Source organism: Elephas maximus, chromosome 3 (assembly GCF_024166365.1).
Source record: "Elephas maximus indicus isolate mEleMax1 chromosome 3, mEleMax1 primary haplotype, whole genome shotgun sequence".
Classification (NCBI taxonomy): domain Eukaryota; kingdom Metazoa; phylum Chordata; class Mammalia; order Proboscidea; family Elephantidae; genus Elephas; species Elephas maximus.
This window is the reverse complement of record NC_064821.1, coordinates 56,452,607-56,583,307: the sequence shown is the minus strand read 5'-3', so window position 1 is coordinate 56,583,307 and position 130,701 is coordinate 56,452,607. Positions and strand designations below refer to the sequence as shown.

The window sequence follows — 130,701 nt, the reverse complement described above, 5'->3', positions numbered from 1 at the left end:
TTCGAACCTGGGTCTCCTGCCATGGAAGGCAAAAATTCTACCACCGAACCACCACTGCACATTTTTTTTAAATAATTTTTATTGAGCTTTAAGTGAACATTTACAAATCAAGTCAGTCTGTCACATATAAGCTTATATACACCTTACTCCTTACTCCCACTTACTCTCCCCCTAATGAGTCAGCCCTTCCAGTCTCTCCTTTCGTGGCAATTTTGCCAGCTTCCAACCCTCTCTACCCTCCTATCTCCCCTCCAGACAGGAGATGCCAACACAGTCTCAAGTGTCCACCTGATACAGGTAGCTCACTCTTCATCAGCATCTCTCTCCAACCCATTGTCCAGTCCAATCAATGTCTGATGAGTTGTCTTCAGGAATGGTTCCTGTCCTGGGCCAACAGAAGGTTTGGGGGCCGTGACCGCCGGGATTCCTCTAGTCTCATGTCAGACCATTAAGTCTGGTCTTTTTATGAGAATTTGGGGTCTGCATCCCACTTCTCTCCCGCTCCCTCAGGGGTTCTCTGTTGTGCTCCCTGTCAGGGCAGTCATCCGTTGTGGCCGGGCACCATACCACTGCACATTTTAAGGGATAATAATAAAGTAAATGCCCATGTTCAAGAAATAGAAAATCTTTAGTGCCTTTGAAGTCATTTGAGAATCCCCTCTTAACTGCATCTCTCACTTTCCCCCCAAGCTAACAATTATGCAGACTTTATGATCATCCCCCCTTGCTTTCTTTATGGTTTCTGCTTTATTGTTTAATTTGCTTGTTCTTGGACTTTATGTAAATGGAAGCACAGTTATTCTTTTGTGACTTGCTTTCTTTGCTCAACATCACTTTTGTGAAATTTAACCAGGTTGATGTATGAGCTTTAGAACATTCGTCTTTATTGCTGTCTACTATTCCATCAGGAAATATACAATTCAGTTATCCATTCTACTGCAGATGGTCGTGGCATTATTTCCTTTTTTTGGATAACATGGCTAGTACATCTAGAATATTCCTATCTCCTGGAGCACATTTATAGGAGTTTTTCTAGGTGTACACTAGAAGTAGAATTGCTGGACAAGGGTATGGGCATTTTCAACTCTACTGGATAAAACAAACTGTTTTTCAAAGGAATTCTACCAATTTTCACTCCCCAAAACAATTTCCACGGATTCCAGTTTCTCCATATCTGTCTTAGTCATACAGTGCTGCTATAACAGAAATACCACAGGTGGATGGCTTTGACAAAGAGAAGTTTATTCTCCTACGGTACAGTAAGCTGGAAGCCTGAACTGAGTGTGCTGGCTCCAGGGAAAGGCTTTCTCTCTCTGTCAGCTCTGGGGGAAGGTCCTAGTCATCAGTGTTCCCTTGGCTGGGAGCATCTCGGCACAGGAACCTCAGGTCCAAAGTATGCACTGTACTCCCAGGACTGCTTTCTTGGTGGTGTGAGGTCCCCTTGTCTCTCTGCTTGCTTCTCTCTTTTATATATCGCAAAGAGATTGGCTTAAGACACTAATCTTGTATATCTCATCAATGTAACTGCCACTAATTCATCTCATCTCATCATAGTGATAGGATTGACAACACGTGGGGAAATGACATAAAATGGTGGACAATCGTGCAGTACTGGGTGAAGTGTGCACAGACCAAGATAAATGAGGTCACTACAAAGTGCACGAGAGAACAGGATGCCTTTGGTAAAGGATATGTCAAATCTAATTTGGAAACACCAACACCAACCGAAAATATATAAGTATGGTTACACAAATATGTATATAGACATATAAGTATATGAGTATGAATATCTGGGTACATATGTATGCACAGAGAGAAGTATCTATAGACATATGTACATACAGGTATGTGTGTGATGCACGTATATCCCTATACGTAACAAACCACATAGGGGACACAGGTAAAGATACTCCTTAGACAAAACCAAACATGTCAGGAGATTAGTTTTTGGGATTTGAAGACATAGAACCATAGTCTCATGGGACAACTCAGTTAATCAGCATAACATAGTTCATAAAATGTATGTTCTACATCCCAGTGTGATGATTAGTGTCTGGGGTCTTAAAAGCTTGCAATCACCCATCTAAGATACAACTGTTAGTTTCTACCTGTCTGGAACAAAAGGGAAAGAAGGAAGACAAAGACTCCAGGAAGAAACTCGTCTACAGGACTAATAGTCAACGCAGACCATGGTCTCATCTATCCTGAGACCAAAAGAACTGGATGGTGGTTGGCTACCATTACCAACCATCCTGATCAGAGCCACATCAGATGGATCCCTATAGAATGGGAGAAAAATGTGGAACAGCAGTCAAATTCTTTAAAAAATTCAGACTTACTGGACCAGTTGAGGCCAGAGGACTCCTCAAGGCTATCTCCCTGAGATACACTTCAAACCATAAACTGTCATTATCCGTTGACGTCACCTATTAGCTAAATAACAGATTGGATCTAAAAATAAAGAATATCACCGTGAATAATGAGCTCCGTTACAAAATCATCTATAGGAGACCTAATCCATTGCCATCGGGTCGATTCCAACCCATAGTGACCTTGTAGGCAGAGTAGAACTTCCCCACAGGATTTCTAAATAGCAGCTGAGACCAAATGGTCAAAAATTACTCTAAAGCAAAGATGAGAGGGTAAGGGGGCAGGGAAACTAGAGTATTGGAAGTGGCACAACCAGAACAGAATGAACGAGAATAACGGCACATTGTGAAAAATGTAACAAAGACCACTGAACGAGTTGTGTAGAAATTGTTAAATGGGACCCTAATCTGCTGTGTAAACCCTCGCCCTAAACATAATACAATTTTTTTTTTTTTTTTAAAGAGTGGCTTTGCTATTCTTGGGTCTTCTTACTTCTATAGAAATTTTAGAATCAGCTTATCAAGTTCTACACACACACACACGCGCGCGCGCACTCGCGTACACAAAACCCTGTATGCATTCGGTTGGGTATGCACTAGTTTATAGATCTTAGGGAGAGTTGACATATTTTCAGTATTAAGCTTTCCAACCCATGACCATGGCATATCTCTCCATTAATTTAGGTCTTCTCTAATGTTCTTTCAATACGGTTTTATAATATACTCCATAAAGATTTTGCACATTTTCTTTGCTAAATTTATTCTTTGGGCTTTGACTTTTTGATGCTATTATAAATGTTATCTAGAGGCATTAATGGTTCAGTGGTATAATTTTGCCTTCCATGTAGGTGACTTGGGTTTGATTCCGGGCCAATGCACGTCATGTGCAGCCACCACCTGTCTGTCATTGGAGGTTTGCATATTGCTACAATGCTGAACAGGTTTCAGTGGAGCTGCCAGACTAAGACAGGCGAGGAAGAAAGGCCTAGTGATCTACTGCTGAATGGTCCAATCTGCAATGGATCATGGGGACGACAGAGGACCTCATGTTCCATTGCACACGTTCCAGGGGCTAACAGAATGGCAGCTAACAGCAGTATCAGTGTTATATTCTAAATTTTTCGTTTGCCATATGTTGTTGGTATATGAAAATACATTCGATTTTTGTATTTTGCTTTTATATTGATAACCTCACTTAAAAAAAAATTGCCATGAGTCGATTCTGACTCATAGCGACCGTATAGGGCAGAGTAGAACTGCCCCAAAGGGTTTCCAAGGAGCAGCTGGTAGATTCAAACTGCCAGCCTTTGGGTTAGCCACCAAAACCCTCCTATTAATTCTAGTAGTTTGTAAAGTCTTTTGGATTTTCTACGTATATAATCATTTCTTTCCAATCCTTGAAGCTTTTATCATTTGTTTTTCTTGCCTTATTGCACTGGCTTGGACTTTCTGTTCAGTGCTGAATAGAAGTGATGACAGTGAGCATTCTTGTCTTGTTCTGATCCTAGAAGGAGTGGTTTCAACATTTCATCATTTTTTTTTTTTTGCTCTGAGTTTCTTGAAGATCAGTAGTTCTCAAACTTTAGTAGTATTAGCATCGCCTGGAGGACTTGTTAAAACTGGTCCCCACTCCCAGAGTTTTTGATTCATTAGGTCAAGGGCAGGGCCTGAGAATTTACATTTCGGACAACTTCCCTGGCAATGCTGATGCTGCTGGTCTGGGGAACACACTTTGAGAACCACTTTGTAAGTATTCTTTATCAGGTTAAAGAAGTTCCTTTCCATTCTTAGCTTAGGTTTTCTTTTGAAATCATAAAATGCAATTTAGTCAACAGTTTGTTTTTTATCCTAATTTATTGAAATGATCATATGATTTTTTTTTCTTTGATCTATTAATCTACTGTTGTCGCTAGGTGCCGTCAAGTTGATTCCAATTTATAGTGACTCTATGCACAACAGAAGGAAACACTGCCTGGTCCTGGGCCATCCTCACAATTGTTGCTATGCTTGAGACAATTGTTGCAGCCACTGTGTCAATCCTCTCATCGAGGGTCTTTCTCTTTTTTGCTGACCCTCTACTTTAGCAAGCATGTTGTTCTTCTTCAGGGATTGGTCCCTCCTGATAACATATCCAAAGTATGTGAGACGTAGTCTTGCCATCCTTGCTTCTAAGGAGCATTCTGGTCCTACTTCTTCTAAGACAGATTTGTTCGTTCTTTTGGCAGTCCATGGTATATTCAATATTCTTCACCAACACCACAACTTAAGGGAGTCAATTCTTCTTTGGTTTTCCTTATTCATTGTCCACCTTTCACAGGCGTATGAGGTGTCCGAAAACACCATGGCTTGGGTCAGTATCACCTTAGTCTTCAAGGTGACATCTTTGCTTTTCAACATTTTGAAGTGGTCTTTTGTAGCAGCTTTGCCCAACGCAATGAGTCTTTTGATTTCTTGACTGCTGCTTCCATGGGTGTTGATTGTATTATAATCTACTGAGTTATATTAATTGGTTTTCTGTGGTAAAACTTGCATTCCTGGGATCAATTGATTTTGGTCTGATAGTGTATCTCTTTTAGATTTACTTTGCTAATAGCTTTGCCTAGAAATTTTGTGTTTATAGGTTCATTACTGTGCCTATAGGCTTCCTTTTCTCATGTTCTTGTCAGCTATAGTACCTAGCTCAGATTAAGCACTAAAAAATGCACTTAAAAAAGCACTTAAAGCTACTGTAGTTGTTATTATGCTTTAATAATTGCACTTGTACCATGATGCCATTGTCTGTTTGCCTTGTTGTTGTTGTCTAGTCCATTCCGATTCATGGCGACCCCATGTGTGCAGAGTAGAACTGTGCTCCATAAGGTTTTCAAGGCTGTGAACTTTTGGAAGCAGATCACCAGGTCTGTCTCCCGAGGCATCTCAGGATGGATTTGTACTGCAATCTTTTGGCTAGTAGTATAGCACCACCCTGGGACTCCCTGTTTGCCTTGCTTCTCTGTTAATCTATGAGTGGCATATGGGCAGAGTCTATAAATGGATGTTTGCTCATTCACTGTTCTATCTCCAGAGTCCACCACATAGTGGGGATAATTGTGCCTATAAGGATAATTGTGCTTCTGGAGCTAGAACACTGGATGAGCTAATGTTCTTTCAGGGACACAGGGTCCAAAGGACGTGCTCTGCTCCTGGTGCTTCTTTCTTAGTGATGTGAGATCTCCCATGTCTCTCTGCTTGCTTCTGTCTTTTATATCTCAGAAGATATTGGTTTAAGACACTATGTAATCTTGTAGACCTCATCAATATAACTGCCGCTAATCCATCTCATTACATCATAGTCATAGGATTTACAACACGTAGGGAAATCATATCGGATGACAAAGTGGTAGACAATCATACAATAGTGGGAATCATGACCTACCTAGCCAAGTTGACAGATATCTTGGGAGGACATGATTCAATTCATGACAGTAGGTATTGTTCACATTTTACAGATGAGAAATCTCTCATCAAATTTGCTGCTACAAGAGGATTGAGGACACTGACCACTCCATGTCCTTTTATAAAGGCTCATGTGGGGTAGGAATCGCTTTGGTATGATTCCTTCCTTCTGAAACTAAGAATTAGGTCTCTAACTCTGGCTCCCTTTTTATATTGGCCTCTAGGAAGCTTAGACCCTAATTTTGAGCTTAATCATACTCCCTAGATTGGTCCTCATGGTCATATATTTGTTCATCCTTTCCCATAGCCCCTATTTCCTGGATTTTTCCTGATTTGAGGTCTTTAGTTTTCTTTTTTTTTTTAATCATCAATTTGCTGAATGCGCACTTATTACCACCAGGCGATGTAGAATTGATTCTGACTCGTGGCGACCTCATGTGTGTCAGAGTAGAACTATGCTCCATAGAGTTTTCAGTGGCTGATTTTTCCAAAGCAGATCACCAGGCCTTTCTTCCAAGGTGCCTCTAGGTGTACTCAAACTTCCAATGTTTCATTTAACAGTTGACTGCACTAACCATTTGCATCACCCAAGGACTCTCATTCTGGCCCCAAATCCCTTGAGGAATAAGTCAAGGAAATGAATGGATAGTTAGGTAGGTAGCCCCCTCTTGGGTAGTTTTCTCCCATGAAAACTTACTTCTGAAGAATGATTGTCCGGCCGTGCTCAGGGTCCTGCTTGCTGGAGCCCTGGGAAATGCCGCGGGCAGATGTGATTTCTGTGATTGAGATGTTTCAGATTAACATAATTAACAGTGAGGTGCAGTTTCTAAGGATGGTTGAGATTCATTTAAATACCTAAGAAGACTTCAAAAAAAGAACATGTGGAACTAGCTTGTAATGCTGGCCTTCAACTCTTCAAAGGCCTCATCCTTAGACTCGGCTTAGCAGCAGTTGTTTTTCATCGCTGGTCCCTGCTGGCACGTCTGTTGGTCACCCACCGAAAACAACACTTGCCCTGGGTTTCCAGGCCTGACTTCCTTTCTAGAAACTTCAAGGGTGACGCTTGTCTGCTGACGTACCTATCCGGAACCATCTCAGACTCACCTACAGAATGAGAAGATGGCTGGGAGGTGCCCAGAACTGGAGTGGCACAGCTATGAGAAGAGGGCTCTCAGCCACCGGTCCAGCCTGAGCCTCATGAAAACTGCTCACTGTTCATCTCACCCTCGAGTCCCAGTGGCAAGCACGTTGTGAATGGCAAGGAGAAACACCACAGCCCAACTCCCCACTGGTGGGAAACGCGGGTACCTGCTTTGTGAATCCAGGCTTTCCTGTAACCAGGTCCTTTATATGCCCAGCTATATCATTAAAATGTGTTTATTATGAGGAAATCTTATCGGTAAGACTCGTTGGGTGGCAGTACAGAAAAATTAAGTCTTCAGGACTAGATGCACCTGTCTTAACCTCCTTGAGCAAGTTGTTGTTCGCTGCTGTTGAGTCAGCCGTCAACTCATAAGGACCCCATGCACAACAGGATCAGAGACCATTGTGATCCATGGGGATTTGACTGATTTTTGGAAGGAGGTCTCCAGGCCTTTCTTCCTAGTCTGTTTTAGTCTGGAAGCTCCGCTGAAACTTCATCAGCATCATAGCAATGCAAGTCTCCACTGTCAGGCAGGCGGTGACGGTACATGAGGTGCCTTGGCTAGAATTAAACTGGGGGTTTCCGCATGGAGGGAGAGAATCCTGCCACTGAACCACTACTGCCCTCCTCGAGCAAGTTACTTCAAGTTCTTTCCTCCTCTGTCACATAGCTGCAAGGAGCCCTGGTGGTACAGTGGTTAAGCGCTCTGCTGCTAACCGAAAGGTCAGCATTTCAAACCCACCAGCTGCTCCATAGGAGAAAGATGTGGCAATCTGCTTCCATAAAGATCATAGTCTTGGAAACCCTGTGGGGCAGTTCTGCTCTGTCCGATAGGATTGCTATGAGTCGGAATCAACTCTATGGTAATGGATTTGGCAGTTTACTGAGTGCTGGGAGTTATGCTAAGCACCCTACCCAGATGATCTCTTGCACTTCTCACAACAACCTCCTGAGATACGTACTGTTACTATCTCTATTTTACCAATCAGGAAAGTAAAGTTCAGAGAGGTTAAGTAAGCTGCCTAAGCTCACACAGTTGGCAAGTAGCAAAGCCAGGAAGCACGCCTTGGTGGCCTGGCCCCAGAGCCCATACTCTTACCTATGCTTGTAGCCATTGCTGCTTCTTGCCTGGTACATAGTATGTGCTCAATATTTATTGAACTAAATGGGAGTGTGTTTAAGAGTTGATTTCTGGTTCCTTTCCCCATCTTCGGGGTTCTCACTCATGAGGTTGGCAAATAAACCTCCACCTACTTCCGTGTTGGCTCACCAGTTGCTCCATCACCACAAACAGGAAAGTAGGAAAAACACAAATAGACACTTCCCCAAACACCCTCATCAGTCACCAGGCCCTTAATGGGAGCCTGTTTTCTGAAGAAGCCCCTCTTGACTCATCAATCTGTCTCCTGGAAGCTCCACTTGCTGCAGCTCTCGATGAGCAGCGAGACGTGGGACCGTAGCATGGATGCACCTGGGAGTGGTGAGGGAGCAGACAGAGGGAGCATCCCGGTCTGTGCCGGTGCTGCTTGGTGCAGCTATGAGGGGAAGGCCGGCTAGAAATCCCTATCGGTAGGATAACATGAAGCGAAGATAAACGAAACTTGAGCTGAGAACTGAAGGCTGGGGATCCTCAGTGAAAGAGCTCTTTGTTTCCTGAAAAATTTAAGCCTTCAGAACCACTCTGTTTTCTTAACCTCTTCAAGCAAGCTGTTGTTGTTAGCTGCGTTGAGTTGGTCCCCAACTCATGGGGACCCCAAGCACAACAGGATCAGACCATTGTGATTCATAGGGTTTTCATTGGCTGGTTTTTAGAAGATCACTTCTCTTTTTCTCCTTAGGCCTGAGGTTACTGATGGTCAGCAAAAAATGCTTGCCCCCTCTTCTATAGTGTGGATTAGACTCTGGGAAGCACCTGCCCAGCCAAGGACCACATTTCCCAAACCCCGTGCACCCAGGTGTGGCCAGATGTTCTCACCAACGGACTATAAGTGGAAGTGTCACGTGTGACTTCCAGGCCAAGGTGGTAAGAAGCAGGCGTGCATTCTCTACCCTTGGTCTTCTTTCTGTTGGCTTGAGGTTAAAGCCCAGGGGAAACTCGGAGCCATGTTGGAACTTGGAGCCTTCATTACCCTGGGTCCCTGAATGACTGTGTGGAGCAGAGCTCCCTGTCCCACCCTCTTTCTCTCTCTCTCTCTCACACACACACACTCACCATTCTGACCCAACCTATGCTGGACTACTGACATGAACAAAAAATAAGTGCTTATCGCATCTGAGACATTATATAATTTTAATCTATTTTTTATAGCAGTCAGACTACACTAATGAATAATTTCTCCCACATTGGTCATTTCCCTTTTCTCCATGGCACCACCATTCTCCCAGTTAATAATGCCAGAAAGCTTCTAGATACGTACTTCTGAAAGACTCATGACCGTGTACACCAGGGAACATGCTCAAGAACATTGATAGCAGTACTGTTTGCTGTAGAAAAAAATGGAAACAACCCCAGTATCTGTTCACAGAAAACATGTAAATAAACTGGTATACACACACACATGCACGCATACGTATATATAACCCAAAAATATATTCATTCATATGCTATGTAGCAGTGAAAAAGAATAAATTATAGCAACACGAATGAATCTTACCAACAGTGTTTAGTGAAAAAGGTAAGTCACAAAATAATACAATCAATATGATTCAACATCTATGCCAAGAAATTTGGAAGACAGCTACCTGGCCAACCAGCTAGAAGAGATCCATATTTATGCATATTCCAAAGAAAGGTGATTCAACCGAATGTGGACATTATCGAGCAATGTCATTAATATCATTAAAAAAAAATTTTTTTTTTTTTTTTTTTTGCTACAAGATCATTCAAAAGCAGTCACAGCCGTACATGAAGGGGGAACTGCCAGAAGTTCATACCTGATTCAGAAGAGGACGTGGAACCAGGGATATCATTGCTAATGTCAGATGGATCTTGACTAAAAGCAGAAAATACCAGAAAGATGTTTACCTGTGTTTAACTGACTACGCAAAGACCTTCACTGTGTGAATCATAGCAAATTACGGATGACATTGTGAAGAATGAATTCCAGAACACTTAATTGTGCTCGTGAGGAACCTGTACATTGACCAAGAGGCAGTCATTTGAACAGAACAAGGGAATATTGCGTGGTTCAAAGTCAGGAAAAGTGTACATCAGGGTTGTATCCTTTCCCCACACCTATTCGATCTGTATGCTGAGCAAATAATCCAAGAAGCTGGACTATATGAAGAAGAACATGGCATCAGGATTGGAGGAAGACTCATTAACAGCCTGCTATATGCAGATGACACAACCTTGCTTGCTGGAAGTGAAGAGGACTTGAAGCACTTACTGATGAAGACGAATGACCACAGCCTTCGGTAGGATTACACCTCAATATAAAGAAAACAAAAATCCTCAAGACTGGACCAATAGGCAATATGGTAAACAGAAAAAAGATTGCAGTTGTCAAGGATTTCGTGTTACTTGGATGCACAACTAATGCCTATGGAAGCAGCAGTCAAGAAATCAAACAACATATTTCATTGGGCAAATCTGCTGCAAAAGACCTCTTTAGAGTGTTAAAAAGCAAATAAGCCACTTTAAGGACTAAGGTGTGCCTGACCCAAGTTACGGTGTTTTCAATAGCTTCATGCATGTGGAAGCTGGACAATGAATAAGGAAGATGGAAGAAGTACTGATGCTTTTGAATTATGGTGTTGGTGAAGAATATCGAATACACCATGAACTGCCAGGCTAATGAACAAATCTGTCTTGGAAGAAATACAGCTAGAATACTCCTTAGACGCAAAGATGGTGAGACTTCGTCTCACATCCTTTGGACATGTTATCAGAAGGGATCAGCCCCTGGAGAAGAACATCACTTTTGGCAAAGTAGAGGGTCAGCGAAAGAGAGGAAGACCCTCAAAGAGATGGAGTGACACAGTGGCTGCAACAGTGGGCTCAAGCATAGCAACTATTATGAGGATGGCACAGGACCAGGCAGCATTTCGTTCTGTTGTACATAGGGTCGCTGTGAGTCTGAACCGACTCCATGGCACCTGACAACAACATATATAATTGTAAAAAATAAATCACACATGTGACCAAATCATACTCTTCTTTAGATGTGTGTGTGTGTGTGTGTGTGTGTGTGTGTTTTTGACCCTTTCTTTGCTGCTTGGCTTCTTCCTCCTGCCTGCCATACCTATGCTAACAATCAAGTGTGAACCTCTCTGCTTTTTTCTCCAAGGTCATATAATCATAAAGTAATACACATACGCGGTGGAGGGGGGATGAGGTCACTTTGGCCATGTTGATGTCATATCCCACACACTATTTTGCATCTGGTCTTTCTGAGTCAGAAATACCTGTGGCAATCCCTCAAGTCAACTGGAATATTTCCCATTCATTCCGTTTAAAGAGTGGTATGATATTCTAAGGTGTGGACTAGACAATAACGTATCCAAACACACCCTCTTGATAAACATTCACTTTGTTCCCAGTGTTTTTGCCACAATGTACAAGCAATAGTTGGGATTTTTAGCCAAGGTGTGCATCAGGACAATCTGGGGAGCTATAAAACATAGGGTCTTCAAAGTTGCGACCTTTCAGAAGCAGATTACCAGATCTTTCTATCAAAGTGCCTCTGGGTGGATTTGAACTGCCAACCTTTCAGTTAGTAGTTGATTATGTAACCATTCGCGCCACCCAGGGACTCCACTGGCTGTCTAACATTCCAGAATTTCTTTCGGGCCACCTTACCTGGAGCCCACACCCTAGCCCCGACACTCCTTCCCCCAGGAACTGTCCACGAAGCGGCAGGAGACCACGGGTTTGGCCAACCTCCTGCTTAAGCCCTGTGGTTATTTATTCCTAATTCTGGAGAACGGAGTGAGTCAGGTGGCACAGTGCTTCCCAGAGTTGTAAATCCCCATGAGAAAGACCGGTCCTTGCTCCATGTCTGGGCCTGGAACCTCCTCCCAGTGTCAGCCCATGCGGCTGAGACCAACAGGTATGATCTGAGAGTTGCCGGGATGTTTTTTTCTCCCCTCTCCTTCCATTGCCTTCTCCCCAGTTCAACCTCTGGGTCTCAAAGGGTCCTCTGTTCCCTACCAGAATGTAGGAATTTAGACAGTATCTACACAGCAGTTGCCTGAGGAGAGGTTGGGGGATATCACATCACACATCAAAAGCCACCATCGATTAAACATTTAATATGTGCCAGGCACTGTGCTACTAAGCATTTCAAGTGTGTTATTTCACTTAATCCCCAGGCAAGCTCTATGAGACAGGCACGATGATTCTGCCCATTTTACAGAGGAGGAAACTGAGGCTCAGAGAGGTTAAGTGCACAACTGGGAAGTACCAGTTCAGCATCCAACAGCTCAACTCCAAGGCAGGTGGCTTTCCACTGTGACATGCTGCTTTTCCCAGGGATTGTGGGGTGTGAACTACCCTCAACTTCTCACCCCTGTCATGGATTGAATTGTGTCCCCCCAAAATGTCTGTCAGCTTGGCTAGGTCATGATTCCCTTGTATGATTGTGTAATTGTCTGCCATTTTACCATCTGTTGTGATTTTCCTATGTGTTGAAAATCCTATCACTATGATGTAATAAGATGGATTAGCGGCAGTTATATTGATGAGGTCTACAAGATTAGGTAGTGTCTTAAGCCAATCTCTTTTGAGATATAAAAGAGAGAGGAGAGCAGAGAGACAGGGAGACCTCAACCACCAAGAAACAGCGCCTGGAACAGAGCTCGTCCTTTGGATCTGAGGTTCCTGCCCTGAGATGCTCCCAGACCAAGGGAAGACAGATGACAACGACCTTCCTTCAGAGCTGACAGAGAGAGAAAGACTTCCCCTGGAGCCGGTGCCCTGAATTTGGACTTCTAGCCTACTCGACTGTGAGAGAACAAACTTGTCTTTGTTAAAGCCATCCACTTCTAGTATTTCTGTTATAGCAGCACTAGATGACTGAGACAACCCCCGAAACAGACCCTGGGGAGGGGAGAGGAGAGGGGCAGCATGCCTTGAGGTAGGTGAAATCAAGCTATGGGAAAATCACCTCTTCCACTCCTCCCCATCATGCCTTGGTCTTCCTGTAGTCCTGCTCCACCAGGGCTCCATATACATATTTTAAAAAACAAACAAACAAATTCATTGCCATCAAATCAATGCCAGCTTATGGTGACCCCACGTGTTACAGAGTAGAGCTACTCCAAAAGTTTTTCTTGGCTGTGATCTTTACGGAAGCAGATTGACAGGTATTCCTTTCATGGCACCACTGGGTAGGTTCAAATCATCAATCTTTAGATTAGTAGTAAAGTGCAAAGAATTTGTGCCGCCCAGGGACTATTATTTAATATACCTATATGTATAAAAAATATACCACAATTTAAAAATGAGCTGACCAAAAAAAAAAGAAAAAGAAAAACCTAGGCATGTTAGAAACATTAGGAGTCAATCCCAGAGACTCCAAGTAAGCCTCAGCGAGGAAGGGGCGTTGCAAAAGCTATCCATCTTCTCTCACTCCCTGGACCAACTTGAGTGTGTTTGTGTTTGCACCTCTGACAAGAGTAAGCAGATGGGAGGAGGCCAGGCCGATGGACTGATTTCCGGGTGCTCAGCAGTGGGGCCGCCTAGGCTTTTATGGGGCACCTGTGGTCTCCCTGTGGGCAGGAAGGAGGTTGCTGCTAAGAGCCAGCGGCAGGTTTCCACATGCTCCACAGACTGTGGCTTCTGCCATTGCCACACTCCGCAGTGCAACCTTCCGGGCCCAGCCCTGACCCTGGCCCTGCCCTGCCTGCTGACTTGGCTCTGGCAGCCTGGCATTTTACCCAGGGCTTGCTTTGATCAGTGCACTATCCATGGGAGCCCTAACTCATCCCGTAGCCAAGATGGGGCAAACCCACAGCCTTATGCACTTTTGGGCTTGTGCAGTTGACCTTTCAGCCCCAAATTCCTGGGGGAGCAGGTCAGCCAGTTCTTGAGCTGCAGGAAGCTCCTCTCTCTTTGCTGTCTTGTTCAAACCCCAAGAAGAGCCATAGTTAGATCCAAACCATTTGTTTCTGTTGATTTATTAGCCCGTGATGGAAACACAGCTGGACCCACACAGAACACACACGTCACCGACAGGCTTCTGAAGAAAACCAAGCCAATCCCCACCCCCACCCTCGCTACACTTGGAGAGGTTCACGGCCCCAGAGCTGTGAGCTGACTCAGTAGATGTGGCCCCTCTAGACCCCCTCTCCTGCGGCACAACGGGATATGGAAATATTGACCAGAGGTCAACAGAAGGTCTAGACGAATTCAGCCAGATCCCCCTCCCCCAGATAGAGGTCCCAGGGCCGGTGAAGCATCTTTCTCCAGAAGGCAAGATCAACAGGGTCATCCCTGTACATGATGGACGTTCTTCACCCTCGCAGCCAATCTCCAGGAATTCCCCATATACTTTCATCTCCAAGAAATTTCAGGTTTTTGGACAAAGTCAGATTTCTGAATGTCAGATGAGGGGACACGTATCATTCTTTTGGCACATATCTGAGAAGCACCTACTATGTGGAAGCTGGGTGCTGGGCAGGGAATGGATCTCAGTATCTGGTCAGGAGCTTGGGAGTTGAAAGGATGGTCCCACCTTGACAGAAACAGGCCCAGCTCCTTCCCCAGGGCTGAGGCTTTGGAAAGGCTCTCTCCCGTCCTGTGTAGAATGATATAGCTTTAGGACTCTCTCCTGGCAGAGCGGGAAGCAATCAGACCAAAGCAGAATCCTGGGTTCTTCCTCCATGAGGACGCATGGGCCAAGATGACAGATGAGATACATGGATGTTTCTGGACCCCAAAGTGAATTTTCCCCCAAAAGGAGGATTTGAAGATGGCGAAAAGGGAAGTTCAGGGGAGTCCCCATGGGTCACACTGATCCAGATGAGAAAAAAAAAAGCCACAAGAAATGAGGCCCTTCTTCTTGGAAGGTCAAGAGAACTCAAGTCTGAGAAACAAGTGGGTGTCAAGTAGGTGTGGAAAGTTCTAGGGAAAAGACTTCTGAGAGGGACAAATCACCCTCAGCATTCCAGCTGGAGCCTTGAGCTCTCTTGATGCTTTAGTTCAGGGGCCTGTCTCCGTCTCCATCACCTGGACCAATGCCCTATGCCGGGGGAGAGGATGCTGGGAGGGGCCGGGCTCAGGGCACCATGTTCCACCACTTGAAGGGGAAGGGCTGCCGGCGCACATTGGTGCCACAGTGCACCTCCCCGTGCAGCATGTGGTACGGAGTGAAATCGTCAATGAAGGTGCAGTGCAGGCCCAGTGGCTCCAGCAGAGACCGCACCTTCTCCTCCAGGCAGCAGCGACCATTGATGATGGGCCCGAAGGGCTTGGGGATGCCCAGGTACTTGCCCAGCACCAGCATGTTCACCTGTAATCCGGAGAAGAGGCAGTACTTTATGATCAGGCTCCCATCTCCAACACCCCCACTCTACCTGTCAGGACCTAGAGCTCTACGGCTGTTTTTGCGAAGCCTTGAAAATAGCTACTCACCCTTTCATGTGGAGTGGAAAGAGAACTTGGGCTAGTAAGATCTCTTTAGCCACTATGAATGCTTTTGGGAGCATCTACAGAGCTCACAATGACAACTTCCCTGATAACTGCTCTCTTGGTTAGTGGGTTGTGGTAGCTCTCACGTTTGTGCTACAGAAGCCAAATTCCTGGGCTATAGCTGATTGGACCTGGATATACATCTGACCCACACTGGACCTGTCAGATTCTCTCTCCTAGGTATTTGTAGTTGACATTGTGGGAGAGTCTAGTCAGTCTCTGCCTATGTCTGTATCGATAATGGATGGTCCTATTCATATTCTTCTCTAGGGACAGAGAAGCAATGGAAGCTAAGGTGGAGAGAGACTGACAGACATCCCTGCCCTTGGGTTTCACAGCATCCTTATATCCTGATGTCTCCCTCTCTGGCTAAGCAAACGTGAGTGGTCCTCTGTTCCTTGAAAGCACAGGATCCTGGACAAATGCACAGCTTCTAGGGGCACAGACATAACCGCAAGGCTGCCTTAAACATGAAGGAAGAAAGAGAAGTGACGAGGCATTGATGCAATCGGGGAAATCAAGGGGGGCCAAAAGTTAGCCAAAAAGGAAAGGAAAAGGCCAGGGATGAAGCAATAGAGGTATGGGCAGCCTCCCTGCAAGGCTCTGAAGATGGGTGAGTTGCATTCTTCAGAGGATGTGGGTGGGACATAGAGCAGCACAACTCAGTGTGGTCCTCAGATGAGCATCGGGGCCACCCACATGCTTGTTAGAAAGGCAGCAGCATCTCAGGCCCTACCCCAGACCTGCTGACCCAGAACCCTGGGGTGGGGCCCCCAGCTATACAGGCGATTTGGATGCCTACTCAAGCTTTAGAAGCACCAGAGGCAAAGCCCACAAGGCTCACTCAATTCAAGGACACTTCTTCCATGAAGTCTTCTCAGGTCTCCAGTCCTACCTCTTAAGCTAGAAGTGCTTTGTCCCGCCTCTGAAGTTCCATATCACTTTATCACAGTGCCGGATTACCCAATAAGCAAGGTAAGCACAGGCTTACTTGTGCTTACTTACTAATCCATAGTGAACAATTTCACATTTTTTTCACCACATCAAAGATTCAGCTTCTAGGTACGGCTGGCATCTGTCTTTCTCCCAGTCCCACAGCTGCTTCCTACAGAATCAAAACCTCTTTTCAAATTTACAATCCCTAACAGGGACAGAGTATCCAGTAAGTAAGGTAAGCACAGGCTTACTTGTGCTTACTAATCTGTAGTGAAGAGTTTCACTTGAAACTCCACATGAAACTGTTCACTACAGATTAGTAAGTAAGCACAAGTAAGCCCGTGCTTACCTTGCTTATTGAGTAATCTGTCCCTGCTTTATCATACTAAACAAAATATTAGGACAGGCTTTCATTGAGGTGAAGAGAGTTTCCCCTTACCAGATCAGACTGGAAGCCCTTTGAGAACAACGACAAGTCTTAATCATCTCTGTCCCCCACAGGCACCCTCAATAAGTGTGGAATGGATGAGCAGCCATGATTCATGAGAAAGAGAGCAGGATGGGTATTGGAGCTCCCAGTTCACACTGTGCACTTTACACACAACCTCATGCAATCATTCGTTCCCTCCACGAATATCACGTGGGTCCCTGGGAGGAGAGAAGGGCCCTTCCCTGATGGCCCTTGATCGAGGTCATGACCAATGAGTATTCCGCGGTGACCATAATGGGATCTCTGATCTCCCGCCACCCCACCTGCAGCCACAATCTCAGACATGTGTGAGACCAAATATCTTGCCCCTCTGAGGAGTGAAGGCATGGAGCCCAACATTAAGTCCTGGATGGTGGAGTACTGCTGGGTACCTCCTCCACCCACACCTCACCAAGTCAGGGAAGAAGGCCACCGCCTTTCTCTTCTCCGTCTTGAAGAGTTGGGGGATGTCGATGATGTCGCGGTCAGCCAAGCCCAGCTCCCGCTTCAGCACCTCGCGGTTCCAGTCGATGCAGCTCTGTGAGGGAGAGGCAGAGTTGGGGGACACCTGGCCAGTGTGTGGTGTGGGGACCCAAAGGCTCAAGTCTGGTTGAGAAGCAGGAAATGTTCAGGCGTCCATAGATTAACTGTCCAAGCAAACCTTATCTTTGTGCCTTTCATTAAAATCTGTCTGTGTCCCATCCCCTCAGTCCTAGCCCTCCAGCCTGGCTAAAAATTAGGTTGGTCCAGGGCTCCATCCTTGACCCTCTCCCCTTCTCTAGATTTCTCACCCCTTAGGGGGTCTCATTCAGTTGAAATGCTTAAAACACCTTGTATTCACTGACCACTCACAAATTTCTCTCTCTGGCCCAGCCTCCTTCTTGAGCTCCAGACTTGTAACTATGACCACCGACTCTGCATCTTTACTTGGATGTCTAATAGGCACATCAAACGAAATGTGTCCAAAGAAAAACCCTTTATTAAACTCTTCTCCAGTTACCCAGCTTGAGGTGCCATCTGTTTCCTGCTGGGACCTACTGCCACCGCCCCCTTCCTCCCATCCAATGATATATTCTCAACACAGCAAGCAGAGGGGCAGTTTTCAATCATACGTAAAAGCAGGTCCCTTCTCAGAACCCTCCAAGGGCCTAGCATCTCACTCAGAGTCACAGCCAAAGTCCTGGCAATGGTCCTCAAGGCTTCACGCGTTCTGGCCTCTCCTCACTCCAGTTCAGCCTTCTGGCTTGTCCTCAAACACTCCAGGCCTGTGTGTTCCACTTCAGGCCTCAGGGCCATCACCTATGCTGTTCCCTCTGCCTGGAATGCGTATCCTCTCACACACACACGATTCCCCCTCTCTGGGCCTGTACCAGCCTGAGCTTCCATGAGTCTGTGAGCCTTAGACTTCCACCCCCCGCTGTGTCCCCAACCACACCTACCCGATACCTATAAACCACTTGAATTTGTACCTGCACAAACTTATTGTAGCTGATGAGTTTTCCATTGGAGAGGACCTGGTTGATTGACACGGTCTTGACCCGTCCATCGCCTGTGAACGGGAGAGAGACATGGGGGAGGGACAGGAAGTAAGCCAACAGTGAGCGCCACCTGCTCTGGGACGCAGGCAGGCCAAGGCCAATTTCGCAGCAACTGCCTGGCCGAGTCAGGAGCTCTTCTTTTCTGGGTGTTGGGGGCACTGCTTGACAGAGCTTGGCTTGGCCACTGTGCAAGTCTGGGTATGTGAGGAGTGGCAGGGTCAGGTTGCCACAGTACTGTGAACTTTAGACCTTCACTTGAGTTCACTGGAAATTTATAAGCACCTCAGGGGATTGGGTGATGGGGATTCCTGGTCCTCCGGCTAATGGGGGAGCTGAGTCAGTTGCTGCCTGCTCACCAGTGCCAGCCCTGGCTACCCAGTCTGGGAGTTGGACACCATCGGGCCCTGTCTCTGCCATCCAGTAAATGAGTGCATGGCAAAGGGGCTCCCCAGAGGCCCAGCTTTCCTTGCCTTCTTGATGGGGTGCCCATGGAGATGGGGCTGGACAAGGAAGGGAAGGTTAAAGCCAACAGCTCATAACCCTCATGGCTGCCATTTGCAAACATTCACTGTGCGCAGGCCCTGAGCTAAGAGCTCATCATTCAGCATCTCCTTTAACCCTCACTGTCAGCACACAAGGTATACGTTATTACCTCTGCTCTATGATGAGGAAGGAGCAGTGGTGGCTCGGTGGTAGAATTCTCACCTTCTATGTGGGAGACCCGGGTTTGATTCCCAGTCAATGCACCTCATGTGCAGCCATCACCCGTCTGTCAGTGAAGGTCTGCATGTTGCTATGATGCTGAACAGGCTTCAGCAGAGCTTCCAGACTAAAATGGGCTAGGAAGAAAGACCTGGCAATCTACTTTCAAAAACCAGTCAAAGAAAATCCTATAGATCACAACAGTCCCATCAGAAACCAATCACGGGGATGGCACAAGCCAGGCGGTGTTTTGTTCCGTTCCTCGTGCATGGGGTCATCATGAGTCAGGGGCTGACTCAACAGGAGCTCACAACAACAGATGAGAAAATTGAGACTCAGAGAGGTAAAATGACTTGCCCAAGGTCATACAGTTAGGAAGCTGGGGGCTTGTGATTCCAACTGAAGGCCCCAGGCTCAACAAAGAGCCCCAAGTCAAGACCAAGAGAAAGGAGAGGGCTCCCCTAATCCATGCCCACATCTGGGGGCTCCACATCTCCTTCTAGCCCACTTGAAGTCACAGTTGGGACTGAGTCTTAGCTCCATGGTGTTCTTGCTGAAGCCTCTGGGCCAGCAACTTCCCCTCTCTGAGCCTCGCATTCTTGGGGTGAATAAAAGGGGGTGATACAATGGCCCCCTCACAGGCTCTGTGAAGATCACACAGGATAATGTGCGTGAGGCACAAAGCACGGGGTCTGGCCTAATCAGGTGCGCTGGCCCCGTGGCTGCATGAGGCCATGGTCACCACCCTGATGCTGTGTAAGGGTACTGCAACCTCCATGCCCGGATGTGCTAGGTCCTTGGATTGGGGTTGGCGAGAGGCTCACCCCTACCATATTGCCCACGGAATGCATCCAGGTGCTGCCAGCCCAGGGCAGGGATGATCGCTGTCACGCCCCACCCTGAGATGCTGCTGAGGGACCCTGCGCCTAACTCCAGCCCTCCCATGCCCAGGCTCCTGCTGGGGGTGGCCTGCGGCTGTGGTTGCTGGGCAGAGCCTCAGGCTCCAGGGGCTGGGAAGCAGGCATCCCAGGGAGGCAGGGAGAGGGCAGGAGGGTGACTGTTCAAGAACTGACTCCAGCCCCCCAATACACACTCTACTGATCTGTTGGACTTCACTTACAAATCACAAATCCCAGATTATTAAGAATTTCACGGAGCATTAAACCCCGAACGCAGGGCCCTTCTGAGCATCCCTGGTGAGTGGCACTGGTGACGCGTCCTTGGAGCTGGCCACACCCCCCCCCGCCCCCATTGCCCTCCCTGTACTTCCTGCCTCAGATTTGCAGGCCTCCCAGGGGCTTTGGTAGTTGGGAAAGGGGGCAGGGTGTGCAGTGGCAGGAGTAGGGGGACCCACATTTAGGGCGATAGCCTGGCTTTAACATTTGCCATGACTTTTTCAAGTCATGGCTTGAGTTAGGTGAGGTTAGGCCAGAAAGCTGTGGTGAAGGGTGGGGGCTGTTACCCACCGACAACCCCTTGGAACAGGAGAGCCCTGCCGTGGCCCCACTTCTGCTTTTCCTGGAAGAGTTTGAAACAGGCGCCAGGGCTGGCCAGCAGCAGCCGGAAGCCCTGTGTGGAGAGAACAGACCCGGCTGAGACCCCTGACTCACATGGCCCTCTGGGGCTCAACCCTGCTCTGTCAAACCCAGATGCTGGGCTGGCCAGGTCACTGGCTTCCTTACCTTCCCGTCGGGGGCAGGGACGAAGCTCAGAAACTCATCCACATGGCCCACGGCCAACCAGTCCACAAAGAGCTCCACTGGTGGCTGTACCCTCTGGGCGTGGAGGAAGTCCCGCACCACCTGAGTGACCCTGCGGCCTCTCGACCTGGGGTCCACAGGGTTAAAAAGAAAAAAAAAGTCAGGTGACTAAAAAGTCTGTGCAGAAGAAACATCCAAACTCCCAGAGGGACCAAATTGCTGGCTGAGGGCTGTGGGGACCATGGTCTCAGGGAACATCTACCTCAATTGGCATAACAGAGTTTATAAAGAAAATGTTCTACGTTTTACTGTGGTGAGTAGTGTCTGGGGTCTTAAAAGCCTGAAGAGCGGCCATCTAGGATACTCCACTGGTCTCACCCCTTCGGGAGCAAGGAAGAATGAAGAAAACTAAAGATATAAGAGAAAGATGAGTCCAAAGGACTAATGGACCACAACTACCACAGCCTCCACCAGACTGAGTTCAGTACAACTAAATGGTGCCCAGCTACTACCACTGGCTGCTCTGACGGGGGTCACAATAGAGGGTCCTGGACAGAGCTGGATAAACATGTAGAACAAAATTCTAACCCTCCCAAAAAGGACCACACTTGCTGGCCTGATAGAGACTGGAGAAACCCTGAGAGTATGGCCCCTGACACCCTTTCAGCTCAGTAATGAGGCCACTCCTGAGGTTCACTCTTCAGCCAAAGATTGAACAGGCCCATGGAACAAAACAAGACTAAAGGGGCACACCAGCCCTGGGGCAGGGACTGAAAAGTTGGAGAGAACAGGAAAGCTAGTAATAGGGAACCCAGGGTTGAGAAGGGAGAGTGTTGACATGTCATGGGGTTGTTAACCAACGTCGTAGAACAATGTGTGTACTGTTTGATAAGAAACTAGTTTGTTCTGTAAACCTTCATCTAAAGTTCAATAAAAAAAAAGTCTATGCAGAAATTAAATGAAGAGAGTTTAAGATGTTTAATACAAAAACATGTATTAAAAAATAAATAAATGAAATTATATATATGTTACATCCTTGAAAGTCCTACAGATCACAGTTCTACTCTGCGCATGTTAGGTTGCCACAAGTCAGAATCGACTCGCTGGCACCTAACTATATATATATGTATATATATGAGTCGGTTCCGACTCATAGCGACCCTATGCACAACAGAACGAAACACTGCCCGGTCCTGCGCCATCCTTACAATCGTTGTTATGCTTGAGCTCATTGTTGCAGCCACTGTGTCAATCTACCTCGCTGAGGGTCTTCCTCTTTTCCGCTGACCCTGTACTCTGCTAAGCATGATGTCCTTCTCCAGGGACTGATCCCTCCTGACAACATGTCCGAAGTATGTAAGACGCAGTCTCGCCATCCTTGCCTCTAAGGAGCATTCTGGCCGCACTTCTTCCAAGACAGATTTGTTCATTCTTTTGGCAGTCCATGGTATATTCAATATTCTTCGCCAACACCACAATTCAAAGGTGTCAACTCTTCTTCGGTCTTCCTTATTCATTGTCCAGCTTTTGCATGCAATATATATATGTATGTATATTTTTGTGTTTTATATATATATATATATATATATATATGGAAACCCTGGTGGCATAGTAAAGAGCTATGCCTGCTAACCAAAAGGTTGGCAGTTTGAATCCACTAGGTGCTCCTCAGAAACTCTATGGGACAGTTCTACTCTGTCCTATAGGGTCGCTATGAGTTGGAATCAACTAGACGGCAATGGGTTTTTTTTTTTTTTTTGGTATATATATGTATGTATGTATAATTACACGCAGGTGAGTTCTCAGGGAGGCAGACACAGGACAGGTCCATCAAGCCGGGGCAATGACCCACTGAGTCCCATCAGACAGGTGAATCCTCAGAATTGTCCTCACCTTTTCCAGGAGACTGATTTCACTCCCACATACAATCCCTTGGGGCTGGGCAGTTCTTCCCCGAGTTTAGTTTAATTCCTCTTGCTGCAGCCTCACCTCTTTGGACATCAGTGGGGAGAGAAGTGTGCAGGATCACTCCAGAGGGGCCCCACAGCCCTGGAATTTTATGTTTCTGAATTTAAACTCCCTTCCTCGTTTACCTTCTGGAAAAGTATCTAATGGCATGGCCCACATTTCCCCTTTCTGCGGGATCATGTATTTGATGTCAGTTAAACCCCTCCAAAGCTTGACTCTTGATTTGTTTATTATTTGACCTTAAATCTGTTCTAACAGCTTGGTTGAATTTGGTTGGCTCTGTTTCTTGGCCTATTCCACAGCAAATAACATAACAATATAATTTCCTTTCTTTTCCATCAGTGTCCCTGTGTCACATGTTGAATAACACATAATTCATTCCTCTTTCTGTGTTACTTTTTATGTACATTTATTATACTTTTTACGCCTTTTACTTCCCTTCTGCTTTCAGGAAACAATCTGATATTAGTCATTCACATTGTAGTATGAACAAGCTTTGACTTAAATGTCATTTCTCCCAGAGCTGTTGAGACTTGCAGCTATGATTACTAATTGATAGACTTTGTTATTAGCAACATCTATTTATTTTCAGAACCAGGAGGCCTGAGTCTAGTCATAGGTTTGCTCTCTGCATGACCTTCACCGTCTCACTCCTTCTCTCTGGGCCCACTGTAAGATGAAAAGTTGAACTGCATGGTCTCTCAGGTCTCTGTTACTTTGGGTTTCTCGAACTCCCTTAGGCAAGTGTGGACAGTGCCTGGTGAATAGTTCCTCCCCTCCCCCCACATTCAGGGGGAGGGGTGTAGTGGTCCCTCACCCTCAGCCTCCATGGCTGCTCCCACCCTCAGCTTCCATCCCAGGAGAGCTTCTCCTGCTCCTCTCTCACCCAGGCAGGTTGCCCCCAATGAGGATCCTCCCCAAGGGGTACTCTTTTCCGTTTGCCACCACCGGGGGGCTGACCTCCAGGTTCCCGAAAGAGTCCAGGCCACTCACAGACTTGTCTCGTGGCTCCCGAGTCACATAGCCAAAATCTGGACCCTGGTGGGAGAGCTGAGTCAGGCTGAAGTTCGAACCAGGAAGAGCATGAACCAACTTGCTGATCTCCTTAAAGACAGGGTAGGGGACAGCCTACCCATTTTTCAGATACGGAAACTGAGTCAATATTTCATACATGCTCCAGGGGTCAAAGTTGGGAAGTGCTCAGACACTGCTGCCTTAGTAAAGGACAGCATTATTCTCCAAGGTCACTAGGAGACAGCAGGAGGGCTCTGGTTGGCCCTGCACTCCCTGTTAAACTCAGAGCCCAAGGGCATGGCCTCACCAGCCTCATGCCCTTACCCTCTGCACTGCCTTCCTGCCACATCCAGCACAAGGGCAGTTATCTGTTTGCTCTAGAGTGGCCTGTCCCTGGGGCCAAGACTCTGGTAAGGCCCCTCTGAGCCTCAGTCTTCCAACTCTAGAAGAGGGGAGAACTCCCTAGGACTACCTCCTAGAAGAACTTAGCCAATGTCAAGGGCCAGCTAAGAGCTCCTAACACCTGTGTGGTCCCAGCAGGGATTTGAAGGGGCCTCCGTCCTCTATGGCACCAAGGGAGTCTCCCCTCTTTCCTCAAAAGGATCCTGGTAGGCATCATCACCTTCACTGTTCTCGTTATTATTACCAATAATAACAGCAGCTAACAGTGTTGTGTGCTCCCTCTGTGGCAGGCAGTGATCTTATTAAAGACTTACCAACATCCTATGAGGCTGGGGCTAAAATATCACTTTCACGAATGAGGAAACTGAGGATCAGAGAGGGGAAGCGACTCATGCAAGGTCACACAGCATGTAAGCAGCAGAACCAGGTTGTTCCAACCTCAAAGCCCGTGTTCTTAACAACTGCACTGTCCCACCTCCCCTATCTAGGGCTGCCAGATTTAGCAAATACAAATAAGGAAGACCGGTTAATTCTGAATTTCAGATAAACAACAATATTTTTTAGTATAAATACGCCCCACAAAGTTATTTGTTGCTTATCTGATGTCCTGTATTTTATCTGGCAAGCCTATCCCCATCCCTATCCCCAGTGCTGGACCCTGTGTTCCACACCCTATTGTGCCTCTCGGGATAATGGCCTCTCAGCCCTCATGGCTGGGCAGTGGCTGGGACCACTCACCAGGATTCGTTTGTAAGGGAAGTCCTGCAGTTCTCCATTCCTTGGGGAGTCAAACACCACCGGGAAGGTCTTGTGTGGCGCCTGAACGTAGCCCAGCTCCATCTCATCCTGCAAATGGGGAGAAAGACGTCAGCTGTCAACAGTCAGCAACTTTGCTTGCTGGCTCACACTGGGCACTTTGGGGAAGACCATTCCCATGAGTTCTCTGTCTCAGGCCTGGGTCACCAGGGTCACGATGCCTGCTGGGCAGAGCAGTGGTTAGAGGCCCAGAGAGGGTGTGCACTGGCCTAGGGTCACCCAGTAAAGCAGACGTAGGGAGTGGACAAGGACATGGATGTGTCTTTGGGGGTGATCCCGTGCTGGGCCAGGGAGGGGTGGACACAGAGAGCTGCTCAGTGGCCCAACATGGACAAGTCAGGCCAGCTGGTCATCAGCTGACACCTCTGGAGTCCACACAAGGTCTTGATGGGTTGATGGCTAGACAGGGCTGAGGGGACCTGAGGGGGTGCAGATTGCCTCCTTCTCAGACCCACAGACACACTCAGGTCCATGCGGCCTCTTTGGTTCTAGAGGCCAAGATGGCCCAGCGTTGCTGAACTACACATCCAACAAGAAGCTCACTTACTGTGTGCCTGGCCCAGCCTGAAATGCCACTTTTTGTGTGTTTATTTTTAAGAATAGTTTATTTTTATTATTTTTGTTGTTGAGAATATATACAGCAGAACACATATCGACTCAACAGTTTCTCCATGTACAATTCAGTGACCCTGATTATATTCTTCTAGTTGTGCAACCGTTCTCACCCTCCCCTTCTGAGTTGTTCCTCCCCCATTAACATAAACTCACTGCCCCTTAAGTTTCCTATCTAATCTTTCGAGTTGCTACTGTCAATTTGATCCCGTATAGACAGATCTTAAAAGAGCACAATGCTCAAGGCAGATATTCCTTACTAGTTAAGCTAAACTATCGTTTGGTTTTAAGAAGATTTTAGGGGCTATTTTTGGTTTCAGGTTTAAAGATGATCTCAGGGCGATCTGGCCCTAAGCTCTTTATAAATGGTAACTCCCTTAATCACGTGACCCCCTATTCAGGAGGAACTATTCCAAAATAAACTCATTGCCATCAGGTTGATTCCAACTCATAATGACTGCATAGGACGTAGTAGAACTGCCCCATAGAGTTTCGAAGACTTTATGGAAGCAGACTGCTAACTACCCCACATTACAGATGAGGAAAGTGAGGAACAGAGAGGTCTAGTTACTCGTCCAAAGATACACGGCTGGTCAGTGGATCTAAACCAGTCCATCTAGGTCCAGAGTCCTGCCCTGACCCCCTCACTGTACTAACCTCCAGTCAAAATGAAAGTTCCTGAGCTCAGCATTCAAGGTCTCCCAACCTCAGCTCTTGCCCTTTGCAGAACCTCTGTCCTGGCCAGACAGAACACGTGACGTTCAGTCTCGTGCCTCCTACCTCTGGGCCTTTGTACACGCTAGCCGTCTGCCGGGATCACCTTCATGTACAGCCTGGTGGGGGAAGCTTGAGTCCCAGCACTGCCCTGACAGCTCTGTGGCCCCAGGCATTTGCAACTCCCCAAGAGCTCATTTATTATGGGGGTGAATGTATTTATAAAAAAAGAACAATTGACATCTAGTTGATTTCAACTCATGGTAACCCCATGTGTGTCCAAGCAGAACTGTGTTCCACAGGGTTTTCAAAGGCTGATTTTTTTTTTTTTTTGGAAGTAGATAGCCAGGCTTCCAAAGCTCCTCTGGGTGGACTCAAACCTCGAGCCTTTGGGTTAGCAGCCAACCATGTTAAATGCTTGCACCACCCAGGAACTCTAGGGGTAATTATAGGGACTGCTAAATAGGGTTGTCAAGAAGATGAAATGAGAAATGACATACACATGGCCCTCAGTAAGCCCCTGATAAAGAGTAGAAATCATTATCAGTGTACCCGTAAAATCTGGTCAGCTAGAGGCCCCCTTCTCCAGAGGGCCTCCCCAGTCCTCCAGACAGAGGTGATGCCTCCTTCAAGCTCCACTGGCGCTCTGCCCACCCCTGTTCCATCTTAGAGTGCGTGAACGGGGGTTTTGTCGCAGTCACCAGCCCAGGGCTTCTTGGCCTCAGCACAATTGTCACAGGGCTCTCCTGTGCAGCGTGGGATGTTCAGCATCATCCCTGGTCTCTACTCACTAGATGGCAGTAGCACCCCTCCCACCAGTATGACAACAATAAAGGTCCCCAGACATTGCTGCATGTCCCCTGTGGGACAAAATCACCTCCATTGCAAACCACTGGTCTAGGTTATTGAGCGCAGGGAGTGGGTGCCTGCACCTCTGCCCTTCCCCTTAGGCCCAGCCCCATGCCTAGTCCTGATCCAGTGGGTGAATGGGTGTTGAATTCAGTGGCAGTGTGTGCCTGGATTTCCAGAAAGTTCTGGGGATGGGAGGCTCTGGGTCTAGAGTTAGAGCAGTGAGCTAGGGATGAAGATCACAGTGGCAGACTATCCTGGATATTTCCCAGAGGCCCCTGGTTACTGAGGCGTAGCAAGGGGTACGTGGCATAGAGGGACGTTTGCCCCCAGGCGCAAGTCCAAATGTGTGCCAGACAAAGAACAGAAAGACATTCCAAGGCACCACAAATATAAAAGGCACCTGACTGAGGCAGACAGACAAAATGGGGGAAGGCATTGCCACTATCAACATCTATTCATCTTGAAATGGGGGTGGGGGGAGTGCAACTTAGAGATTGCACCTGGGCACTTGTTGTCCTCGCTACACCCCTGCCTGGTTGGGGCAGGGCAGCCTTTCCTAACAGGGCAGCGTCCTGGCTAGGCCCTGCTAGGTGGCTGTGGTTACCTGGATCCAGCGGTCATTGCGGTTCTCATTCTGCAGGCAGATGGTCAGCTTGCAGCCGGCCTTCTCAGCCAGCTCCGCCACCGCGTCCACAAAACACTTGTTGTTCCTCACGCTGCGGACAAGCCCAGGGAGAGTGGCTCAGGACAGAGCAGGGTCAGGGGCCACAGGGGCCTCCAGAACAGAGGACGCCCAGCACCCCTGAGACTCACCGGCACACGTACACCTCCAGTGGAGGCAGGGTGCTGGGTGTCATGATCCAGGGTGCCACACGGAATACCACGGTGTCAGTGAATATCGGGGTCTCTGAGAAATCCTGCAGTAGGGACCAGAGGGGAAAGAGCACTGGACTTGGAGTCCAGAGGCCTGGGTGGGAGTTCCAGCTCCACTACTGTTGTTCTTGAGCAGGTGGCTTGCTTCCCTGAGTCTTAGTTTCTGGAAAGGAACCAGTGGGGCGGTAGAGAAGTCTGCGGTCTTCAGTGCTAGTGGTGCCTGCTTAACAAGAATGGAGCCCTTTCCTGACCCTCCCTGCCTGGCCACCCAATACCTCATTGGAGTTATCCAGCAGAGTGACATGGAAGGAGATAAGACCAGAGAAGCCGGCATCAGGGAAGCAGAGGCCCTCCACGAAGAAGCGCTCCTCGTCCCCATGGAAGCGGGGCACCTCATACGACACCTTGTCCTGGCCCAGCACATGCAGGTAGGCCTCACATGAGTCCTCGGGACCTGGCGGTGGGGGGAAGGGACCAGCGGCCGTGAGTCCTGGTGGGCCTGTAGAGTGCTGGGGGTGCCGCAACATACATAAGAAAAGTGCGCCTTCACCAACCAGAGAAATGCAGGTCAGACAACCCTCGCCTTTCACTTCATACTGGTACAGGTGAAAAGGATGGAAAATACCCAGTGCAGACAAGGCTGGGGGGAGAAGGCATTCTCTTTTGAGACAGCTGTTCAGGTCTTTTTTGGAGGGCAACCTTGGGTGAGGGTCAGCGAAAAAGAGGAAGGCCTCAACGAGATGAATTGACACAGTGGCTGCAACAATGGGCTCGAGCATAACGATTGTGAGGATGGTGCAGTGTTTTGTTCTGTTGTACATAGGGTGGCTATGAGTTGCAACCAACCCCACAGCACCTAACGACAACAACCCTGGGTGGTGCAAACAGCTAAGTGCTCAACTACTAGTCAAAAGGTTAGTGGTTCAAACCCAGCCAGAGGCACCTCAGAAGACAGGCCTGGGGATCTGCTTCCAAAAGGTCACAGCCTTGAAAATCCTAGGGAACAGTTCTACTCAGCACACATGGGATCACCGTGAGTCCAGACTGACTCAAGGGCAACCACCAATACCAATAAAAACAACCAAGTAGCATGTTTAGCCCTAACCCAGCAATTTCACGTCTAGGAATCTTTCCTACAGGAATACATGTTCAAGTTCACAAAGTATCTGTACAAGGTGGTGTGAAGGCCGGCCATTCATTCCTTTAAAAAATACTTACCAAGAACCTACTATGCATCTACCTGACTCGAGGCACAGCTCTGGACTTGGGGTACATCAAGAGCAAGGTCCCTGCTTTCAGGGAACTTGTATTAAAATCAAAGTCCTGCAAACAGCTGTATGTTCCTGGGGTGGATAAATTACAGCGCTTCCCTGTTTTGGAACACTGTACAGCTGTGGCAAAGGACGAAGCAGATCTAAATAAATACACAGGGTCTGCCTCGAGCATTGTGTTCTTTTATCTCTATCTACATGGGATCAAACTGACAACCGCAATGCAAAAGATTAAGTAGGAAATTTAGGGGGGCAGTGTATTTATGTTAATGGGGGAAGAACAACTTGGAAAAAGAGGGTGAGAATGGTTATACAACTTGGAGAACGTAATCAATTGTGCAGGTAGAAATGGCTGAATTGTATGTTCTGCTGTGTGTATTTTCAACAACAACGAAATAAAATAAACTATTTTAAAAATATATAAATACACAGGGTGATGCGTAGGATATATTACTCAGTGAAAGAAACAGGTTGGAAAGTAGAATATGTACACATATACCTACACACACTCTTGCGCACACACACACATTTGAGTGCACATAGAGAAAAAAGTGCAGACACATATCAAGCTGTTAACAGTGCATACATGTGGAGAGTCAATTTTAGGGGACAAGTGTAAAGAAATCTCCTCTTCTACTTTATATACTTTTAGAAACCAAAAAAACAAACTCATTGCTGTCGAGTTTATTCCAACTCCTAGCAACCCTATAGGACAGAGTAGAACTGCCCCATAGAGCTTCCAAGTAGCAGCCGGTGGATTCTAACTGCCAACCATTTGGTTAGCAGCCAAGGTCTTAACCACTGCGCCACCAGGGCTCCAGACACTATTGGTTTTTAAATATGATGGCTAAGGTGCACCTGACCCAAGCCATGGTCTTTTCAATCGCCTCATATGCATACAAAAGTTGGTAGTGAAAAAGGAAGACAGAAGAAGAATTGATGCGTTTGAACGGCGTTATTGGTGGAGAATGTTGACCACCAAACAAATGAACAAATCAGTCTTAGAAAAAATACCACCAGAATGCTCTTTGGAAGCAAGGGTGGTGCGACTTTGACTCCCTTATCGAGAAAGGCCAATCTCTGGAAAAAGACATCATGGTTGATAAAGCAGAGGGGCAACGAAGACGAGGGAAACCCTCGAGAAGGACTGACAAAATAACCGCGACAATGGACTCAAACATATCAACAATCACGAAGATGGCGCCGGACTAGGCAACGTTTCGTTCTCTTATACGTGAGTCAGAGCCGACTTGGTGAAAACTAATAATAACAACTTCTACACTGTTTGATCTTTTAAAAACGAGTGTCTTATTACTTGTATCATCGACCCAAACCAAACCCATTGCCGTCGAGTCGATTCCGACTCATAGCGACCCTACAGGTCAGATTAGAACTGTCCCATAGAGTTTCCAAGGAGCACCTGGTGGATTTGAACTGCCGACCTTTTGGTTAGCAGCCACAGCACTTAACCACTACACCACCAGGGTTTCCATTGCTTGTATACGTTTGTATTTTTAAAAGGTGTTTTGTATCCTTATTTGTATTAGTTGTAATGATGGCACTGTGGCTATGTAAAGCATTTTTTCAAGGAATGAAGGCTGAATTCTGCAGGGGCAAAATCCATCATGTCTGGGATTAGCTTTAAAGTACTTCAGCAAAGAAAAAAAGAGAGCTGAACCTGGCTGCGGGCACAGGGAGTTTATCACACTATTCTCTACTTTTGTGCATGTGTGAATTTTTTCGTAATACGAATTTCTAAAGGTGCCTAGAATAAAATTTAAAAATTCATTCATCCTATAAAATGACCTCGGGTTGGGCTCTGTGCCGAGATACCAGCTGATCAGCCCCAACTTCCCACATCTGATCATTCTTCCTCTAGCCACCAAGGCATCTTCCGTGAGCCCTGGTAGAGCCTACCCACTAGCCCCATACAGAGGACCTGAGGCTCCCCAACAGCAAAGGGGGTGAGCATGAACTCACCACAGACATGGAAAACATGCACCCGCTGGGCATCGTAGCTGGAGGTATGGAGGACGAGTCTGTGGTCATCAAAGAGGGCAACAGGTCCCTGGGTCCGCAGGACCATGATGGACATGTCGTCCAGGTCTGTGAAAACGGACAGAGGGGTGACAAGTCAGGGGCCCCTTGGTCCTGGCCGCTGGTCCATCCAGTCCTCTGACACCATCACCTGTTCCTCCTGCCCACCTCCCTCCCCAGAATAGGGAGCCCCAAGACCTGGGTCTTCCAGCCCCAACTCTGCCCAGTCAAAGGAAACATTGGAAGTTATCAAGAGCAAGCCACAAAGGGATATGGAAACTTGTCACCAGTTGAGCTACTTCATATCCCTCTAGGCCTCCATTTCCTCACCTGCCCAGAGAAACACGAAGAGCAGAACGGCCAACCCAGTGCCTGGCACGTGACAGGTGCTTGGGTGTCAGGCAGTGATGGTCCCGGTCTAAGTCCAGCGCTCACTCATCGTGTGACACTGAGCAAGCCGCTTCCCACCCCCAGGTCTCAGCTTTTCCACTTGTGAAATGAGGGACAGTAAAGCCCACATTCGAACGTGGCTGTGAAAGTCACAGGTACGGAGCACCTGGCACACACCACAGGCACTGTTGCATCGTTCTCAGGGGGCCGTTAACCGAGGTGCAGATGGACTTGGAAGAATGTGAAGCATCACCAAAGCCGAGGCCAGAGATGTGGGGGGGCGGGGGGCGTGGCGGGGAGGAGGTGGGATTTGAAGTCAGAAGAGGAGGGCCGGGGTCTGCCATAGACTTGCTGTGTGACTTTGTGGAAGTTTCCTGATCTCTGAGCTTCAGCATCCTCACATCTAAATTGGAGTGATGATACAATTTACCCAGCTGCCGTCAAGTTGACTCCCATTCACGGCGACCCCATGTGTGTCAGAGTAAAAGTGTGCTCCATAGGGTTTTCCAGTGGCTGATTTTTTGGAAGGAAATCACCAGCCCTTTCTTCTGAGGTGTCTCTGGGGAGACTTGCACTTCTAACTTTTTGCCTAGCAGCCGAGCGCGTTAACTGTTTGTACCACCCAGGGACTCCGGAACGATTACACCCTTCTGTGTTACATACATCTTAGTATGCATCTTCATGTGTGTGTCTTTGTCATAAGTCTTTGAGGATTAAAGGAGAGTTTTGGAAAAGGGCCTAGCACACAGTAGGTGCTTGAATAATGTTCCTCTGCTCCCGCAGGGCATGTAGGTGCCTGCTGGCACTAGGGGTACTAGAGAAGGACAGTGCCTATGATGGGGCTTGAGGGACATTGAGGTATCCCCAGGGCTGGGACTCTGGCCCCCAGCTCTGCCTTCAAGTCCCTGCCTGGGTTGGGACCCCTGCAGGGTAACTGAGCAGCGACCTTGGACACCAAGGGCATGGGCTGTCCCGCCCCCTCACCTTGTAGGCAGCGCACATGCTGGTCACTGTTGTCCCGCTTGCCACAGCTGGGATCGTCCCGGTCACAGTTCACCAGCAGGATAGCTCCATGCCCACTGGGCCCCCAGACCCACTCTCGCTGCAGATGGAAAAGCATAGTGGGTGATGGGGGCTGTGGCCAGACCTGTACCTTCCCTTCCCCAGCAGCTCCTGGCCAGTCTCCTAATCTCATATCACCCCCTTTCATTGAAGCACCTCCTGCTGAAGAACTGGCAATGGCTCCCTTTTGCCCACACCATCAAGTCCAAACTACACAGCTGTGTCTCCAGACAACATTCTCTCTCTCAATAGACAGCTTCTTGGTTATATGATCACACACCTCAAACCACTTTATTTCTCCATTCTTTCCTCCCTGCCTTTGTTCCTGCCGTTCACTCCACCTGGAATACCCTCTCTCCTGCATCCCTTTAGAGCCCAGCTCATGTGCACTTCTTTCCAGGAACTCTTCCTAACTCACCCAGCCCACCTTGACCTTTCTCTCCTCTGAGCTCCCAATGCATGAAGTAACACCACAATTCAGCCTGAAGTTCTTTAGTGGTTTCATGCTTGTCAAAAGCAAAAGCCAAACTTTGCCATAGATTTCCCATTTCACCTAGATCAGGAAGTCAGCTCACTATGGCCCACTGCTTGTTTTTGTAAATAAAGTTTTATTGGAACAGGCACACCAATTTGTTTATGTATCGTCTATGGCTGCTATAGGTCTGTAGGGTAGGCAGTTCAAATCCGCCAGGTGCTTCTTGGAAACTCTATGGGGCAGTCCTACTCTGTCCTCTAGGGGTCGCTATGAGTCGGAATTGACTCGATGGCACTGAGTTTTTTTGAGTTTTTTATGGCTGCTTCTGCACCACAATGGCAGCATTGAGTAATAGTGACAGAAATCATGTCTGGCAAAACTTAAGATGTTTACTATCCAGAGGCGTAGCGAGGGGGGTATAAAAGAGGGCATTTGTTCCTGGGCACCAAGTCCAAGGGAACGCCAGTGGCATCACTCAGGGTGCACAGGGGGTATGGACTGCACCGGGTGACACTGCCAGAGGGGGTGATACCACATGGTCCAGAGATACATCCAAGACCAAACTATGCAGCACTCGAGCTGCTCCAGAAAGCCCACACCCGCTTTAGCTGTGTTCGGCCCTGCCCTCTGCTGCTGTCGGTGTTTGCTGGGATGATTCACCTGACCTGAGGTGTGCCTCTGGCATCTCTGCTGCCGCTGTAGCCCGAGTGTCCCCAGAGCTGCCTGTCAGCCTGCCAACCACCCGGGATGCTGGTACAGCAGGAAATCACTCTCGGGCCAAGGGAGCGTGCAGCTTCTCCTTTTCGTTGCCGCTATCAAGGTCTATTCATCTTGGAATTTAGGGGGAAGGGCACAACTTAGAGATTGCCCCTGGGCACTCATTACCCTTGCTATGCCCTATTACTATCTGGCTTTTATAGAAAAAACCTTGCCGACCCCTGACCTAGATTGTGAGTCTGGAAGAGCTTTCCCCCACAAACCAAGGCCTAGCCCAGGGCTAGGCACATCTGCACATGATAATTCTGGATGATGGATTTCCTCCTGGTGAAAGAAGACCCCTAACCATGTCTGGTTTCCAGTCGCCTCCCCTGAAGTAGGCATCGTGTAGGAGCCAGGGGGTGCTTGTAATGTTCTTGTTTCTTCTTAACTTGGGCTGAGAGCAGCTCCAAACTCTACTCATCCTTTCTGGGCCCAGCCAGAGATACACTACCTTGTCCACAAAGTTTCTGTCCCCTCTGTCCTCACAGTTCAGATCGCAATCCAGGGTGATGTCTGCAGGGGGGAGGCAGAGGTAGAGTCAGTAGAGGGTTCCTTTCAGCCTCCGTCTCAGCACCTGTTTGGGGCTAGGCAAATGTAAGTCACTTCCCAGAAGACACTGCCCAGTAGTGGGGGAATCTGGAGCTTCTTTCCTCAGGCTGGAGAAACAAGCCTTGGGGAAGGTGGAGGGGGCATGGAAGCAGGGTCAGAGCAAAGGCCCAGGTCAAATGATGCCCCCTCCAGAAAGCGTTCCCTGGTTGCTCCCTCCTCTGCATCCCAGCTTCCAAAAACACCCTTTTTGTCTGGACACACCCTGCACTGAGCCCAGGGTGCCCTGGACCATCTTGTTCCGTATAAAGCTGCCTTTCTGCTTGGAATGTGGCAGTGAGCCTGGGCTTTGGCGTCACACAGACCTGAACGTGGATCCAGATTCTGCCACCTACTGGCTGTGTGACCTTGGACAAGTCACCTAGCCTCTCTGGGCTTCAGCTTCATCAACTACTCATGCTCCTGTAATGCCTGCCCCATCCCACCTTCTCAACATTTCTCCCTAGAAATCAAAGGAGTTTTTACAACACAAATGGAATCTTCCTGTGCTTTAAAAAAAAAAAAAAAGTGTTCTTCTTAGTTCTAAAGTAAAAATGGAAGGAAAGAAAGAAGGGAAGGAGGGTGGGAGGGAGGAAGAATTTGAAATTATATTTAAACATGTGGAAAGATATCCAACCATCATAGAGCAAATGAATAAATCTCACAAACATAATATGGGGCAAAAGAAGCCCAACACATATATGTACATATATATGACATAATTTTATCCACAGAAAGTTCAAAGGCAGACAAAACTAGAGTATATTATTTAAGTATGCAAAATCAGGGAGTAAAACCATAAAGAAAAGCCAGGAAATACTTATCACAAGATAATCTTTACCTCTAGGGGAAGGGAGGGAGTCATGACGAGAGAGATATGGGGTGGGGGGACTTTTGGGTGCTGGTGATGTTCTTTTTTTTTATCTGGGTGATGGCTACTTAAGTGTTTGCTTTATAATTATTTGTGAATATATATGTGTATATATACAATAAAGCTTTGTGCACTTTTCTCTAAGTGTATTTTCCAGCGAAAATGTATGTAGGGATGAGGGTACAGTATTTACTCCTAACTAAAAAACAAAGGCAAATTAAAACAACAATGAAATGCTAACCCATCATATCGAAAAAATGGAAAAGGTTGATACTGCACAGTGTTGGAAGGTGTATAAAGTGTATAAAGTGGTATGGTTTTTATGGAGAGCAATTTGGCAATATCTATCAAAATTCAGAATGTACATTCCCTATAACGCAGCTTGCAAAAACATATCCTGCAGATAAAGCACTTTCGGCTTTCTCAATAATTGCTCTCCAAGTGGTTATACCAATGTCAACACGACCACAGCATAAGGGCCACACCTGGTGCTACATCTTGGCAGCACTAACTTAGTTAAGCATCTTTTCATTTAGGGTTTGATCATTGGGCTTCTTCTTCTTTGAGTTGCCTGTTCATATTTTTTACCCATTTCTAATAATTTGTCTTTCTTCTTATTGTCTGAAGTTCTCCATACACTCTACATGCACCAAGTCAGCCATATACATTGCAAATTTATTCTTCTAGTCAATAGTTTGACTTTTCACTTGTCCTTTGTTGTATAGAAGTTTTTAATTTTAAGATAGCCTAAAGTTTTTACCTGCCTTCTCATGGTTCGTGCTTTCATATGTCTTGTTAAAGAAAACCTTTACTACCTTGAGGTTACAAAGATAGTATAAAGCCTTAAATTTTTTATTTTCACCTTAAGAGTGTTAGCCCATCTAGAATTTATTTTTGAGTATAAGGTAGAGTTCTAAGCTCATTTTTTCCCCATGTGATAACCACACGAGAATGGATCTATTTCCTGTGGGTTCTCTCTTTGTTCCATTGGTCTATTTTTTAGCCCTGAACCAATATCTCACTGTCCTGGTTGGTGTAGTGGTTAAGAATTCAGCTGCCAGCCAAAAGGTCAGCAGTGTGAATCCACCAGCTGCTCCTTGGAAACCCTATGGGGCAGTTCTAGTCTGTCCTATGGGGTCGTTATGAGTCGAAATCGACTTGACAGCTACAGATTTGTATTTTTTTCAAGTACTGTTGCTTGTACTCTTGCTATCTGGTACATTGAATCCCTCTACTTTGTTATTCTTCAGAATTGCCTTGTCTATCCTTTGCCTTCACTCTTCCTTAGTGTTTTAGGATTAGCTCTTCAAAGTTCTATTTAAAAAGCCATACTGGAATTTTGATGGGGATTTTGTCGAGTTTAGACCATTTAATACTATTCCACAGCTCTTGAATCTCTGTTCTTTCAGTTTTTTTTTGTTTGTTCATTTGGGGGGTTTTGTTTGTTCTTTTCACTCCTTTTTCCCTTGTCTTTCAGTTTGGGTAACTTCTATTGACCTATCTTCGAGTTCACTGATTCTTTCTTTGGCTGCGCCAAGTCTTCTGACAAACCCACCAAAGGCATCCTTCATCTCCGTTACCATGACTTTTATGTCTAGCATTTCCATTTGACTCTTACACTTTTCAGCTCTCTAATGAAATTCCCAATCTATTCATGCATGTTGTCCACCTTTTCCACGAGAGCCTATAACATATTAATCATAGCTGCTTTACATTCCCAGTCTGATAGTTCCAACATCTGAGTCAACTTACATGGAGTTTATTGATTTGTGAAGAATTGGCAGAAAAAAAAATTAAGTTGGAAAAAAAAGGTCTGCGTATATAGTATGATTCTATTTGCTTGCACAAAGAGTGGGTATACATAGGTATGTATACGTATACTAGTATAAGTCCAGCACATCTCTAGAAGGAGGCTGGGTTTCGCGAACAGGAAGTCTTGAGTTGGAGGGAGGAGGGAGGTTTACTTTTCAATGTATACTCTTTTGTATTGTTTGTATTTTTAAAGTGTGCACTTCTTACTTTAACTTAAAATAATAAAACTAGTCGATTTTTGTAAAAAGTATCATTCCCAACCACCAACCTCCCCAGCCATTAGCCAAGGCCTTTCTGGCCACACCTTTAGCATGGCCCCCAACTCACCAACACAAGTGAGGTAGAGCACCGCATAGGCCAGGGGCAAGGACTCACAGCTGGAGTGGTAGGAAATCTGAACCTGCGGAGAGATGACCCCAGGTTCATGCAGGCTGAAGCCAAGAGCCCCTACCCGAAAAGACTGTGCTTTAAGGTTGAGTTTATCAACCCAGCTCTCCCTTTAGTATTCCCTGTGCCATTTACATTTCCATGCCTCAGTTGGTCCACCTGTGAAATGGGAACTATTTGTGAGGGATTCTATGGAGACCTGGATCCCAGCACTGCCAGTGACCTGCTGTGTGAGTTTGGTAGGCCCCAGTTGTACTCTGGGTTTCAGTTTTCCCATTTGCAAAGGAGAAGTCAGGAGTGCGCTGGGCTTAGGGACCCTCTCCAAGCTGATGTTCTTATCAGTGGAACTTAGACAGGTCTGGGCTCAAGTCCAGACTTCTTGTTTCTGTGACCTTGACCAAGGCCCTACACTTCTCTGAGCTGCCTCAGTTTCCTCATCTGCAAAATGGGGACAATACAGCTCCCTACCTCAGAAGATGGTAGTGCAGCTTAGAAACAATACACGGGAAGGACTGAGCTTGTAGGACGTGCCCAAGAATACCAGCCATTGTTACTGGTGGGCAGGTGCCAACGTGCAAAGGTGAGGTTCAGAGCTCTGGACTCTGATGGTCTGGGCCCAGATTCTAGACACCATTTCTGAATACCCTGGGAAAAATGATTCATCCTCTCTTGTCCTCAGTTTCCTCAACTGTAAAGTGAGGGTAATAATAGTTCCTGCCTCATCGGACCTCCTGATGTGACACATGACATGCTTAGCACTGTGCCTGCCACTTTGCGAGCAACATAACTGTTAAAGGACGAGGATGAAAGCCAAGATGATGCAGGTGGCTGCATCAAAGTCCTCTTTGACCACAGCCCTCCCCTTGACTGTTCCCTCCTGACGTGGGTCCCTCTGCTGTCTGGATCTGACACCTCTTCTCAGTCAGGGGGTTTGGGATCTTACATAGGCCACTCACCCTTCAGTCCTGGGAGCCCCTAAATCCTGCAATTACTGATACCCGAGTGTCAGGCCCCAGCAATGATGCTCTTCTCAGACATACAATTACCCAGAGAGTAGACAAAGAGGAGGCAGGGGTGGGGAGGCCCTGACCCTCCTCAAGCCCACCAGCCATTGCTGCCACGGAACTCAGGGTGGAAAGGCACCCACAAAGCCCCCAGTTAGGCAGGGCACCCAGAGGGTCGCTCCTCACAGGCCATTTGGTTCTCTTGCCCTCCCCTGGGGACTTACCCCTGATCCTCACCAACTCTGCCACTCACTAGATCATGTGCCTTCAGGTAAAGCATGCTCATTCTTGGTCTCAGTTTCCTTGTCTGTAAAGTCTGTACAATGGGTTCATTATGAGTCCTGACCCATATGCCTCGAAAAGCTGTGGAGAGGATCAGTTCAGAGGCGGTCACAGAGGTAGGGATGGTGGAGGGAGCCTGTCCCCAGGCGTCAGGCAGGTCTGTGTTGAATCCTAGCTCTGCGGCCCATTAACTTCGTGGCCCCAGGAAAGTTACTCTGAACCTCGGTTGTTCCACTTGTGAAATGTGGATCAGAACCCCTGCCTTTCAAGCTGTTGTGAGGGTTGGAGAAGGTCATGGCTGCCCAGCGCCTGCCTCATGGTCCCAACTCAAACCAAACCCACTGCCATTGAGTCAATTCTGACTCATGGTGACCCTATAGGTCAGAGTAGAACCACCCCATAGGGCTTCAAAACTGTAATCTTTACAGAAGCAGACTGCCACATCTTTCTCCCACAGAGTGGCTGTAATCTTTCAGTTAATAGCCAAATGCTAAACTACTGAGCCACCAGGGCTCCTCTGGCACATGGTCAATGCTGCTTGAAGGGCCAGTTTCCTGAAATATCCCTCCTGACACATCAAGTCCTGGTCCCCATCAGCCCTTCATGGGGACATCATCTGTGCCAAGCTCAAAGGCCACCCCCATTTCTCCCACTCTGTAGATGTCACCCTGTTCCGAGAATGGGGTCAAGAATAGGGGAAGTGAGGCACCGTGGGAAAATGCCACCTGTGAAGGGGGTCTCCCCAGGCCACAGCCTCCCTCCCTCTTCTGTCCCTGCTTTCTCTCCTTCATTCAGAATGGCAGAGACCACTCTGTCACCCCTCAGCCTCCAGATGGGGACACTTTCCAACACAGCAGAACTGGGACAACTCCTTCCTTCACAAGGGGTCTTGGGAAGCAAGAGATGGAGCAAACACTGGCTCATGTTCCGTTCCCACATCAGCGCTATTGCTGTCCCCATTTTACAGATGGCGAAACTGAGGCCCAGTGAAGTTACTTGACTTGCCCAAGAACATACAGCTTGTATCTGTAAGTTGCAGAGCTGGAGTTCAACCCTATAAGTCTGGCTTCAGGGCCAGGTGCTTACCCATTGCGTTACTCTGCACTCCGGGTAAAGCAAGAGGTTAGGCCCTCATGGAGCTAGATCACTGCCTTCCATCCTCCCTCCACCCCCAGACCGGGGAACTAGCTCACATGACTGTCGTTGAGGTCGTTGCTGGGGGAGTTCATGACCACGATGATCTCTGTCCCCACATCAAAGTGCCACCGCCTGGTGTCAGCACGCACCCTGCCCCTGTCCATGTCAGGGGAGATATAGATGTCCACGCCAGGAGTCCCGTAGACCTCAAACATCTCCGTGCCCTCAGGTACCGACCTGGGAAGAACAGGGAGCCATGGGAAGTGCTGAAGGGGCAGCCCCTGTTCAGATACTTCAGCTCTGAGTCAAACGTTGTTTCTTCCAGGAACCCTTCCCTAACCACCCCAGGCCCCACAGATCCTCACAGTAAGCCCCTGGGAGTTGAGCCTGAACCCCACACAAATTATATACAGTCTCACATTCTGTGTTCATGAACATTCCCCTTGTGAGTTTCCTTACCGCCCAACAGAGCTGTAAGCTCTGTGGGGTCAGGACTGATATAAACCAAAACCCACTGCCTTCAAGTTGATCCCAAATCACAGCGGCAACCCTATAGAACAGAGCAGAACTGCCCCATAGGGTTTTCAAGAAGTGGCTGGTGGATTCAAACTGCCAACGTTTGGGTTAGTAGCCCAAACTCTTAACTAGGGCTCCCAGGATTAATATAATCCCAAAATTATATGAGGTCTTGACCACAGTTAGAGAAACTAAAGGAGGGTTCAGGCCTAGAATCCTTTTATGTGAGAATTTGTTTAAGGTTTTGGTTAATGCTAGATTCCATTTTGTGTGACCAGTGGTTAAAAATTATCCTTAATCACTATGAAAATTTCCAGGAAGAAATGAGAGTAGGAGCTGAAACCCACTGTTTCATCATTGCCCCTACCTAGGGGAGGAATGTCCCATGAAAGGTACTTTATCTTAACCAACAAAGAGGCCGTGCTACAGGGAAGTTACGCTCTCACAAAGGACAGTAACGCCATCTCCTGTGACTGGCCTGAGAACCTGCAAGTCAGGAAGCCAAGAACAAATGTTGCCAGGTTGTTCCCAAGGAAACCTCCCCCACAGTAACTGAATGGTATCTAGCCAACCAAGACTCTTTAAACCAATCATGTATTCCCATAGGTTATGTTTCCTGCCTTTGACAATGATGTACTAGTGAATAACCAATCAGAATGTACTTCCTTCTGTCACAGTCTATTAGAGTCTCCTTGAATGTAACTCAGTGGATTCTGCTTGTCTCTTGTGCCTGGTGCACACTGGCAGACCCCTCATTGCAATGATTGCCTTTGTCTTTGGCGTGGCTTAATAAAACTCTCTTTTGATTCAGTTTGAGTCTGGGATCTTTTTCCCTTATAACAGGACCCAGCTGTCAGCTTTGTAAGACTGCCGTGCAGAGCCGAAGACAAGAGCTCAACGAAAACCAGTCAACAGCCAGCAGGTGGTTCACCTCGCAGTTCTCAGACTGTATCTTTAGAAAGAGCAGTTCTCGTTCCAAGTCCCTTGCATCCCTGCTTAGCAGGTGATAAGATTTCCTTGGAATCTCCCCTAGGGTGAATGCTCACTGTGTGCCAAATACCTTACATTTATTAGTTCCTTTTATCATTACAAGTCTGCAAGGTTAGCAGTATCATCCCCATTAGACAGATGAGAAAACAGGCTCAGAGAGGTCAAGTAACAAACTCAAGGTCACACAGCAGTGAACGGCAGAGCCACGTTTGCATTCAGGTCTCTCTGACACCCAGCCAGTGTTTCCCCACAGCACTGCAGTGTTGCCTGAGAAACTTGGCCAGATTCAGTCACACAACCAGGCATTAATTGTAGGTTAGAAAGTCTATGATGTCACCTGCCCCGTGGGTCTGTGCTTCCCTCATTCCTGCTAGTCCACCAGTCTGTCCATCCCCTGACTGTCTGTGGAGAGCCCACTGTGCACACAGGCAATGCCTGGGGCGGATATGCCCACCACTTTCCTCACTGCCCTAGAGCCTTCAATCCCCCATGGTGGCTGAGGACCAAGCACTGCCCAGAACAGCCAGACAGGGCTCAGGGTCATGGTGCCAGGGGTCAATAGGATCCCATGTAAGGTGAGGACACTGTGAGCTGGAGGGGTCTGAAGGCTTCCTGGAGGAAGTCGCACACATAGGACCCTGGGGGATACCAGTAGCCAATGCTTGTTAAGCTCGTACTGTATACCAGCCCTGTTTGAGTTTCTCTGCGTGTATTATCTCACTGAATCCTCTCAATAACCCCAGGTGGCTGTTGTTTTTGTTGCCATTGAGTCAGATCCAACTTACAGCAACCCCATGTATAACAGAAAGAAACATTGTCCAGCCCTGTGCCATCTTCATGATCATTGGTATTACACACAGAGTTTTCACCGGCAAATTTTTGGAAGTAGTTTGCCAGGCACTTCTTCCTGGTTTGTCTTAATCTGGAAGCTCTGCTGAAACCTGTCCACCATGGGTGTCCCTGCTGATACATGAAATACTGGTGGCATAGCTTCAGGTCCTATTAGTGTCCCCCATTTTACAGATGAGGAAACTGAGGTTAAATAATCTATCCAAGGTCACATAGCTAATAAGTGGTAGAGCTGGGATCCAAACCCAGAGTGCCTGACTCCCAAGTCCACACTCTTACCCACCTCCTCCTCAAGGGTAATAATAACAACAGTCATTGTAGCCCCAAAGACCCCCATCTACTGCTCTCTTACCACGTCAGGCCCTAGCTAAGCCTTTCTGTACATCAGCTTATCTAATCTTCACTGCAGTACCAGAGGAGGGGATTATTACTGCAATTCCACATAGGGAAACTGAGGCTCAGGGTGGGCAAGTGGCTCACCCAAGTTTGCACAGCTGGGCATTCCACTCAGCCCCTTTCCAATACCTGCCTCCCTCAGAAGAAGGCAGACTTCCCTCAAACACCCTCTTCATGCCTCCACCAGCAGGATTCTGGTGCTTCTCAAAGTGGCTTATCAAAAGGGAACTAGCCCCAGCCCCCAAGCTGTGCTCCATCAGGCGGGGCCCCCTCCAGTGCTGGCTGCCAGGTGCCCTCACCTAGGGAAAGGGACTACACGGCTGTTTCTCCTCCCAGGTAGGGTTGCCAGATTTGGCAAATAAAAATACAAATGTCCAGTTGGATTTGAATTTCAGATTAAAAAAAAAAAGCAAATACTTCTTCTAGTATAAGTATATCCCGTGCCCCATTTGGGATATACTTATACTAAAAATGCATTCGTTGTTTCTCTGAGATGTATTTTTAACTGGGCCTCCTGAATTTTATCTGGTGGCGCTGCTCTCGAAGCCTGGAATTTCTAGGTTGTTGCTGCTTCTGGCCTGTTTTACCCTGGGTGTGGGGCCAGGCCTGTCAGGGGACATGAAGGAGCCAGATAAAGAGGAAAGGAGACAGCCAGAGGCAGAGACATGGAGAGGCCCAAAGAGATGGAGAATCAGGACCAAGAAGTCAGAAAGACAGGGACATGGAAAGACAGGCCTGTGTTGGAGGAGCACCCTCTCATGCCCCCAGGGGTACCCTCAGCTCCCTCCTCAGCCCAGCTTCCCAAGGCCCTACCTCCAGCTCCCCAAGGATGCTTGTAAACTCTTTACGAACCCCCCCACCCCCACCAGCCCCAAACTGTTTCTTGGGCACCAGGTGACCAGGTGCCAGGGCTAAGAGCCCCTGACAGTCTTTTAGACTGAAAACCCCACACAGCACCTAGCCCCAGGGTTTGGGATATTTCAGCCCAGCTCGCCAGCACCTCCCAGGGCCAGGCCCTATATGAGGTGCTGGAAAATCCTGATAAAGACAGAAGCGTCCCTGCCCAGGTGAGGCCCCAGGATAGTAGCCCAAACAAGAGCGTCACACAGAGAAGGTGAACCAGCTACTACCCACCCCTGGGGAAGGGAGGGACCGCACAAGGCAAAGGCTCAGGTAGTGCTAGAACCAGAGTCAAGAGCCAGGCTCCGGACCGGGCTGGGTCACACATCAACCACATGACCTTGAAGAAATCATGCAGGCTTCCTGGGCCTCAGTATCCTCATCTATAAAGTGGGGATAATAACACCCACTCAGCCAAGTTCACGGGCTTAAATGTGATCATACCTAGGACAGGCTTGGAAAACCACCACCTAGGGAGGAAAAGGGGTTATTAAGCTAATTAGGGTGCAGGGAACCGGAGGATGGAAGCAGGTTGAAAGAGTGAGTTGGGAGGTTGGGGAGGGCTTCTGGAAGAAAGTAGGTGAACCATTCCAAGGACAAGGGGGAGACATGTTTGAGGGGAAGAAGTTTTCACCTCAGAGCCTTAGAAAGTCAGGTTTAGACTCAGACTGTAAGGAGCTCCTTTTCATTTCACTCCGTATTTAATAAGAGGTCATCGATGGTTCTTGAACAGTTGGGGCAACACAGTGGAGCAGTGGAATGTCTCTCTGGTAAGGTGGTGAAGCGTGTGGACTCGGGGGCTGGACTACCTGGGTTCAAGTCCCAGCTCTACTACTCACTAGGTGTGTGACCTTGGTGGAGTGACTTAGCTTTCCTCAGCTTCAATGTCCACGTCTATAAAGTGGAAATGGCTACTCAATAAAAGGAGAAGTGAAAGGCAAAAGCACCTTAGCCCACACCTTCATTTCACTGCTGGGGAAACTGAGGCCAAGAGGAAAAGGAACAGTCCATGGTCACATGTTAGGAGAAAAGTGGAGACTAAAGCCAGGACTCCAGACTCTGTCCAGTGCTCACACCCCTGCAATGGAAGCTTTGTCTTAAGAAGATCAAAAGGATGGCTGGAGGAAGGAGCATCTGTGTCAGGTTCGGGAGGACCAGGATGGCCTAATTCCTGGAGGAAGCAGCCGAAGCCTCATCTAGACAAACCTCTTCATCTGGCCAGAGCCACCTCAACCTGCCAGCATGGCCATGATGACCAATTCCCCACACCCTGGCTTCTAGGCTGCTCTAAACAGGGCTCCCTGCCCAACCCTTGGGGGAGCATGTGGCCTGGGGCCTTGGGCTCTCCCTAGCTGAGGCTGTCTACCTACTGGACCGTCTAAAGCTCTTGCTAGCACCCCATCCTTCAGCCAACCCAAGAGCCCAGTCTACTACTCCCCCAGCCTAGGAGGTGGTCAGTGAGTGGTAGTAAAATGTGGTAGGGGGACAAGCCATTCTGGTTTTCCTGGGACTGAGGGGTTTCCTGGGATGTGGAGCTTTACGTACTCAATTCTGCAAAGTCTCAGGCAAACAGGGACAAGCTGATACCCCTAAAAGTGGCCCTGGCCTCAGACCCACCATGTTGAAAATGCAAATTCCCAGAACCAGAAACGCATTTGAAGCCATTCTGATGTCCACTGAAGTCTGAGAACCAGGTCTAAGGGTGGACTCTCATAGACATACTGGACATTGGTCCCCCAGCAAGTGAGGGGGTGACTCAGTGCAAGACCACCCCCTCTTGGGATCTAAGACAAATTAGACCTTAAAAAAATTTTCTTTTTTTTTTTAATGCTCTTATATCTTCCTCTTCAATGGTGAGGAAGGTGATGGTGACAGTGGTGACAGACGAGCAAACAGGCTCAAAAATGACATGCCCAAAGTCACACTGCTGGTGAGTGACAGAGCCAAGATTGAAGCCAGGTCTGTGTCCAACCCCTACAAACCCAAACCCATCCTCTTCCTTCATTGGCTCAGTGCCTTTGCCCCTGGGAGGAAGAAAGCAGGCATTTCAGGAGCTGGGAAATTCCCCGTGGCTGAAAACAGAAAGGTTGACCAGATGGCTCCCAAGGTCCCTGCTGAGTTGGCCCACAGGAGCAGCAGAAACCAGGGCCCGGAGGGTTCTCTGTGGAAAATCCTGCTGGCCTCCCACTCAGCAAGGCTACCAGATCCCTCACCTCTGCCGACCTTACCGACAGAACCAGGCTGAGCAAATCACTGCACCTCTTTAGCCCTGTGTTCCCCTGACCCTGAAAAAATGGCGGCCATACCAACTACTTATCCAACCTCAAATGGTTAAGATAGTTGAAGATGCATCAGCCTCCCAGGGCCCAGTTCTCTGCACAGGTGATCAGAGCCTTTGCTTCAAACAAAATCCAGGCAGACAGAAGAAAGGGAGCTGCTTTGTCCAATCAGGGAGGGGCTCAGAGGCCTCCATGAACAGAGTGTGAAGCCCACTGGCCTCTGCCAGTCCCTTCAGGGAACATATGGGGAAACTGAGGCCCAGGGAGGGGTAGAAGTTGCCCAAAATGACAGAGTTAATGGTGGCAGAGCCAGGACCAAGACCTGGGGCTCCCAGGTGTGGTGTGACTTTCCACTCCATCGGGCAGCCTCTGCTAAGCAAGGGATGACATGGATGCTTGCCCTTCCAATTAGAGCAGCGATCTCAACCCCGGGTGCTCACTCATCCCCTGTGGAACATGAAAAAACAGCCATGCTGGGGCCCCATAGCAGGCCAACTTTATCAGACTCCCCGGAGGTAGAGCCCAGGCATCAATATATTTTTGAAAAATTCCCAGGGTTGGAAATCTTGGAACTGGAGAAAAGAAGAACCTGACAGCTCGTTGTCAGGTGTGTCCCTTGAAATACATCTACTAAAGGACGGGTCCTCATCAAAGGGAGCTGGTGGCATCCCTCCCCCGGCACCAAGACCTGCCCAACATGGCTTCATGATGGGACTTTCTGTCTTCTATCTCTGGTAAGTGCTGCTTCTTGGGGCCATTCCAATGTTAAGATCAAGGTTGACATTGGCCGCGTCTTTGCTGCCCTCAGAAAGGGGCTTGGGAAGACTCAGCCACCCTCAGGGCTGCTACGTGTGTCGGCTGCCCTGCAGTGAAACATCAGGACCCTTTCACTTCTGGGCAGAAAGCTACCTTCTAGGGGGTCTCCTGAAAGTGGGCCCACATAGCTGTACATCCGTGAACACCTGGAGCGTCGGGGGGCCTTAGAAGCCAGTCTCCACCACCCCCACCGGGCCCCATAATCCAGATAAGTCAGCACCTTCTGGGACTCAGTTTCCCCTTCACGAATACTCAGGGAACATTTATTGACATTGGAAGACCTGGTTTCCAGCTTTAGTTCTGTCCCTAACATGTTGTGTTTCCCTGGGCAAATCACTTTATGCTCTGACCTCAGCTTCCCCATCTGGATATAAAGGAGGTGGGCGTGTCCTGGAGATCCTGTAAACACTCTCTGCTGTTAAAGGGTTGCAGGCTCAAGCCCACCTGGAGGTACCTTGGAAGAAAGCCCTGGAGACCTACTTCCAAAAAATCAGTCACTGAAAAGCCTATTTAGAATACAGAACAGAATCCAGTTCTCCTCCGGCACGTGAGGGGTCGCTGTGAGTCAGAGCTGACTCGATGGCACCTGGTTAACTGATTTTTGGATATGACCTAGTGTTGTTATTCAAGGTCCCACAGATGCCACCACTTAACCCCTGTGGGGACTGCTCTCCAAGCCCATCTTGTGACAAATCCCAAAGATGCCTGGCTCCAAGGGCCCCCTTAGCCATACGAGCTGAGGGCAGCCACAGCCTGACAGACTCCAGGAAGTATTTCCAAATGTTAGGGAATGTCTTGTGCACTTGGTTCCCATCCATTTACCGTTCTTACCACTTGGCTAATGACTCCGGCCCTGGGGGTGAACCCCAACACCAGAAGTCATCCTGGGGTTTTGATTTTGTTGGTAAGAACCAAGTCAGCTTTCCTCTTACTCTGAGACTTTGTACTAAAGTTTGAAAACCACTCATCACGTTGATGTTTGTGCATCAAGAAAGAGCTAGCGAGAGGGAAGAAACCCCCAGGCTTTGGACCTTGGTGAGATCTGGGTTCAAGTCCCAGTTTCGCCTTGGAAGAGGGAACTTGGCAGGCCACCATCCCTCTAAGCCTCTGTTTTTGCATCTGTAAAATGGAGACTATAATACCTACCTGTTTGCAGTGAGGAGTTAATGAGACACAGGTGCCCGGTGCCTGGTTGGGTGTACACGTGAATTACTCTTCCTTCCCCTTCCCCTACCCTAAGATTCCCTGCTCAGAAAATGAAAAGCCCTAGTCCCAAAGTCTGGGCCATTTCCAACTCATTCAAAGGCAGGAAGATAGAGTTTAATCAGCTACCACAGATAGAGAGGCCCAGAGGCTCAGTGGTCTTGCCTATGCTCATCTTTCAAGACTCTAACCAGTGCCTCTCCTCCAGGAAGCCTGCCCTGACTGCTCAACCTACACTACTTTCTCTTCTCTCCACTCCTCCTTCTCCCAGTATGGCTTAGAGGTTGTTCCCCAGCCATCTTGTGTGCAACAGGTTTGGGGCCGCTTGAAGTTGTCCACAGGCCCAGGGTGGAGCCTTCAAAGGATGGTGATGGCGTTAGTAATGGTGACAGTTACCAGAAGTGTACATTTGCCACAAACCAGGAACTGTCTACATGCTTTACACACACAATCTCATTTACTCCTCCCAACAGCCCTCTGAAGTAAAGGCCAGACTGCTTGGGTTACCTCTGCTCTGTGAATCCCCAGTGTGGCCCATCCCATTCACACCACCCAGAGTTGCTGCCTCTGCCTCTTGTTGCCCCAGTCCCTTCCCCAACCTTCAAGGAAACTCTGCAGGGGAGGGGCTGGCCCCAGCTTCCTGAGGCAGCTCAAACAGGAGACACATCTGCCTGAGGGGCACCAGGCAGCCAGGGCAGGTGAGTCACTCCCATGAGCTCGCAGTCCTGGAGGAGGCAGTGGTGCCAGGTGGCACAGGTACCCTCCTCCCTCATCACCTCTCCTGGCACAGCCTCTGCGGCTGCCCACTCCTTCAGGAGCCCCAAATCCCCTTCCCACTCTCACTGCCCACCCACCCACCCGTAACCAGGCTTTAGCTTCTGCTACCTAGCTTGGTTGGGGCTCCTCTAGACTTGGTTCCTTCCCCTGACCAGTTCCTCACCCCCCTCATCCAATGTCCACGGGACGGACTCCATCTATGCTTCTGACTGAGTTCCCTCCAATTGTTAAAGTCTTGGTCTGAGATAGTGGCTCTCAACTGGGGACAATTTTGCCTCCCAGGGTTCATTTGGCAATGTCTGAAGACATTTTGGGGGGTGTGCTACTGATATCTAGTAGGTAGCGACCAGATATGCTGCTAAATATCCTACAATGCACAGGGCAGCCCCGACAACAAAGAATCATTGTGTTAACACTGTGCAGTTGAGAAACCCTGGTCTGGGGGTAGGGGTTGGAAACCTGAGAAGTTCTGCCTTCTCCTCTCCCAGGATCCTGATTACCTGTCTCCTCAGCTCAGCCTTGGAGCTGGGAGCCCCAGAGACTCCTCAAAAGGCTAAGAAGCCAGCTTCCTGGTGGTTCCCAGCACCCCACTCCTGAACCCTACCAAAACTCTCCTTTTCTTCCCAGGAGAGAGAGAAAATGGCATCTCACTTCCAACCACTGTTCTTGCAGGCATGGTCATGGCACACAGTAGGCGCATAATGCCAGAGGAAACCAGGTTAGAAATCTCTCCTCAGCCAGTGGCAGAGCAGCTAAAGGCATAGACTCTTGAGTAGGACTGTGAGTGGGTTGAAATCCTGGCTTTGCTACTTAGTAACTGTGTGACTTTGAGGAAATGACTTGCCATCTCTGTGCCTCATTAGCTCATCTGTCAATAACTGGTTGCCTGTCAAGCGACCCCATGTGTGTCAGAGTAGAACTGTGCTACATAGGGTTTACAGTGGCTGATTTCCTGAAGTAGATCACTGGACCTTTCTTCCTACATGCCTCTGGATGGACTTGAACCTCCAACCAATCAGCAGCAAAGTGCTTAACTTATTGCACCACCCAGGGACTCCATCTGTCAAAAGAGGTGGTACTAATAATAAACTCTAGCTCCTAAGCTTGTTGAAAAAAAAAAAAAAAAAAAATTAATTCCTGAAAACTTATCAGGGTCTTAGAATAGTGCCTGGCACATAGGAAGTGCTGTGCAGTATAAGTGATTTTTGTAAAAATTATCACTGCTCTGTGTTCAGGGTCTGTAGGCTGGGGGTGTGAACACCTCTTCCTATTCTTGTGTGCCCCAGCCAGACCCTCAGCCCAGCCTGCAGGACACTTTGGACAAAGGCAAATGCCTAGCCCCTGTGACAGCAGCAAGCTTCAAGTCGCCGGCCCAGAACTCAAACGCTACAAGCCTCTTCCAACCCACTTTCAGCCTGCAACACCTCAAGTCCCTTGGCTGGGGTCTTCAAGGAACAAAGCTGAGAAAGAAAAGGATCAAAGCTTTCAGGACTGACCGCTGTTCTAAGGCCAAGACTCGGGGGAGAGCAGCCAAGCCAGGCTCTTACCCATAAATGTCCACGAGGGTCTCCATACCAGCCACACACACGGCGCTGGTGGGATGCTCCAGGGACACACGCACGATTCTCTGCAGCGACATGCTGGCCTTGGGCTGGGCTGTGGCCACCAAACCCAACACTGCCCCAGAGGACCCTTGGGATGTGGTTTAAAAGACCCTGGCCCCGCCTCTCCAGCTCAGGGTGCTGGCTCATTGACTCCACTCTTGGAAGCCCAGCCCCTTTTGGGGGCCAAGAGCTCAGGATTGGCTGGAAGGAACCCAATATTTGCATATGAACCTGTTGCCCCTACTCACCCCCACATCCACTCCCCCGCTCCCGGCACCCAGGAACTTAATTTCTTCCCAGAGGGAGCAAGTCCCCACAGGTACCTGACCAGGGTGCCAGTTTGTGGGGGTTGGAGGGGCAGGAATGTGTGGTGCTGACCCAGAGCTTTTCCTGACTTTCCACACTCAACCTCCTCACCACTTTTCCTTCAGTTTCAGAGACAACGTGGTTTAGTGGGGGGCATCTCAACCCTGCCGGGGAGCCGGTGAAAATGCAGATCCCCAGGCCAGCCCCCAGTCTGGTGCAGCAGGTCAGGGGGCAGCCCGGCATCTGGGTATCTTACATGCACTCTGGAGCACTCTGAGGAGTCTTTTTGGCTCAGAGCATGGATTTTAGAGGTTCCAGCTGTGCGTCTGCCACTTCCTGGCTGGGTAACCTTGAGCAAGTCACATGATTTCTCTGTGCCTCACTTTTCCCATCTGAAGGAGGGTTGTTGTGAGGATTAAGCAGAGCCCTAGTGCGGAGCCTGGTGTTGTCTTATTGATGTTGCCGTTATTATTATTAGGTGCTAAAAGCCTCTGGAAGGGGTTAAGTGTTGAGGATGAAAACTGTCCCTGGTCAGAGGAAGGCTCTCTGACAGGTGGGGAAACTGAGGCCAGAGGGGGCATTAGCGTACTTGGAACAGCAGGAGCCAGTGCTCTGGGAAGGAGAGTCTTGGGTTCTAGGCTCCACTATGTGGCCTTGGGGGTTCTGTCCTCTCTCGGGGCCTCTGTGTCCTCATCCGTTGAAAATGTGGATAATCACCGTGCCCCGCAGAGGTAATGGTGGGACACACCCTTGACCAGCGGAGGTGCTGAGTGGAGCTTTCCGCCCTTCTGCCTGGCAGCGCTGACAGTCTAAGGCAGGATGGGGACCAGCACCCAATCCCTTGAGCCCCCAGCCAGGGCCTTTGCACCAGTGCAATGACCTCAGCCAGGACCCCAGAGTCCTGCATCCCCAGCTCTGGGCTGGGTGTTCTGTCTCAAAGAGAACTGCTGGGCTGCTGGGTCCAATGACAGCCTCTGTATTTCAGCCATAAAATGGCTTAGTGGCTGACTCAGCTCTGGCTAAGAGTTAGAGCTCAGGAGGAAGTCCCGGACAGCTTCCCTAGCTTTCTCGTAACACAGCTTGGGAGTAGATGCTGAAACTGTGGGCTCCCCCTCCTGGGGCACTGGCCCACTGTGCTGGGGGCGGGGTCATCCTCCCACTCACAGCCCTGTAGCTGCCTTACCCACATGCTTTCATACCTCTATCCCATTAATACCAGCTGTTTTAGAAACAGGTCTATGGTTCATTTAGACTAAATTGTCAATGACTGATGGGCATCAAATTTTTGCTCCTTAATCTACAACAAAAATTAAAGTGAGTGGACGAGGGTCCAATGTTGCAATCTGAGGCAGCAGGAAGTGTGTAAGGTGAGAGGGGTGATATTTTCAGACCCATGAAATCAAACCACTAAGGCTGGGTAAGTTGGCAGCCTTAGATGAGGAGATAGGACCCACCCCTACCAAGATATCCATCTCAGCAGGGCAGTCTGGCCCTAGGGCAATGGGCATGTGCACCCCCTCCCCCATTCTGCTGAATCAGCCTGCCTGCCTAGCACTGGCTGTGGCAGTGGAGGGCCGCCTGTGGCCAAGAGAAGTTGGGCCAAGGAGGTGGCGGCATTGCACAGTGGAACTGGAAGCAGGGCCCCCTCACTTTCCTTCACGCCTCCCGACACAGGAGCTTAAGGAGGCAGCCGCTGGAAGAAATGCATGCTGGTATCTTTATTAATCAGAAAGGAGGAGACTGGTCACCCAGAACATTCTCAGAGGGGCACGAGGGCTCCGCAACAGTCCCAGCTGCAACTCCAGGGCTTCCCACACTCAGAGCCACTCTGGAAGGCATCTCCCCACCTTCCGCCATCTCTACAAACTACCCACCCCTCTCCCACCCACAGCCCTTGCCCTCAGGATCCCGACCCCGGCCTCACACCCTCAGCCCCAGAAGAGTCTCCTTCTCCTTGGCTCAGGCTGGACCGCGTCATGATCATAACCAGGGGTTGTACAGGTTAGGCAGCGAGCTTGCAAAGAGGGTTCCACGGAGCCCTCTGGAAGAAGCAGCTCTAGTTAACCCCTCCGGACTTCATCAGAGCAGCCCTGCTCATTCCAGTGTCTTCTGTAGAGCCTTCGTTTGCTAAGTTTTCCATGAGTTTGGCAGCAGCTGGCTCAGTCTGAGGTCTTGCCAGAACCACACTAGCTGGGGCCGCCAAAAACTGAGATAGGCAGAGGCTTAGGGGCTGACAGTCCAGGGGCAGCTGGGGAGGAGGGCAGGCTGGCCCCACAGCCCTCCATGATTGTCTCAGGCCAGGGCCACCTCTCACCCTGCAGCCCAGCCAAGCCTGCCAGCACACATCCTCGTGACCTCACCTGGGGTCACGCTATTAAAACCCCCCTCCATGCCAGCTCCATCTCTCCTGCTGTGGGGGGGGGGGGACACTGGCCCACCATAGGGGCTTACTCACAGGTAAAACCCAAGCTATGTGCAGGGTCCCTGGGGAGCTGCCTTCCCCTCCCACAGCCTGCAGAAGAAGGGAAATAATTAAGGACTATTAGAGGAAATTAAACCCCACCTTCAGAGATAACCTAATGGCTCCCCCCACCCTCTTCTAACACCTAGGCCCCCACCCCCGCTACAACTGGAATGGTCAGCTCCCTTCGAATCCAGAGTCCAAGAGCCCCAGGACACAGAGGCCTCCTGGCCCCAAGTTCCATCATCTGGCCTTCAGTCTTCTTTGCCATCTGGCCTCATGACCTTGTGACCGGTCTTCCTTTGTGTTTCCTCCACCGGCCTCATGCTGGCCTCTCAGCATTTTTTGAGGCTGAAGCAGCCAGCAGTTATAATTAAAAGCTTTCCTAACAGGTAACAAGCACCCTTTTGAGGATGGAGTCAGGTATTAAAGGGTTTCTGTTGCTTTAAAAAAAAAAAAAAAAAAACAGGCCATGAGATACTGCATTTTCCTGTCCGTGTTGGCCTGTGTATGGCTGAGGGGTGCTGTGTGGTCATAGCCTGGGGTCCCTTTGGGGAGAAGACAACTAGTAGAGGAAAGAGGATGCCTTGGATCTCCCTTCCTCGTCTTACAAGAGCCAGAGGTGGCCTGGAACTGAGGCCGCTCACCCAGAACGAGGCCCTCTGGGTCCCATTCCTGGTGCGAACACAAAGTCGTTATCCTCAGGCCCAAGGAAGGCATCAGAATAGAAGGAGCAGTCCAAAGTGGATGTCACCTTGATGACTAAGGCATGTCTGACCCAAGCCGTGGTCTTTTTCATCACCTCTTATGCATGCAAAAACTAGGCCATGAAAAAGGAAGACAGAAGAAGAAATGATGCCTTTGAACTGTGGTGTTGGTGAAGAATATTGAATATACCGCAAGAAGAACAAACAAATCAGTTTTAGAAAAAATACAACCAGAATGCTCCTTAGAAGCGAGGATGGCGCAGCTTCAACTTATTTACTTTGGACCCGTCATTAGGAGGGCCCAATCGCTGGAGAAGGACATCATGTTTGCTAAAGTGGAGAGTCAGCAAAAATAAGGAAACCCTCAATGAGATGGATTGACTCAATAGTCACAACAATGGACTCAAACATACAACGATCATGAAGATGGAACAGGACTGGGCCACATTTCATTCTGTCATATACAAGGTGGCCATGAGTCGGAGACAACTAGATGGCAGCTAACAGCAACAATCCAAAGTAAGGTTCCCCGGCTGAGGCCACTCACGGCCATCCTTGAATGGGCTAAGGCTTTTGATCTTTCCCAGCACCTCTAGAGGCCATGGGCGAGGACCAGGCAAGGGGAGAGTGAGGGCAGTCCTTCCTGGATTGGGTAAGCCACACTAGAGGCAGAGACGTGGGCTTTCCATCCCTGTACCCCAGTGCCCACAGTGGCCGGCACATCTGCAGGCACTCAGGGGGAGGTGCCCCAGTCTCCCGCAAGAGGATGGGGGCCAGGTGGACGTGCCTTGCCTTCACCCTGATGGGGTTCGCCAGCAGGTGGGCAGAGAGGATGGCTGGTGGGGAATAGGTTCAGAGCACCATGTTCCACCACTTGAAGGGAAAGGGCTTCCGACGCACATTGGTGCCACAGTGGATCTCCCCAGACAGCTTGTGATAGGACAAGTAGTCGTCAATGAAGATGCAATGGAGGCCCAGTGGCTCCAGCAGGGACCGCACTTTCTCCTCCAGGCAGCAGTGGCCATTGATGATGGGCCCAAAGGGCTTGGGGATGCCCAAGTACTTGCCTAAGACCACCATGTTGACCTGTAGAAGAGAAGAGGCAAGAGGGAGGCTCAGCTGGTTGGGGACACTCTACACTTGGGGCCCTTTCTGGACTTCTGACTCTGGCTAACCATCCAGGAGTCTCGCCTATCCTCGCCAGCATCCTGGGCCACCTCAAGAACTAAGGGCCTACAGGAGCAGAGTCCGTCATTTGGACCCAGGGTCCCTGCGCCTGAGAAGCTCATCGACTGTGGAAAGGCTGTGGACAAGGACCTTCTTCAAAACCTGACAGAGAGAGAAAACCTTCCCTGGAGCTGACAACTTGAATTTGGACTTTTAGCCTACCTTACTGTGAGGAAATAAATTTCTCTTTGTTAAAGCCAAAAAAAAAAAAAAAAGAACTAAGGATCTAGAGAAGCACAGAAGAAATGGATTCATGGTTGGAAGAGAGGATTAATAAAAACCAGGGCTGCCAGTAACCCACGTGGTAACTTTGCGTGAATCAAACCACCCCTTCCTCCAATACTTTCTTCCATCTCTCAGAATTTTCATATGATAACCTTTTTAGAACAAGAGTTTACTGTCACCTGCCAGAAACTTGTAGAATACACACATCTTCAAGGTCTACAGTGTGAATATCTTTGTAGGTGTATGCCCTTGTGCTGTATACACCTTGCTCAACAGTCCTTGGCAGCCCTGATCATTGTTACCTTTCATTGAGCATCTTTTCTGTGCCAGCCATATCATCACTAAACCTCCCAGCCTCCCTCTGAGGCTGTGGCTCAGACAGGGCAAGTAACGTAATCAAGGCCACCAGCCAGAGAACGGCGAGATGAAATTTAGAACTTGGATCTGACTCATGCCAACACCCATGCTCTTTACACTCTTCCCAAATCTGGCACTGGGGCCTCTTGGGAGGCTGAGGAGTTGGTGCAAGAGGCTGGGAGCCCCGGCACCTGAGTTGACCTTTGGTGGCACCTCTGCCTTCCACAATTATGGGCCTGGCTTGGGGTCCTAACTCTGAGGAAGGGAAATCTCCTCAATGTCAGGGCATGGAGGTTTCTTGGAGGAAGTCTCGGCCCCAGCTTGATGGCCAGAGGACATAAGGAGTTGCCCTCCGGGCTCAAAGGGGACTCCCTGGACTCACTGTACAAAAGGCAGTCTTGGGTTCTCTTGGGGTGTGGTGAGTTGTTCCAAACCCTGTGCCCCTATACTTTCTGTGCCCTGCCCCTATGCCTGGGGCCAACATGAAACTGGAGGGTCCCATGGGGTCAGCCTCGTTGCCTTGGCCTGAGCTACCTGGCTGCCCACTGATAGGCCAGAACATGCTAGGGGGAGGGGCAACAGCAGGAAGACAAGGGGGGAGACCATCAAGGACTCAGGACCATAGCCAGCCCAGTCTCTGCTTCCTCCTCAATGAGGGAGGTAGAGAGATTGGGAGATCGGGGGCCAGTCCTAGCTCCACCTCAAGCAAGTCACCCACTCTCTTTCTGTGGGCCTCACTTTCCCTATCTGTCAAACAAGGGCTTAGCCGAGTGCCCCCTAAGAGCCCCCTTCCAGTGAGAACATGCTGAGAGCATTTAGCAGCGCCTAGACTGAAAAGGGAGCCCTAGTAGCACAGTGGTTGAGAGCTCAGCTGCTAACCAAAAGGTAGACAGTTCAAATCCACCAGCCGCTCCTTGGCAACCCTATGGGGCAGTTCTACTGTCTTCTATAGGGTTGCTATGAGTCAGAATCGACTTGACAGCTACAGGTTTGGTTTGGTTTTTTAGGCTGAAAGAGAGTCCCACAGACAGACAGGGTATCTATTGAGGAGGGGACTTCCAGAAGGTGGGGGCAAGGCCGCATCCCAAAGAGAGCTGACTGAAGTCATGGGCTGTGGCCTAGACCTCCCCTCACCCTTCAACTGGAACCAGAGCCAGGTAGCCCTGTCTAATACAGCCATCACTAGCCACATGTGACTCAAAATTTAAACTAAATAAAATTAAGCTTTTTATTCCTCAGCTGCACTAGTCACATTTCAAGTGCTTAGGAGCCAATCGTGGCTCCGCAGCTACCATACTGTACTACACAGATAGACCATTCTGTCATCACAGAAGCTCTAACAGACATCATTACCTTAAAGCAATGGGCCTAAACCAGGGGCAGGTTTGCCCCCAGGGCATTGTTGACTGTGACAACCTAGTTAGTAGAGGGTAGGGATGGTGCTCAATATCATACAATGCACAGACAGCGCCCCCACATACAACAGAGAATCATTTAGCCCCAAATGTCAATGGTGCCCAGGCTGAGAAGCCCAGCGTTAGAGGTCTCTGCCAGGACCTGGAGGCTCAAGCCCACAGTGAGGAGTTGGAATGGAAGCAGGTCCTGTGGGGAAGTGCGCCACTTCCCCTTCCACCAGTTAGTAAGCATCCATTCCAAACCTTCGGCCCGCCCAGCAAGAAGCATTCAAGCTAAAGGCCCCAACCTGAAGAGGGAGGGTCTCTCTTCCATCCTGGGGGACCACCCCCCACAGCTGCCAACACCCCAACATCCTTTTCCATGGGCTTAATGGGCACTTTGGCCAGGACCGTGCTGATAGCATCACTCAGGCCCCTCCCAGGTGAGATCACATCTGCTCATCTGCGAGTCAGCTGCCCCGAGTTAATGAGAGCCAGCAGGCAACGCCACCTGCCCCACCTGCCCCAGCTCAGGAGCAGAGAAGGCGGGTGAGACCCAGAAACAGACGTTGAAACATTTGGGACCAAATCACGCTTTCTTTTTCTATTGGGGCGGGGGGGACGCTTTGTCGTAAGGGAGTCATCCTGTGCATTATAGGATGTTTAACAGCATCCCTGGCCTCTACCCACTAAATGCCAGTAGTATGCCCCTCACTGTAACAATCAAAAATGCCCTGGAGCAGGGGGCGGGAATCGCCCTTGGCTGTGAACGACTGCTGTAAGGCCACAGTGTCCATTAGAGCTTTCTGTGATGACGGAAATGTTCTGTTGTGGTTGTTAGCTGCTGTGGGGTCGACTCCGACTCATGGCAACCCCGTGTGTTACAGAGTAGAGCTGTGCTCCATAAGGTTTTCTTGGCTGTGATCTTTATGGAGGTAGATCTCCAGGCCTTTCTTACATGGCGAAGCTGGGTGGGTTCAAACTGCCAACCTTTAGGTTAGCAGTGGGGTGCAAACTGTTTGCGCCACCCTTGGAAATGTTCTATATCTGTGTAAAAATCAAACAACAAAAAACACTGGGGAGCTCAGCAGGTCCAGCCTGCCCTTGGACAGGGAGTGGCTCTCCTCTGGAATCCCAGCTGACTCCCAGGGACAGGGAGCAGGCTCTCACCATGTCGGGGAAGAAGGCTTCTGCGTAGGAGCCCTTCAGAGAGAAGAGCTGGGGGATGTCGATGATGTCACGCTCCGTCAGGCCCAGCTCCCGCTTCAGCACCTCACGGTTCCAGTCAATACATTTCTAGGGACAGGAGAAGAGGCAGCCGGAGCCCACCGGGGAGACCGAAAAGAAAGGCACCTACTGTGCGCCAGGCCTGTGCAGAGCCCTCCACACCTTCTCGCACCTTTGACCCTCACAACAGCCTTGTGCAATAAAAGCCATTGCTATCTCCAGATGGGGAAACTGAGGCTCAAGGGACTTGCCCAAGGGCACAAAGCTAGGAAGTACAGAGCTGGGTTTGGTCCCAGGCAGTTTCTGGTTCCCTTGTCCCTATACCCCACTGTCCCAGCCACAGACACAGCATGGTCTATGTTCCTGCTCCATCTCACCAGTCTAGGAGAAAGTGCCGGCACTGCTGGGGGAGGGAATGAAGGGTCCCCCTCTCACTTACTGAGCAGCCACCCTGTACCAGGCATGCAGCAAGCATACCCTGCCCCTTAATGACACCTTTGTTCCACCCATTCTCCTCACAGGAGAATTGACTCTCCATCCCCCCCACCCCCAAAGGCCCGGTTTCTTCACCACAGCTCTGTCATCATGAGAATTCCGTGTTGTTCCATGGAAATCAATCATTCCTCAGAGCAGGACCAGAGCCTCCCTCATTAGACTGGGAGTTCCTGAGGGCACGGCTGTGTCTCTTCCATCAGACCGAGGATTCCGAGGGCAGAGCCCCTACTCTACCCACAAGTTCCCCAGCCCTCCAGAGGCTCACAGTCCCTCCCCACCACTCCAGTAGTTCCTGGGCCTGCTTCTCCCTACAGTGGGTGGAGCCCCAAGAGTAGCTGATGGTCCTGCCCTCACCTGTACATAGAGACTGTCACTCCGGAGGCTTCTGTCCGCCAGCATCTCATTAATGCTTCTCTTGCTCTGATATTTCAACTCTGAAAGAGAAAGAAAGAGATTATGTGGAGTCAGGGAGTACCGCCCCAGGAGAACTCAGACTTGGGGGCTGCATAATCCAGACCAGGATTTCCCTCCCACCTCAGTGCCAAGGGAAATCCTGGTGGTGCAGTGGGTAAGTGTGTGGCTGCTAACCAAATGTTTGGCAGTTCAAATCCACCAAGTGCTCCATGAAACCCTATGGGGTAGTTCTACTCTGTCCTATAGGGTCACTATGAGTCGGAATCAACTCGGTGGCAGTGGATTGGTTTTTTTGTTTGTTTGTTTTGTTTTTCAGTCAGGATAGAGAAAGCCAGAGACAGGGAAGCCTCAAGGGAACAGGTTCTGGTTGCAAGTAAAACCTGGTAGTGGTTTAGAGGCCACCCCCGCCCCTGCCTTGGGAAGGAACTCCCAGACTCAGGGCCCAATAATCACAGTACAGCCATTATTGAATGCCACCATGCTCTGGGCACCTTATTTAATTTAGTATTAATCTTTAAAACAGTTGTAGGAGGAGCTAATTATTGCCCTAGATTCAGAGAAGGGAAACTGAGGCACTGAGAGGTTCAGAACACACACACTATGCCACAGCCATTAATGGCAGGACCAGGATTTGAACCTAGGACTATGGATTCCAAAGGCTGTGCCATGACCTTCCAGTGCTAGTTCTTCAGGTCAGAACACTAAGGTCTGTGGTGGGTACCATTCTTGGAAGTCCTTAGAGGAGGCTCCATGGGGGAAAGGGGGTTCCCTGACCACGAAGCCTGGCTTCTCGCCCTTTCCAACTCTTGAGCCCCCAGCTCTGCTGCTTCCTGGCTGTGTAGCCCTGGGCAAGCCACTTCTCTGAGCCTCAGTTTCCTCGTTTGTGAAAAGGGATAAGAGGGTGGCGACAAGATCAGATAGGGGCGAGAACAAGAAAGTGCATGGCACAGACCCAGCACCCCACCCAGAGTGCTCCTTTCTTCCTGTTTCTTTCCTCTCCTGGGGTGTGGCCCGTGCAGAGGGTGCCACCCCCTTTCTATGTGCCTGGGGCTGTCCCCTGGCCTCTAGGCTTCCCATCCCTTAGCTCCCACATTAGGGTGACTGTCAGGAGAGTCAGTGATAGCTGGCCAAGAGGCGTGAGATCTGCAGACAAAGGGCCTGTGAACAAAGACTCAGTGAGGAAAGGCGTCATGGTGCCCAGGTTGGTGACGAGCAAGCAAGTGAATAGGGTCCACGCAGCAGGTGACGCAGTCATTGGCACTCACCATCAAACTGGGCTGCCTCCCCGTAGCCCTCCTCTCTCTTCTCCTGGAACAGTTTGAGGCAGGCGCTGGGGCTAGCCAGGAGCAACCGGAAGCCCTGGCACAGAGGGAGGGAGAATTGGCTTAGGGACAGGTTCTCCCCAGACAAAGGAGACCCCAAGCGAAGGAGGGTCTGAATTCAGAAGCCAGGCTGCTCATGGGATACCCCCATGCCCAGTCCTGCCCAGCAGCCATGCAGAGTGCCCCCAACTCCCCCAGTGCTCTAGACTGGCTCACACCTCCAGGCCTTTGTTCACGCTGTCCCTGCATGAGGGCCCTTCATCGCTTTGACCACCAGGGAACTCTGATTTCTCCCTTCAAGACCAGTTCAGGGGTCTCCTCCTTCCCAGGCAGAGGGGATAGCTCCTTTGCTTCTGGCCCAGCTGCACCGTGTCCACCTCTGTCAGATCCCTCACCACACTGGGTTGTAATTACTCACTGGGAGGCCTCCCCTACCAGGCCACTGATCCCCAAGAGCCATGCCCTCCCCAGTCACCCCTTCAAGGCAATAGAGCCTAGTGGTTAATGTGGGTCCACTGTCTGAGTTTGAATCCTACCCTGCCACCTACAGGCTGTGTGACCTTGGAAGTTAATTGTCTTTCTGAGCCTCGGCTTCCTTATCTGTAAAATGGGGACAACGATAATAGTACCTACCTCATGGGCTTATTGGAGGACTAAACGAATTAAAACATGTGGTACATAGTAGGTATTCACTAAACATTACCAGTTGTTATCAGCACCATTCCTGGCTCTTGGCTGAGGGGTTTGGGTCCAAGCAAACTGCCAATCAGTGTGAGAATGAGTGTCCTCCTAATCTGAGGCTCTCACCTCCTCCAGGAAGGCTTCCTGGATTAACACTGCCTGGCCTCAAGGCTGCCCTGACCCTAAGCTAACTCTGGACCCAGGGGCTGAGTTGGTTCCAGGTGGCTTTGCCCTATCCCATCCCATTCCATCAGGTCAGGCAGGAGCAGAGGTGGCTCAGCCAGGAGGGGAGGGGACGCACCTTTTGGTCTGAGGTGGGCACAAAGCTCAGGAACTCATCCACATGGCCCACAGAGAGCCAATCCGAGTAGAGCTCCACAGGCGCCTGTACCTGCTGGGCCTGTAGGAAGTTGTGCACCACCTTGGTCATCCTTCGACCACTGGACCTGGCCAGGGAAAGAGAGAGCCGCTGTCACTAACTACATGCCTACCACGTGCTGGCACCACGCAGGCGCTTTGTGTGCACCCCCCATCCAAGCCTCATGAATAGGTCTTCTTTTGTCCCCATTTCCCAGAGGGGGAAACTGAGGCTCAGAGAGCTGTAATGACTTAGCCTAGACCACGCAGCTTAAAAGTGACAGGGCCAGGCTGCCCTGATTCCAATCCCAGCAGTTCCAAGCACAATCCAAGGCCAGGAGCATGGTGGGAAAATGCCCCAGGAGGAGATGGTGCCCTCTGCCCGTAGTGTCCGCTGCCACCAGCTACCCAAGGCAGGGGACGGCAGGTGGGGTACCCCAGGTGCAGTCTCCAGGTGCTCCCAGGAAAATGCTCTCCATCCTCACCATCATCCCAGAGTGTACGGACTCCCTCATCCCAGAACACCCTCCCCAAGGCCCAAAGGTCCTGTGTCCACCCCTACCTCCACCTGTCCCGGGAAACGAGTCAAAGGAGGGAGCTCCATCTGCCAAAGGGAACTGAGACCCTTATTTCACAGCCTGGGATTCAGAGAGGTTGACCCCTTACCCAAGAGACACACAGCCTTGTGCTCAGAACCCAAGAGGAGACCTAGCCTTCCCCTCCCTCAGTCCAGTATTTCCCAAAACATGGTGGCTGGACCACCTGGGGGTCAGATTCCGCAGGGGGTGGTGCTTGTTTAAACCGAGGATTCCTGCCCCCCAGCCGCTGCATATCTCAGAGTCTTTCTGGGCGTCGCCCAGGAATCCTCTTTTGGGAGGCTTATTCCCCACCCAAATCTGCATTTTGTTAAGAATCTCAGCTGATTCTTGAATGTGGCAAAGTTTGAGAGCCACTTGTCACAGTCGTTTAGCTTGAAACGCTGACTCTCTAATCTGCATTAGTTCCTGCAATGAGGCCTGGGCATCTTCAAACCACCCTTGGCTAGCAGAGGGAGGGACTGGTGTGGAAAGCTGGGGCGGGGCGGCGGGGGGCGGGTGGTGGTGCCGAGGGCGCCTAGGGCAGGGAACAGGGGAGCAGAAGCTGGAGTCCCTGAGCTGTGGGAGAAGGCACTATGAAAAGCCACTCGTGCATGGAAGGGACCCTCTGATGGTACCTTAAACAAAACCAAACCCATTGGGTTTATTCTGACTCTAGCAACCCTGTAGGACAAAGTAGAACTGCCCCATAGGGTTTCCAAGGAGTGGCTGGTGGATTCCAACTGCCAACATTTTGATTAGCAGACGTAGCTCTTAACCACTACGCCACCAGGGCTCTGATACCACCTTAGGTGAGGGCAATGCCCCCATTTCACAGATGAGGCAGCTGAGGCCCGGGAAGTTAAAGCGTGACTCATCAAACATCAGAATAATTTATTATACTTGGCATTTTCCACCTTTCCCTGGACACATAGCCATATACAATCACACAAATGCATACTCTCTATAGAGGTTTTTTTTCCCAATATATTTTACAACAACAAAACCCATTGCCCTCAAGTTGATTCTGACTCATAGCAACTCTATAGGACAGAGTAGAACTGCCCCACAGGGTTTCTAAGGAGCAGCTGGTGGATTCAAACTGGCAACCTTTTGGTTAGTAGCCAAATACTTAACCACTGCGCCACCAGGGCTCCTTACAAAAAAAGGGGTTGCATTTCTTGCCCTTACTTGTCCGGCTTAAGAACGTATCACAGACATGCTTTATCTTAAGGAACAGAAGCCAGCCCCTCCTCCTCTCCTCTGCCAGCACCTGGCCAGCGGGCAGCTCCCTCACCTGGATCATCTCAGTAGCCTCTCCATTTCTCTGGTCTCTCTGCTTTCATTCTTGTTCCCCTACAGTCTACCCAGAAGGAGGTTTTCTAATATGTCAGATCACGTCCTTCCTCACGCTCCCAGCTCACTCACAGTAATAGCCAAGGCTTTACAATGACTGTATAGTCTGGCCCCTTCCAACCCTTATGACTCCCCTCCTGCCTCTAAACACTTCATTTGCTCAGCTCCAGCCATGCTGGCCTCCTGCTGTGTCTTGAATGCACCTGCCGCTCTCTGCCTCAGGGCCTTTGCACTTGCTGTTTTCTCTACCAGGAACCAGCCCCATATCCCCATGACTCACTCCTTCATCTCCTTCAGATTTAATTCAAATGTCACCTTCTTTCTCTAGGAGGCCTTTGAGAAGTACAACAACCCTTCATCCCCCTTCCCAGCACAGTTTTTCACTGTAGCACTTGGTACCACCCATGTGCTACAAACCTGACATCTTATTTACCTTGTTTATTGTCTGACATCTCACTAGAACACAGGCAGGGATTTTGTCTACGTTGCTCTCTACTGTATCTACAACCTCACACACATAATAGACATTCCATAAATATTTGCTGGGATAAGAACGCTTTTAAACAGCAGTGTCCATGGTCTGTATAAAACAGAAAATTCCAAAGACAAAGACTAGAAGGAGATATGGCCGACAGTAATAAATGAACATGCTGATTTCGTTTTCGGGGTGGGATCAAGGGAAATATTTTTCTTGCTTTTCTGTTATTTTAATAATGTGCTTTTTAAAGATTAAAAAAAAATACAGTGAGAAGAAGAGCTAGGCTTAAGAAAAAGAAATTGTTCCCAAGTAGAAAGTGACAGAAACCAGAAGCAGTAACGTTGCGGAAGGGGTAGAATGCCCCTTCGGATGCTTTCTTGGAGGCAGCGGTGGATAAAATTGACTACAGCTTGCGAGGTGTCAGGCCTAGTCTCTGAGTCATTCTTGAAAATGCCACCAGGAGGCAGAATTGCTCGAAGAAGTTTTGAATGGCTGGAGCAGAGCGTGGAAAGTGTACAAGAGCAGAGCGTGGACAGAGTGTTTGTTGAACACCAACTCTGTGCCTGCCTTAGGCTCCTCACGCTAAGTATCTCGTTTAATCTTCATGATAAGACTATGACATACATACAAATATCAGCTCCAGGTTATGACCTGAACTCTGCTCTGTCAAGCTCTCTGACTTTGTCCCCCATCAAACCCCTCCTTTCTCACTCCGTTCCAGCCCCACTGGCCTCCTTGCTGTTCTAATGTCTCAGGCACATTTCTGCCTCAGGGCCTTTGCACTGGCTGTTCCCACTGCCTGGGATATTCTCCTCCCAAATAGCTACATTGTTAACTCCCTCATCTCTCTCAAGGCTTTGCTTAAATGTCAGCTTCTCACTGGGGCTTCCCTTATCTTACACACTATATGATTTGCTTATCTATCGTGTTTACTTTTTGTCTGTTTCTGCCTGCTAGAATGTATGTAAGCTGTCTATTTTGTTCACTGCTGAGGTCAGAAGCTAAGGCAGGAACACAGGACAGCAGCCTGGGGTGTTAAATTTTATTTTGGGTTCCAAGGAGAAGGAGACCAGTGACTGTACCACTAGCTTGCTGTGCAGTCCTAGGCAAGTAGATGTCTGTCTCTGAACCTCAAAACCCTATCTGTCCACCAAGGGCCTTGTTCCTGATTTTCAACACAGCATCCAATGCGGTGGGCCATGGCCATACTAGTGACCCTTTACCTTCCCCTCTGGGATCCCTGAGCAAATCCCTGTGGCCTTGAGCTGAGAGAAGGATCCAACTCAGCTCACTGGCTAGTGGGGCTGTGGATGGGGTGCAGGTAAGGGTATACATGTGTTGTGGGACAGAAGCCCAAGGCCAGAAAAAAGGGCAAAGTTCTTGGGGGCCATGCAGAGAGCCCCTTCCCTCCCTGAGCCTACTTCTTTGAGCTCTTTGCCCCTGAGATCAGGTCCCCAGGCTGATGGAGGGGAGGACAACCTCATCAGGCATCTGAGCAGAATGGGTCCAGCCTCCCACCCCCTTCCTCCCCCACATACCTGGGCCTTTCTGAGCCCCCTCCCACCTGAAATCTGACTGGTCCTTGTCTACCGATCTAACCCCTGTCCCCATCAAGCTCTTTCCGTTGAGCCATGCTTTCTCTGGCCTCCAGGCCTTTGCCCATGCAGTTCCCTCTGCCTGGCAAACTTTTCCATTCCACCCAGCTTTGCTCCTTTCTTCACCCGCCTAGCATCTTCCCACCCTTTATCATTGCTCCTCAATATTGTTGCACCCTCTAAGAAGCCTTCCTTGAGACCCACATTGGATTATATGTGATCCCCCCGCCTGACCCCATTGGGGTGTAATTGCTTACTTACTTACTTGTCTCCCTCACTAAACTCTCTCAAGAGCTAGTTCCTTGTCTGTCTTGGTCATTTCCATATCCCCCGCGCTGGGCCCCAGGCCTGGCATACGAGAAGTCTCAATCAGTATTTATTGAATCGGTGAACGAATGCATGGATGAATGGATGTACCTTGACTTTTCTGAACCTCAGCTCACTCACCTGTAAAATGGGGAAAATAATAGTCCTAACCTCTTAAGGCTGTTGTAAGATTTAAATGAGGTAACCCGGACAAAGCACTATGTGCACGGCACATAATAGGTGGTCAATACATTTTATTAAATGAGTTCCGACCTGCTTCAAAGCAGATCCACTTCCAGGAGGGCCAGCTGAACAATACCGAAGCATTAAGAAGGTGGTTTACAGGAGTTCTTTACTCCCAGTAACACTGATTATACAGCCAGGGCAGTTTTCTCATCTCATTTTACAGATGAGAAAACTGAGGCTTAGAGTATAAAATAATTTGTTCATTCAACAAATGGAGAGTTTTTTAAATCTGTTTTGCTCACAGTTATATCCCCATACCTTCAGCTGTGCCTGCCATAGCAATGTGCAATAAATATTTTTAAATTGAGCACCTACTGTGTGCTCTGGTGGCACAGTGGTTAAGAGCTCAGCTGCTAACCAAAAAGGTCTGCAGTTCGAATCCACCAGCCACTTCTTGGAAACTCTATGGGACAGTTTTATAGGGTCGCTATGAGTCAGAATTGATTCAACGACAACAGGTTTGGTTTTGGGGAGGCTTACTATGTGCTAGGTACTGGGGTGAGCGCTGGTTAGGTGATGTACCGAAAATCACATGGCTCGTAAGTGGCAGAGCCGAGACTTGAACCCAAGTCTATCTGATTCCAAAGCCAGCGCTCCGTCCCCTGGAGTCGTTCCCTGCAGTCAGAGAAAGCTGCCCGGAAGTCTCCAGGCCCTTCAGCCCTAGGGGTGTGGGCAGGACCCAACCCCTGAGTAGTGCCTGGGCATGAGTCACCAGCAGGGTGAACACACTCCTCTTACCCTGGCCAACCTTAGCCCTGGGCACCCAGCCTTGGCACCCAGGTTATACGCCTGGGATTGGTGCCAGGAAGCCTCACCTCCTCTGATGCAGAGCACCGAGGCTGCCAGGCTTACCACTTGGGGCTGTGTGGCCTGCCCAGTACCTCCTCTGTGCCAAGACCACATAGTCGGTCAGGGCCTGGGGGGCAAGCTGGGGCAGGGCTGGGCTTCATGCCGACCCTGCACAAATGGGAGGGTGGTCTCCAGGGCCTGTTGTGGGCATGGTCTCCGGGCAAGAAGCAGGGGACCCCACCAGGATCCCACACTGCACACCCTATTCCTCAGGTCCCAGCAGGGGGGGCGGGGACCCATTCTGTAGAATTTAGTAAACACTGTCACCTGTCTAGCACTAAGCCCCAAACACCTTGTTTCCTGCCTAATCACACCTGCCCAGGGTGGAACTCACTTGGTCACTTCTGTCACCCTGGTATCCTGACCAACCACTCACTCAGCTGCAGCCACCTGCCCTGGGCACTTTCAAACCACCACTAACACAGCAGCCATTTGACCTCCTAACTGGAGAGGTCAACAGGTCCATCCCCTGCCTCTGTGCCAGATTGCAAGTCACCTCCCCAGCTCTTCTGATTTCTCAGGAGAAGCTGGAAACCTGGCTTTTTATATGAGGCCTCTGGATATATACTTTTTAATGTCAGTGACTAATTAACATAAAATACTAGGCAGGCCAAAACACTGCGGGCCACTAAAAACCCACTGCCATCGTGTCACATCCAACTCACAGTGGTCCCCTGGATTACAAAGTAGAACTGCTTCATAGGATGTTCTTGGCTATAATCTTTATTGGAGCAGATTGCCCGACCTTTCTTCCAAGGTACTGCTGGGTGGGTTTGAACTGCCAACTTTTAGGTTAGCACTTGAGTGCAAATTATGGTTAAACACTCGGTTTTTAACCAAAAAGTGGGTAGTTTGAACCTACCCAGCAGCACCATGGGAGAAAGCCCTGGCAATCTGTTCCCATAAAGATTTATAGCCTAAAAAACTCTATGGGCAGTTCTACTCTGTCATACGGGGTCCCTAGGAGTCAGAATCGACTTAACAGCACCCAACTATAATAACGACCTGTGCGTTTGAAGTTATAGTGATTCCCTAGAAGTGCTGTTTTTTCAGCGTCCCATTTTCATGTGTTGTGAATTTTTCCTTAAGATTCTGCGGCCTTTGAAATCTAAGATTCTAGAATTGAGTCTTCCATCCTAAAATTCCATGCAGACTGGGGAAGGGTGCTCTGCTGAGGGGAAGTGGGGTTGGATGCAGTAGTAGGTCCTCCTGCCCGCCCGCCCCCTCCTGCCCGCCCGCCCCCTCTTGCCCGGGCCTCTCACTTGGGGTAGCTGCTGCCAATGAGGATCCGGCCCAGCGGGTATTCCTTGCCGCCCACCATGACGGGAGGGCTGACGTCCAGATTGCCGAAGGAGTCGAGGCTGGAGGCTCTACTGAACTGGATCTCCCGAGTTACGTACCCAAAATCAGGGCCCTAGGGGAGGACCAGCAAGACCCCCCCACCAGAAGGAGGAGTCAGTTAGGACAGGAAGAGGCAGGTCTTGGTGTAGGGAGGGGAGTGATGCTGAACGACGCATCCCCCGCCCCGACTCTTCATTCCTGAAAAACAACTTGTATCTACTTTTTAGCAATTCCCCTGTTCTTGGACCACTGAGCAATTAAAGTAAAAGTCAGTAACAGAAAGACAAGAAAATGCCCATATGATTGGAAATTATGCAACGTTCTTTTGAAGAGCCTGGGGTCAAAGGAGAAATCCAAGCGGTGAAATTAGACAGTATTTTGAAGTGAAAGCTAATGAAAATACAACACAAGAAAATGGGAGGTTGAAGAAACACACTTCTAGGGAATCACTGTAACTTCAAACACACAGGTCGTTATTATTGTTCGGTGCTAGTTAGTCTATTCTGACTCCTAGGGACCCCATATGACAGAGCAGAACTGGCCCATAGGGTTTTTTAAGCTATAATCTTTATGGGAGCACATTGCCAGGGCTTTCTCCCATGGTGCTGCTGGGTAGATTCAAACTACCCACGTTTCGGTTAGCAGCAGAGCGTTTAACTGTGTACACCATCAGGGCTCCTTTTAAACACATATATTACAAAGAGAAAAAAAGGATTGAAACTGTTTAGCTTCCATGTTAAGCTAGAAAAAGAACAGCCAATTAAACCCGAAGAAAGGAAATAAAGCAGATAAGAGCAAAAATCAGTGGAAAATGCCCCTGGTTCTACTAGGTGAAGACCGGAGCTTGGGGTCAGGCCCATCCCACCTCCCCAGCACCGCTCCACCCCTGGTTAGCCCGTGGTTAGCGCAGACTCACCATGCAGCGCTCATTGTCACCTCCTCTGGGACTGGTCCCTGACCCTCCTGGTTGAAAGTCCCTGCTCTGTGTGCCCACAAGCTCCCAGACTTCCCTGTCACAGCTCCTATCCATGGCATTGCCCTGGCAGTGGGGGAGTAGGGCAGGTAAACAGGCTGACTGTGGGCTCTGTGACAGTGTGCTCCAGGCCCCCGGCCACCTCGAGAGGCAGTTTAACCACTTAGTTAAGTGCATCTTGGTACCACCAGTGACTAGCTGTGTGGCCTTGGGCAAGTTATGTAACCTCTCTGAGCCTTGGTTTCCTCATCTGTAAAGAGGGCATAATGATAGCATTTAGCCACAGGAGTGTCTGGTAGATTAAATGAGTTAGCTCATATACAGCCAGAGGAGAGTGCCTGGGACACAGTACACAGTTACTGGTACTGCTCTTTCTTGCCTCTGTGTGCACAGTAGGTAGCACAGTGCCTGGCACACAGTAGGTGTTCAGGAAACATTTGTTACATAAATAGAGGCCCCTTCATCTTAAAAACAAAAGAATGTGAGACTGAGCAAGGGTACATTCCCCGCAAAGGCAGACTAGTCTACCCAAGGCTGGTCTCCCCAGAACTGACTCCTCTGGCGACTTCCCCTGGGGCCCACAGGCCCCTTGTCTAGGGGATCTTTGTTGCCCTGGCCTTTCCAGAGCCAATCTGGGTAGTTGCCTATTTGCATGCTATTTCCATATCATTTGCATCTTCTGCCTAAACCTCCCAGTGGCTCTCCAGTTTGCTGACAGTTTATGTCCTTTCTTTCTGCACCCTGGTCCCCAGCCCAAAAAGACCAGGCCCAGGCGAGACTGGGAGTCCCTAGGTGGTGCAAACGGTTAATGAACTCAGCTGCTAACTGAAGGTAGGAGGTTCAAATCCACCCAGGGGTGCCTTGGAGGGAAGGTCTGAAAATCTACTTCTGAAAAATGAGCCACTGAAAACCCTATAAAACATAATTCTACTCTGACACACCTGGGGTTGGCCTGAGCTGGGATTGACTCGATGGCAACTGGTTAGGCAAGACTCATTGGTGGGTGTCCTATTATAGGAAGGTCCCCCAAGAGTTCCCCACTCTGCCCTCTTCCACATACCAGAATCTTCTTATAGGGGAAATCCTTCAGGCCTCTGTTTCGGGGGGAGTCAAATACCACAGGTAAGGATTTGTGGGGGGCTTCGCTGTAGCCAAACTCCATCTCATCCTGGGAGGGGGGAAAGAAAGCCCATGGTGACCTTCTCAGGGGGCGGTTATAGACACAGTGATCCCGCCAGGCCTAGGGCAGGGGGGCCGGGGGACAGATCCTCCCCATGACCTGGGCGGTGGGGTGAAGGGCAAGAGGCGGAAGCAAAGCCTCTTGGGACTCTAGTCAGGAGAGACTCTGGGCTGGAACCAGAGCATGTAGAGGAAAGCAGGAGAGGCGGGGGTGCTGTGGGCAGCAGGAAGGCCTTCCCCAAGATACATGCCCTGAGTCCTGGCACCCAGGCTGGCCTGGCTTCTCCAGGGAGACTAAGGCTGGTTAGGAACCTGTTCCATAGCTTGGGAAAGGACTGGGGCTCAGGCCTCGCCAGGCAGCCCCCATCTGGCCTGGGCTCTGCTCTTGCCCCAACCTGGATCCAGCGGTCATTTCGGTTTTCAATCTGAGGACAGATGACCAGCTTGCAGTTGGCTTTCGATGCCAGGTAAGACATGTCATCCAGAAATTTCTCATTGGAGCCATGAGCATCCATCACACTGTGCAGAAGACAGAGAGCAGAGAGTAGAATAATGACCTCTGGCTGTGGCCTTGGCCTTGGGGCCTGGAGTCAGGGGTAGACAGGGTGACCTCGATTCAGTCTGTGCTAGGCTCTGTGTGGCTCCAGGGCAGTGGGGTTCAGACACAGTCCCTGCCCTGGAACGGCCCACGAGCTAATGGGGGAGACAAGTAGTGTCCCCAGATCACATCAGGTGATAGGGACAATGCAAGGGATAAGCCCAGGGGTGTGAAGCCCAGCAGTGGGATGCCTAAGTGGACAGTCAGGGAGGAGACACTGGAGGAGGTAACCTGGGGACTGAATCTCACTGGTTGAGGTGGTAGAGGTGGGGCAGGTAGCCCCATCTACCTGTGTTTCACCCAGCCAGGCTAAGCAAAGGGGTCAGGGTGGATTGGCAAGCAAACGGAAGGACACACCTGCACACACATGGACCCAGGTGAGTGGAACAAACCTGTCTGGCCACATCCTTCTCGGACCTCTGACTTACGTCCAACTACACTGTGGCCTTTTTCACTGCTCTGACCTCTGACGCAGAGGCCTGAAACGACCTTGCCAACTGAGGCTGAGCCCTCCCTCACCAGGGCCTGACAAGGATTCTCAGAGATGGCAGCAGGACTAGGCACCCAGTTTGGCCAGGGCTCACGGTGGATTCCGGAGGCAGGTTCCCATGTCCTCAGCAGGCATAGGAGCTAACCCACCTCAGAGTGAGGGCTCGGTGTCCTGAGGCCACCAGCAGCCACCAGGGCCTGGCCCCACTGCCCAGACTAAATCCAAGATGATCACAGCTGCTTCAGGGTAGACAGAGTAGAATCAGGGGTACTGGTGCTAGAGCTAGAGCTGGTGAGCTTGGCCTTGGCCTTAGAGCTCAGGGCATGGGGGCAGGGGGGAGGGAGGCACTGACAGCCCAAGCCTGCCCACTGCTGTACTGTGCCCAGCTCTGCACCAAGGGTGCCCTCCATGGATCCATCCAGTCTGTGTGCAGGACAGAACCCTCAGACCCAGCATTCACCTTCATATCTCTGCAAGTCCACAGTGGGGTCTGGTACAGGGAATTTAGGATGGGAGGCTGGTGTTGGGGGGCTCACCTGCACACATACAGCTCCAGTGGGGGCTGGGTGTTGGGAGTCATGATCCAGGGGGCCAGGCGGAAGGCCACGGTGTCTGTGAAGAGCGGTACCTGAGGCAGGGTCTGAGGGGTAAAGGAGGATTCATGGGCCCTGCAGGGAGCCCCAGGCTGCCTAGCCCCAGAGCTCCACACTGGACCCCCGAGCCCCTCAGCCCCGTCCCATCGCCTGATGTTATACACACCCCCGTGTTCACCAGGCTGACGCTGAGGGAGACCAGCCCGAGGAAATCAGTGTCCGGGAAGGCAAGCCCCTCCACGTAGAAGCTGATCTCCCGCTCCCCTGGCTGCCGCTTAATCTCATAGGATAGGTGGTAGGGTCCCAGCACCTGCTTGTAGTTTGAGAGGGAATTCCCACCTAGGAGAACCAGAGTCATAACCAGGAAACAGGGGGCAGAGCCATCTTTGTGGTGAGATCTACTGGGGTTGCTCTCCAGCTCTGCCCACACGTGAGCAGTGTGACCTTGGCTCAGTGCTAGACCTCTCTGAGCCTCAGTTCCTCACCTGTAAAATGGGCCAGTTTATTGTGTTTCCCATGGGGTTGATGTACCCTTTAAACCAGGAAACAGATAAAAGGCCCTGGAACGTGGTAGTTCTGCCCCTGCTCCTTTCTCCTCCCCCTGAGGGTTGTCTGGGAAAGGTCACCCTCTTAAGCTCATGTTCATTAAAGGAAGGCTGTCAGTTCACTTGTTGAGGCTTTGCTTATTCTGTTAAGTGTTTCCAAGTTGGGGCCTCTGCCTAACCGTCCACCACTGGTACACAGGAACGAATATTCCAGTTCCTGCCAGGCTCCTTTAGCCGGAACAACAAGTTCTGGGTCAATTTGAACCGAGGAGGGTGAAGGGGAAGAAGGAAGGGACAGGGCAGGCTTCTTTCTATTTATAAAAACATGTAAGTGCACCTCAGTGTTAGGGATTGATGGGTGTTTTGTTTTGTTTTTAACCCATACACTTTGATTAATAAAAATGCTGACAGAATGTCCGGGTTTAGACAAGCTGGGCTCTCTGAGGCAGGACCTGGCCGTAGCTTCGTTGGTTCCTGCCCCATTCAACCTGCATGGACATGCTGAATGACCAGAGGAGGGGACAGGGTCGAGGCAGTGGAAAGAGGAGGGCTTTGGTGTCCAAGAGACCTGTGTTCAAATGTCTGCTCCACAAGGAAGAAGGAAGAACACCAAAGACAAAAGGTAATTATGAGCCCAAGAGACAGAAAGGGCCATGTAAACCAGAGACTACATCAACCTGAGACCAGAAGAACTAGATGGTGCCCAGCTACAACCGATGACTGCCCTGACAGGGAACACAACAGAGAACCCCTGAGGGAGCAGGAGAGTAGTGGGATCCAGACCCCAAATTCTCATAAAAAGACCAGACTTAATGGTCAGACTGGAATTGGAAAGACCCCGGAGGTCATGGTCCCCAGACCTTCTGTTAGCCCAAGACAGGAACCATGCCTGGGGCCAACTCTTCAGAAAGGGATTGGACTAGAATATGGGATGAAAAATGATACTGGTGAAGAATGGGCTTCTTGGATCAAGTAGACACATGAGACTATGTTGGCATCTCCTGTCTGGAGGGGAGATGAGAGGTCAGAGGGCGCTAGAAGCTGCCCAAATGGACACAAGGAGAGAGAGTGGAGGGAAAGAGTGTGCTGTCTCATTAGGGGGAGATCAATTAGGAATGTATAGCAGGTGTACGTAAATTTTTATATGAGAGACTGACCTGATTTGTAAACTTTCACTTAAACCACAATAAAAATTAATTAAAAAAAAAAGAAAAGTCTGCTCCACCCCCAACTAGATGTGTGGCCTTGAGACAGTGAATTCATGCATATGAGCCTCAGTTTCCCCTGTCTGTAAAATGGGGCTAATTGTTGAACCTCTTTCTAAGGTACTATGTTATATACTATGGTCCCTGGGGCACAAATGGTTTGTGCTGTACTACTAACCTAAAAGGAGCCCTAGTGGTGCAATGGTTAAGCACTCAGCTGCTAACCTAAACGTCAGCTGTTCAAACCCACCAGCTTCTCCACGGGAGAAAAGCTCTGGTGATCTGCTCCCACAAAGATTACAGCCTGGGAAACTCTATGGGACATTTCTACTCTGTCCTATAGGGTCACCATGAGTCAGAATCGACTGCACAGCACACAACAACAACAACTAACCTAAAGGTTGGAGGTTTGAGCATGCTCAGCAGTGCCATGGAGAAAAGGTCTGGAGATCTGCTTCCACAAAGCCAAGAAAACCCTATGGAGACATTCTCCTCTGTAACACATGGGATTTCCACGAGTCAGAATCAACTCACAGCAATGGGCTTAGTTTTGGGATTTTTATGTTGTGTTTGTAAGCTGTAGGCAGAGTTACAAAAAGGTGGTGTGAGGAATAAGATGGAGGAAGAAAGGGTTGAGAAGCAGAGGATGGTGCAAGGAGGGAAGAGGCCTCACCAGGCCACTCACCTCGAGCACAGAAGACCCTCAATCTTTTGGAATCAGACCAGGACATGTTCAAGATCAGCTTGTGGTTGTCAAAGAGCTCGTCAGGACCCTCACAGCTCAACACCATTGGGGACATGTCCTGCAGGTCTGAGGAGAATGATCACTTGAGACAAAACCCCCAACCCCACCCACAGGCTCGCCTCTCATCCCCCACCCTCAACACCCCATACAACCCCTCTGTCACTCACCTGCCAGCGACACCAGCTGGTTGTCGGCACAGTCAGTCTCCGTGGATGTAAGACTGTCCCGGTCACAGTTCACCAGCAGGACAGCCCCATAGCCCTCGGGGCCCCAGCGCCAGGTTTTCTGTGGCCAAACAAAATGCTCAGGGTCAGTGGGACACTGGAGGGGACTCTGAACTTGGCCAGGAACTGGCTGCTTTATTAGCTTGAGGACTTTCATAATCTGGGTTTGTTTAAAGATTTAAAGACAGATCATCGATTGGGAACTGGAGCTCCAGGGCTCTAAACCCAGAGCCACTGCATCCTTATGCAGTGAACAACCTGCCCAACCATACACAGTGGCCCTGCCTGGCCTTCAGACTGGAGGAGCCAGGGTGATGTCACCGTTCCCATTAATGGCCCTCCCCAGCCTGCTGAACTTGGCCCTGCCTGGGGGACAGAGGCTCCCCACCTTGACCTTGATGGGAGTGAGAGGCTGAAGAATCTCTGGGAGACCTGCCTCATGCCCAGCACTTTCCTGGGGCCCATCCTACAGAGGCCCCTACAAGGACCAGTTAATGTCCACCCGTGGTCCTATAGGCCCTGTAAGGAGGTCCAAGCTGAGGTGGGAAAAATGGCTGGAACCAGCCTCTGTTCAACACTGTCCCCGGCACACCTCCACTTTATCCCCCCGCCAGACCCTGCAAGGTGGGGGTCACGTCCCCATTTTATAGAAGACAGAAGAGAAACTCCAGGAGATTAGCGCCCAGTTGCATAGATGAGATTCAAACCTAGGTCTGTGGGGCAGCACAGGACTACTGCTAGCCTTGTGCAGTGAACAACCTGCACAGCCGTCCATGGCAGCCCTGCCCACCTTGTCCATAAGGTCTCATGATTCAGGCTGCCTCTCTAGGGTCTTTCCCTACAACTTGTACTCCTCCCGGGACAGCTTCTAGATACTTCCCATAGGGTAGTATCTTCAGGGTCTGGCTGAAGCTGACCATCACGGCCTCTTCTACCAAAAGCCTCAGCCATCCTCCAACCAAGCCCCTAGAAATAGCCTTGCCTTCTTTTGCCTTCATTCAGTCATCCAACAACCATTTACGAAACATCTACCATATTTAGAGGTCCAAATACAGATCAGAAAACAGAAAAGGTAGCAAGCCAAAGACCCAATCCCAATTCCAAGGTGGCACAAGGGAGACCAGAGAATGTAAGCTATTTTCTAGGAGCCACATAGCATGCCAGTCACACAGCATGGGTTAATGCCCACTTACAGCAATTTGGCAGCCCCTGGATGGGTATCCTAAGCTACTGTTGCATACCACAAGGCCTGCCGCGTCCCAGGACCAGCTGCAGGTTAGCTTGTCACCTCTGCAGTCTTGAGGTAGCCAGGAGAGTCTTACCTTGTTGCCTCGGCTTCTTTTCACCTTGCCCGTGCGGTCTGTGTCCACATCGAGGGAGATGTCTGGAAGGGGATGCAAATGGACTGCCAGTAGATCCCCCAGCCCTGTCTTCATACCTGTAATGTCTAGCCAGGGCAAGCTTCTCTGCCTTCCTAGCCCATGAGAACCAGGAAGCCCTGCTCTGGGGACCATACCCAGAGCTGGAGACCCTTGTGGCAGCCCCCTGAGGTTCAGGGTGTGGATGACATTCATAGGTCTGGGTGTGGTGGGACCCAAGTCTTTGGCTTTTGAATTACTCTGTGGGGGTTGAATTGTTGGTGGCCTTGAGACTTCTAGATCATATGTTGGTGGTCCTTGACTCTGGTGATTCGTGATTATACCCTAAAAATCTAGACACTGCAGTTCTGGAGCTTTCTGGGTTCTGGCTGGGGGACGCACATGGCTCTCCAGAGTTGCAGAGCAGGATCCTGGAGTTCCATTAAGGATGATATAAGGACCTCTGGGTGGAGGAGGTCTATTGTGGGTCCGACTGTTGGCCCAAGGGCAGTGATGTTTCTAGATTCTTGCAGCCCTATGTATCACTGGGTCTCAGTTCTCATGGTTCTAGAGTGGATGGAAGATTCCTGTAGAAGCCAAGCTCCATCAATGGTGGAAGAAGCTGGCCATGGGCCTTCCACTCGAGAGAAGGAGAGGGCTCTCTTAAGACCCTCAAACAGCCAGCCTAGAGGGGTGATGGGATATATGAAGAGGTAGTACTTACAAACGCCAGTGACGTAGAGCACCCCATGGCCCAAGGCACTGTCTTCATGCTGCCCAAAGTAGGAGACCTTCACCTGTGGGGAGATGGTCAACCCTAAGCCAGCATGGCCATCACCTTCAGAGGCGGTGATGGGGTGAGGGACACACTCCAGCAGCCCTTCTTAGAGGAGAGGAGGCGTGGGAGCCCCCAGGCTCTGAGGTACCAAGACTCGTGGGCTCCCAGTGTGGAGTCAGAGCTGTCTGCTCCAACAAGAGAGGCTGTGGACACCTTCTGTTTCCAGAGCTGGTGTGAGGAGCAAGGGGGCAGGGACAGGGTGCAGAAATGAGGATTGAGCAGATGCCGGGGGGAGCAGCTAGACCTTTGGGGGATGTCAGACAGAGAGAACCAGGGAAGAGGCAGCTGTCATCTTGTCTTAGATAAGTTACTCAACTTCTCTAGGCCTCGGTTTCTTCATCTGTAAAATGGAAACAATAGCCCCAACCCCATAATAACAGCCAATGGTCACTGAACTTTACCATGGTCCAGAACCCAAGCCAAGTGCTCTACCCAGGTTCTCTAAACTAGCCCTCAGGGTGGCCCCAGTAGACAGAGCACATTCGTACTGAGGTCGCTAGGGCTCTGCCTGCAATCACGCAACCAATACACAGGGGATGGGACTTGAGCCCACTGCAGATTCCAGAGCCCCTGTTCTCAATTGCACGGTCCGGCCTTTGCTCTGTCAGGAAAAAGGTTGTATCAGTGATTCACTGGGTCACTGAGTGTGTACCTGGGGCTGGGCCGAGTGCGGACTACCATCCATGCTTAGGGCTGTCTGCATAAAAGAAGGTTTGCTTAGGTGTGAGAGACATGCACACGTAAAGGTATGTACATGTGTCTGTGCATATGTGTGAACAGGGTGTTGATATGGAGTCCTGCCTATATGGAGGTGCTTGTTTTGGGGGGCTGTGTGTAGGCTGAATACAGATAGTGGTGGTTCAGTGGTAGAATTCTCATCTTCCATTCTAGAGACCTGGGTTCGATTCCTGGCCAATGCACACCTCATGTGCAGTCACCATTCATCTGTCAGCAGAGGCTTGTGTGTTGCTATGGTGGTAAGCAGGTTTCAGCAGAGCTCCCAGACCAAGAAGGACTAGAAAGAAAGGCCTGGTGATCTACTTCAAAAAATCCACCAATGGAAACCCTGTGGATCACAACAATCTGATCCGCAACCAATTGTGGAGATGGCTCAGGACCAGGCGGTGCTTCATTCCATTGTGCATGGGGTCGCTATGATTCCTGGGCTGACTCACTGGCAACGAACAACATTCCTGTGTATATATGTGTATGTGACATTGTGGCTGTGGGTCGGTTTGTGTGTTTTGGCAACTGTGAGGCTGTATTAGCATGTGTTATGTGGATGTAAGTGTGAGAAGCTTTGTGGGGTTTTGCTGAGTGGGTGATGTGTGTATGGGGGTGTGCTATGGCGGGTAGAGTGGGAGATCTAGCCCCTTAACTGTGAGGAAGTGGCCTCTTACCTTGAGATCATTTAAGTCCTTACTGGCTGTGTCCACAGACACAATCACATCCACGTTAGTATCCAGGGGCCAGCGGGCCTTGCCCGTGGGCTCCGTCACCCGTGCCGGGTCATAGACCACAAAGACCTCCACCTGGGAGCTCCCAGTGACCTCGAAGGTCTTGGCACCCTTGGGCACATCCCTGCAGAGAGGGAGAGAGGTGGGGTTGGGTGCCAGGCTATTCAGACAGCAGCCCTAGCCGTGTTGGTGGATGCTGGCCAGGAGACCCACCCTGGCTGGGCTTCAGGCAGCCCAGGCTCCAGCCCAGCTCTCCACTGATTCCTTGTGTGACCCACCCCGGGCACTCCACTCCCCTCAGGCCTCAGTCTCCCCATCTGTAACATAATAGGTTGGATCAGCACAATGGTTCTTAAGCTTTAAGCCACAGAGCCCTTTTGTCAAAGGAAATCTCATGTGGGACCCGGGACAGACAAAAGGGGTGCTGCCCTGTGGAAGCTAGGTGGGAGAGGGAATGGGCAGAACCCCAGTGGTTTAATCCCTTCACTCCCACTGCAGCCTCTAAGGCACCTCCCAGGATCCCAGGGCTCCAGAGAGCATAGATGGCAAACCTCCAGACTGGTGCACACACTTACCCCTATCCCCAAGTCTCTTTCTGCTCTGACCCTTGCACACTTTCCAATCCAATAGGAAATGTACTTGGCCAACCACCTGTCACCACTCCCACTGCTGTCATTGCAGTTGGAGCCACCATCACCACCCATCTCACATCCTCTCATCCAACTCCGTGTCCTATCCCCCCGACTCTCCATCATTTACGCAAGTGTTTCCTCGGCCTACATGCAGAAACCTGCCCCTCACGGCAGTCGTGGTCTTCCCAACAGGCCCCTCAGTGCTGTCTGTTTCTGCCCCACTCTCTCCTACCACTGGGCCACGAGGGGGGCAGGGGTCCCCCTTGCTCCTTACCATCACTTCCAGATCATTGCCTTCCTTTACTCCATAAGCCCCCAGCTTTGAAGTGAATTTTACCACCATCTATCTACAGAAAAGCCTGTGTCACTTTGTCCTCAGTCCTTGAGGGTGGCAGGTCCTGCCCACTGTCTCCAGCGCTGCTGGCATCACGTTTTAGTTTAGTCATCATGTGGATGATGGGATGAGGTGCTCTGTCTCCTCAATCCCTTGACCTCTTTTCTCTTAATGATCCTGTCCTCCCTGGACTCAGCCGCTCACTCCCATGCGTGTACCCTAGACTTGGTGATCACTGAGAACTGCACCTACTACAAACAAGCCGCAGACACCACCTCCTCAACTTTTACCTTACTTCTTCTGATACTCTGACTCCACCAATCCCTCAGCTTTACTGTGACCTGCACCCATCAAAGGCTGAACACTGTCTACCCCCTTTCCCCACCCATTCACTCCTTCATGTTCTGTCTTTCCCCCTCCCAGCCGAGATGCCCTGTTCCTTCCTTGCAGTCACTCCCTTGCTCCACCCTCAACTCTTGCTCATCATTTCCTCCATCATAAATCAGGACCAGTTGCCATCAAGTCAACTCTGACTCATGGTGACCCCGTGTGTGTCAGAGTGGAACTGTGCTCCATAAGGTTTCCAATGGCTGATTTTCCAGAAGTAGAACACCAGGCCTTTCTTCTGAGGCACCTCTAGGTGGAGTTGAACCTCCAACTTTTCATTTAGCAGCCGAGCACATTAACCGCTGGCACTACCCAGGGACTCCTCCCTCTGTCATACCACCTGGCAAAGTCCAGACCCAGCCACAAACAAATCCAACCTCCCACCTACACTGCACTTGTACCCCCGCAGCTGACGGCGGCTCGCTGAGCTTTGTGTCCACTGACCTCATGTGGCCCTTGCCACTATCTGGCAGTCCCATAACACTTTCCCAGGCCATTCACGCTTTCAGTGCCCTAGAAAACCATTCCATCCCTTCTCTTCCCTCTAGAAACCTCGCTCACCTCCACCCGGCCCTCACTCAGAGCTGGTAACTTCCCTCGTCCCCCCACCTCATCTCCCAGCCCACCTGCTGCTGAGCCAGCAGCTGGTGCCTGCCCTTTTGGGACAGTGGATGAACTGTCTGGGCTCTCACCCTCCCTGGGTGCTCTGGACCCATCCCCTAACCTCCACTCAGGGGCATCACCCCAGCTTTGTCCCTTCTCGTTCTCTCATCGAGTACGTTGTTGTTATGTGCAGTTGAGTTGGACCCTATAGGACAGAGTAGAACTGCCCCCATAGGGTTTCTAGGGTGAAATATTTACAGGAGTAGATGGCCAGGTCTCTTCTCAGAGCAGCTGGTGGTGGTGGTTTCAAACCACTGACTTTTGGTTAGCAGCAGAACACAACAATTGTGCCACCAGGGCTCCTTATGGAGCACACACTGCATCCATCCTAAAAAACCAATTCTCTCCTGACTGCCCATCCCCTCATTTCTTCGACTCCCTTTACAGGAACACTCCTTGGGAGTTGAGTGTCCAGCTCGGCCTTCCCAGTGGCTCTGTAACCTGCCTGTAATTGGACTTCCTCCCTGCCATGCCATCAAAACTGCCCTATTGTCAAAGCAAATGGTCCTCTCCTCTTGCTTGACCTGTCAGAGGCATTGGTCCCAGGTGATCGTCTGTACTCCTTGAAACACTCTTGCCACCTGGCCCCTGGGACACAAGCCTCTCCTTGCTCTCCGCTTACCTCACTGGCCTCTCCTTCCCTGTCTCCTTTCCTGCCTCCTTCTCATGGCCCACCCTGACCTCCAAGCTCTGGGGTGCCCAGGCAGTGGGGTGCCAGCCCAGGTTTAACAACCAGCTCTCTGACTGGGAAATGTGTGCATATACATACATACATAACCCACCCACACAGTGCCATACATAAGCTTATTACAACTGTTAAAGATACGAATGACATGTAGCACACAATAGACCAGTAATGATACACTATATGTGTCATGGACTGAATTATATCCCCCCAAAAAATGTGTGTATTAACTTGGTTAGGCCACGATTCCTAATATTCTGTGGTTGTCCTCCATTTTGTGATTATAATTTTATGTTAAAGCTGATTAGGGAGGAATTGTAACGCCCTTACCCAGGTCACTTCCCTGATCCAATGTAAAGGGAGTTTCCCCGGGGTGTGGTCTTCACCACCTTATATCTCTCAAGAGATAAAAGGAAAGGGAAGCAAGCAGAGAGGGGGCACCTCATACCACCAAGAAAGAAGCACTGGGAGCAGAGCGCATCCTTTAGACCCAGGCAGGGTTCCTGCACAGAGGAGCTCCTAATCTAGGGAAAGATTGACAAGAAAGACCTTCCTCCAGAGCTGACAAAGAGAGAAAGCCTTCCCCTGGAGCCGATGCCCTGAATTTGGACTTCTAGCCTCCTAGACTGTGAGAAAATAAATTTTTCTTTGTTGAAGCCATCCACTTGTGGTATTTCTGTTATAGCAGCACTAGATAACAAAGACAATATGTTCATTCATTACTGTAAATTTTGCTGTAAATTTTGTATAGTCAATTTATCATACAGAATGCCTTCTTGTGTAACCATAGCCAAACTATGGCTACAATTCAACCACGGTTCAACAAATGAGCTTGCATCCCAATCTGTTAATTCTTTCCCCGATAAATGTATTGCCATTAAATCTGATCTTGAAGAAAAACCGAAGTTCTCAACAATTTCATTCTACTTGGATCAACGATCAACGTCCTTGGAGGCAGCAGTCCAGAAAGTTCTAGACTAAGATGGACCAGGAAGAAAGGCCTGGTGATCTACTTCTGAAAATCAATGGATCACAACAGCCTGATCTGCGACTGATCGTGGAGATGGTGCAGGACCAGGAAGAGTTATGTTCCACTGTGCACGGGTCACCATGAGTCAGGAGCAGCATGATGGCAGCTAACAACAATGACAAATCAATCAATCAATCAACCAACCAATAAATAAACGAAGAGGAAATAAAAGAAACGACACAATTCCTCTAAGGCTGTTGGGGCCTCCGAGCCCAGAACAGCTTTCTGCAGGCTGGATCCGCTCCCCCAGCTTGCTCAGTAGCTCATGACTCACTTCACCCTCTCTGGGGTGCTGGGTTCATGGTCTCTGTTCTCTCTCCCCTGAGGTGCCAGGTGAGTGGGTAGCACCTGCATTAGGTGGCACTGGGGGAAGGTGGCTTCTTGAAGGAGGCACTTGATGGGCGGGGCCGAGGTCCTGCTCTGAAGGTCTCACCTGCTCTCTGGGAGGGGCCTGACCTAGTCCTAGCTTCATCATTCCTCTGCCTTGGAGGCTCACCACCATCGCCACATCCACGTCAACTTCACCATGCTTCCTCTCACAGTGAAAAAATGTGCAGGAGAGCTTCCGGTTATCCCAGCAGAAGATGCGAAGACAGTGAGGGAGGGGGATGGGAGGGAGGAAGCTGATGCTTCTCACCAGAGCAGCTGGCATCCTAGCCCCACCTCAGCAATGGGGTTCACACTGCTTTCCCCCATCTCTGAGGTCCCCAGATCTGCAGGTGGGACCTTCGATTAAGGGCTGCCCTAGGGGGTATAACCGGCAGGGATGGGAGTTGGGGTGAGTCCCAGGCTGCCCCACAGTGGAGTCCGCTCCACCAACTCTCTGGAGCTGCCCTGCAGACTCCTCTCAAGCTAGCCCTCCCCAGTTGCTTCCCTTGGCTTCTGTGTCCTAGTGCAGCCCCCAGACCTGGCCGAGCTCCAAGCGTGCAGTCCTGGAACACCCTCAAAGCCACAGTCAAGTGAGATTACAGATTTGAAAGAGCCCCTTTAAATGGAAAAAAGCAAAAACAAAAAAGAAACCCTCTGCCCTTGAGTCAATTCCGACTCACCGCGACCCTATAGGACAGAGTAGCACTGCCCCACAGGGTTTCCAAGGCTGTAATCTTTATGGAAGCAGCCTGCCACATTGTTCTCCCAAGGAGCAGCTGGTGGGTTCAAACCGCCTACTTTTCGGTTGGCGTCTGAGCGCTTTAACCACCGTGCCATCAGGGCTTCTTTTAAATGAAAGGGACTCTAACTATGACCATTACAGGAGTCGGTCGCCCAGGCTTGTAATCATTACCATCTCTAGCACCATCCATTGTTCTGCTGATGAGCCAGCACCCTTCCCCTGTCTCTGGTGGGGGAATCTTTGCATTCTTTGAGACCCATCTCCAACACCACCTCCTCCGTGCAGTAGAGTGCGAGCTCTACATGGAGTGTGAGCTCTACATGGAGGGTGGCCTCAGATCCAGTTCTCACCTGCTCTAGATGTAATTCAAAGAGCTACTTCCTAGGGCTGTTGGGGGGATTGTATAAGAGAATGCCCTGGTAGCAAAGTGATTACCCAAAAGGTCAGCAGTTCAAATCCAACAGCCGCTCCTTGGAAACCCTATGGGACAGTTCTACTCTGCCCTATAGGGCGCTCTGAGTCAGAATTCATTCGACTGCTACTGTTTTTTTTTTTTTTTTTTTTTTGATGCATTCAAAGGTTTGGTGCACACACACACACACACACACAAAACAGTTGCCGTTGAGTTGACTCCAACTTACGGTAACTCCATGCGTGTCAAAGTAGAACTGTGCCCCACAGGGTTTTCAATGGTTGATTTTTTCAGGAGCAGATCACCACGCCTTCCTTCCAAGGCGCTTCTTGGAGGACTCTAACCTCCAGCCTTTCAATTAGCAGCCTAGTGAGTTAAACCATTTACACCGCCCAGGGACTCCATTTGGTACACAGTAGGTGCTTAATAAATGTTAACTACACCATTGCTGTTACAGTTACTCTTCCCAGAGACCCCCAACACCCACTCTGCCAAAATTCCATGTGCTCCCCTCTGTGTCCCCGCACACTTGGTCAGACCTTTCTTGAGGCCCATTCCCAGTCAGCCTGTGCCACCCAGAGCGGCAGCCTGCCTGACTCACCCTGCAATGTCCCTGCACCCCCTCCCAGTTCAGGGCCGGCTACACCAGGTTTGGTAAAGAGGCTACAGGGAGAATGGAGTAAATTCTTAGAGAATCTCACAAAAAGAGGCACAGAGAGTGGGATGAGGGATTTGAAAATCAGTGGTATGTTTCCAGCCATCTCCACTTGGTTTGGCAAGGTATGTGTCCCTCACCAGTTTCGGCATAAGGATAGCATCAGTAATATTGGGGTGGAGGAAGGGCCCACATTTTCAAGAGCCTATTATGTGCCAAGAGCCCACTATGTGCCAAGAGCCCCTGGGTAGTGCAAACAGTTTGTACTTGACTACTAACCTAAAGGTTGTCAGTTCGAACCCACCCAGTGGCACCTAGAAAGAAAGGCCTGGCAATCTGCTTCTGTAACGATTTACAGCCAAGAAAACCCTATGGAGCGGTTCTATTCTGCTACACATTGGGTCATCATGAGTTGCAATCAACTCAATGGCAATGGTTTTTTGCTTTTTTTTTTTTTTTTTTAACTATGTGCCAGGCACCTGCTGGGCTTTTGATACCCAAGATCTCACCCAAACCTCACAACAACCCGGCCAGGTAGGTGTTAGTGTTTCCACATAACAGATGAAGATATCTTCTCTGAGAAGTTAAGCAACTTTCCTAGGGTCACACAGCTGGCAAAGGGAGGAAGGAGCAGCAGTTTTGTCTTCTATCTTTTTGCTGTCCCAGTGGACATTAAAATGAATGTGTGTGCCCTGGCAAGCTCCTGTGGGGGACTGGAGGGCAGAAGGAGTCAGGGAGGGTGTGAGGAAGAAAGAGGAAAATGCTGAAACTTTGCTAAACAAGCCCTTCAGTGTGGTTCCTCAGAAGAGGCAGGTGAGGCCTCAGGCAGGAAACCATACCCTGCCCCACCCCTACACCTTGCAGGGGCCTTGGGAGAGGTTGGCAAAGGTCAGGAGGATGGCACCCATGATCTTCTGGCCCCTGCCCCTCCTAGGATGACAAGACTGGTACATCTGCTCTAAGCCTTGAGTCAGAGAGGGGCCTCGCAGGTCATCTTGCCCAGCCCCCAGCCCAGTGCAGCACTCCTTGCTTGAACACTTCTGGTGACAGACAGCTCACTACCTCACACCTGTGCTTTGACAGCTCAGGTTAGTAGAAAGTGTTCCCTTTTGCCCGGTAGCAGCCTGCCCCCCAGAAGCTTCCACCCTCTGGGGCTATGCAGGCCACACCTTATCTCAACTACTTGGAAATTTACCACCTGGTTTTTTTCCTGCGGAAAGGAGAAACACAGCAGTCTCAGGGAAGTTCTTTCCACGCCTTTCATCTTACCCTGCAGCTTGGACCTCACCAGCCCTTGGTAACAAAGCCTAGGGTTGGGGACGGGGAGGGCAGAATGGTGCTCCCAGCCTCCAGCTGGGTGGGTGGGGTTGGCAGAGGACCAGTGTGCCCTTGATGGGTGTTTAGGGCACTGTGCTTAGGGAGTGGAGGGGTGCAAGGGGAGAATAACCCAGAACATAATGCAGAACCGACAGAAAGGCCAAAGACCAAGCCAATGCGTGACCCTGGGGCAGACCAGGCCAGCCACCACCATGGTTTCTTGGCACACCTGCCAGCCTCCACCTGCCAGAAGCCCCGGAGGTGCCTCCCATGAGCAAGAGGGGAGGGCTGGCAATCTCTTTCTAGTTCAGCCAGCTCCATGAGTCATTCTGCTGGGAGCTGAGGGTCTGGCTGGAGAGCCAAGTCCCCATAGTCTACCTCCCAGGGATCTAGTGAGCAATCACAAACCCACCTAGGACCAGATGGACTGGGCGCAAATCCTGGCTCAGCCACTTACCAGCTCTGGACCTCCCTTAATTCCTCTGGGTCTCAGTTTTCTTATCTGTAAAACAGGGATGGTAGCAGTACTTGCCACCGAGGACTGTTGTGACGATTAGATAGGTCAGTGTATACAAGGTTTAGAACAGAGCCTAGCACATGGTCAGGGCTACATATGTGTTTTTTAGCATCCTCACTGTCACCATCACCATTACCACCATCACCATCTTCAACTTTGCAGACAGCTCTTTATCTGCTAATACCCCTTCCTCTCTCTTCTCTTTCAGTTCACTCACTCACTTGTTCCTCTCTACCCTGTGCTGGTCCAGCCCCCCTTGGACTCCGGTTCTAAAGGACTGCAGCTCCCCAGGAGCACCTGGGGCTTCCATTTGTGTTGCTAGCTGCTCTACCTCAACACACACCCTGAGCACCTGCTATGTGTCAGGCACGGTGCTGGGCACTGGGAAAACGGAGCTGAATCACCCCTGCCCCTGTGGGGTTCACACAGGGCAGGTATATCACGGTCTACAGAATCCATTCTGATTCCATCCTCATGGCCCCTGGCTTCTGAGCGGGGACATTATTATCCTTTTCTCCACTTTACAGAAAATGAACTGACATTCAGAGATCACACAGAGGGTAAGTGGCAGAGCTGGGGTTTAGCCCCACTTGTCTCTAACTCCAAAGCTCACCTGCAGTGCTGACCCAGAAACATAGTAGAATCCCAGATGATGGTGCACACACCATTCCCCCTGCCAGGGGCCACCTCTCTCCTTTTGTCCTGGCCGGTTCCTGTACATCCATTCATTCTTCTGCCCTGGGTGACCGAGACACCTCTTCCCCAAGGGAGGGGGACCCTAACACCTGGCATTTCTTCACATATATCACTCACCCTGTGTGCTTTGACCGTCAGCATCCTTCTCATCTCCCTGACTAAGATGGGAGCCTTCGCGGGCAGGCATAGGCTTCATTAATCTCCAAGTGCCGGAGCCCAACACAGCACCTGGCACACAGCAGTTACCCAGGTTTGTTAAATGACTGCAATAGGGCAAAGGCCACAGAAGGTTATATGTAATGGGAATCATGGGTGCTGGGCAGTGGGAGGAGTGGCTCAGACACCCCATCGTCTACCCCCCAGCTCCTGACCCTGGCTTTGGCTTTCCCTTTGGTCCACCCCAGGGGCTGGTGTGGCTGACAGAGGCTGGGGAGGACTGTGGCTGACACCCCATAGATATGGGCAGGGATTTTCTCCAAAGGCTAGACTCACACAGGGTGTGGCTATGTCTGCTCCCTCCTTGCCTCCTTCCCAGAGATAACCATCATGGGTGCATTATGACCCAGTAATTGCTCTGGGAGGGACACACCCAGAGACCTAGGAAGGAAGGCTGGAGGGGAGGGATGGTGGGCAGCTTCCACCCACTGGCCTCCCCAACAGGTGTAGATGGGAGCTGAAGAACAGAACTTTTCTGAAAGGATCCTGAATTTAGAGTCAGAGTCAGGAGTGACTTCTCTCAGCCTTGGTTTCCCCATCTGTAGAGTGGAGAAAAGCATGCCTGTGCTCTGTGAATTACAAAACTCCTCAGTTTCCTCATCTATAAAATGAAGGAAACAAAGATGCCAGCTTTTAATAGTACAAACAACAAATGATATTATCTCTACCCACCATGGGAGGAGTCCCTGGCTGGTACAAACAGTTAATGAACTGAAAGGTTGGTGGTTCAAGTCTACCTAGAGGCACCTCAGAAGAAAGGCCTGGCATGATCTACTTTCAAAAAATCAGCCATTGAAAACGCTATGGAGGGGAGTTCTACTCTGACACACATGAGGCAGCCATAAGTTAGAATCGACTCAATGGCAACTGGTGGGTTAAGGTAGCAGAAAGGCTCAGAGAGGTGAAGTGAATGGTCCAAGGCCACACAGTTTGTAAGAACCAGGCTGACCCCCTAGCCTGAGGCCATCCTGTTAGTGAACTGAACTCTCAGATCCTCCACCACGGGCTTCCTTCTATGGAACCAGTCAGGATGGTGCCTGTGGATTTGGGAAAGGAATGGCCTTCCTTCCTCCTTGCCCAAGTCAAAGCCCCAGCTCACCTTCCCTTATGTCCAGCAGACTTGGCACCCAGCCTGGGCTCAGACCACACCAGCTGCACCCTCTGCAGGATCCTACTGCAGAGTTTGTGGTCTTACCCCCGCCCACCCCTACCAGTAAGTACAGAGCTGGAGACCCAGGCGGGGGCGTGGGGAGGAGGGTGTTTATGTACATGGTTGGGAAGGTGTGATGGAGAAGGGCTTGGCAGGGCTTCCAGGACCTTAGACTCAAATGCAGTGTGAGTGGCCTCTGGTTCTCTCTTCTGGGGCCTGGGGGCATTTGGAGGCTGGGCAATGGGAGGGGGTGGCTCAGACACCCAGTCATCTGCTCCCTGTCCCCCAGCTCCTGGCCCTGCTTTTGGCTTGGTTTTCCCTTTGTTCCCCCTGGGGGCCGGTTGTGGCTGACAGAGACTGGGGAGGGCATGAGAGTGGGGGTACTGTACTGTACTGCCTGAGAGGCCAGGCCCCTAAGGGGACCCAGCAAATCCCAGCTTCCTGAGCCGCAGTCCAGCTCCAAGGGCCCAGGTGCTGGCACTCTACCTGGATGGAGTTTTGGAATCCCCCAGCTCAAAGCTGGGCCCACCTCCCAGGCCTCACTAGGTGCTGTTGTCTTCAGCCAAGTGCAGATTTTCCCATTTGTTCCCACCCCACATCCCACACCCCACATCTTTAAGGGGTGGAACCACTTGGCAGGCGTGGGAAGCTGCTCAAATCCATATAGAAGAGACTGGGAGCTTCTTTAGACAGCAAAGGAAAGAATAATATCTCAGGGAAAATATTTAGGAAAGAATCTATAAAATCACAAGTGAGCGACCACCCCCTCCATTCCTCCCATCTGGAATCTTCTCTCAGGGTCCACAGGTCAGGAAAGCAGGGTCTGTGTCTGGCTTATCTCCGGCCCCTCCGGTCCTAGCTGGCCCCTGACCCCTCGTGAAAGGAAGGGTAGTGGCTAGGGAGGCCAAGAGAGAACTGGGGCTTTGAAGTGATGGGAGCTGAGAAGGCAAGAGGAGAAGGGAAGGAATAAGGACAGATTCCAGGACTGGAATCCAAGAAATGATGGGAAGAGGAGGGGACGGCACAAGGGGGCTGGAGAGGGAAGGATGGAGTGAAGACGAGGGGCTATGAGCTGGATCAGAGACCCTCTTAAAACGGCGGGTAGCAGCTGGGACCCAGGGAAGTAGGACATGTGCAGAACTAAGGGGTGGCTGACCTCTGAGGCCCTTCTTGGTACCAATCTTGTTGTTAAGTGCCGTGGAGTCGGTTCTGACTCTTAGCAACCCTATAGGACAGAGTAGAACTGCCCCCATAGGGTTTCCAAAGAGCGGCTGGTGAATTTGAACGGCCAACCTTTTGGTTAGCAGCCGAGCTCTTAGCTACTATGCCACCAATCTTGTAGGCTTCAAAAATGGTGCACTCCACCACTCCAAGCCCAGAGTCTGCAACTCCTAGGGCTTTCACAGGCCCGTGGAACTTCTGCGAGACTCCGGCCTCATATTCTCCAGGAACCCTCAAATTTAAACTTTGAACATTACCTCCAAATAAGGGTGTCATTCCTGTCGCAGAGACGCCGCAACAGGATGGCACAAGGAAGAGAGGTGCTCACCCAGCTCTAACCCCCTGTCCCAACCCGGTACTTGGAGCCTGTCAGTCACTGTGAATTATTGCTGGCATCAATCCTGTAATCATCCTGTGTGGAGCACAATTATGCTTCACTGTCCTTCTGTGTGAGTTCAAAGCATTCATTTACTCAGTGTAACATTAAAAATTTATATACCACAAGTTTTATAACTCCGTTTTGGCATTTTCGTTTTTTGAAATACCAGGAGTCTCAGCAAATGGAAGTGGCCTGGGGCTCTCTCTGGCCCTGCAGAGTCCATCCGTCCTGTACTTCTCCAAGTCTTTGGTGCTTTATTGGGATGGGAAGCTTGGGAAGAGTCCAGGAGACTATGCCCACGCCCTGCCCAGCCAGCCTTCTCCTGCATGCCCATCATTGTGGCCTCTGGATGGACAAGGAGGGACAGGATAGACTGCCGAGAGGTCCTTATGCTGTCCCCTCTTTCTGTTGGCATGAGCCCTCTGGGGCCACCTCAAAGCTTCCAAGCAAAGGGACTTCCAGGGCAGTCTGACCAGACCCAGGGGCTCAGGGTGGGAACATAACCCCCAGGGGTGTGGGGTCAGGCTAGGAAGCTAACCCACTGGGGTTTGGGGTCAGGGTGGGGAGCTAACCTGCTGGAGTGTGAGGATCAGGGTGGGGAGCTAGCTCGCTGAAGTGTGGGGGTCAAGGTAGGGAACTGACCCATAGGGGTATAGAGTCAGGGTGGGGAGATAACCCCCTGGGATGTGGGGTAAGGGTAGGGAGCAAGCCTGCTGAGACATGAGGGTCAGGATGGGGCGCCCACTCACTGGGATGTAGGGTCAGGGTGGGGAGCTAACCTGCTGGGGTGTAGGGTCAGGGTAGGGAGCTAACCCGCTGAGGCTTGGGGTCAGGATGGGAAGCTAGCTGGCTGGAGTGTGGGGTCAGGGTGGGGAGCTAGCTCGCTGCACTGTGGGGTCAGGGTGTGGTGCTAGCCCGCTGAGGTCCAGAGTCCAGTGTGGGGAGTTAGCCCTCTGGGGTGTGGGAGTGCAATCTGCAACACATTTTGAGTCAGGGGGTTCCTAAGGGTTCCTCAAGTTGGGACACCTTGAGGTGCACAACCACCCCAAAAACAAATATTTCTCCAAATAACCGGTTGATGCAGCACCCCAGGGAATTAATCACTTCCCGTGATGTCACCACACTCCCATCTCCACCGGCTCTCCCAGAGGGCTCAGACTTGGGCAGCTCAGGTGACTGGCACACCCCTCGTCTGAGGCCTTCCCCTCACCTAGCAGCAAGGCTATTAGAAACCCCTTGCCTGGCCTCACCATGAGCCAGGAACCTGGCAACACAGGTGAGGGAGCCCCAAGTTCATCATCAATGTATCCCCTTCCTCCTGGAGTGAGCTGCAGGAGGAAGGGGATTTAAAGCTTCCTCTTTAAATCCCTCCCAGGTTGACAATTCCATGACCTCTTTCTCCACCTATCCCGGACTCACTGGCAGGAAGTTCTTTCTTAAGTCTAATCTTAAACCAACTTGCTGCAGAATAAGCTCCTGTTTCTAGTTTAGAGACTGTCAGTGGCTATGACCCCACTCATCACCAACACCCAGGGCAAAGCTTCCTGAAGGGCTTTTGGGTAGAAGTTCCTCATAGTGCTCAACTCAGGACCCTGAAGCAGTCACCCCTCTCCTCACCCCTCTCCCAGCTATCCTCTCAGATGCGAGATGTCTCTCTCTGCTACTTGTATTAAAGTAAGGTGTTAGACAAAATACAAGATGATTAGTTAAACTGGAATTTCAGGTAAACAATAATTTTTTTTAGCATAAGTATATCCCATGCAATGTTTGGGATATACTTATATTAAAATTTTTTGTCGTTTATCTGAAATTCAAATTTAACTGGGTGTCCTGTATTTTTCCTTGCTAAATCTGGCAGCCAAGGGACAGCAGTGATGAACAACCCAGGCAGCTTCCTCTCGCCCCTCAGCTGAGTCAGGGCTCCACATATGAGGGTGCTAAAGGGCTTAGCAATTCCAAAGTATCTTTATAGACAGCCCTGCCCTGTGCTCCCACCACAGACATCCTGATCTCTCATCCGCTCCTTCAGTCCTCTGAGGTGCAGTGGGAATAACAGATAGTGGAGGAAAACGGGACCACAGAGCCATCAGAGCTATGGGGCACTCACCATGCAAGGTCTCATACCCACATGGTCTCATTTTTGCTCCCCCAAGCCCATTAAGATCAGTGCTTTTGTTCCTTCATTTGTTAGATGAGGAAAATGAGGCTCAGAGAAGTACAGCAACTTGTCCCAGGGTCATACAGCCACAAACAGAGCCAGGATTAGAACCCACATCTGTCCAACTCCAGAATCTACGCTCTTTACCTCTAAGCTGAACTACAAAGGGAACTCAGCTCTTGTCTGAGCTCATTTGAGGAAATGAGATCCAGAGAGAGCCAGTGACTTGCTCCGAGTCAGACAGTAAGTCAGTGGCAGAGCTGGGACCAGAACCCAGGTGCCCTGGCTCCCAGCCAAATGCTTCTGGCCTTAGACAGCAGCACCATGGAGGGCCTGCCTGAGGTTCTGAAATTACCTTCCAGAAACAGCCATCCCCTCAGATGAGAGATGCCCTTCTTTGCTCCTGGTGTTAAAGTGAGGTTGCTAGATAAAATACAAGATGCTTAGTTAAACTGGCATTTCAGATAGACAATAAATTTTTTTTAGCATAAGTATGTCCCGTGCAATGTTTGGGATATACTTATTCTAAAATTTTGTTGTTGTTTATCTGAAATTCAAATTGAACTGGACATCCTGGTTTTTTGTTTTTCTAAATCTGGCAGCTCTATGTTAAAAGGGCAGGAGAAAATGGAATCTCCTCTGGTCCTAGAGAATCAGCCCACACAATAGGGATCCCACCAGTGACTTAAAGTCAAGGTCTGGTCTCCAGGACTCCTGAGTTTTCTCTCCAGCCCTGCCACTGGGACCTCAGGCCACTTCCTGAGGGGGGCAGGAAAGACTTCTGGGGCAGAGAAACTCCCCAAAGAGGCTGATCTGAGGGCAGGTAAGGAGCTGGGCCCAATGTAACTTAACCAACTTGGAGAGCACAGGTCTAAAAGCTATGGGGCTGAGCCTCAGTTTCCTTATCTGACCAATGGGAAAACAATAGCACCAATCTTATAGGATTTGAAGGAGCATCAATGAGACCATGTCTGTAAAGGGTCTTTCATGGTGGGTGCCCCAGAAATGGGAGGTGCTTACAGCTCTGACGACTCATTTTGGAACCCCCAGCTCCTCTTGGAGTGGGGCCCATCTAGGCCACCACCCACAGGGGCCCAGCCCCATCTGGTCCAGCAGAGATGGAAGCCATAGACAGTATTTCAGAGCTAGAAAGGCCCCCAGAGATCACCAAGTTCAACTCTCCAGTGGCCAGGTGGGGAAACTGAGGCTCAGCCAAGACAGAAGAACTTGGGCCAACAGAAACTGATGCTTCTGCTGTCCCTTCAGAGGTCATCATTGTCCCCACCACTGCCATCGTCATCACCATCATGGCCAGGAGTGGATTAACCAGTAGGCAAGGTGTGTGCTGGATTACAGTAAGCAAGGTACCCACGGGCTTAATTGTGTTTACTTACTAATCTGTAGTGCACAATTTCACAAGGGTTTCACTACATCCTTGATATGGCAAAAAAAACGGGTGAAATTACGCACTACAGATCGGTGAGTAAGCACAGGTAAGCCCGTGCGTACCTTGCTTATTGGGTAATCAGTCTCTGATCACAGCAAGTGCCAGGCCTCGCTCCAAGTTTTCTTCCTGTATGAGCCCATATGAGGGATTAGTCCCCTAACCACTCCCTCCTAATCGCAATCTCCCTCATTGCCCCTGGCTGGTCTCCAAGGATTCAGCTCCCACCCAGCCTCAGAGAGATGGGTTGAGGCAAGACATTGAGGAAGAGGAGGGGAGGCCCACTCCTGTTCAGTCCCTGAGCAATGACTCATTCTGACACCCCAGGTGAGACAAATGAAAAGTTCCACTCAGACATCAGCACCCAGAGCCCAGACCCCCAAAGCCTGGTCCCAAGAACTAGAGCCTGGAGCCCAGGGCTCAGAGCTAGAAACCTGAGGCCGGATCCCAGATCCGGGGGCCCAAGGTTAAAATCCTAACCACAGTGCCCAGGAGCCAGAGCCCAGGTGCAGACCTGGCACCCTACCCCTCCCTCTCAGGCTCCACAGCCAACTCCATCTTCTTTGCTATTGAAAAACCAGCCTCCTGCCAGCATCCTCCAACAGGCTTGATTCATCTACAGATGCCCACCCCATTGCCTCAGAGACCTCCATTCTAGCCCAGTCCTCTGCAGTCAGGTGGGCACCTCCTAGCTCTCACCTGTGAATGTCCACAAGCGTCTCAACTCCCACCACACACACGGCATAGGTAGGCTTCTTCAGGGACAGCTGCACAGCTCTCTGTGCAGCCATCTTGTCTCCCAGCCACCGACCTCCAAGATGAGCTCCGGCCCTGGCTCCCTGGCTGCACACCCCAGCCCCTAGCTCCTCTCCTGGACACCTTTTCACCAGGAAGATATGTGAGTTCTAATGGGCTGATGCTCTCCTCCTCCCTTTTAATTTCACCCTGTGACCTAGAGGCCCCACCTCCTGGCTCCATGCCTGGCCCTCTTCAAGCCTGTCAATCTGGGAGGCCCGGGAGAAGGCATCCACCCATCCACCGTCCGAGGCCTCTCTGGGGGATGGGGAAAAGGGGCTACTTCATCTAGGGTCCCCCAGTGGAGCAGGAGCTCCCCTGCAACCCCCAGCTCCTTCTTCTCCAGCTTTGCCTCTATCTATCCTCACTCTTCTTTTTTTTTTTTCAGGCTGAGCAGTGGGTGAGCCTGAATCCACAGCATAATGACAATCATCAGCATTTCCTGGGGGCTGACTATGTGCGAGGCACCAGCTAGGCAGTTTAAAGATTTTATCTCATATGCTAACATGTCAGGGAGCCTATAAATTACAGTGGACTCACTGCCTGAGTTCAAATCCTGGCTCTGCCTCTTACAATCTGTGTGACCTTGCACGAGTTACTTAACCTCTCTGTGGCTCAGTTTCCTCATATGCAAAACAGTGGTTGTAACAGTAGTGCCCGTTCCACTGGGTTGATGTAAGGATTACATGAGATAAGTGTAAGGCGATTAGCACGGTACCTGGCACCTAGTATCCACCATGAGAAATGATAGCAACCATTACTGTTGTTAGTTGCTAGGCAGCTCTGGCTCATGAACCCCTTGGACAATAGAACAAAACGTTGTTCTGCACCATCTTCATGATCACTGGTATGCTCGAGTCCATTGTTGCAGCCACCGTGTAGTTTGAGTGCCTTCCAGCACTTTATCAGATAATATTCTGTTGTGATCCATAAGGTTTTCACTGGCTGATTTTCAGAAGTAAATCACTAGGCCTTTCTTCCTACTCCGTCTCAGTCTTGAAGCTCTGCTGAAACCTGTCCACCATGGGTGACCCTGTTGGTATTTGAAATATTGGTGGTATAGTTTCCGGTATCATAGCAATATGCAAGCCACCACAGTACAACAAACTGACAAACGAGCAGTGGAGCAACTATTGCTAGTATCTTTACTTTCTAGGTAAGAGAAGCATGGCTCAAGATTACACTGCTAGTAAGTGATAGAGGTAGAACTTGAACCCATCCACCTGACCCACCACACTTTGCCACGCCCCAAAAGGTGCCCTGACTCCAGAGATGGCAGAAGCCATCCCAGGTGAGCATCCTTGGCCAACCAGAGAGGAGGCAACTTGAAAAGTAGCTCAGATCAGTGGGCCAGGGAGGGCAGATCTGTTTCTAGAATCCCCTTCCTTTCAACTCAAAACCGAAAGCTCTAGCTCCAGCCTGTTCTGAGGGTGTTTATAGATTTTCATTCATTCATTTGAAAAATGTTGTTGCGCATTAGACACTCTTTTTGGCAAGGCGGATACAGCTATGGCTAAAACAGACCACATCCCTGCTCTGCTGGCATTTATATTCTGGTGGGAGACCGACAACAAACAGGTAAATAAGTAAAACGTGCATCAGGTTAGATGGTGCAACAAGGCTTTTTCATCATCCGGGAGAAAGATGACGGTGGCTTGGTCTCAGGGAGGGTGGTGAGAGTCCCAGGGATTCTGAACATATTTTGAAGGTAGAGCTGACAAGTTCTGCTGAGGAATTGGATGTGGCTGTGAGAGAAAGAGAGGAGTCAAGGACTACTGGAGTTTTTGGTGGGAGGAACTGAAAGGATGGGGTTGTCATCAAGTGAGGTGGAAAAGACCAGAGGTGGGCCATGTTGGACCTGTTAAATGTGAAATGTCTACTAGACGTTTGAGTAGAGATGAGAAGTTGTAGGTGACATGTCCCCTCCAAAATGGGCCTTGGGGGTGATGAAGAGGTGTGCCCTCCAGAAATCACAGGGCATGCCTCCTCAGTCATGGGGTTCTTTTAGTCCAGGAGGCCATCATAGAAAGCGGGGTAAAGGACACACAAACCAGAACGTCCCTGTCCACAGGTCTGGGGTAGGAAGGCTGCAGTGAGAGAGATGGAGAAAGAAGAACACTTCCTGCCTGGGGAACTGCCAGTCTGGTGCAGAGGACACAATCCCTGCCTCCGGGAGCCCCCAGCCTGCTTAGGGAGACAGGAAACAAAAATGGCATAGGCATCTATTTGGTTATTTCTTATTTCAAAGCTTTTTCTGGAATGAGGTCCTTTTCTTGTATTGGCAATGCATCTGATTGCAAATGCTCTTGATCTGTAAAGTTCATTACACCTAAAGACATCAAGGCTGAATCTAGGTTTACCCCATGGATACGGAGCCCAGCAAAACAGCACTTCAGGGATGGCAATGGTTTCCACCACCTACCTCCCCCATTAACCAGGACCTGGGCTATTTTGCATAACAATATAATGTAATGTGGAGTGGAAAAAGCAGGTTTCTGAAGAGCACTTGAGTATGTTCCCACTGGAAAAGACTGGATGGATGGATGGACGGACGGAGGGAGGGAGGGAGGGAGGGAGGGGTGGATGGGTGGGTGGGTGGGTGGATGGATGGATGGATGGATGGATGGATGGATGGATGGATGGATGGATGGATGGATGGATGGATGGATGGATGGATGATAGATGGATGGATGGAGGGGTGGATGGAGGGGTGGATGGAAGGGTGGATGGAGGGGTGGGTGGATGGGTGAACTGACTGGGAAAAGGTAGGAAGGGGGTTGGTGCATAAAGAGCATCTGCAAAGATGAAGATGATGATGTGATGATGATGATGATAGCAATGGCGATGATGCTAGTTCTCGCAGTGCACCAGGCACTGTTCTAAGCCCTTGCGTATACTGACCTATCTAATGCCCTCAACAGTCCCAGGCGGCAGGTACTGCCGCTATCTCCATTTTACAGACAAGGAAACTGAGACACAGAGATGTTAGGGGACTCTCCCAAGCTCCAGAGCTGGGAAGTGGCTAAGCCAGGAGTTGAGTTCAGTCCATCTGGACCTAGGTGGGTTTGTCACTGGTACTAGATCCCTGGGAGGTAGAATATTGGATCCTTTGCACCTTCTTCCTCATGCTTTTGTTTATAGTTTGAATAGGGTCAGTGAGAAAATAATATTTTTCTATTGAAAAAAGATTATGCAGCCCTCATTATTCTCCCTCTGAGGAAAAATAAGAAGAGTTCCCTTCTCTTGGCCTCTCTACCCACCCCTGCTATTCCTTCCCTTCGTTCCTCTTCCCTTAAATTCTAAGAACATTTCTTTTAAGACACCGTGAGCCGCTGGGGCCCCTGCCCTGCCCACAACCCACAAAAAGCATATCCGGCTCACTTCTGCTGAGGTCTGTTTGAACTTGAGATTCCAGGCTTGAAGGGTCAGATTTCGGATAAGGAGCAGGGGTAGGGGAGCTGTGTGACATCATCTCTCCTCCACCCTCATTCGCTCTACCCCCAACCCCTCACCTGTAGGTAGAACATGCCACTGGGATGGTCCACAGGAATTAGCCTACAACGCAGCCCCGTGCATGGAGAAGAGGCCTACTAGCTGCTGGGTGACCGTGGCACTCTTGGAAGGCTCCAGGGTGTCTCTGAAACAATCCACGGAAGCTATACCAGGGATGGTATCTGGCGCTAGACCTTTGATGTCCAGGGCCTCACTTTCCCCATACTATAACAGTTTTTTGAGCACCTACCACGTGCCAGGCACTGTTCTTGGCACCAGGGATACAACAGTGAACAAGACAAAGAACCAGTTCGCAGCGGGTATACAGAGCAGCAAAGGAGACAGGCAATTGGTCGGACAGGAGAGAGACTGCGATGTCAGGAAGTGATGGGGACAAACAAAGCAGGGTAAAGGGAGAGAGGGCGACAGGGAGTGCTGTTTTGGGTAAGGTGATCAGAGAAGGCCTATCTAAAACAATATTGGAGCAGAGATCTGAAAACGAGGCCTTGGTAATCTTAGGGGCTTTTCCAACCTTAGATAATCTAGGATTCCATTAGCCTAGGTTTGTCTCCCATCTGCCTCAGTCTCCTTATTTGTAAAATGGGGCTATTATGCTAGAACAGAATTTCAAACTCAAACACCTTCAGGAGTCAGGCAGGTAACATAATTGTGCAAAGCTGCCAGGTGCAAGACACTAGGAAGAGGTGGCAACTGTGGCAAAGGGAATAGAGTTTGCACTGGCTGAAAAACAGAACATTGTAGGGTCAAACAAAATCCATCTTTAAGCCAGACCTTGCCCTTGGGCAGAAACCCCGGTGGCGTAGTTGTTAAGTGCTACAGCTGCTAACCAAAGGTTGGCAGTTCGAATCCACCAGGCGCTCCTTGGAAACTCTATGGGGCAGTTCTACTCTGTCCTATAGAGTTGTTATGAGTCAGAATCGACTCGACGGCACTGGGTTGGGGGCCCGTGGGCCATCAGTGTGAGACCCCATCATTGACTATTTATGGATTAACAAAGGCCGCCTGGGTTTGCAAACGGTTTGCATACAACTACTAACCTAAAGGCTGGCAGTTTGAGCCCGCCCAGCAGCTCTGCGGGAGAAAGGTCTGATGATCTTTTTCCATAAAAGATTAGAGCCGAGAAAACCCTATGGAGCAGTTCCGCTCTGTAACACATGAGGTCACCATGAGTCAGAATCAACTCAGTGGTGGTGGGTTTGGCTTTTTGGTTTAAAGGTGAAGAGAGGTAGTTAACCCTTTTGGGGGGTCATGTGATGCCCGTGAAGGATGCTAAGGTACCTGGGCCCAGGTGAGCTTTGGCACCAGGGCAAGAAGCATACCTGCTTCATATCTTCTGACCAGTCAGAGGGCGTTTTGGGTTGTTCCTGTGATCACTGATGCCAGCACCGGGCTCTTTCCACTGCCTCTGCCTGAGCTTACCCAGGACAGCCATGGAGGGAGCTAGGGAGCTAACAGAGCCCAGTTCTCAGGATACCCTGCCCTGTGGCCTTTGTCTACCCCAGAACCTCTGAGCACTACAAGGACAGTTCCACCTGCCCTCCAGAATCTCCAGCTTCAAGTTGGAAGGGCCCCTGGCGGCCGTCAGTCCAGCTCCTTTATCTTCCAAATGGGTAAACCAAGGCTCCATGGTGACACAATAAAGTTACAGGGAGCAAAGTCTGGATCCAAGGTTTTCACTCATTCATTCATTCAACAAATATCTATTTACCATTATTTGTATACAGGTGTGGTTCTAGAAGTCGGAGTTCTCCCCACCAGTTGAGTTCTCTGGGCTCTTTGTATTGGCTCATCCCTCTGGAGTCTCCCCAGGTGACCCCAGACATCTCCCTATTCCCCTGGCACCCAGGGCAGGATCCTGGACCCCCTGGTGGGTGGGGGAGGAACCTTGGGAGACCTGACTGGGCCACTGTGAGAAATCAGGGCACCCACCAATTCCCACAGGCTAGGTGGCCTGGGGCTACTGGTGGCTCTAATAGCAGGAAGTGGCGAGGGCCATGAGTCACCTAGCTCAGCCTGCACTGTCCCCTCGGAGCCTGAAACCTAGGCTCAGGTCTTTGTTGGGCACCGTGGACCTTCAGAAATCACCGTCTCCCTCCTGGTCTCTGGGGACATCCAAGGCTCCACGTGGCAACATCAGCAGAGCTAATGACACCGTGTGCGTGGCAGGGCTGGGCACGGTGCGGGCCCCACTGAGCAGGTGGTAGACTCTGCCCTGGGGGATGTAATCAGGCCTCGTCAGCCCCATGGGTGGCCGACTCAGCAGCCTCCCTAGAAGCACATCACCTCCTTTCCTGCCCCCAACTGGCTTTTTCCCCTCTCAGCACACAGTGCTGCCTCTGCCCCACTGCCCAAGCCAGAAACTCAGGCAACCTCTTTGGTCCTCCCCCTCCCTCACTCCAGCACCCCACCTGACCTGACAGCTCTACTTCTGAAGCATCTCTTGGCTCCATCCTTTCTTCTTCACCCCCACCCTCACCACCCTAGTCCCAGCTACCACCATCTCTGGCTGGTGACCTCAAGAGCCTCCTGGTCTCCCAGCCCCAAGGTCACTGCATTCCATGCCGCAGGCAGTAGCATCTGATGGCCTTGTTCCCCTGCCCAGGGTAAAGGGGGGTGACCACATGAAAAAAGGCAAGACTCTGGGGCCTTACCATCTGAGGTTCCAGTCTGGGCTCAACCATTTCTTAGTTTTCAGGACTCTGAGCAAATGGTTTAACTTCTCTGAGTTCATCCTGTCTGGTTGGTATATTTAGATGTGAGTTCCCTAGTGGCCAAGGCAAAAAAAGGAAACATCATAGATAACATGAATCATGGTACTCACAAAGTAAAACTAAACCAGTTGAGGAAGAGAAGCCCAGCTCTTCCTTGCCCTAAGATCTGAGAGAAAATTCCCATCTGTGCCCACCTCTCTGGGTGGGGTTTAATAATTGAGGCAAGTGTGGAATATTGAACTATGTAATCCACAGCATCCCGTAGTCAAGTCTGGCTTGATCCACAGGTATATTTTGGGGTGGAGTGTCTTTCAGACTCTCCTCCACGAGTATTCTTAAGTTTTACCCAAATCTTTGATTAAACAGGGAGTCGCAAGGAATTTGGGATTTCCTTCCCTAATGATGGCTCTTCCTTTCAACAGCTGGAGGGGAGCTCCAACATCTTCCACAGTCAGCTAACCTGGGGTTGAGGTCCCATTTTGAGAGCCTGGTTCCAGCACCTTCTATTGACTCCCTTGGAACTAGGGATCAAGTCTGGAAAAGGGGGTGAGAGGAAGAACCTCTGCCAGGCATCGCCTAAAGCAGACTTCACATCAGGGCAGGTCCTTCTGTAAAACCTGGTCCACTTGCCTCACTGAGCAGGTGGGGACATGCAGGCCCATAGAGCGGAAGCAACTTCCCTCAGAACACACAGGCGACAGGGGGTAAAAGAGAGAAAATTAACCCTAATGTTAGAAACTTGGATTCTCTGGCTGCCTGCCATGGTTCCTCAAAAAACTCTTTTCTTTTTGCAGAGGCTGCTCTGGCCAATATAGAAACCCCATCTAGATCTGGCTTCTCCAACTCTTCTCACAATCTATGTTGCTGACAAGCCGTCATCTCCCAAGACTCCCAATGGAGAAACTGTACAAAAGGGCTCAGCAACTTTCCCAAAATCACTCACTCATTTATTCAACAAACATTTCTTGGGCATCGCAATGGGCCAGGCCACAAGCTGGCAGAAAGCAGAGAAGGTGAGTAAGACCTGGTCCCTGCATGCCTGGGGGGAGGGCAGAGTTTAGGTGGAAGTGTGAATACATCATTAGGAGGGAGTTTTGTGAGAGCCATAATGAAGGGGTGTGTTGATGGCCGGGGACATATGCATGGAGGGAAGGGATGATGCTAAGGGGAGCTACCATTTATCAAGCACTTACAGCATGCCAGCTCTAGGCTAAGCACTTTGCAGGCATTGTCTTTGATCCTAGGAGGAGGGCACTGCTATTGTCTCCACTTCGCAAAGGAGGAAACCCTGGTCTCTCAGGGGCTCAGCAGCATGTCCAAGGTTGCCCAAGTCCATGGGCTCCAGAACATGAATTTTAATTGCTCAACTGCCTCCTGGAAGAGTGAAGCCACAGAGCTCTTGCTGCACCTCATGTACTGTTGGCATTTATAGGCTGCAGGGGGCGCTGGCCTCAGCTCCTCCTGTTACCTCACATGCACCCCAGCTTTAGCCCTGGGAAAGGTGCGGCTGTCCTGTGTCTGGCCTGCTGGTCCCAGGAAGCCCCTCTGCAAGGAGGCCTGAAGGCAGGAGGATCAGGTCCCTCAGGGGACTGACTGCCTGATCCCATCTCTTCAGATCCCCCTCTAGCTCTGGAGCCTCCCAGGACATGGGTGTGGGTGATCTGGCCCCTGCTAGCCTTGGTTTGGCCTGAGTCCTGGGGCTCAGGCGATAGCCTAGGGGCAAGAAAAATGCCCACTTCAGAGAGGACCCTATCAGCTGGAGTGTGGGAATGGGGGTCACAGACTCCCAGAAAGTCCTGGAGGGGGAGGTCAAAGAGCTTCTCATATAAAACAGATAAAAGAAGAGATGCTCAGGGCCAAGCAGAGTGGGGTTCAAAGCCCACCAGCTCAGTGCCTCCTCACCTCTTCCCCCTCTAGCAGCTCCTGTAGCCCTTGTGTAGGAGCCTGGGGCTTCAAAGAACCTCTCAGAAAGCCACTGGCGTGATTTGTCTCTGATGAGGAAGCCCAGAGAGAGCAAGCAGCTGGTCTGAGGCCACACAGCACATTGTTTCCACCATACCCCAGAAGGGCAGATGGGAGTGGGAGGTGGAACAATGGTCTGTGTTTCAGCAGGCTGTCCCAACCAGGGAGCAGGCCAAACCCTGCTCCACCACTCACTGGCTGTGTGACCACTGCAGCCTTTTCACCCTTCTGTGGCTGCTTTTGCCTCATCTGTGAAATGGGCTCATGGTGAAGACCACGTGAGACAAATTTTATAAAGTACCCAGCACAGGCCAGGCACCTGGTGGCACTCAGCACATATCCATCCCCCTCCTGATTCTTCCCCATGAAGCCCCCACTGATGCTCTGGGTCTAGTAGTCCCACAGGCTCAGCCCCGGGAAACTGCCTGCTTCAACCCCATTCCCCTCATTACTCTGGCAAGACCGCACATTCCCGAGGGACAGGACCAGCCAGGCCTTCAGTGCTGGGGATAAAGATGTGGCTTAGGTGAAAAAATCTAGACTTGCAGTGGGACAGAGAGTTCTCGGCCACCAGTCCCATGCCAGCCAACAGTTTCCATGTTCTCCAGTGAAAGGTTTTAGCCACCCCTTGACAGAGCTCTTGGGCTGTCCCTTGGGATGCCCCGCCTCTGTACCCCTGGCCCTGGAGCCTGGCTGGCGGCCTCAGGGAGCCCAGCATTGCTGGGTGCAGGCTCTGTTTCCCCCTTCCCACCTGACCTTGTGCCTCGATGGAGCTAGAGGGGTCTCTAGAGAGGACAGAGAGTGAGGAGAGAGGGAAACACAGAGAAATAGAGACAGAACAAAAGAGACTGAAAAATAGAGAAAGACTGCAGCAAAGAGAGCCCGAAACAGAGATTAAGAGAGAGCATGAGAAAGAAAGGCAAGCAGAGACAGAGAGAGACTAGGACAGAGAGACAGGGAGGTGAGAGAGACAGAGACAGCCAGAGACTCAGATGGAAAGAGACAAGCTGAAAGACAGGCAGAGGGACAGAAAGGAAGAGAACAGACAGATACATTGTGTGGGGAGGAGGAGAGAGCCGGATGAATGAGGCGGCACAGAACCTGGGAGCTCCCTGAGTCCCCAGAGCTGGATGGTCCCCTCTCAACTCTCTGCTTGGGGCCTATGGAAGGGTATCCCCTTCCCCTCCTGCTCCCTACATGCAATGATCACCTACTGTGCACTGGCCCAGGTGCTGAGGCTCCAGGGACCCACCCTTCTTGGCGTCTCCCAGGTGATGGCTCTGCTGGTCTCACTGTGCAGATGAAGAAACTGAGGCTGGGAGTAATCAAGTGACTCAACCACTGAACTGGATCCACCACTGCTAGGGTGCAGGTGGGAAAGCTGTGGATAGGGAGACTGAGGACCAGAGAGGGCCAGTGCCTGGCTCTGGGACATACAGCAGCCAGCAGCAAAGCAGAGGCTGGAAGCCAGCTCCCTGGCATCTTGCCTAGCTCCAAAGAAAACAGAATCAATCTCATTAAGTCTTTGGCAAGGAGGCTCCAGGTCTTATCCATGGCTGCCCCATCATCCTTACCTGCCTGCTCCCTCGCTCACCCGCCCACCTTCGCTCCGTTTCCCAGAAAGGACAACTCTGGGGTTGCCCAAATTTGCCCTCTTTCCTCAGAACCAGGAGAGAGCCAAGGGCATCTCCATTCCCCCACCACCTGAGCTGCAACCCATACTCCCCTGCAGAACTATGAGAGGCAGGTGACTGTTTACCCTCTATATTTATGCACCACCTCCCCGCCCCAACTGTGACATCAGCAAAGTGTCTGCTCAGTCTCTCCACAAAGCCCTAGGCCCCCTGGAGGAAGGGAGACAGGACCAACGTGCTGAAAAGCACCGAGCTTCTGCTAATGGTAGCCTCTTGCAGCCCGGCAAGGTAGACTGTTGCAGTTGGGTTTTTTTGTTTTTGTTGAGAATATACACAGCAAAACATAAACCAATTCAACAGCTTCTATTTGTACAATTCAGTGACAATTATTACATTGTTTGAGTTGTGCAACCATTCTCACCCTCCTTTTCTGAGTTGTTCCTCCCCCATTACCATAAACTCCCTGCCCCTAAGGTTCCTATCTAATCTTTCAAGTTGCCATTGTCACTTTGATTCCATATCCGGAACCAAAACCCAGCGTCGTCAAGTCGATTCGAACTCATAGCGACCCTACAGGACAGAGTAGAACTGCCCCATAGAGTTTCCAAGGAGCGCCTGGCAGATTTGAACTGCTGACCCTTTGGTTAGCAGCCGTAGCACTTAACTACTACGCCACCAGGGTTTCCACTGATCCCATATAGATAGTTTTAAAAGAGCCTAATGCTCAAGGCAGACATTTTTCACTAGTTAAACTAAACTATTGTTTGGTTTTAAGAAGATGTCAAGGGATATTTTTGGTATAAGGTTTAGAGACTATCTCAGGGCAATAGTTTCTGGTGCTCATCCAGCCTCCATGGCTCCAGAGAGTCTGAAGTCCATCAGAAATTGAAATTCTGTTCTGCATTTTTCCCCCTTCTGATTAGGATTCTTTAATAAAGTTGTAGTCTTATCATTACTAGCCATGGAGTCGATTCCAACTCCTGGCAACCCGATGTGTTTCACAGTAGAACTGCCCCATAGGGTTTTCAAAGCTGTGACCTTTCAGAAGCACATCATCAGGGGTATCTACCGAGTCACCTCAGGGCAGGTTCAAATCTCTAACCTGGACAAATGCTGCTTTCCAGATAAAAAGCCACAAAGGAAGTCAGTGATGAAATGGAGGATCAGGATGGCAGAGGCAAATGTGTAGTCCTCTGAGTGTGACCTCCTTGCAAAAGGCGAATTATAAAAAAAAGAATTCAAACCTTCAGAAATGTCACCAGACCAAGAACAAACACAAAGGAGACACAGCATTGGAAACACAGACGTGCAAATTGTTTTGAAAGGCAAATCAGTCCAATCAAGTAGCCACCAAGGATCCTTAAAAATATGAACAGAATTTGAAAAAATTACTAAAAAGACTCATCACATCTTTTGGTAACCAGACCTAAGAGCCTAATGATTAAATTCAAGGCTCCTCTGAGTATAGACGGACAAAGTATGGCTCAGAAAAGAGACACCACCAGCCCAGGGTCACACCGTTGATTGGGGACAGCCATCCAACCGAAAGCCCATTCTCCTGCCATGACCCAGGGTGCAGCTGTCATGCACTCTGCACCCGTCCCATCCACATCCGAAGTGTGGGCCTCCTGGCCCCATACCCCCTGCCCCTGTGCACACAAACCCTGTGCCCTGGGAAACAACAGGCACCTCTGCAGTATGTCATAGCACAGTCACACAATGAAATACTATACAGCAAGGAAAAAGGACACATTACAGCTTCAGGCAACAACAGGAATTAATCTCACAGACACAGTGATGAGTGAAAGAATCCAGACAGAAAAGACTAAACACTGTAGGATTCCATTGATATGAAGCTCAGCAACAGGCAAAACTAATCTATGGTGATGGCAGTCAGAAAGATGGGCTGCAAAGAGGTAGACACGCCCTGGCTGTGGGGCCTCAGAGCAGTCAGAGCCTCTCTCTGAGCCACAGTTGTCCTATCTGCATCACAGTAGGGGGTGGGGCACAGGCTTGCCTCTCTGAGCCTCACCTTGTCCACATGCCCTCTGGGACCCAGGGTTCTTGTTTCTACCTTCCAAGGTGGCAATGATGCCTTACAGGCTGATCCTGGGATTTTAGGGACTTTGGGAGACAGAGTCCAGGGGCATGGGGGTAGGGGGCATCTAGACATGAGTGTCGTGGTCTGCCCACCCCCCTACCCCAGCCCCATTGGAAACTTAAGCTTCCTAACAGAGGGAGTCAGAAGGTGAGGGGTTGAGAGCGAGGGGCTGGCGCAGAGTCAGTCAGCCTGCAGAATGCTTATGGATGTACCATGCGTCCCTCTATCGCTGCCTCCCACGCTGTGCAGGGCTGGGGGTGGGACAGGGTCTGTGCCCTCGCTGAGCTCCCAGGGTGTGAGGGTGGGGGTGGGGGTGGGGAAGTCTAACACAGATGCCCAGATTACTACTCAACTCATTACAAGCAAGGATAAATAAAGAGAGACCCCCAATAACACGGGCCCTCGGTCCAGTCTGGGGTTGGAAGGCTGCCTGTAGGAAGCGACGCTGGGGTGGTAGCACAAAGGCACAGGAGCTCATGTCTCAGGACTGGGTCTTTGGCCCTGAGTCAAGCATGCCCTTGGTTCCCTGTCATTCCTCCGGGCCTCTGCCATACCCCAAAGTGGGGCCCCCACAACCTGCTCCAAGGTGTTCACAACGCCTCCTCAGACAAACATCAGAGAATGGCAGATCAGGCAGCTGCCTTAAATGACACATGCTGTGTTGCACGGACAGGAAAACTGAGGACCTGGGAGAGGAGTTGGTTAGGGCTTGAGCCAGGAATGGGGCCCAGGGCTATAATCCAGGTGCCTGGCTCCCTGCCCAGGACCCTCTGCATTGCCCTTCTCTGCCCACTGCCAGACTCCTGGGCACACTGTCCTCCAGTCTGCCAAGCACCCCCCATCTGTGCTCTTCCTAACTGAGCCTTTCTTCTGAGGCCTGGGCCAGGCTTCCATGCCATACCCATCGCATCTGGCCTCAGCCCGGCTCCTTTGCTCCAACACGTTGACCTCTGTCCTTCTGTCCTGCTCACAGGCTCCTGAGTCCCCTTCAGGGTGGGCAGCCCTTCATGGTGGGATGGGAGCCTGGTTTTGCCTGACATAGTACCACTGACACCAGAACAGTTCCTATCCCGGGTAACTCAGGGTGGGGAGGTCAGGTGAGGACTTCTAAACTAGACCCAGCTTTTCAGAGCACCCACCAGGCCTGACCCCACCCGCTCTTCTGTCAAAGCCTTCACCTCTCTGGCTTAGTCTGACTCATCTTTCCTGAGAACCAGGAACCAGGTTCCTGGCAGAGAGAATTAGACCACGTCCTGGTGGGTCCAGCTGCAGTGTACCCAAAACCAGGGCGGAAACCAGGGGAGCAGTCAGCAGGTGAACACACATTCAGCCAGTGTGGCTTGTAGAGTCAAGGAAACTTCTAGAGGTAATACTTACTGCAAGGGATTTAAGGACTCAGCCCAGAAAACAAACACGGAAACATTTCTTTTCACCTCACCTGGGTTTTGAAGAGGTTCTCCTGAATGAAACTTTTGTAAAGCAAATAGCTGAGTGAGGGAAGCTGGCCCTTCAACAACGTCCTTCATTTCCTTCTCTTTCTAAATGTCTGTCTGTTAAGTTTGTCTCCTCCGACAGAGGTGAGCTCTCTTCAAGGCCAGAGATCACGTCATATGTATTTTGATACCCTCAGCTCCTAGCACAGTGGCCTGGCCCATTCATTACTGATGCACCTGAAATGATTTGATGACTAGAGGAGTGAGTTACATTTCCGTATACTCACAATCCATATCTCTGAGAAATTTATTCTGTTATGGATTGAATTGTGTTCCCCCAACAGGGGAATTCTAACCCCTGTACTTGTGGTTGTAATCCCATTTGGGAATAGGATTTTCTTTGTTGTATTAATAAAGGCCATTTCAGTGTAAAGTGTGTCTTAAACTTAATCGCGTTTGAGATATAAAAAAAAAGCAGATTAGGCAGAGAGACAAGTAAGCACAAATAGGGGAAAGATAGACGTCATGTGGATATCGCCAAGGAACTGAGGAACACTGGGGCTACAGAAGCTGAGACAAGGATTTCTTACCTGAACAGAGAGAGAGACTTCCCCTAGAGCCAGTGCCCTGAACTTTGAGAAAGTAAATTTCTGTTCATTAAAGCCACCCACTTGTGGTATTTCTACCATAGCAACACTAAGAAACCAAGACACACTCACATCTAAAAAGATAAATCGCCTGATTTTTTTAAATGAGCAAAACATTTGAACATGCACTTCATTAAAAAAGAAGGCATTCCGATGGACAATGAGCATATGAAAAGATGCTCAACTTCCTTAGCCACCAGGGATATACAAAAAACTGCAAGGAAATTCCACTACATTCCTACCATAATATCTAAAGTTAAAAAGACTGATAATACCAAGTGTTGACAGGGATGTGGAGCAACTAGGGCTTTAAGACACTCCTCATGAAAGTGTGAATTGGTAGAACCACTTTAGAAAACTGTTTAGCAGTATCTGTTAGAGCTAAACATATGCCTTTTCTGTGACCCAGCAATTCAACTCCTAGACACCAAAGGGAAATAGGAGCATTTTCCATCAAAAGATAGGTGTACAAGAATGTTTGTATCAGCTTTCTTTCTCATAACCCCAAACTGGAAATAACCCAAATGCTTATCAACAGAAGAATAGATAAATAGATTGTAGTATGTTTACACGACGAAATACCATGCAGTGATGAAGAAGAACAAACACGCTACAGCTCCTTGCAACAACACAAATAAATCTCATAGACATAATGGCGAGTGAAAGAATCTGGACACAAAAGACTAAATACTATAGGATTCCATTTATATGAAGTTCAAGAACAGGCAAAACCAATCCATGATGGTTGGTCAGAAAAGTGGTTACTTTGTAGGGAGGGTATTGACTGTCAGCAGGCATGAAGGAGCCTTTTAGGGTTTTGGAAATATTTTGTACCTTGATCTGGGTGGTGGTTACACAGACATAATTATATGTAAACATGCACTGAGCTATACACTTAACATTTATGCACTTTAAGTACATGATACTTAAATAAACAATTGAAAATTTTTTTCCACATAGTGAAAACTCAAAATCTGGGTGGATACTGGAGGAAACATCAACAGGTACCCACATGTCCAGCCGGTGGGGCTTGTAGCATCAAGGAAGCTTCTAGAAGCAACACTCATTGAAAGGGATTTAAAGGTACCAACCCACTGCCATCACGTCGATTCCAACTCATAGGGGCCCCACAGGGTTTCCAAGGCTGTAAATCTCCACGGAAGCAGACTGCACATCTTTCTCCCATGGAGCTGCTGATTTCAAACCACCAACCTTTCAGTCAGCACTCAATTGCTTTAACCACTGTGCAACCAGGGCTCCTTTTAAAGGTACAGTTTAACGAAAAATATTTACAGATTAAGCCAATCCATTCTCTTTAATTTACCAAGCAGGAAGCTTCCATCTGGAATCAATTTGAGTTTCTCAAGCAGCAACATCAATTTACTCAACAATCTGGGAGGAAAAAAGTATTTTAAAATGTATTTAAAATGTTGACTACGGCTGTGTCATGGCGGGGCCACTACCAGCTCATATGGTACCTTTGTGCAAAGTAGGGAAAGAAGTGGCCCTTCTTTAGGACAGACAGCCCCACACCAGGCACACAGCTTGGCTGGCAGAACTCAGGATATCAGCCCCAGCTTTCCCTCGAGTGTGTGTCTGTGTACAGAGAACAACCTGTCCAACCGTTCACAGCAGCCCTGTTTCACGGAGTAGAACTCAAAATTCACATGACATCTTTATGAAATGGGAGGCTTCCAGGAGATTCTGTGCTCACAGCCAGCTTTCCTGGGTGCAACCCCAGGGCCTCTCCAGGGCATGTATCCACCTGTACCTTTATTGGGGTAAATTTTGAAAAGCCTCATGTAAAGTGTTCTTGGTAAGAGTAGCTGGATCATGGGGCCAGAGGGGAATGGTAAGAGGGAAGGAGAAAGATGAATGATACCAGAAGAATCCCAGACAGGTCCCAGACCTGCCCCCTGGGACATCCAAGCTCGGTGCTACCATTGGGGTGAGGGGTTATATCCAACCTCAGATAGGGGGATCCCTAATGGCACAGGCTGGGTCTCCTCAAGAAGTAAGCAGGCAGAATGGAAAGAGCACTGGGCCAGGAGTCAGGGGCCCTGGGTTCCAGGGCTAACACCTTGCAAACTGGCTGGGCGACCTTAGGCAAGTCCCTGCCCCCTCTGTGGTTTCAGGAGTTCAGTAGCTGATCCCAGTCCAGCTGTGACTCAGTGAACCTGAGCAAGGCCTACACCTCTACCTCCTGCTGCCCCTTCCGCCACCTTCTGCCCCACAGCATCTCAGTGCCCCCAACCTCGTGCTCCCCAAGTGGCTTACAGTGAGGCCAGTGGGGTTGGGCTGCATCTGAGAGCCAACCAGTCCCAACCCAGGCCTGAATCACCTGCCTGACCCTGGCTCTGTGCCCCGGGAGCTTAGCAGTGCCAGCTCGGCCTAGCAGTTTCGAGCCACTGCTTTGCCTTAATACGTGTTTCCTGTTCCACTTCCTCCTGACACGTGTGGCCTTCTTTCTCCCCAGATACCCAGTGCTGGTCCCCGAGGGCCAATGTGTGGCCAGCAGCTGCCCACCACACAAGGTCTCCTGGGTGCTGGCTGTAAAGAAGAAAGATGGCGAATAGTGAAGGCCCCAATCTGAAGTGGAAGGCACAGCCCATGCTCTGTGGGGACCCCCCCCCGCCCCGCCCAACTGAGGGTAGAGGCAAACTGCCTTTCTTTCAAGAGCTTCCCCTTTGATGGGGGAGGCACAGCCTCTGCCCTTGGGAAGTTTCCAATCTGATGGGAGAGGCACAGTCCCTTACCACATGAATCATCTAGCCTGATGGGAGAAACATGGCCCCTATCTTACACCAGCCCCAATCTGAGGGGCTGGCAAAGCCCTTCTCCCCAAAATCTTCCTGTCTGATGGAGAAGACACAATCCCTGCCCTCAGGAACTTCCATTTGATGGGGGAGCCACATCCCACTTTTGAGAACCTTCTAATCTAATGGGGGAGACACAGCCCCTGTTCTGGAGCTGTCTCCAGTTGAATAGAGGAGCCCTCAGGAAAATCTCCTCCTGTCAGTGGAAGGGGCTCACCACTGCTCTCAAGACCCACCTCTTCCTGATGGTGGAGCCAGAGCCGCTCTGCCCACAGCTCCAGTCCTTGGGAAGCCTCCAGCCCAATTCTGGGGACACAGCCCCTGCCCTCAGAGACCCTTTCTAATGGAAGAGGCAGCACACTTAGCAGGGTGACAGGCAGTGACCAGGTCCCAAGGCCTCCCCTCCCTGCCCATGTGTGTAGGGCTCCTCTGGGCACATGGTTCTGGGCCAGGGTGGGAGATCAGAGCCAAGACGAGAGGTTTGGGGGAGGGGCACGGTATGCACTTGGGGGTCACCTTAGGGAGCTGAAGGTCACTCTCAGACTGGAGGCTTGCTCAGTTCTTGAAAAGTGCTTTCATGCACTGCCTCCCTTGAGACTCATCACAGTCCAGGAGTGAGGCCAGCCAGGACTGACTTCCATGCTGCGTGTGTGTGTGTGTGTGTGTGTGTGTGTGTGCGCTTGAAAATGTTTTCGCAGATAAAAAATCATGATGTTCTAGGAGGTTCTTTATCCTTCTACTCACAAGACAAGGTCCAAATTTAAGAAAGTTTAGTCTTGAAGTTAAATAAGGTTTAGTCCAATGTGTGTGGGGGTGTGTGTAAACAGGAAGGCTATATATATATATATATATATATATATATATATATATAGCCTTCCTGTTTACAGATAGGGAAACTGAGGCCCAGAGGGAGAAGTGACTGAGCCGAGATGACCCTGTGAGGTAGAACAAGAACCCAGGTTGATCTCCAGAGGGAAGGAAGGAATGAGAGAGGCAGGGAAAGAGGGAGGAAGACTAAGGGAGTTTGTTCCCCACACCCTCAGCCCAGAAAGGTTCAGCAGTCAGGCTCCCCATGCCCCAGTGCCTCTGTGATGACGGCCTGCCTCAGGGCTGCCTGGAGCCGGACTCTCTCAATCTTGTTTAGAAAACATTTTTTTATTTGAGGGAGGCCTACTGCCCCACCAGGTGTTTATGAGCTAGGTTTATTGGTCTGGACCAGGGAGCCTGGGGTACAGCTTCTGTGTGAGCCAAGGAAACGCGCATTTGGGCTCAGCCCTGGCCCTGCCACAGCTTCTCTGAAGGTCAGGGCTGGTGCGAGCTGGGAATTCCAATGGTCAGGGCCAGAGGACCCCAGGGACAAGCTGGCCCAGGCCCTGCCTTTTACAGAAGGGAGCCATGAGGACCAGAGAAGGGCAATGACTTGCCCAAGGCCACACAGCACATCGGCAGCAGAGCTGGGCTCTGACACGGCCTCCTGACCCCCAGCCAGGGCTCTCACAAGCATTCCCACCACTCGCCTCCTCTCTGGGGCCAGATATAGCAGCTTTTCCCCTTAAGCTGCCCTGGTGGGGTCAGCTCAGGCTGTCAGCAGGACATTCTGCACTGGAGGACGTACCTGGGGACTCGTCTTTCGTGAGGCTGGATTCCACTCCTGGCTCTGCCCACCCCACAACATACCCAGAGGAGGCAGGCCCAAGACCTGACCATGGTGGGAATTTGTCCAGATGGTGGTTCAGTGAAGGGGGTAAGATCACATCCCTCTAGTCAACCTAAGCAGAGGAAGGGGCCCTGCTGCAGTAGCTGAGCTGCTGTGGCTGGGCAAGGAGGGGACCTTCCTATCTGTTGAGCACCCAGCCCAGCACAGGGCACTTGAACACAACATTACCTCATTCGAGCCGTAAACTGTTGTGAGATGAAGACCTCTATTATTGCCCACTTTACACAAGAGGAAATGAAGTTTCAAAGACATTGAAACACTTTGCCCAAGGTCACACAGCACCTACATGGGGAGCTGGCATGCCAGTCCAGCTCTGTCTGCTTCCGAAGTCCATGCTGCATTTCTCCACTGTGCCTGCAACCTCTGGAAGGGCCCCAGGGGATGCCTACCTCCTCCAGGGAGTGCCCAGAGCAACCTGTCAACCTCATCCCACTGATTCAGTTGGTGCTGCTGGCAGTGGGCGGAGAGGGGAGATGGGCTCTGCTTATGGCTCAAAGCTGGCCTTGCTGCCCCCAGCTCCCCAGCTGTAGCCTTGGCCTTGGGGTCTCAACTCCTTGAAGGAAGAAAAATAGGGTGGGCAGAGTCAGACCTGGGCCTTGGGGTACACTTGACCCATTGGGATCCCCTGGGCCTTGGGGTATACTCGACCCCATCCTCCAGCCAGCTTGAAGAGCTCGGGGACTCAGCAAAAGAGAGTCCTTGGGCCAAGACTCAAGCGTGCACAGTTCCAAGGCTGGGATGGGAGTGCAGGGGCTTGGCTTTCTGTCAAACTCTACCATGTCTTGCTGTTTGACCTTGGGCATGGTGCTGGCCCTCTCTGGTCTCTGACATTCTGTGAGACCATGAGTCTCCACACACCTGCATAGGTTCAGAGGTTCAGAGAGGACCATTGCTCAGGAAGGGGAACTGGGGGTAGGGGTGAAGCAGCCAGGCCAAGAGTAGGTGTGAGCTAGGCCACCTCTCTCTGTAGAACTCTGCCGATGTCATCCTCCACAACCTGCAGCATCAGCAACTCTATCACGGCAGAAGGTGCTTGGTGGGGCCTCATTTACAGGAAGATACAGCAGGTTCTGGAGTTTATGGGGTACAGAACAAGAGGGCTAGACCACTGATTCAGCTTATTTTATGGTTATAGAACTATTTGGGTTTTCTTTTTCTTGTATTACAGCTCAGCAGTCAGCGGGAGCAGGCTCAGGAGAGCCCAACTCTACGTTCAACAATTTCATGTTTGGTAGCTTGAAACTGACCATGATGGGAGTATTTACACCATGGAAATTGGTAAATGCTACAAACTGGGGGGGTGGGGGATGGGGGGGTTATTTGTGTATCTGTTTGGTTTGGAAAATCAGTTGTTAAACATTTAAAAGCATACCACTGGTTGTATGGGAAGGTTATATTTGTAGGATTTTGTCCATTTTATCCAAGTTTTCACATTTGTTGGCGTATATTTTCTTTAAATTGGACTTCATCAAAATTTAAAACTTTTGTGCCTCAAAGAACAAGTGTAACATAAAACCCACAGAATAGGAGAAAATTTTTCAGATCATATATCTGATGAGGATCTAGTGTCCAGAATATATAACTCTACAACTCAACAATAAAAAGACAAACAACCCAAATAAAAAATGAGCAAATGATTTAAATAGACATTTCTCCAAAGAAAATATACAAATGGCCATTAAGCAAATGAAAAGATGCTCAACATCATTAGTCAACAGGGAAATGCAAATCAATACCATAATGAGATACCACTTCACACCCACTAGGATGGTTATAACCAAAGACAGGCAATAATAAGTATTGACAAGGATGTGGAGAAATTGTAGCCCCTATACATTGCTGGTGGGAATGTAAAATGGTGCAGTCACTTCGGAAAAGAGTTTGACAGTTCCTCAAGTTAAACATACCAAAACTGATTGCCATCGAGTCTATTCCAACTGATAGCTACCCTGCAGGACAGAGTAGAACTGTCCCACAGGGTTTCCAAGGCTGTAATCTTTATGGAAGCGGATTGCCACATCTATCTCTCATGGAGCAGTTGGTGGGTTCAGACTGCCGATATGACCCAGGAATTCCACTCTTAGGTATATAACCAAGAGAATTGAAAACATATGGCCACACAAAAACTTATACATAAGTGTCCATAGCAACATTATTCATAATAGCCAAAAAGTAGAAACAACCCAAATGTCCATCAACATCAGCAGAAAAATGGATAAACAAAATGTGGTATAGCCATATGATGGAATATTATTCAACCATAAAGAAGAAATGAAGTACTGATACATGCTACAACATGGATGAACCTTGAAAACATTATGCTAAGTGAAAGAAAGCAGAAACAAACGGCCACATATTGCATGATTTCATTTATATAAAATGTCTAGAATAGACAAATCCATAGACACAGGGGTAAACCCAAACCCAGTTAAGGGGTAGGGTAGATAAATGAAGAGTAATTGCTAATACGTCCAAGGTTTCTTTCTGGAGTGGTGAAAATGTCCTAGAGTTAGGTAGTGGTGATAGGTACACACTACCTGTAAATATACTGAAAGACATTGGATTGTAAAAGGGTGATTTTTATGGTATGTGAATTATACCTCAATAAAAAATAAAATCAATTAAATTTCATTTTTATATTTTTATGGGAAGTCACCTGTTTCCTCTGATTATAATAATACCCCATGCTGCTCGCAAAATGTTTAACTGACAATGAGCCTCTATAGTCTACGCCCTGTCAGGACAGAAGGGTGCAGCGGGAGGAGGTGCAGAAGGAAGAGGCTGCCTCTTTGGGGAGTTTTCGGAGACCTAGGCTTCTGCGTATTGCAGGTAGGAACCTGGAGCTCCCAGAGACACAAGCTTAGTCCCCATAAAGATGGAAGGAGGTGGGTGTCTTAGTCATCTAGTGCTGCTATAACAGAAATACCACAAGTGGATGGCTTTAACAAAGTGAAATTTATGTCCTCACAGTCTAGTAGGCTAGAAGTCCGAATTCAGGGTGTCAGCTCCAGGAGAAGGTTTCTCTGTTGGCAGTGGAAGAAGGTTCTTGTTATCAATCTTCCCCTGGACTAGGAGCTTCTCCGTGCAGGAACCCCAAGTCCAAAGGACATACTCTGCTCCCGGCACTGCTTTCTTGGTGGTATGAGGTCCCCCCTTTCTGCTTGCTTCCCTTTCTTTTTTATCTCTTGACAGATAAAAGGTGGTGCAGGCCACACCCCAGGGAAACTCCCTTTACAAGGGATCAGGGATGTGACCTGGGTAAGGGTGTTACGGTCCTACCCTAATCCTCTTTCACGTAAAATTACAATCACAAAATGGAGGACAACCAGATTGACACATATTTTGGGGGGACACAATTTAATCCATGACAGTGGGTGTCCCCTCAAAGGCCAACAGACCTGAGATGGCACCTGACCCCTCCAGGCACGAAGCTGGTTTCCCTCCGTTTCCTATTACATGTCTTTATAATCTCACTGCATCTCTAAATCCCTTCATTTATATCTTCTCTCTTTTTTCCCAAATAATATTGCCAGAGTTTATCAATTTAATTAGTCCTTTCCAAGAACCAACTTTTAGCTTTTCTAAAGTTACTATCCTATCTTTTTTTTTTTTATCCTTTCCATTTTTATATTTATCTTTCCTTTCTTTGGGTTTACTTTGTTGTAATTTTCTAGTTTCACAAGTTATGTACTTAGCTCATTAATTTTCTGCCTTTCTTCTTTTCTAACCTAAACATTTAGGTTAGAATGTTTTTGTTCTCCGTGCCACTTTAGCCGAGCCCACGAGTTTTCTTATGTTGTCTTTTTACTATTGTTCAGTTCATAATTTCTATCACAAAATGTCTTCTTTGGCCGATGAGTTGTTTAAAGACTGTTTTTAAACTTCCGAATGAATGAATTTTTCTTGTAATCCTTACTGAGTTCTAAGTTAATTGTGTTAGAGTCAGAGGATGCGGTCTGGATATACGGTTGATTTCAATCTTGTTGAGACCTGCTTTATGCCCAGTACCCACACAGTCGGTTTCCATACATGATCCACGTGATTGAACAGGACATGTGTGCAGTGTCACGTATATGTTGATCAGATAGAATTACTTGTATCTGTCAAATCTTCCATTGATTACCAATTTTTTTGGCCGGATGTAGCTATCAATTACTGAAATGTGCTAAAACCTCCCACTGTAATAGTAGATGTGTTGGATTCTCTGAGTTCAACCAATGTTAGCCTTATATTTTTTTATAGCAGGGTAATACTGACTTTAAAAAATGAATTGAGAAATGTTCTTTTCTGTTTTTTGAAAGAGATTGTGTAGAATTGGCGTTAATTCTTAAAACATTTGAACCGGCTAGAATTATCTAATGAACCTATCTGGGCCTGGAGATTTCTTTTTGGGGAGATTTAGAATTATGAATTCAATTTCCTTAAGAGCTATAGGGATATTCGAATTCTCTCTTTTATATTGGGTGAGTTCTGGTAGTTTGTGTTTTCAAGAAAATAGTCCATTTACTCTAAGTTGTCACATTTATGTGTGTAGAGTTGTTTGTGGTATTCTCTTATTCTTTCGATGTCTGCTGGGCCTGTAGTGATAATCCCCTTTCATTTTTGATATTGATCATTTGTGGTGTCTTCTCTATTTTTCCTTTGTAAGTCTTAGTAGACACCTGTCAATTTCATTTATCTTTTCAAAGAACCAGCTTTTTGTCTCATTGAGTCTCTCCATTGCTTTTCTGTTTTCAATTTCATTGACTTCTGCTCTTATTTTTATTATTTTATTCCTGATGCTTGCTTTGGGTTTATCTTACTCTTTTTTTTTTTTTCCTAGTTTCTCAAGGTGGGAGCTTAGATAATTAATTTAAAGCTTTTCCTCTTTCCTAATACAAGCATTTAGTGCTATGAATTTCCCTTTCAGCACTGCTTTAGCTGAGTCTCACAAATTGTTATATGTTCTATTTAAATTTTCATTCATTCAGTTCAATGTATTTTTTAATTTCCCTTGAGACTTCTTCAGCCTATGGATTATTAAGAGGTATGTTGTTTAATTCCCAAGCATTTGGAGATTTTCCTGTAACCTTTCTGTTGTTGATTTCTATTTCAACTCTATTGTGGTCAGAGAGGACACGCTGTATGATTTCAATTCTTAAATTTTTTTTTTTAACTTTTATTGAGCTTCAAGTGAACGTTTACAAATCAAGTCAGACTGTCACATATAAGTTTATATACACCTTACTCCGTACTCCCACTTGCTCTCCCCCTAATGAGTCAGCCCTTCCAGTCTCTCCTTTCGTGACAATTTTGCCAGCTTCCAACTCTCTCTATCCTCCCATCCCCCCTCCAGACAGGAGATGCCAACACAATCTCAAGTGTCCACCTGATATCATTAGCTCACTCTTCATCAGCATCTCTCTCCTACCCACTGTCCAGTTCCTTTCATGTCTGATGCGTTGTCTTCAGGAATGGTTCCTGTCCTGGGCCAACAGAAGGTTTGGGGACCATGACTGCGGGGATTCCTCTAGTCTCAGTCAGACCATTAAGTCTGGTCTTTTTATGAGAATTTGGGGTCTGCATCCCACTGATCTTCTGCTCCCTCAGGGGTCCTCTGCTGTGCTCCCTGTCAGGGCAGTCATCGGTTGTGGCCGGGCACCAACTAGTTCTTCTGGTCTCAGGATGATGTAGGTCTCTGGTTCATGTGGCCCTTTCTGTCTCTTGGGTTCTTAGTTATCGTGTGGCCTTGGTGTTCTTCATTCTCCTTTGACCCAGGTGGGTTGAGACCAATTGATGCATCTTAGATGGCCGCTTGTTAGCATTTAAGACCCCAGATGCCACAGTTCAAAGTGGGATGCAGAATGTTTTCATAATAGAATTATTTTGCCAATTGACTTAGAAGTCCCCTTAAACCATGGTCCCCAAACCCCCGCCATTGCTCCGCTGACCTTTGAAGCATTCAGTTTATCCCGGAAACTTCTTTGCTTTTGGTCCAGTCCAGTTGAGCTGACCTTCCATGTATTGAGTTCAATTCTTAAATATTTTTATATAATACATTGAGAACCACATTAGACAGTGTTATAATTTTTGCTTCAACTATCGTACAGAATAGAAAACTCAAGAGGAGAAGGAAAGTTTGTTGTATTGATCCATATTTGTACTCTTTCTATTGTTCTATCTTCCTTCCTGGTGTTCCAAAATTTCTTTTTTCGTTTTCTTTCTGTTTAGATAATTTCCTTTAGCCATCCTTTTAGGGCAGGTCTGCTGGTGATAAATTCTCCTAGTTTTTCTTTATCTGAGAATATCTTGATTTCTTTCTCTTTCCTGGGTTGACGGTTTTTTTCTTTCAGCACTTGAAAACCATTGCGCCACTTCCTTCTGTTCTAACTGGTTTCTGATGAGAAATTCGCTATCTTTTGTATTGTTTTCCCTTTTAAGTAAGATATTTCTTTCTCACTACTTTCAAGACTTTTTTTTTTTTTTTGTCTTTAGTTTTCAGAAGCTTGACTATGATGTATCTTGGCATAGATTTCTTTGGATTTATTCTGTTTGGGGTTTGCTCAACTTCTTGTCTGTAGGCTTATGTCTTTTGTCATATTTGGGGAATTTTAAGCCATTATTTCTTTGAGTACTTTTCACCTCCACCGTCTTTCTCTTCTTCTGGGACAGCAATGACTTCATGTTATATCTTTTTCTTATAGTCCCACGTGTCCCTGAAACTCTGTTCACTTTTTTTCAGGCTATTTCCTCTCTCTGTTGCTCAGAATGCATAATTCATACTCTTCTATCTTCAAGTTCACTGATTCTTTTCTATATCCTCTCTATTCTGCTATTGAGCTCATCCACTGAGTTTTTTATTTCAGTAAAGGTATTTTTTAGTTCTAAAATTTCCATTTGGTTCTTCTTTATATCTTCTAGTTCATTGCGGAGACTTGCTATTTTTTCATTTGTTTTAAGCATATTCACAGTTGCTCATTGAAGTATTTTTGTGATGGCTGCTTTAAAATTCTTGTCAGATAATTCTTTCGTCTGTGTCATCTTGGTGTTGATGTCTGTTGATTGTCTTTTCTTATTCAAGCTGAAAGTGTCCTAGTTCTTGGTATAATGAATGATTTTCTATTAAAACCTAGACATTTTGGATGTTGTCTTATGAAACCCTGGTTCTTCCTTAAATCTAATCTTATATAGGGCCTTCTCTGACGCCGCTGTGGTCGGGGAAGAGGAATGTTACCTCACTGCTGCCAGATGGAGGTAGGAGTCCGTATTCCCCATTCCTCATTACTACTGGGTGTGAGTGGGAACCAAGGCTCACCAATAGGCTTGGAAGGTCAGGAATGCCTTGTGGCTTCCATGTGGCTCCCCATGTGGCCTCCAGCGACATCACAGGTGGGATGGCCTCATTACCACTAAATGGTAGTAAAAGTCCTGATCTTTTTCTAGGCTTCTCTGACACCACTCCAGTGAGGAGGGTACTTCATTATTGCTGGCTGGGGATAGAAGTCTAGGCCCCCCACATGGTCTCCATTGATACCACAGGGTCAGAGAGGCACCTTGATACCACCCAGTTAGAATGAAAGTTCCAACTCCTCACTCAGCCTTCTCTGACACCACCCGGCTGAGGAGTTGGGGTACCTCATTACAACCTAGCAAAGGTGAAAGTCTAGTTTCCCCACTCAGCTTTTGCTGGAGGTGAAAGGGGAACCACAGTTTTTTCTGTGGTATGTGGCAGGAATAGTGTGATTATTGTCTAAAAGCTTTCTGTCTTGTTAGGCTGCTCCTTTCCTGCTCCTTTGGCTAGATAGAGTCAGCCTTTCTTGGGGTTTTTTTGTCTGCCCTCATTGATATTTCCAGGTTGCCTACTTCTTTATTATACATGAGGCAAAAAGAAAACCAGGAAATGCGGCTTTATATATTTTGAACTTATATCATTAGATGCACACAAGTTTAGAATTGTTTGAAGTTTCCAATGTATTGAACCTTTTAACATTATGTGGTAACCCCTTATTTTCTAATAATGTTTTGCTTTCAAGTCTGTTTTATCCATTATTATTAAATCAACGTTAACGTCCTTTGAGTTGGAATTTCTTCTGTTCTTTTACTTTCCAACCTTTCTGTGATTTTATATTTTGGAAGTGTCCTTAGCACAAAATTTTACTTTTTTGCCCATTCTGACCATCTTTGTCATTGTCTTTCAACTAGATAATTTACTCCATTTCCAATTATTGTCATTGCTGATTCATTGATATTCTTCATTCAAATATTTATTAAGTGACTACTATGTGCCAGGCACTGTTCTAGGTGCTGGGATATGTCAGTGAAGCAAAAACAAAAAACCTGCCCTCAGGAGTTACAGTCTGGTTAGGAGAAAAAAAAAATAAACAAATGACTAAAAATATATATTTCCCATGAAGAAGAATCCCCAAAAAATGTATGTAGATACTCTCCCCTCCAGGAGGTAGAGCTTAAGGGCAGACCACACATAATGACTTCCTTCTAATGAGCACAGTAAAGGAGAAAAAAGAGATCAAGAGAGGAGTCACTGTTTTACAAAGGGGCGGGGAAGCCTCTCTAGCAAGGTGATATTTAAGTAGAGACCCAAAGGGAATAAGCCATGGGGATATCTTGGGAATCTAAGTCCCAGGAAGGGGAACAGCAAGGACAAAGCTCAGAGCCAGGAGCATAATTAGTATATTCAAGGAACTACTGGGAGGCCAATGTGGCCGGGGGTGGTGGAGAAATGGACAGGGTACCAGAAGATGAGGTCAGAGAGGTGGAGAGGTGGACCATATTGAGCTTGTAGGCCAAAGGAAAGATGTATTTTCCTCTGAGTAATGTGGGCAGTCATTGGAAGGGTTTAAGCAGAGAGACACGACTTGTCTCACATTTTTAAAGGACCCCTCTGGCTGCCCTGTGGAGATTATAGGGAGACAAGGGTAGAAGCAGAGAGACCAGTTTGTGACTATGATGATAACACAGGCAAGATATAAGGTTTTGAACCACAGAGGAAGCAGTGGAGCAGGTAAAAACTGATCAGGTTGAGAATACATTCCGGAGGCAGAGCCAACAGCATTCACCAATGGATCAGATGTGGGGTATGAGAGAAAGAGAAGAATCAAAGAAGAGTCCAAGTTTTGGGCGTAAGCCACCAGGTGAAGGAGGATGGTTTTGGATAGGCTGAGTTTGGACATACCCATTAGATCTCCAAGAGGCAATGCATGGTGGTGGTAGTGGTGATTCTAGTTGCCGCTGAGTCAGCTCCAACTCATGGTGACCCCCATATACAACAGAATGAAACGTTGCCCAGCCCAGCGCCACCTGTAAGACCATTGGTATACTTGAGTCCATGGTAGTCACTGTGCATCCTGAGTGCCTTTCAGCCTGGGGGGATCATCTTCCAGCACAAGGTTCTTTTGTGATCTGTGTGGTTTCCACTGACTGATTTTTGGATGTAAATCACCAGGCCTTTCTTCCTAGTGTTTCTTAGTCTGGAAGTTCCACTGAAACCTGTTCAGCATCATAGCAACACACAAACCACCACTGACAGACCCATGGTGGCGGCACATGGGGTGCATTGGTCAGGAATCAAACTCAGGTCTCCCACATGGAAGACGAGAATTCCACCACTGAACCGCCAATACCCTTGCAGCAACCTTAGAATGCTTTCAGTCTGATCACCCCCTCTTGATTTAACATGTTACTATTATCTGGTGTGTTCACTCTAATTTTTTTAACGTCACAAAGTAGGTATCATTAAACCTGTTGCCGTCGAGTTGATTCCAACTCATAGCAACCCTGTAGGACAGGGTAGAACTGCACCACACGGTTTCCAAGCAGCACCTGGTGGATTTGAACTGCTGATCTTTTGGTCAGCAGCTGTAGCTCTTAACCACTGCACCACCAGTGTTTCTGTGGTAACATTACCACTACGTATTTATAGATTTGGTGTTGAATTAGATTCACCCACGTTTGGCATGTTTATTGCTCATATTCCCTCTGGATCTGACTTGCCTTCTGAGATCATTTTCCTTGTTTTTGAAGCACGCTCTTTACAATTTCCTCTCGTGTGTGTCATCTGGAATTAAACTCTCAACTTTTCTTGATCTGAAATTGTGTTCATCTCTCTCTCTTCCTCAAAGATAGTTTCGCTAAGTATCCGAATGTGATTGATAGTATTTTTCTCAGTAGAGTAAAGGTGTCATCCTACTGTTTCTGATGAAAAAAGTCAGCTATCGGAATCGACTCGATGGCAGTGGGTTTGGTTTTTTTTTTTTTAGCAGCCTAATTAGAAACCCTGGTGGCACAGTGGTTAAGTGGTCGGCTGGTAACCTAAAGGTCCATGGTTCAGATCCACAAGCCACTCTTCAGGAGATAGATGTGGCAATCTGCTTCCATAAAGATTACAGCCTTGGAAACCCTGTAGGACAGTTTTACCCTGTCTTATAGGGTTGCTATGAGTCAGAATTCACTCGATGGCAATGAATTTGAATCAGTCTCATTATTATTCCTTTGTAGATGATTTGACTTTTCTAATTACTTTTAAGGTCTTCTCTTTATCCTTGATGTTCTAAAATTTCAAAACAATTGTCAAGATATGTATTTGTTTTTATTTTTCCTGCTTGGGATTTCTGAATCTGAAGATTTACTGCTCATTAATTCTGGAAATTTCTTGGCTATTGATCCCTTTGACAAATATTTCTCCTTGATTCTCTCCATTGTTCCTTTTTAGAATTCTGAATCAATGTACATTAGACCTTTTCATTTCATTCCTCATATCTCTTAGTCTCCCTTTCATAATTTCAATTTCTTTGTCTTTCTGTGCTGCAATCTGGGTATTTATTCAGCAATCTTTCAATTCACTAATTCTCTTTTGAGTTTTACCTGATCTGTTACTCAACCTGTCATGTTTTCTATTTCAATTTTATATATTTCTTCTTTAAAAATTCAATTTAGCAAACAGTCAACAATTACTTTAAAACAAAGATGAGAATGTAAGGGGGCAGGGAAACTAGATTAATGGAAATGGAACAACCAGAATGGAAATAATGAGAATGTTCACACGTTGTGAAGAATGTAACCAACATCACTGAACAACTTGTGTAGAAATTGTAGAATGGGAACCTAAACTGCTGAGTAAACCTTCACCAAAAACACCATATTATTTTACAAAAAATTCAATTTAGGTCTTTTTCAAATCTGCCTGATAATTGCCTTTTTAGTTTTTAAATTTACTAAAGTGTAATTTATATGCTGTATATAATTTATATGTGCCCATAAGATAAGTACCTCCATTTAAAATGTGCAGTTTGATGAGTTTTGACAAATGTATACACTCATGTAACCACCACCACAATCAGGGTATATAACATCTTCATTGTTCCAGAAAGTTCTCTCGTGCCCCTTTGCAGTCAATCTTTTTCTCCAGCTCCAACCCCAGGCAACTGCTAATCTGCTTTCTGTCACTATAGATTAGTTTTTGCCTGTTCAAGGAGTTCATATAAATGAAAGCAGACAGTATGTGCCCTTTCGAATCTGACTGCTTTCACTTCATGTAATATTTTTTACATTAACCCATGCTGTTGCAAGTATTGGAACAACTTTAAGAAAAAGGAAAGCAAAGACTAGAAAGCTCTGTGTTGTCTCTAACTCACTTAGAGACATCCACTCATCTGAATGGAACGTGTCACCGAGGTCCAGGACAGCACAATGAGGCATCCTGCCATCCTGGAACCTTGTCTAGTTGCCAGAAACAGTCTGCAGTAGGGCTCTGGGGTGACATTGTTGCCAGGGACACCTACTTCCTTTTATTGAGCACTGACTATGCGCACAAATGTTTTTGTAGACATGTGTTTTCATTCCTCTTTGATAAATATCTAGGAGTGGAATTGCTAGTTCATACAGTAAATGTATGTTTAATTTTATAGGAAGCTGTGCCTGGTCACCTTTAATAGTGTCTTGTTCCATGCCCATACTTTCAACACTTCATCCATTCAGATATATTTTACACACTTATTTCATAATATGGATGCTCTAATTTCAATACCTGAAGCATTTTCAGGTCTCATTCTGCTGCTTGTTGTTTCTGTTAAAACTTGTTAACAGTTTCTTGTTTCTTTGTGTTTCTTACTTTTTTTATTATGAGCTCGAGTTCATTAAGACTCTAGCTATAGGAATTTTATAAGGTCTGGATTGATATCGTGAAATAAAATTATAAGTTTTGCTTTATGAAAACAGAGAGAGTTCTCTTGCCCATACTACTAAAGGTAATCGTATTAAATGTTAGACAAGTTTGTGCTGTATAATCATATATATAATGTTTAAAACTTACAGTTATGGCTTAAACTATAACTAACCTATATATGTATAAAATGTTTAAAGCTTACAGTTATGCCTTAAAGTGTACCTAACCTTTAGAAGTAGCTTGTCATGTTTCACACAATCATATTTAGGTGATCAGGCTCACTGAAACACTTGAAACCTGTTCTGTCAGAAAATGATCGAAGATGAATGAACGTGTCCTGTTTCTAAGACTCTTACAGTCATGGCTCACTGATCTTGCAATGGTCTTAGCAAGATTTCTATTTTTCTCTTATAAGATTTATGTGTTCTGACATAATCCTCAACCAATCAAAAATATTTTGTTCAAAGTTCCTGATGAAATTATCTGTATATAAGTACCCTGAAAATCTTAGTTGCAGCACTGATTTACTCAGTAGTCATGTGCTGCCCAACTTTAAAGTCATCTAGGAAACCCTGGTGGTGTAGTGGTTAAGTGCTACAGCTGCTAACCAAGAGGTTGGCAGTTCAAATCCGCCAGGTGCTCCTTGGAAACTCTATTGGGCAGTTCTGCTCTGTCCTTTAGGTCACTACGAGTTAGGATCGACTCAACAGCAGTGGGTTTGGTTTTTTTTAATTAAACCCACAAAGCCAAAAAAAAAAAACCAAACCTGTTACCATTGAGTGAACTGACTGATACTGACCCTATATAAAACAGAGTAAAACTGCTCCATAGGGTTTCCAACAAGAGAAGGGTAGATTCAAACCGCCCAACTTTTGGTTAGCAGCTGTAGCTCTTAATCACTGCGCCACCAAGGCCCTGAAATCTACCAACTGCTCCTGGGAAACACTATGGGGCAGTTCTACTCTGTCTTACAGGGTTGCTTGCTATGAGTTGAAATCAACTTGACAGCAACACTTTTTAAATCTAAATAGCAATCTGTAAATGGTGTTCTGAGTTGTTTCTTTTTGGCAATATATTATCCTCCAGAAAGGATTTTGGTTTGTTTTTCTGGACACCCAGGAGTATTACTAACCAGGAACTACTTTAAATTCTTAGCTTGACATTTCTGGAGCAAGCAAGAAGTAGGGGTTTGGACCCTGATCTCACCTGAAGGTTGACTTGTGACTATGATTCTCAGGGGGGGATTCATTTCCCCCTCCATTCTGAGTCAAAGCAAAACCAAAAATGTTGTTGGTTTGCTTTTTGTTCTTTTGCTTTCCTGGGTTTTGTTTTGTTTTGCCATTTTCTTATGGGAGACATTTTTCTAGTTTACCCTTTCACTAAAGATACTGCCTGCAGAGGTCCTGGATTTATACAGGGACCTCAAAAGCCCACTTTCTGCTTGATCAGGTCTTAGGCTATTTCACCTGTCCCATGTGTAACTGTTAATACCAAAGCTCTGCCTTGCTAGGGTGTGGAGATGGGGAGAGGAATGCACATCAGTACAGTCACTTTGGAAAACAGTTTGGTGGCTTCTTAAAAGTCGGACATGTACTTATATGATCCAGCAATCCCACGCCCAGCCCTTTACCCGAGCGAAGTGAAAGTCTACATTCACACATAACCTGTTGTTATGTATGGAGTTGTGTCTCCCCAAAAAATGTGTGTCAACTTGGCTAGTCCATGGTTCCCAATATTGTGTGATTGTCCACCATTTTGTCATCTGATGTGATTTTCCTATGTGTTGTAAATCCTACCTCTATGATGTTAATGAGGTGAGATTAGTGGCAGTTATATCAAGGAGGCAGGATTCAATCTATAAGATTAGATTGTCTTTTAAGTCAATCTGTTTTGAGATATAAAAGAGAGAAGTGAGCAGAGAGACATGGAGGACCTCATACCACCAAAAAAGTAGTGCCAGGAGCAGAGCATGTCCTTCGGACCCAGGGTCCCTATGCTGAGACACTCCTAGACCAGGGGATGATTGATGACAAGGACCTTCTTCCAGACCCCAGACAGAGAAAGTCTTCCCCTGGCGCTGGCACCCTGAATTTGGACTTCTAGCCTCCTAGACTGTGAGAGAATAAATTTCTCTTTGTTAAAGCCATCCACTTGTGGTATTTCTGTTACAGCAGCACTGGATAACTTAGACACCTGTACATGAATGTTTATAGCAGCTTCATTTGTAATAACCCAAAACTGGAAACAATTCAGAAGTCCTTCAATAGGTGGACAGATAAGCAAACTATGACGCATCCATTCAATGGAATGAACTGCTGATACACACAACAACATGGATGAAACACAAGCGCATCACGCTAAGTGAAAGTAGCCAGACTCAAAAGACGACATACTTACATTCTTATGACATTCTGGAGAAGGCAAAACTATAAGGAAGCCCTGGTGGCATAGTGGCTAAGAGCTACAGCTGCTTATCAAAAGGTCAGCAGTTCAAATCCACCAAGTGCTTCTTAGAAACCCTATGGGGCAGTTCTACTCTGTCCTATAGGGTTGCTATGAGTTGGAATCCACTTGGTGACAATGGGTTTTATAAGGGCAGAAAACAGATCATTGCTTGCCTATGACTAGAGGTGAGGAAAAGTATTGACTACCCAGGGACACAGGGAAGTCTGGCAAAAGGAGATGGAATCGATCTATGTTTTGGTTGTGGTGGTGGGTACTCTATTATATGCATTTGTCAAAATTCAAAGAACTTCATACTGAAAAGAGTGAATGTTACTCTAGGTAAATTACATCTCGATTTAAAGAGCAACTAAACTCTAGTTTGGAAACCCTGGTGGCATAGTAATTAAGAGTTTGGATGCTAACCAAAAGGTCGGCAGTTTGAATCCACCAGGCACCCCCTGGAAACCCTAGGGAGCAGTTCTACTCTGTCCTATAGGGTCGATATGAGTCAGAATCAACTCGACGGCCATGGGTAAGCTCTAGTTTACATGGATCCTTTAGGGCAGCTGCCAGCTTCAGGGCTCATTTATTATCATTAGTTGCCTTTGAGTTTTCGCCAACTCCTGGCACCTTATGCATAACAGAACAAAACACCGCTCAGTCCTGTGTCATCTTTATGATCATTGGTATGTTTGCGTCCGTTGTGCAGCTACTGTGTCACTCCTGCTCACTGAGGCTTTCCCTCCTTTTCGCTGACCCTCTACTTTACCAAGCATGGTGTCCTTTTCTAATGATTGTCTTTCCTGATGACATGTCCAAAGTAAGTGAGCCAAAGTCTCACCATCTTTACTTTTAAGGAGCACTCTGGTTGTATTTCTTCTAAGGCTGATTTGTCTCACTTATCACTCACTCTTGATTTTCTTCATTCGTATACATTCTTTTTTCTTTGCTTTTTTTTTTTTTTTAATCTGAGTGCTTCCCTTAGTTTCTTGCCAGCTTGGTTACGCATTTTAAAAGATTCTTTTAGCTCTTTTGTCCAGAGCCTAGCCTAGTGAGGGAGACATCGTCCCTATCCTCAGAGGGCTTCTACCCTGATAGAGGGGGATGGAGCAGGCAGGCAAGGAAAGGCTCCTCCCTCAGACAGGTGTCTATGGAGAGCAGCTGCCCCGAGCATCTCAGGCCTTCCTGGGCCTGCCCGAGATCACCCAACTTTTTCACCATGACGGTAGTGGCTGTAATTACTGACATAAAAATGTGACGCATAGGAGGCGGCAGGCTGGCCCTGCAGCCAGGGAGGCGCACTGGTGGCTCACAGCAGTGCTGCGTGGGCAGCCGCCTGCCCAGGCCCCAGAGAGACCTGGGGGTCTGCATATGTCCCCTCCCAAGGGCAGGCACCAAGGAGCAGGACTCAGAGGAGGAGTCCACCTCCATCCCAGTCAGCTTCCAGAGGGGTCCAGGGCCATGCTCCCTCCCCTAGGGGAATAACTCCCCGCAGCATCAATACCACTGACAACCCTTGGTGTGGAGTACTCACCAGACCCAGGCATCAAGCCAAGTCCTTCCCCAGTTTTACCACATCACCTTTCTGCCTTGGGCAGAAAGGCACATCAGCTCTCAGTGCCTCTGTTTCAACAGTACCTGTCGCCCAGGGTGCCTGTGAGGCTTTAATTAACTGCTATGTGTAAAGCACTTAGCACAATGCCTGGCACTCAACAAACACTGACCATTGTTATTACCCACCCATTTAACAGCTGAGGTAACTGAGGCCCAGCGTTGTTAAGCAACTTACACTTTCACAGCTACTGGTGGCAGAACTGGGCATACCTGGCTCTAAAGCCTTACAGTACAGCCCACGTGGAGCAAGCTCACACCTAGACAGAAGTTTCTGGGCCTTGGGTAAGACTAACTTAACAATGTTTCAAGGAGGGCAGAGTGGCTCCCCTCAACCCTCTCCACCCAGCTCAGAGCACCTTTACCTTATTCTCACAGCCTACCACTATCCCCTTCTCTGGATTTTTTCCCCAACTCTAAACACCTCCTCCAGAGGCCCCTGCTTGGTTTCCCCACCTTCCTGTCGCAAAGCACAGGATTCCATTTCATTTATTGAGAGCCTACTAAGTGCCAGGCATATGGCAGTAATGCAGGAGGCAGATAAGGCCCTGCTCTTATGACCTGACATTCTAGAGAAGAGTTGATAATAAACAAGTCTTAAAACAGCAAAGACGTACAAATTGTGATAGTTCTATGAAGGAGGCAAATAAGGAGATGTGAGAAAGCCTGGGAGATGAGGCAACACGTAAGCTGAAACCTCAGGGATAAGAAAGCTCCAGACATTTCTGGGAGTAAAGTGTTTCGGACAGAGTGAAGAGCTTATGCAAAGGCCCTGGGGTGGAAAACAGCCTCAAGGGCTTAAGGAATTACAAGAACTCTGTGGTCAGGAAGGTAAGGAAGGGAAGAGGTGGCTGAGACAGGAGGTCGCAGAAACAGGCAGGACTGGGTCATGCAAAGCCTGGCAGCCATATGGGCCCTTGGCTTTGACTCTGAGGGAAGTAGGAGTCACTGTAGGGTTCTGAGCAGAGGATGCCATGCTGGGAGTGGATCCTAAGAGGGCAGAGAAGGAAGGAGGTGGATGCAGTGGTCCAGGTGGAGCTGATGGGGGCCTGGAACAGAGCAGGGGCAGTGAAATGGTGGAAGGTGGACGGATCAGGCTTCTGGGAACCCAGGGCTCATCCCTCTCTAACTCCTTGTTGACTGGATTTCTTTCTCAGATCCAGACACCTCTTCCAGGGAAACCAAGCCCTTTGCTATCAAAGGACCCCGTCTGTTATAGAGAAGAACTGAACTCCAGGGGGCTGTAACGTTTATGGAAGCAGATCGCCATGGCTTTCTTTTGCGGCAACCCTGGGTGAGTTCCAACTGCCAGCCTTTCGGTTAGTAGTTGAGAGCAAACCATTTGCGCTACCCACGGATCCCTCTTCAAAGAAGCCTTCCCTCATCCTCCCACGCCTCAGCTTGTATCCCAGCACCCTCCCTCCCTGCACCCACTATCCACATCTCT

At 49.0% G+C, this 130,701-nt stretch overlaps 2 protein-coding genes across 2 annotated transcripts; both read right to left on the bottom strand.

Moving 5' to 3' along the window:
* Positions 1–15,167: 15,167 nt before the first annotated feature.
* LOC126072625 (protein-arginine deiminase type-3) lies at positions 15,168–50,613 on the bottom strand. Its single transcript, XM_049878068.1, has 16 exons — positions 50,522–50,613; positions 40,305–40,485; positions 37,766–37,838; positions 34,622–34,683; positions 32,859–32,976; positions 31,428–31,553; positions 28,452–28,630; positions 28,117–28,220; positions 27,908–28,019; positions 25,048–25,155; positions 23,780–23,931; positions 20,908–21,052; positions 20,692–20,794; positions 18,455–18,534; positions 17,398–17,523; positions 15,168–15,401 (listed from the first exon to the last, which is right to left on the bottom strand). Exons 1-16 carry the CDS (start codon positions 50,611–50,613, stop codon positions 15,168–15,170), a joined length of 1,995 nt encoding a protein of 664 aa, XP_049734025.1.
* A 3,673-nt stretch (positions 50,614–54,286) lies between these two features.
* Positions 54,287–94,583, bottom strand: PADI1 (peptidyl arginine deiminase 1). The gene is made up of 16 exons (XM_049878069.1): positions 94,409–94,583; positions 78,646–78,826; positions 77,132–77,204; positions 76,372–76,433; positions 74,993–75,110; positions 74,766–74,891; positions 72,497–72,669; positions 72,274–72,377; positions 71,045–71,168; positions 70,531–70,638; positions 68,419–68,570; positions 61,696–61,840; positions 60,657–60,750; positions 59,332–59,411; positions 58,426–58,551; positions 54,287–55,138 (listed from the first exon to the last, which is right to left on the bottom strand). Exons 1-16 carry the CDS (start codon positions 94,498–94,500, stop codon positions 54,905–54,907), a joined length of 1,992 nt encoding a protein of 663 aa, XP_049734026.1. The 5' UTR covers positions 94,501–94,583; the 3' UTR covers positions 54,287–54,904.
* Positions 94,584–130,701: the final 36,118 nt, after the last annotated feature.

Bases quoted from the DNA above. Each gene is read 5' to 3' on its own strand.
- LOC126072625 (XM_049878068.1), bottom strand. From the start codon at position 50,613: ATGTCGCTGCAGAGAATCGTGCGTGTGTCCCTGGAGCATCCCACCAGC. The intron at 28,631-31,427 runs GTGAGTTCATGC...CCCCACCGCCAG, and splicing joins GCATGTTTTCCATGTCTGTG to GTCCCGAGGACTCATGTGAG. The intron at 23,932-25,047 runs GTGAGTGGTCCC...CTCTCCCACCAG, and splicing joins TCCCTTACAAACGAATCCTG to GGTCCAGATTTTGGCTATGT.
- PADI1 (XM_049878069.1), bottom strand. From the start codon at position 94,500: ATGGCTGCACAGAGAGCTGTGCAGCTGTCCCTGAAGAAGCCTACCTAT. The intron at 78,827-94,408 runs GTGAGAGCTAGG...CCCTCTCTGCAG, and splicing joins ACGCTTGTGGACATTCACAG to GGATGTGCCCAAGGGTGCCA. The intron at 60,751-61,695 runs GTGCGTCCCCTC...CCTCTGTGCCAG, and splicing joins TGCCCACCTCAGACCAAAAG to GGCTTCCGGTTGCTCCTGGC.